Raw genomic sequence first — 107561 nt, 5'->3', positions numbered from 1 at the left:
AAGACGGACCAACTTTTTTGTTTTTTTTTTAATAAAAAAAATTATTTTTGCTCTTTTCTCTGTAAAAGTGCAACTCAATTAAAATAGAACCTGTTTTCAAGGCCTTATAATGTTGAAATAAAAATAGAATCTCCCAAGTTATCAAAATGGAGCTATGAGAATATTGCATCTCTAGAATACCCACTCGTTGAAGTTCCGGATTCCTGTTGAATCGTGTCTAATTAGTAATTGAGATGAGGACACATAGCATTGACACATGGTAAAAATGCAGGTCTGGACTCACTGTCGATATTCATTAACAGTGAGTAGACAACAGTTGATCTGTAACAGCCGTCGACAAATACAGAGGTCTTTATTTTCAGTTTGAAGCAGTTGGCATTCACTTAAAAACGGACAAGACAAAGAAAAGGGTCCACACACTCATCATCACGACAATGTACCATTAATGAATGTAGAATACGACAAAGAAGCGCCATATAGGTTTGCATTGGACAGGGACACACCTATTAACCTCACTCAACATTGTCAAACAAATGGTTCTCCATATTGCTTAGTAACACATAGAAATGAATTTAGAAATGAATGATTCAAAGATAGGTGCTATCTTTATCATGACACAGCTAAACTGCCAATCATGGTTATTTTTTTTCACTTTTTATTTCGATTTTCTTCAGTATAAGTACTATTTTTTTATTTATTTTTTTAAGAGTTAATAGTTCCTTCATAGGCATTTCGAGCTGACAAAGAGGTCCTAGAGTGGCTATCTGAGTTGGTACATGCATCGGTAACCAGGCTAAAGTCAAAAGTGTGAAAGGGGGTCGGGGTGAGGAGGGGCAGGAGGAGTGGGGCTGAGTGCACGGGCTCTAGTCGTCGTCCTCGTCCTCCTCGTCGCTGTCCTTCATGGAGATGCCCTGCATGCCTCCTTCCCTCACTGAAGCCGTGGCCTCCTCCAGCGTCAGCCTGTTGCGCACCGTGTCGTACATCTTGCTGTTCAGGGTGGAGTCGAGGACGCCCTGCAGGCGGAAGTCCCGGTACTTCTTCTGCATTGGGGAGTGGGGTAGATGAAGGGTATTAAAGAGTGAGGTCCGGGGGTGGGGGGTGGGGGGTGCTTTCTCCACCCCCACAGGCATTAGCCGCCTTACCTTGGTAATCCTGATGAGGATCTTTAGCTGGTAGACGTGCAGCTGCTGATCCATGCGTTCAGTCAGCCAGGTCCCCAACAGGTTCATGGTGGCAGTGTACCATTGCTGAAAGACAAACGCAACACTCTCCAGCAAAACACACACTCACACACGTACTCAAGACGGCGCGACGTCAAACTAAGCTTCGTGAGACACATAAAGAACTACAACTCAGTTGATACAGCAACTCATGAGCTTACATGGAAACACTAAATGTATTTAAAGGTCCCGTAAGTTACACTTCTGGTGGATCATTTAAATTGAAAGAAAATTGAGCACCTAAAAAAAAATATATATATATCTTCATACAATCCATAACTTCATAAACAACGGTTGTTTTTTTTATATTTTTATTTATGGTCAGGCTGTTTTTGTCTCTTTCAGCTGCATTTAGACTGTTTCTGTGATTGGCTGACAGTTTTCTGAGCCAACAGCAGGTCACCTTCGGTTTTAAAGCTCCGTAATCCTGCAGACACTTGTGTTTCTTCTTTGTACTGAGAGGAAAAACACACGGGGGAGTTTTTTTCTTTTTTTACCATCACGAAGATTTAGACACCTAAATTACTCTTTACAGTTTTTGTTTTCCCAGCGGTACCTTGACATCCTCTATAAACAAGACATCAACATACCAATTCTCTGTGGGACCTTTAAATATCACATAAAAAAAAAAAAAAAAAATCTATCCAGAAAAGCTGTTAGAAATGAATGTCTAGCCCACTTCACCAGACAGACACTCTTGCATTTCACACGTCAAAATTAGAAATCAAAGTTAACAGGCTGTCGTAACGTAGACACAAAGTCATGTTCAAGATAAAGAAATCTTATCTTCTCCAGAGGAATCGCAAGCTTGTTTTAACTGTTTCCCTCCATCATGGAAGTCACAGAAATAATCTGCTGCGGTCGGGTCTAACATTGCCTTCTGTAGTAATCCAGTGCTTTTAAACTGATGCCACTGAATCTGAACCACCACGAGACAAACAGAGTCACCGTTATGAAGTAATATTCATTATTGGTAGACTCCTCACCTCTGTGTGGACACACTGATGAAACATAATGAAGAAGCACATTTACCAATTAAACTTCATTTAATCCTTTGGAACACGTCTGTGTTAAAGGTATAATCCTCAGAGGCGGCGAGGAACAAACGTATTTGCACTTTGTTACTGGATTCGAGGGCCTCTTCAGGTATCTGCACTTTCCTTCCGTATAGTCGTTCTCTGATGATCGTTTACTTTATCTGTGGTTTGTGCTCCTCTGCTTCGCTCCTTGTTTAACATCAATGAGTCAGACAGAGCGAAAGGGAAAAAAAAGCTACGCACATTGACGGGGCAGAAGTTGGTGAACTTAAGAGTGAAGATGTCAAATCAATAATGGTTTAATTATCAAGACTTTGTTCCCAAAAATGAAAGTTCTGTTTGCTCTGTTCGTCGGTCTGTTCGTCGGCCCCGGTGCCCCGCGGGTCTGAACATGACGGAATTAGAAGATTCGATACTTCCAAATATAAACTCTTAAAAGGAGCTCAGAATACAAAGTCAAGCTATGTTAATACTTGCTTTTAATGGAGTTCCTGCCTGAAACTGATCATCCAGGTTGAATAATAGTCTGTGTCATTGCCAATAATTAGGCTGGTATGTCCACTCGGACAAACATAATGTTATAATAACAAGTACCGTGTGTGTGTGTGTGTGTGTGTGTGTGTGTGTGTGTGTGTGTGTGTGTGTGTGTGTGTGTGTGTGTGTGTGTGTGTGTGTGTGTGTGTGTGTGTAATCACCCCCCCCCTCTCCCACAACCAGAAATAGGTCAATAAAGTTGGAAATTCAGTTTTTCACTCAAGTAAACATGTTGAATTGTTACTTTCACTTTCCCAAAATAAAATGGTTCATCTCTGGTAATTCCACCTTTTGGTAAATCCACCTCTCCTATCCTGTCCTACAGAGCTTGATGAAGCTCTGGCGTCTTCAGTGAAGCAAAACAAACTGGCCATAGGAACATTCATACGTTTCCCTTCTGAATTTAGTAAAATGTGCATGAAATGAGCAATGAGACCTTTCCTCAAACAGGTTTTTGTTTTTTTTAAGTAACTCACATATATTATTTCTTTTTTGATCTTAAGAGAAAGTCCGGTCATTATTGCACACGTCACTACTACTTTACGAGAGCTTCATATGAAACGACTGTATTGTTCTTCACTTGGAGCTGTTTGAAATAAAGTCGATTTGATCACGATGACTGACGTAAATACAGTGTCGGAAAGATAAAATACAGGTTTATCTTCCACGAATTTAAAAAAAGGATAATTTTGGTCAGACAGTATATTCAAAGTAATGTTTCTGAAACACACACACACACACACACACACACACACACACACACGCACACACACTACATCACATGTTGTGACGGATGCCTAAGCTACATGAGGGAATGAGTAAAACAGTGAAGTCATAAAGCGCTGATAAGATTTTACCTGCTTTCTATTGCGGTAACATTTTGAGCTCCCAATAAATGTTGAGGTCAGTATTTTGTAAAAGCTGCACGGCCCATCAGTTACTGAAGGCAATTACTTAGGCTTTATTTATGATTTATTAATGTGGCGATGATGAGATGCATTTAAAGACCCTACACTGTAAGATGTAAAAATTACCATGGGGAATTTAAATTATAGTTCCGACAGGTTCATTAGCAAAAGAAAAATAGAATGAGAGTGAGTAAATGGTTTGCAGGCAGGGAGCAGCGGTGCTATTTTCTTGTATCTTTTCTCCGGTTTTGCATTGGGCCTCAGGTTTTTTTTTTTTTTCCCCCCACATTGCGTACGTTTGAAGTTACAAGAGAACAGCACGCCTACTAGAAACAGTCGTCACACCTCCAAGAAATAAGAAAAAAAAAAAGTCAACTTTAAACATGTGAGTAGGCAGGAATGCACGCTTCAGAACAAAGAAGAAAAGTTTACAAGGCCCGAATCAGAAGTGTGTAGGGGACGTGAATCAGCTCGGTTTGGTTGAGGTTTGGTTGAGATCAGGTTTTGGGTGAGTGGCTGAAAGGTTTGAGCCGGATATGCAGATGCCTGTCCACTTCACAGTCGAGTTGAGCGTGCAGTGCATGCAGATCTCGCAGGTGGGTGGGTGGCTGAAGTACGTGCTAAGGAAGACTGCTCTATGTGCAAATGAGGCAGAACTCTGAGGAGGAGGGTCATGCTAGAAGATGTACACAGGAAGATTATTTGACTTTAAAATCATGCCAACCAACATAATGTGATAAAACAACGCAATGCAACACTAGAGATAAGTGCCACTTTTGAAGAGAGGAGGCAGCAGGAATGGTGTTAATCAGAAAAAGAGGAGACTAAAAAGGATTGAAACAAACCTGTGAGAGAAAGAGAGATAAGGCAGAGCCAATGCGGCGCAGGGTAGCGAGTTTCACGCGCATGCAGATGGATGGATGGAAATGCGTTCAAATGAAAGAGAGAAACATTGACATCCTCGAGCTGACGTGTAGTTTCAACGGCTAAAACTGCAACATCCACAGCTTGATTTATCTTTCATTTAACACGACAGTGCTGAGTAGGATTTCTGTACATGAGGGGTACAACTCCAAAAAACACACAAAAAGGAGACGGGGGGGGGGGGGGGGGGGGGGGGGGGGGGGAGGAGGGGAGGGGGGAGGGAGGTGGGGTAGTCAGTGTGGACCTCAAAGACAAAAGCAGACCCTCTTCACGACAGTATCACTCCTCACACTCAAAAACAAACAAAATGATATTTATCCGTCACGAGACTCCCTCCTCTGCAGCCACACGCCAACGGAAAAAAAAAAAACAAGACTACCGAGAGTCTGTCAGACATAAAAAAAAAACTTCACACCATCGTCTCACAGACAGAACTGAGTCCAAGAACCACACAAAGCTGTCACACACCTGCGGAGACACAGGTCTGTACAAACAAGTTTCTGAATGACATGAAGCGCACACGTCACAGCGTTATGTGTCGTTCAAATCACACATGGAGGACACATTTAGGCCAATGTATCCCGTTAGGATTATGTTTGTTAAGACAGTGCTCTCTTCACCCTCAAACACACTGGTTCCCAACTCTTTTTGGTTCACGACTCGTCACAGTCATGCGTGATCATAATGCCCCTGATCACGCGTGGTTCAATCATAACCCATCTTGTCGAGTTTAAATTTGGAGCTGGAGAAGCTGTGAGGCGTCCTGCTGTTGCTCAGCTAAAAGTGTGGGAGTAGAAATGGACTGCGCCACACCAGAATACTATCAGATTGAGTCAGAACAGGAATATACACTTCATAGAAAAAAAAAAGTGTAAGTCGCTCCTCAACTGAGCCCACGGTGTCATGTTTAAAAAGACGGGAAAAATAGAACAATACAGAAGTCGGAGACCATATTTTAGAAAAGCACTTCAGGGCTTTATGTTTAACACAGAACTGCACTGTAAAAATACACTACAAAGCAACGAGCATATTTTTGCACTGACTTAGTATTGCACTACTAAATAGGACTTTCTTCTCTTTATATAAATATTTAACATCAGTTGATAGTTTTTACATATGCATTTTGTTACGTGTTCAGTGAGAACGTTTTTTTTTTTAATAACTTTTTTTTTTTTTAAAGGCGCTACTTTGATAATATTTACTCATATATATATATATATGATTCTCCCGACTTCTTTTCGATCATGTAAACAAAGATTAGCCTGTATCAAAAACAGATTATTTTATCTTTTCTACATGTATTTCATTTATTTAGACCTTTTATTTTATTTTGCATTGCCTTTGTTTTGTTTCTTCTTTTTAACATGTAAATAAATACAAATCACTCAATCAACATTGCACTGACAATAATTAATGTAAGATATTGGCCATTCCTTTCCAATTTATTAACACTATCTATGACAATGTTTATTATAAAAGCAGGTATAAATTCTCAATTCTTGTGTTTATTTGTAAATGTTTAAAGGCCTTAAAGGGGACATATCATGCTAAATCCACTTTTTTAGCCCTTAAATGCATTTTGTTGTATATTTAGAGTGTTTAGAAGTACAGAAAAGTTCAAAGTAGTCTCTTCAGGTGCTCCGTTGATATCTTTATATTCTGTTTTGGTCATATTTTGCGATCGGTTTCGATTTTTCTATTCTCTATTACGTTTTTTGAACAATGACGTCACAGTATTCCCGGCGGAACTGCCAAATTAGGACATCGACATTTCGAGCAATCCGCCATTTTTGTTTCTCGCTGCGATTTTGTAGTCCAACCGAAGTTACGAGAGGATAAGTCGAAATGTTCGGTTGTTGGATGTAGTAACCCACAAGCTTCGTTACACCGTCTCCCAGCATCAGAACCTTTTCGAAGTGCCTGGTTGAGTTTTATTTTTCACAGAAATGTACCCACATCTGTGGGTAAGATCATTTTTGTGTGCGCGAATCACTTTAAGGACGACTGCTTCAGCAACCTCCGCCAGTATAAAGAAGGATTTGCCGAAAGACTTCGTCTGATTGAGCGGTCAGTTCCTTCTATCTATGGAGACGACGAACAGAGCACTTCGGTAAGCTGTATATAACGCTAAAAAGTGTGATGATAAGACGTCCCTGTCATTGTTTTGTTAGCATTAGCAGTTGCACCGTCTTCATATGTTAGCGCTGTGTGCTCGTTTTAGATTATAATGTAACTTCTGTGTTAAATAGTCGTTGTAATACAGGCAGTATTGTAGTAGTGGGCATGGATGGAGAAGTTAGTGTAAATATAGTAACACACCATTGCGTTACATCCATATGAAGACGTTGTTCTTCAGGTGCATCATCGTCATTTTCATCTCGCTCCGCCGGGTCTGACTCTGGCTCCAACATGTATGGCTGGATGGACAAATCTTCCGTTGTTGACATTTTGTAAATAATGTGTGAATATAAAGTTTCTGCGCCGCTAGATAATTGTATCTGTTCTATCAAACTACAAAGATGGCCGAACAGGGTGACGTTGAACCGAGTGTCACCTCTGCAACCTGGAGAGGAGGAGGGGTATGAAGTCTCTCATTTGCATTTGAAGAGACCGCCCCAAAACGAGTTGCTCTCAGAAGCACATCAGAAAAGGGGTTGAAAAGGGGCCTGTGGAGCTCTAATAATGAGGAATTCAGACCCAAGCATTGCAGTTTCGCGTTGTATAGACCACAACTGTATGATTTATATGTAAAAAGGAAGGATTTAAAAGCATGATATGTCTCCTTTAAGTAGGCGATCGCATAGGCTGCCTCTGATGTAACAAACACACACTCGGGCACGCACGCGTGCACCAATCAGTTGAATCACTTTCATGACTGCTCACGTGCGTCTCTGGCCCCTCGGGCCAGTTTTGAACCATATGTTGGGAACCACTGTTCTAACAGATGAAGGGTATTTGACATGTCAGCATCTGAGTTTGACATCATTTGGTGACTCAGGCCTATCCATCAGTGAGTCTTTCACGTAATATTTTCACTCCACATGGAGAGCCTGCTGGAGGGCTTCACTGTGGACTGAGGCCAGGAGAACTGAGTGTCATTCATTCAGCGGGCTGACATGCTTTATGTGGAAAGTGTCTGAAGCCACAGTACAGAGGTGATCTAAAAAAGCCCTGGTACATGATCACTATGGATTGTTCTGTCCTTTCCACAGAGAGCACTGCTTCCGATAATCCTTTTTTGAGGATGCTTTTATGGACTCTTTGTAAAGAAAAGTTTCCTTTTTTTGATACACAAAGGCCCAAAAGCACTGTGGCAATGCACACCAGAATGCAGAGGGCAGCAACGATTCAGAGAGAGGAGAGACAGAAAGAAACAGAACAAGTCGAGAGAGGTAGAGGACCAGCAAAAGCCTCTTCTGCCAGGCTGAAATACATTTCCTGGTCTCAAAATGGGACTTATCCCCCTCTGCCCTGTTGTTTTGCCACATTTTGGAAGGCCCCTCCCTTCTTGTGAGGAGGAGACGGCATCTTACTTACATCAAATAACCTTTCTATATACACCTCCTCATTGACCTTATCACGGAGCATATCCTGAGAGTGGCGCACAAAGGTCACATAGCCATCGGCTACGTCCATTCCAGGTTTCTATGAAAACAGAAACAGAGCAGGGTCACGCATCAGGGAACGTTAATTGTGTAATTACTGGTGGAAAGAGCTCACAACCAAACATGATCAAACTTACAGGTACATCCACATATTTTGAGGCAGCTTTCACCTGAAATCAAAACAAAACTGTCAGACCAAAGGTGAAGGGATAAAAGACTGGCCATCAGTTTAAAAAAAAACTGCCCTGAGTAGTAATTAAATTATTATCAAATAAGATATAAAACTTGAACTCAAGTACCAACAGTGGAGACAAACACTTACTTTGAATATTGCTTACACAAACCCTTATGTTGACTGTAATTATTATAATACGGAAGACTTCTTACATGTTGTGTGTTCAAAGATATTTAAAGGTAACATTTCTTTCATTGTTTGTGCAGAAAATAATCTGATATCTCAAGGGAACAAAGCAATGACTCGTGCAAACATACTGAGCTTAAAATATATATACATTTTAACTCTCAATGACAAAAAACTATTTTTTTCTTGGACCAAATCCAGAGAAACTCATCAAATCAAATCACCAACTTTGGCATTTAGCCATTTTTCAATACATTGTCTGTGAGTTGGCCTAAACCAAACAATCGATTCATGAATAAAGAAACTTCAGCTCACCGTGAATGAAAGAAATGAGGAGAAGAGAGTGCCTTCATCGTATCTGGAAATCTTTGCCAACACTCCCTCCAGGATTGCAACGAACTGGAAAAAAAAAAAAAAAGAAAGAAAGAGAAGAAGCAGAATCATTTCCAAGCTATTGACCATCCACTCAATAAAGGTCACAATGTGGTTTATTCTCACATCATTTAAAAAAGCCTCACCTTTGCAACCAGGAGCTGGATCATGTCCTTCACGCTCTCCTCGATCAGCTCGTCTATCTGAGTGTGGAACTGTTTCTGCAAAGGAAGAGCAGGATCGCTCATGATCTATTTCATCAGACTCACAATAATCCTGTTCCTGATGGTAAAAGTACTTATATTCTTTATTCATGCTGAGGCATGGATGTAAAGAGGGATTTCAATTCAATGTCTTTACTTGCTTTAAGATGCGTGTTATAGTATTTTATGAGTGGGATGAAAAGCTTGTCCAGCATGGAGTCTTTAACTCAGATGATTTTATTGTTTTTTTTTTACCTCTTGGCCCATCTCCATAGCACACAGTTTAGCTGACTGGTCCTTGGCATCCACCATCACATTGAACATGGTGCATAATGTTGGAGAAATGCGGAAATCTGTGGACTTGCTGCTCTTTGTCAGCTTGGATTCAAACGCCATCCTGGTGCTGGGAGCCGGGAGAAACGACACACGTGTGAAAAATGCAGTCAGTTGGCTGGTTGTTTCCCGGAGCGTTTGCTCTTCTGTGGCAGAAAACACACCGCTTGACGCAGTTCTCGATCATGTTGCTCGACATGAGCTGGATGCGACTTTCCAGGTGTTTGGCGAACTCTTCCTCGGGCCAGTGCAGGTCCCTGATGAAAGTCTGCAGGGCATCCAGCTTCCAGAAGAGGTCCTCTGACGTACCGGAGCCGTTACTGCCATTGATCCAAACACACGCGCGCACGCACGCACACACAAACACAGGTCAGAAGACTGTGGTCAAACCACTGCAGAGGTCGGGGGTCTCGGGGAGGGGTGGGGGGGTGTGGGGGCGGCAGGTGCAGAGGAGGATGCTGTTCCTCTACACCCAAACACAGTCAGATTTTCCTCTCACCATACACTGACTGGCGTGCGTCTCATTTCCCGTTTGCTCAGGGGTTTGTGGACAGTCAGTGTATGGCTGAAAGAGAGCGGGCAGGGTTTACTGTAAGGGAATCAATAACCATGCCGTAGAGCATGATTATTGATTGGTATGTGAAGTGGCCACATGCAGGTAAAGTCACTGCAGATACAGCAGCTGATCACACTGTCAAGACAAAGGGGGGAGGGGGATGGAGGAGTGAGGGAGGGCATGTAAAACACACACACACAAAAAAAAAAGGCTTTCATGGTTTTCAAAAACACATTAAAAAAAAATAAAAATTCTCCAAACTGACTTCAGTCATGACATGCCCTCTCTCAACATCCATGTTCCCAGGCTGGTGGAGCTCCTGGAAGAACTACCAAACAAACCATGCGGACCTTTGTGGCCTTCCTGAGCAGAGCTGATTGAGGAAAGTGCTACGATAAGCATGCGGGAAGGAAGTGTGATGAGACCGAGAGGGAGACGTTTAATAATTTGCTTCAAAGCCTCTCAGCATTATCATCTCCGAGCCACGCTGCCGGCTCTCCCAATCAGACTGCTAGCAGGCGGTCAAGGTCAGAGATGAACCTATGGGCATGTACAATCTACAAAATGCTAAGCATCACTAAAGCAAATGTCTGTGGACAACAACTCTGGGGAGATGCATATGTTGTGCAATGGAGATCTGGACTAGGAAATGTTTTCAAAATGGGCTGCAAGGCATACTAGCCATTTGTTCTTGTGCAGAAAATCCCCAATAGCCTTGAAGCTTTTGATATATTTAAAAAAAAAAAAATTTTTTTTTTTAGCCTGTATCTCCACACCTCAGCTCAACAGCATGCATGTTGAGACAAATGAGAGTGTTTCAGCCTCTCATTTCAGACAGCAGAACCCCCATCTACGCTAACACCTCTCAGAGTGACCTTGGCATGAACATGAACAGCGTCACAGAGTTCTCACACCAGAGAAAACATAACTGAACCAACCGAGGAGCCTTTCAGAAATCGTTGACTTTCATTCCAAATGACCGTCATTCATACAAATGAGGTTCTATTTTTGTAAAATGGCTCCGTTGTTTAATCTGAAGGCATCTTCATACCAAGTTCTCTGCTTGCTCAGGAAATCTAAAGCAAACTAATTGAATACACACTCAGAGTCATATATAGCAGCCATCCATGACGGGGTAGAAAAGCTAGGCATTTGTGGAAGGTTAACTGATAGTCCTGCTACTGGCACTGGCAGATTTGGTACTTTGGGAATTTGGAGGTTCACATTTGGTAGATTCACATTGGGCAGATTACTTGTTAAACTCCTGCAGAAAAGACAGACAAAAAGAAAAAAAGAATCCATAACAGTGGTGTGGGAGCTGCAGAAAGCCATGTAACACTCATCAGAAAAAGAAATCTTAATCAAAGAGGTGGAGACAGGAAACGTACAGCAGCACATGTAAACATGACAGCAATAGTCAAAGACGCACATTGTACAGAGATACCTGAAGAGTTAAAAGAGCTGGACTCAGGATGCACACATACGGTGTTTTAAATGCAGCGAGTGGGTGAAGCAAAGTAACACTGGAAACAATGATCACACATAAAGACCATAAAAAACAACACACTTTTACCTCATCAAATCTTATATATATTCTTGGCAGTAAAAAAAAAAAAAATAATAATAATGCAAAAGCAAACGTGTTAAAACCACGACAAACAAATTATAACGGCAACATAATAAACCGGAGGCCTTCTGTTTCTAACATGTCAAAGCACACATGATGAAGGTTAGTTCACAAACAAAGCAACGGAAATATTATGTGTTGCCCTGACCCCAATGTGTCGCAGAGAAATTGGTAAGACACACACATTAATCAAAGACTATTTTCAGAATAAATAACCCATTTCTTTCACTGAGAAAATAGGTTATTCAGCCCACTCTTGGCTCATTCTTTAAGCGTGAACCCACAGGAAGCTCGGGTGAACGTTCTAGGTTTCTCTCTTAGACGTCAGCCTCCACACAGTCGGTCTGTCAAAGGAACATAAAAGCCTTGCATCTCCAGCCATCCTCCAACCTAGCTATGAAGTCTGAGGTTCCTTACTTTACAGGCTCCCAGGACTCTCTGTCAAAGCCCTTGTGAATTGACTGTGCGATGGAGGACTCCATCAGATCCACATATCTAACCACCAGAGGAGCATACAGATCCTGAAGGTGTTTGTGGAACTTTCCATTGCACAGATGATCTACAGGAAATAAAAACAAAAAAAAAACACCAGTGACAGGAATATATGAGTATCTTGGAGAGGGAAAATACCCACAGGTGTCGGCATGAATACGTGCCAGTGAGCTTACAGTCTGCCCGGAGGAAGTCGTTGAGCAACTGGAAAAGAGGGAAACTATCCCAGCTCTCAGGGGACTGGATCTCCAGAGCGGCGTCCATGTCAATGGCGTAGAGGGCCAGGAAGTTTTCTGCGTGCTCCACCATGAGGTCTGTCCACCATGCGAATGCCTACAGACACAGCGGGGGAAACAGCCACAGGTGAGCGCAACGCAACAGACGAGAGGATGAAAGAAATAGAAGACAAGAACAAAGTCTTGAGTTCTATATACTATATACTATATAGTATAACTGATTGATTAATACCTTATAACTGTTTGTAAAGGGAATAGTTTGGGTTTTTTTATTTTTCAAAATGCACTTTGACTTGCTTGCAGGAACATTTGTGCAACGTTCATATCTGTGCTTTAAATATAGAACTGAGGCAACTTTTTTGCTTTGGTGAGCATGATGACTTGAAACTGAAGGAAACAGCAAGTTTGAGTATTTTCTAAGAGGTAGTACTAACAGCACTATAAACACTTGAATAATCATATTATAAAGCTATGAATATACATATTAAAAATAAGTCTCAGGCTTCTGAAGTTTAGAGCTGCTTTATAACAGGGTCCTAAAACCTAAAATCCTCGAGACAACAAACCAAGATTATAGTGCTTTTGGGCTCCTTCCTTCCGAAGTAAAAAAAAACCTGATCATGTCATCCACATGTTTGATTTGACAAACATTCCGAGACTCAACTGGAGTCGTTGGGGATTATGGACCTCACTCAGGGACTCACAGTGGTGACCCTGTCATCAGTGAGATTCAAAACAGAAGACGTCCTCACTATTCTAACAACTCCAGAAAGATAAAAGTTTACATTTCTGCACACGTTTGCTTGCTTCAAAAGCACAAACCATCTTACAGAGGTTGTTTCTTTCATTAATTTTTGTTTGCACGAGGACACAAAAGCATTGAACTCAGGATGACAGTGGAGTGTGAAATGGTTGGCCCCTGCATCTTACGCTCTTACAGCGGAACTCCTTAACCCAGAAAAGAGCTTCAGGAATGTTGGGCAGAGTCAAACAAGCTGTTGCTTTCAGTTTCTGGTCTTTGCTCCAGATGAATGTTTAATGAGCAACCAATGTTCCCGTCTAATTAACAGCAACACAGCAATTGGGTGGATATCCTAAAATATCAAACCATCCTTTTCAATTTCCACCAGTTGATCTCTTTTAGTTTGAAGATTAATTCCATCAGCTATGTGAAAACTGATCGACTTTAACACTTTTCATCAGGAAATTATGGATGTATGGTTTTCAAATAGAAACACACGAATGCTTATCACACCAGTGTGTGTGTATGTGTGTGTGTGTGTGTGTGCGTGCGTGGGTGCGTGTGTGTGTGTGTGTGTGTGTGTGTCTTCCATCACATCAAATCCCCAGCTCTAGTTAATGAGGACTTAAAGGTGGGATTAATTGTAAATCCAGAATATATTTAGAGGAAGATTTGCTCAGTGCGGTTGCATGTTAGTGCCTCATTATTTCCACAACAGTATCCGTCTGTCTTAGGACCAAGGTGCTTCTCTCATGCAAACGTGGATCGCCCTGCATGCTTTTATACCAAACTGCCGTAACCATTCACATCGCCAACAGACCCATTGCCCACCAGATGTGAATGTGACTCATGCACATCTTTGACTAGGCACACCAAAGACTGCAGCACGAAGCATCCCTCGTGTTGAATCACGCCGGTTCCAATTAGTTAAGTAAGTGTCTGACATTCAGCTGACAGTTTTCCAGCACAGTCAGGACTTCCAGTCGACTTCCTCTTTGACAGCACTAGTAAAGTAGTTGCTTTGCTGGCAGTCTTGGCCTGGCTTATATGCTTATCATTCAGACTGACATGTTGCCAAGTTCAATAAACAAAGCTTAATCTGCCCAAATTATGCTGCATGCTTTTTTTTTTTTAATCACCTTCTTTTTTTTTCTGAGTTTTTCTCTAATGTGATTAACCACAACAGTGGCAGCAGAAACCTTACTTACCTGGCTACTTACCTGCCCACTCCCAAAATATAGAAAGTATAATAGCTCTAACGTTAGAAACAGGCAGCACACAAGGCTTTTTCTCCATCACATTCAAGGAGAGACAGTCTCAAAATGGTTAAAAGGGAGGACGGGAAAAGTTTCCAGGGAGGTTGGGGGAAGGGGAAACACTCAAAGGTCACCAGGCAGAGTTTCCTCCAACCTTTGATCATGATTTTGGGACACAAACAGGACCCTGAGAGGTCTGTGGCAGACGCAGTGTTCAGCCACACAGACTCTAGTGCTTTATCATTGCAACTGTGTCAAAGGGACCCGTCCCGGAGGAGCGGTGTGTACTGATGCTGGGGAGGGAGGAGACGTGGCATCATTTACTGGACATGCACAGAGCTTTAGGAGCGTTTTTCATTCCACTCGACTACATACCTCTTTTCCCTGTTTGGACAGTCACCAATCATATGACAGTGAGAACACAGGAAGATGTACAGAACAATAATGTATTTTTGAGGCATTTCTTTGATAAGGTTGGTTGAACTAAGAGTAGACAGCATAGAGGGATGGAAGAGGAGAAGCTGGAGAAGTAATGCTTGAACAAGTGCGGACTGTGAAATAAATCGCTGGATGAAGGGGGGAACGGGGGGGGGGGGGGGGTACAAATGTTCATGGTGGATCAAACTCCAAAAGGTTCACATGAAGCATACTTTGGGGAATTTATTGGTTTAGCATGCTTGGAGAGAAAGGAAACCTCTTTATGGCCCGATGAACATGCTTTATGGTCACAGGTATGTTGTGCAAGCTAAAGTCCTTTCTCTTGATTTTTAAATTGGCTTTCATATATATGTGCACAAGCCCACCCACTGCTACTGTACCTATAGGTTCACACTCTGCCTAGAAACGTGCCTGTTGCCATAGTGGCGCACATGCCATACAGGAGGGTTCGTGATGGGGACTGAGGAGGAAAATGAAATAAAAATACTGTACCGATTGATCTCCAGAACTTGTGACTGCCGCCTGTCAAGCATATTCAGAGAGATACAATAAATCTGCTTTATCTGCATGATCTAAGATCACACTGGATCACCTTTAAATCCACACAACTGCACATCTTCATCATGCTTTCTCTCAGCTTGATGATTAGGGCAGAAAAGAGGAAAACTTTCAGAGATTTAAATCATGAATATTTCCTTCTATTTTTGTTATATCTTTACATGTGATGCTTCTGTGTTACATTTACAAAGCAAATACTGTTAGTGGTCATCTGTTGTTAATTCTCAGAAGAAAACTATATAATGAGTGTTGCGCATAAGTGCTTAAGGATTTTGAACAGTTCTGGTTTATAAACTCACAACAAGCTTTTTTTTTTAGATTCTTTCTAGATTAGCCTAGAGGCTGTCATGAAAACCTCCTAAACCTATTTGAGAGTTTACAGAGGTTAGATTTAAAAAGATTTTCGTGTTTGTTTATTTTTTGGGAAATCAACATAATCAATACATTTCTAATTCAGAATATTTGTTGTATTATATTTCTGCATTGCTAAGGGAAATCACTAAAAATGAAGCATCTGAGGCTTGATGTTAGTAAATCTATTACCTCTTTGAGTTCTACAGGTAAGTTGATTGAAGCAAAGAACAGCTTTAGTCATAAATAATTCATAAGCAGTACATAAATACTACCTATACTGGCTAGAAAGACTGCCCCAGCTCATCAGAATCATTATAAAAACCAAAACAATGACCACATCTTTTAGTTTTCACGAAGAAAACACACATTTAACTATTTGTGTAATAACTGGTTTCATAGTTAGAAAAAAAAAAACCAATTATCTTACAATACCTCAATTTACTAAATGATTCTCAAAGAGTCATTTATTTTTATTCCATTTTGGTAATGAAATCAATGAATAACACTGCTTTTTGCACATAAGCAGGATCTCATTATGCAGGACTGTTTCATCTTTCTGAATTGCTTCTTTTACTAAAAATGAAAAAGGTCTGAATATTTCTTAGACAGCTGATTATTTTTTGTGGCCAAACAAAAACAATTTACCGGTCTTAAACCTGATTTATTTGCTTTCTTGACAAATGTTTATCCTGCACCACATTTAAGCTGTTCTTATCACTTTATCAGCACTGTCGGCAGTAGCACTGTGATCAGAGGCAGGAGACGCACACGCCGTATCATTGTCTGTCTAATTTACCAGCTAAACTCGAACACGGCGCTCTGATTCCATGTAGCCACGGACTGTCGAACACCAATTAGAGCTCAGCTTTCCTAAATTAAATTCTTCTCTAAAAAGGGTTTGTTTTGTTACCCATAGATGAAAGCAGTTATATTTATCTCAGACTGATAATAAGACTAACTCCCTGCTGTGGGGCGAGTGAGATAAGAGTGAGAGCATAGAGGGAAAGTGCTTTGAGGAGGAGAGGAGGAGAGGGTTCTCACTCACCTCCGCATGGTGTTCCTGGTTCTGCTGGAGGACCTCTATGACTAACTCCGCCAGGCGAATTGTTTCCTCCAGCTTTTTGGCAGGCGTGACTAAGCGGCCTACGTTCTCTGAGACAAAAGGATGAGGGTGAGGGATGAGTGGTTAGTCAAGCACAGAGAAGGATCCCGAGGGGGGGGGGGGGGGGGGGGGGGGGGGGGGGTTGATGACTATTCAGAAGATTTAATTTTCTCTGTCTGTATTTTTGACTGCTTAATAAAAGTATAAACACAGCAGCTACACTGTGATGTCCACCTACAACGCCCCCCCCATAATAAGTAAAGCGTTATCACTTGCTGTATTTTGCATTTTGGGCTGCATGACATAGAGCAACAGAGCTGATGTGTTTGTAGGGTAGTCAGACTCAGTGGCGTTGAAATGGAGGTGCAATGTGGCATCAGAAACATGCAGATTGTGGAGCGGTACTGCGTAAGCCATCTGAATAAGGAGCTGTCTCAGGGTATGGTTAAAGCCAATCCAAGAACGCACACTGTAAAAATATGTCAATCGACTTGAAATTCATATGCAATAACACATCGGATTGCATGACTCGTTTTTTCACAAACAATATTGCAAGGTTGTTGACTTTTGGCTAAATACAAACAAATGCGTTTAGTAGGAACATTCTAGAGATAATTTTATGTGATCGCTTCAGCAAGTGAATTTCTATGATGGTCAGGAAGGACCGTTTTAATGTCACCTTGCATAAAAAACACAAAACAAACAGATGCGATTGTTTTAATAGTAACAAGTCAACAGATAATATTCGGAAGAATACTTTTACAGTGTGCTATACTTAGATTTGATTTTGTGCTCTGAAGCCATTTTAGCCTTCTTTTACTTTTCTTGTGCTGAATTTTGTCCTATAATTTTGCAAAGGCTCCAAATCATGTGCTGGTACCTTCGCTGAAAGAATGATCTGATAAAACAGACACATGTCATGAAATGGGAGCTTCAAAACAGTATGACTATGCATTTTAACTGGACCATGGAACCGAATGGCTACACACATCTGAAATTAAAAGCACATAAATACGCAACTCTACATGAAACAGTAGCCGTTTTAAGGAAAAACATTTATTTATTTATTATCTTCTTGGGTAGTGTTACTAATCTATTTTGGGAACTTTGTGGAAACCGATGTGAAAAAACCCTGACTTGAACTTTAGGTTTGCGCTTTCATTTCTCATGAAGTCTCATCAGTAGGAGAAATCTGAGATATCTAAACAGCCGTGTAATACTTAACCATTGTCTTTAGGGACATATAATCGATGCTAATGGATGAATCGCATGAATTTGTAATATAGTAACTATATATTGCGTGGTTATAGTCTTACATGAACAAGAGCACTTGGGAGGAAATCTGAACATGGTTTGGTTCTTTGTTTGGTCTAGAAAAGCAACAAATTTAGTCTGATAAGCACCATTAAAGCTTTTTAAAAACAATTTATTATATTACAGACTATTGTCCAACACTAATTGGCCAATTCATCATAATTATGACACATTATGACAATTATGAAAAAGTTTTTTAATTATCATGTTTTGTGCTTTGGAAGCTCTGAGAAAAACTCATCATAGCATGAAAACGGATACACATAATTAGTCTGATGGTGCATTCTTCTTCACCTACTTTATATTTCATCTATTTTATGTTTAAATGTCTAATTTTCTCAACTGGTCCAAAGTATTTAAGTAATGACGCAATACAAATGAAACGATCTGCTTTATCAGGCACCTCAAAAGTAGGGCATAAGTTGTTTGCGGTTTAGATAAATGTGACTAGTCTGAATGTTTAAGCCGCTAAAGTGACAGGGGGACAGATTTACATGTATGACCATACATGTATTGAAAACACACATATTTGTGTACAATTACATTATCAGATATGACCTTGAGTTGAAATGTATGCTAATTTGTGTTGCAACTGATGATGGGGGTTACATTAAAATGTTGCTTATGTCAAGTATATATCTTATTCTTTCTGTGGGAGATTGTAATACTCTAAGAGTTTGATGGATTTGGAGTTTCCACCACCTTAAAAGATTTACTGATTACATGTGTTAGACAGTTACGGGAGTCGACAAAAGTGCCAAAAACCTCCGTGAATGCAGATCTGAAGTATGCCTGTATCAGTATAGAGTAGTACAATCTCCCAATATTAACTTTATAAAAAATAGATGTTTGTTTAAAACATGCCAAGACATTTGAGAATTATAATGTGTATATTAAAAGTGTGTAAAATATGTTGAATGGAATATATTTACTATATGTAACAATGTGTGAGGTATGGCCTGTGTGTGTGTGTGTGTGTGTGTGTGTGTGTGTGTGTGTGTGTGTGTGTGTGTGTGTGTGTGTGTGTGTGTGTGTGTGTGTGTGTGTGTGTGTGTGTGTGTGTGTGTGTGTGTGTGTGTGTGTGTGTGTGTGTGTGTTGTAGCTAGGCCACAAGCTAAACATGAGTTCACCTGGATCCTTCTGATCCTTTTGACCCTTCTCAACTTCAGCGAGAAAAAGGGAGAGAAAAGATAAAGAGGAGATGTTTAGAATTAGCACGGCTCTAAGGTCATTGTCATAATACAGGGGGGTGATAAAGCTCAGAGTTATTGTTCACCGCCATGTGACTCTTTCAAAGAATCTGCTGGGACAGTTTCAGCTCCAGGGACGGAGGTGTCTAAGCAACAGACAAACGTCACGGACACACAGTAAAAACAGAAACACTGAAACGTCAGCCTGTGGAAAACTGAAAATTAAAAAAGGGGATGTTTGTTAACAAACAGACAACGCTTAGACTCTCGTAAAACAGGTAGGACACACAAACAGCTACTAAGATCATAGACAGGACACACTGAGTGACTGGAGTTGATTGGAGTCAAGCTGTTGAATCCACACACCCTATCCTGTGTTCCCCATTCGATAGCATGTGAACAGACGCTCCTTCACTATCTCTGCTGGCACGGTTAAAAAAAAAAAAAGCCTACCTGTTCGGCACAACACACCACTGACACATGATCAGACCAAATGACTGGAGGAGATACCAATGTAAGCAATATAAAAATGCATTCAAGTCAAAGGGATGAGCATCCAACCAAAAGAAAGAAGCTTACAGACCAGACTGCTCATTCATGTCCATCACAAACAGATGGTGCTAAAAAAAGGACCCCGGCTGATTCAGCATGGTGTACTGCTCAGATCCCTCAACTGGTGCGCTCCCCACTCACTCTCACAGACAAAGGCACAGATAAAAACAAGCATGTCAGGAGCAAGATCTCTGAAGAGAGGAGCGAGAGAGGAAAGGCAGAGGGGTGATGAAGTGAAAGAGCGCTCAAAGAGGAGGGGGGGGGGGGGGGTGATGCAGGTACTCACGGATGGTTAAATCCATCACTTGAGACGCCAAGCAGAAGACAGGGTGCTCAAACATTTCCCTCTTTTTCCCTATAAAAGAAGGATTGTTGCATGCAAGAGGCTGGGGTCAGAAGTGGGAGGGCTGGAGGTCAGAAGCTGATGGGACAAGGGGCTGTCCAGGTGAAAACGACATTCTGTCGGGCAGGAAGCCCCATACTAAAGTCAAATGTTTGGTTTATTTTGAACCAGGCGCCTCACAAGGACAGGGGGATGTCAATTCACACAGCAATGGAAAGATAGTAAGGTTTGATACCTTAGTATCTTTAGCACCCTGGGGGATTTCTTTCAAGGCATAAACAACATCTGGGTTTTCTATGTCAATGTTCAAAGGGCATGCCAATGCATTTCATGGGAATACTGGAAGAAAAGAGGCAGCAGAAGAGAATAAGACATTATACAATGTCTTTAAGTCATTGACGTTGTTTGTTTTTTGGTATGTAATCATGCCAATAAAGAAAGGTCATGTTGTTATGTGTCAAAGCACATGCATGTTGCTGATGCTGGTTTGTGTGTGTTCAATCCCAGCATTCCTTTGGTTAGAAGACACATAATCACATAATAAAAAAAGTCAAACAAAGATATCTGTGGCAAAGCCAACAACCGTGAGATAGGAGGAAAAAGCAGAGCAGACAGGGAAGGAAAGGACACGGAGTGGAAAGATAGCGGTCTTCAGCAAAAGCAAAAGACAAAGGAGATAGGAGAGCCGCTGGTATTTCAAGGCATGGGTAGGGGTGTAAAGACGGGTGGGTTGACTCAGCTGGAGGAATCAGAGAGGTAAGAGCTATGGTGGGACAGCGGGAGTGTACGTCGACTGGGAGCTGGGAGTCAGAGAGGAGGTTGAGTTAAGCTGAACTCACAGACCAGCCGTCAGAATATCAGAGGCCGGAATACACTACACAGCTTGAATAGTCAAGGCACAATGAGAGATCAGCACATCAACAGATTTCAGGGCTTTGGATTTGAATGCATTTTTACTCACACACCTCTACACAAAAGCCAACTTGACCTACAGAACAGCACAGAGCTAAAGCAGGCCTGAAACAAAGGAGAGAGTTATTGGACTGAGAGACAGAGAGTGACTGACAAGCTGTCACAGAAAATCTGGGATGCCACAAATCATTTGGAATATGGACACAGATATACCATATACCAAGTGAAATTACCTCCATGTGTAATAAATAGTTAACAGTGACAAATACAAAAGCTCATTTCCAAGTTAGAAAAAGTCACACGTGAGTAAAGGTCAGTCATTTTTTCCACTTTCACTCCACACAACTACAGACTGTTTCAATCCAAAAATGTATAAAAGCAAGTTGTTTTTCTTCATTATACTCTGTTATTAACACATTAACACCAAGCAACACTCATAGTGTGACGCTGCATTGTGTTGTTCTGGTTACCTTCAATTTTAGCATATTCTTTAATCCGCTCGTAGTTGAGTTGTGCAGCCTGCTCCAGACATTTGCGGATAACTCCTTTAACTTCTTCTGGAGGAACTGGAGTCACGATGTCCTTCATCAGGACCTGCAGGCCACGTCGAAGAGCAAGTAATTATGTACGCTCAAAGTTTTCATCGTGGCACAGTTGTTAAAAATGTTTCTGTCTTAAAAAAGTTGATACAAACCCTCTCCAACAAAGATAAAGTGGCCTTCAGTGCACCTTCTGGACGACCGAAAGGGAAACAGTATCTACATGGGAAGACACAATCAAAAGTGTCAAATCAGTAACAGTAATATGACAGTTTTGTCAGTTATGGGTATTGTTGCTGTTGCAGAGCCGGCAATCACCTGAAATTTACAATCTGGTTTTCCAACAACACACGCAACCGCTCCTTGATGTCCTCGAAGCGCTCCTTCTCGTCCACTTTCACTGTGCTCAGTCCGTCTGGCCTGTAGGGATCACACCCACCAGCTTTAACCCGGGCGAGCAAACCCTGCAGACGTTCAACTTATGCAACCTCCCACCACAGCCCAGCAAGAACAAAAATGAAAAAACACTGGCTGACAGCTTTCAGTTCCTGAGAAACCGAGTGCAAATTGTGTATGATGTTGGCTTTATGATGTGTCCTTTAATGCTACACATAGAAATAACTTATAATGGCTCACCTTTTTCGACCTCGAATGAGTGGTATTTTGGATTCCTTTGTCTTTCTAAACGTGAATATGCGTGCTCGTTTAGAGGCAGTGCGAGGTTCTGGGCTTTGGGAGCTCTTTGGGGATATTAGGACCTCATAGCCCAGCGGCCCCCAGTAATTGTTGCCCTCTCTGACTTTAATGGACGCATGGGAGGATGAATAATATGGACAGTAAGAGACTATGGCAACAAAGGACAGACAGGAAAGAAAAACAAAAGAAAAATGGTAGAAAACAAGGAAATATGCAACCGATTTAACAACATGGCATACAAAAAAAACTCATAATAAACAACAGAAAAATATAAACGTGTCAAAAATGAACAACATAAACATGACAGAAATTAAGCAGACAAAACAACAAAAAGTCTCCAGACTGCTTCCAGTGAACTAAACCCTTCAGTGACGCTTCCACCTACTCTGTATAGACTGATATCACGTTGTCTAATAGGACATGCTACATAAACATGTAACTTATCTGGCTGAATGTCAGTTACACAACACAGACATGTTAAAAGAAGGGATTAGGCCACACCTGTTCCCATGGACATGGGAGGCACAGAAAGCGAAGCTGTAGTGAAGAAGTGTGGGGTCAATAATAGCCCCGCTTTCGCCCCTTTCCAGGAGGTCACGCAGGTAACAAAGGTGTCTGTGACACCCTCGAACTCCGTTCCTCGCACAGTACTCATCCAAGACAAACACCTGGCCCGGGCTGAACCATCCCTGCACAACACAAACACACGGCGGCTGCTGCTTCACTGTGACGGCTAACAATATGTCCACTGCACTGTGAAGAATGTGAACCGTTAAGCAGAACGCAATGATGTGCAGAGCATTCAAAGAATATTTTTGAAGTGGCGAAGCAACATATGAAATGTTGAAGGTGAATACAAAATATTTTGGGTGAGCGCCACCAGAGAAAAAGTTCAGCCCTCCAACTATGAGCGATAAAAAAGGGAGACAGACTTACTGCAAATATGATGACATGGTTAGTTAGCGATACAATTTGCCAGACACAGTCACACTGTACCAAGTAATATCTTTATAACAGACATCCTGACAGCACAGCTTTATCTCTCACATTGGCACGCTGTAATTGCATGAACCTACAACAATATGGGGACAAAAATAGGAAATTTCCTCAACATGCAAATCAGAAATGACACGGAAAAGTTTCTTATCAATCTGATAGCCCCAAAGATAAAATAACCGCATTGCTCAACGGTAAATATTACCTGTTCTCAGCCTAGAATTCTTACCCACTGACAACATGAGGCACAATATGAAGAAAAACAGCAAAGCAGATGTGGAACTCAGTTTGAATTGAAACATTCACTTTTTCAAGCAACGAAGATTTGGCTTTTTTTTTTTTTTTGCATACAGTTCCAACATGTCACTACAAACTGGTCTCAACTTGTGCTATATCCTTAAAATGTAATTCAGTTTTATACTTTCAACTTTTGATATAGCAGCACATCGATGCTGAATCAAGAAGGTTTGGGTTTGGTTCCAGGTTTGTTTCATGTGGAGTGTACATGTTCTCCCTGTGTCCCTGTGAGTCCTGTGACTGTAAATTACATCTGGGTTTGTCAATCTATGTGTGGGTGGTATATTTTCATCCGGTATCAACTGGAATGGGCTCCAGCTGGTATGAATGACGTCGACGTGAATCGAGGTAACATTTGAAGTTTTTATACAGATCTGTTTGGATTGTCTAATCACTGCGTTCTCTTTGTAATTGACATTTTACACAAAAAGCAACATCTCTCTGCTTGTTGAGTCCGACGTGCCTGTCCTGAAATACTCACCAGGCAGCAGAAGGTGTCATTGAGCCTGTGGTCCAACGTGAGCCGCTGCACCATCTCAAAAAGCGAGGCGTGGTCAAAGCTACAGGGGTTAGCGGAGATAAACTCATCCATGCCATGTTTCTGAGCTCTGTCAGCATCTATCCAGCCAACGGCATAGGGAAAAGCACACGGTTCAGAGGAGAGGACATCAGTGAGGCACGGGCAGTCAGCAAATCTTCAATACAACACAAGAGACAATGGGGATTTTTTGGGGGGGCTTTTTTTGGGCTACGTCTAAGGGCAAATTATAAACACTTACAGCTTACATTGTCAACTTGCATTGAGTCGGACAGCGTAAAGAGCTTCTTTCTTTTTGCATTAGTAGATGAGATTCTATTAATCTGTAGCTAAGCTCAGAGGGACGGGTGCTTCAACTGTATGTGCATGCATGCATCGCTGTATGTCACATTCCCTCGTGTTTTACTGGGGACGCAAAGCTTTGAAGACTCCAAAAGGTTCTGTTAGAGAAGAAGTGCTGTTAGATGGAACTAAACGCATTCTTCTTTATGTAGTCAATAGATTCTGCCATTCGCGACTGTTGTCACTCAGGTCCTGACGTGTGCTAGTAAAAAAGACACAAACGTGGCAAAGAGTAATTTGAAAATCTTGTATAAATAGCTACTTAGAAGCAAAAAACAAAATTATAAAAAATAACACTTCAGTATTTGCATAAATCTCCTCAAAGATGGATCCTGAAACTGTTAATGTTTGCCTTGCTTTATAAATTTTGCCAATGACGCTTTCTTTGTTGAAATAATCTTTGAGCTTTTAATTATATGATGTGGAAAAAAAATATTATTGATGTTTAAGAGTATGGGACAAATGAAATGAACCACTCTCTGAACCATCGAGGAAGTCCACAACATATGAAAGCACTGCTGCTCTGTAATTAATGCGATAGCTTTCAAACAGAAAATGACAAAACGATGGGGACAAAGGTGATGAAAAGTAGATAAGAGGCGCAGTCGTGTCCTCCGTGTGAGTGACGGGTGTCATGTCCAGGAGACATTGACGTGAGTGAAGATGATTCGGGGGGTGGGTGTGGGAAGTGGAGGCCTGATCTTGGTAGGGCAGGACTGAGATATTGAATAGAGCACAACTGACATCTGTCAACCTCCAGGTTAGTGAGAGTAAAAAAAAGGGCAGGGGTGTGATGTGGGAGCAAAACATAAACTAAATCTGTTAACAAAGGGAACCTACAGAGAGTTACACTTATCTATGAGTTGTTGTGTTGTTGTTTTTTTTTTATTTGCTTCAATCTGAGAAGGAAACCTGTGAGACAACAATTAAACTGTGAACACCGAATGTGAGAGACGTCAAGGGACGAAACAGATATAGTAGGTCATAGTGTTAAAAAAAAAAAAAAAAAAAGGACACATGTTGACATATGAGGTCTAAGAAAACACAGAGAGGATTGTAAATGACATTAGAGAGAAGACCGGAGCTGGATTTGAAAGACGGTGACAGATGGAAGTGGATTTGGTTTGGAAGACAAACTCTCTGTGGGACAAAGTACAAAAGTTGTGAGACACGTGTTTGTAGAAAACTGATGACAACAAAAACAAGATTCACTCTGGGGCACGTTACAAAGAAGGTCTTGTTGCTGAGGAGACCTAAAATAGTGAGTAAAAACATCCAAAGAGTGAACAGAGGGTGCCTGGGGTTGGACTATGAGACACAGTGAGTTGGCTAGATTTCCTTCGGTCACAGCAAATGAGGAAATGCAGTTTAAGTCCAGAATACATTAAATGCTGCAGGAACATTGTCACAACTTACAATATGTTGTTTATAAAGACTTCAACCAGAAATAACATCACCAATGTGAATATGCAAGGTTTTTTGGGTTTGTTTTTTTTTTGCATACATTTAGAAATGATCACATGCTGGAGAACAGTGTGACTTCTCATTAAGCTTTTAAATGTCATGCACATCTGCAGACCCATTTTCAAATTTGCATTTTGTCTTTTATAGGCATTCCCTCTTTTTTTTTGTCTCTTCTCTACGCATTTGCAAGTTGACAATACTTGAATGTGTTGCAGTGTATTCATGATCTCTACAGAGCACACTAACAGGCATACCACTACCGGAGAACTCTAATAGGGTAGCAATACAATTTGGTGCAAGTACATGGGTAAATAGCATGAAGCCGACAGAGGCAGAACTGTATCATTCTCTGGGAGATGGGGGAAATGAATGAAAACTCCTGTATTTGTACAAAAGTATGGACACATGACACAGGTGTTCTCCTATTCAGGCAAACAAGGGCAGTCAAAAGAAATCAAAATGAGGTCTCTCCTTATCTGGAGGTGTGGTACTACTAGTCTAGCCTCTATCTACAGGCCCATCTACTGGAGGAGGAAGGGGAGAGGGGGGGTCCGGAGTATTTTATCGTAAGAAGGGGCGGCATTAGCTACTCCTTGTCTTTGGCATTCAGAATACTCCGCATACATATTTGCCAACTCTCGTCAAGAAAGAATTAAGGAAAAAGGATTAAAAACAATTGAGCCCTCTGAAGTAAAGCATAGTCGACATACACACTGACTGTATTCAGACAACTAACTGTGACACATACTGCCGTCATAACTAATGATTCATAAATGATCCCTTATTTAAATACATGTATGGATATCATTTTCCAGGAATGATCTTACTGCTGCAAAATAATCAGTTTTCAGCTCTTGGGAGTCGCATTATTAGTAATAGCAATTAGCAATTATCTTAAATCTTTCACATAGGGTAGGAATATTTAATATTTTCTATTAGAATGTCAAATTTGAGCATCATATTGCTTTACTCTGAGGCGTCCAGATACCAATAGGAATAAAAGAGAGAAGGCAATTATGCAGAAACAGCTATAATATAATCTTTAACCATTACGGAGCCAAATAATAAGTTCTTAGAATAAAATTCATGCATCCTATACTGGCACGGATGGATGCGTATAGTTTGATCCTCAAGTTGAGGTAATTAAAAACAAAACAAAAAAGTATCAACTAATATCTAAGACATGAAGCGAGACGTGAAAAAAGGAGAAGAAGGAAAGAAGAGAGAAAGAACGTTGCATTTGTCAGATAATCAGCGGGGATTATCTGAGCTGTGCCGGCTACAGGGAAGCACTTACCCTTGAGTCCAGCTAGAAGACAGCAGGGTAAGAAGGGACAAACCAGAATAACATAAAGACTAGCAACAAGGCTGGAGGAGAGCAATCACGAGAGACCCTGACCTAGCAGCTGCATTACTCAAGAAGGGTCCAGGCAAAGCATGAAGAAGAAAACACAACTCAAAAACAACAACCTATACCAACATGATAGTTTGTGAGCGGTGGTGTGTGAGTACATGTGAGGATATGTGAACAACAGATGTTGAGCCATATTAGAGAGAGAGAGAGAGAGAGAGAGAGAGAGAGAGAGAGAGAGAGAGAGAGAGAGAGAGAGCGAGAGAGAGAGAGAGAGCGAGCAGGGAGAGACAGACTTTATGATCCTCATCACTCCACTGCAGTTTAACTTTTTATTCTGTCAATGACGAGTACTTAAGGAGTTGAGAGCTACACGTTAAGTACTGTCACTCTGTCTAACTGCAGATCAAACGCAGGACTTACTTTGGAAAAAAGGGGACATGGCTAAAGACAAATAACAACGTTAAAGCCCTAACTGGTATGTTTAAGCGTAAATATAAGTTTATTTTGAAAAGAGACTATGAAGGTCCTGGGAATAGAGATAATGTTGAGTAGATGTAATGTTGGAGAAATTATGGGTGTATTTTCCATATCATTATAAATAGTTTTAGTAATGGATTCAAGTATGCCTTCAAGGTGCACTCCAGTGATTTTACTGGAAATGACTCACACGTTGTATAATGTATTAGACTTTTATTGTTTTTGTTATGTCTTAGATTTATTTTTTATCTCCCTGAAAAAAGTAACATAGCAACCTAGTCAAAGTGATGTCGGGATGTCCAACTGGTGTCTTCTCAGGCAAAACATTACATCTCTTCGATCTATTTGGCCACAATGCAGCTAATTTAAAACCACAATGAATTTTTTTATACATGCGCAATAGCTGCAAAACAATCTGCTGGAGCCGCCCTCATCTCACATAGGTTAAACAACAAAGTAGAGCCTCTGATCCTGGTGACGACTGATTCTCAATGTGGGATTTTAACCTCACGAAATTCTGAAAAAATAAAAATAAATCTCTGCAAACTTAATCAAATAGACAATCTGAAAAAGTTAATAAAATAACTGGAGTACTCCTTTAGGCCATTCATCATCCTCATACGATATATTATACATATACAGTGTATAAGTTCTATGATCTGATTTCTTTAGTGCCAAACAAATGACTCCATTCCCATTTATTCTGACATTTACGGTGTGTGATGAGCACCATAAGAGACAACTTGTTCAGAACCTTCATGGGACTCTTTGTTTACGGTGTGTCCACTGCAGCAGAGTCAGGAGGGCTGTGTATGTTATGGTCCCGGTGCCATTCAAGACCACCAGGGGGTGAAACATGTACGCGTGGTGTGCCACAATGTTTCAGGGAGGGGGAGGAGGTCTGTGCCACTGTGAGGAGGCTTTGAATGGCAACAGCTGGCATCAGAGGAGTCAACTAACCACAAGAACGATCACATACTGGACAAAGAAACCAATGGAGAAACAACATAGAATTTTATGTGATAGGAATCTGAGTAACAGACCCTATTCATGTCTTCTGATATGTTCAACAAAGAGTGGAATAGAAACTGGGATTTTTAACAGGTAATTTTGCTGATATTTTCCAACCCTGGCTGTCGGTTTTTTTGGAGTATTTAGATTTAAACACTGACAACCGACTTCTCTGTTTCTAAGAAAAAAAGGAAAAAATCTTGTGAATTACAGCTGAAAAATAAAGATTTCTTAGCCTTTGCAGACAAAAGATGCACACAAAAAAATAATGTTTTGTTCTGAATAGCAGGATCTATTATTGTGAGTTGTCAAGCCGTATGCAACATTTCAGTAAGTAGGAGGGGGTCTATGTTATCACTGTCAAGTGTAATGGCACAATATTTTAAAGTTCTGGGCTAGTTTTCATCAAAAAGACAATTAGATTGGGTTCAAATCATCTCAATATCTATATCTCTATATATTCTTCTCTTCATAAATGAGGGGGACACAAGAGACAGTTACAACAGAAGTTGGTACAGATGCCACACTACTGTAGACAGTCTTACCTTCACTTTGCTACCTGACCTGTGGACTGCTTAGAGGTGCAAGTACAATGACAGATTGGTTAAAACTTTAGACACATCTGTCGTGGCGGTCATCCAGTGACAAGAGAACCATCTGAGAAACTATCTCAGAACTACAGCTGCCTTTACAGCTGCACTCGAGAGCTACAATTGGATTAAAGCAGGACAAAAGCAGCACACCCTGGCACTGTCAGTCTGAATTCAACCCCAACAGGCTTGAATGTTTGAATCTTATGTGTGGTGACCTATTTCATTTTTATCCAAACTTTGCACACCATATTCTGCCTCTGCGTGATAGGGGCTTTTTTTGTTTAATGGTTGATTGTTCCTTGTGAACAGACTGATGGAATAGCATGGAATTGCACCTTTAAACACTGTGGGAGTGGTGACAATGAGTGGAAGTCCATCAGATGCTGGAGGGATCTGTGAGAGATCGATGCATGTGTGTGCGTGCTTGTGTGTTAGTTCTACCAGCACATTTTGTGACTGCAGTGTGGAGCGCATGGCGTGACACATTTATGGGTTAGAGCTTTCACTGGTTTGTGAATGGAAAATTGCTTTTTTTGCTTAAGTGACCATGTTATGTTTCGGGTTACTTACAGAACTGAGAAATAGGAGCATCCATTTGGGCTGAGGCACCCCCTTTGGAGTTTAGTTTCTGGACCTGAGTGGGTGGAACAGGCTTGTGGGATTGGCCGGTGGCGCGATACATGGCCTGGACCCACAGGATGCGGTCCTGCTCATCATCGCTGGCAAAGATCACAGTGTCGCCTTCCTTCACTGCGTTGAAGAACGCCCTGCCACCATCCAAGCCTGAGAGCATGAAACATTAAAGATCGAGTTGCCAGACTTGTAAATTGTGTTCGCAAATGAATCTGCAGTTTTCATCAAGTGCCAGGTTGAAATAAACCCTTGCCAGGTCAAAGTAGCTTACATTTCTTTTATTATATTTCTTAAACAAGATTTGAAAAGACATTGTATACATTTAAGTTGTAGATTGCATTTGTGCAGCAACATTTCATTACAATAACACAATCAAGGTGGAATAAACTGTTGACAGCCCAAGCTGATAAGTTCAGGTCCTGAGATACACTTCTGACTGCAAACAATAAAAATGGGAAAAGCTACATGATGCAGAAAACCTACATTATCAGTTTGATATTCCAACTCAGGATTTTTGTCAACCACATGTTATTTTTGTGCAGAGAATAAACTCTTATAAGGATATTCACTGCTTTTGGCATTTGACAAAGCACGAGTAGTAGTTTAATAAAGCAGCAGAAGTGATGACAGCGTCGCTGCTTTAGCTGAGGTGTTCACAGAGCGCGGTATGGAAATTGCTCAGAGTCCAGTTCAATAAGATTATAACTTCAGAGCACAGCAATGTCCAAATCATTCAGAAGAACAAGACTCTCTATAAGATGTTTTATATACTGCTTTCTTTAACAGTTGAATTTTCATTCCCCCTTGACTGGCCCTTGACTGGAGTTGCTTTTTAAAAACAAAATAGTCTTAAAACAAAAGCATCAGCAAAGTGGAGTTCATCATTGATGGACTTTATCGGGTTGGGCAATGGTGGCCGAGACGTTAGAGAAGTGAGCCTGTGTTTGGAGCTTCACATTCTCGAATCCTAAGCTGCCGATGCTGCTGTGGCTCAATGATCAAGGCCCTTGACCTCAAACTGCTCCCCAGGCGCTGCACAGTAGCTGCCCACTGCTCCTCAGGAATAGGTTAAATGCAGAGGACATTTGCTGTACATTTTGCTGTATGTGTGACAGATAAAGCAATCACATTATTCTTCTAAATCAGTCCCACGTATTCGCGTGTACAATTATTCATACATTAGCACACCAAAGGTGATAGCTGCCAAGAAAGGTGTTTGCACATCACTGGGAACAATTTGAGGTTTCGTGGCTTGCTCAACAACACCTCAAAGTCAATAATTACTGTTTTTCTCACCATGCAACATAGGGGCCACCACTCATGGTTAATTCCACCGAGTTCATTTCAACTGCAATTTTAATTGTAGTACTTATGGAATTCCTTTTTAAAGTCAACATTTTTTCAGATTCTGATTTTTTTTTTATTTGTGGATAATGCTAGAAACGGAATTCCTCAATGAATAAAGTATGTATCTAAACTAATCCACAAATCGTTGATACATGGTCAGGAGGACATAGGGGATTGAACCAGCAACCTCTCGGAAAATGACCCGTTTTACTAACTGAGCCACAATTGCCTAACATTGCTGATCCGAAAAACTTTTCCGGGGCAAACATGGGTGTGGGTGTGTTATCTCACCTGGCTGAGGATCACTGTAGTCCACAGTATACCCGTCCAGCTGGAGAAGTTCTTGCGGTTCTGACTTTTTCTCTCTGTAGCTGCACATTGCAAACGTATACTGACTCACCTACCAAAGAAAAGAACAACAGTCTCAAAGGGGAGCAACGCGATACGTTATCTAATTTTCTACAGTCTTTGAGAATGAAATTAAACAGTAACAGTCAACACATTTAATAAAATGGTCTCGTTCTGTGCATTTGGCCGTGAATATTGCCACCACTGCACAGAGTTTAAGAGATGTGCTTCAGACTGTGACTCAATGTGGTCCGATAATCCTTAGAGCAAGCAAATGTACTGAAAACATTACCGAGTTCAACAAAGAGGGCAATGCTGCTTAGATGTGTGCTTGAATAATATCCCACCTGCACAAGGACAAAAAAACGCTTCTTCCAGCGCTTCCAAACATTCTTCCCAAAAGCCCACAGATACCTGTTAAAACAAGACACAACACAAAACACAAAGACAAAAGGCAGTGCATATGTCATAACTGGCACTGACCGGTGAATGTGCGTGGCTTAAAGCACAATGATATTATTTTTATTTAGATAATGCAGCTTGCAAAGGAAACATGAAAAACTGCTCAATTGTTTTTTAAAGTTACATAAAGTACATCTAATTAAAGCTGCCTCTCGCACGTTGGCACCTTGAATAAGAACTAAACTACAGACTGGCGTCCACCAGGGGGAGTTGTGCACTTCACAGTATTTTTCCATGGTAAGTGAATAAAAATGAGGCCAAGGAGTTGAGAGGGTTGGAAGTCTATAGGAAAGACATAAAAAATGAAAAGCACATAAGAACATCCTTGTGCATCTCAGATGTGAGTGGATCTCTTACCCGCAGTGTTTCATGTTCTGTGGTTTGTCCATACGTATGGCCAGTTTGATCCTCAGATCTTGATCGGGGCAAGCCTTGGTCACGGTCATCTTATGGAGCTCTGACTGTTTGGGGCTGTTAGGAGTCGGGTGGAGAACGACCTGCACTCATAGGACGAATAAACAAATGCATATCAGGAGTTATTAGCGTTGGTATGGAGGTGGCAAATCTTTCGATCTAATCTTGCGGCACCAGTCAATGCAAGAACTCGCGATGATGTGTGAAATAATAAAGTTAGTCACGGTGGAGAATCAGAACAGCGCTTTGCTCTGCCTCCCCAAAGAGGAGGCCTAATCTCTCTTTGCTCAGTTAAAGAGCTTTGAGGAAGCCTGCTTTCCTGCCAAGTCTGCTGCAGTGGGAGATGAAAGAAGCCTCGTTGCAAGCAAGGTCACTGCCACTACAGGGACGTGTGAAATGCTGCTGCTGGAACGTAAAGCCAGAAACACCACCTTCCTTACCCACCCATCACATTTTTACATCACAGAAGAACACAAGGTAAAGGTCTGATTACTGTTCCTGCTCAGTCAGTGGCACTAGAGATTGAAATAGTGTTCAAAGACTCGAGATACGTTGTCAGGAAAGTGGAAGGATTTCTTTTTTTATCGAGCTCCTTCTGCATCATGCTCAGATAATTCAAGTGTGCTGGTCAAACACAAGCACAATGTGAAAGTACTGAAATGAGAATAATTTGCAGAAAGCTCACACGCTTGCAAAAACGTGTCGCTAACTCCCCCACCAGAAGTGAAAGTGCTCCAAAAAAAACACAACAGCAAAAAAATAAAACAGTGAGAATAGAGTTGAGTTTATGTGCGTGCCACCGATTTTCTCATTTTACAAGCATGATTAACTTGCTAAAACAGAATTAAATGTGAAAATTATACATCCTTCCTCTTCCTCCTTTTTTTCCCACCGAGATCAGATTTTTGAGTTCATGGTATCAACATGGAGAGCAAAAAATCCCAGACCTCCCAGTCTTCCCTCAGGTCTGAGCCACAATCAGACCAACCAGGAGATAGAGCCATTCCAGTGGGTCTGACGTTGACCTCTGGCTCTCCTTCCAGTCTGCCGTGTCCAGTACAGCTCTACTGGGACGTTACTCAATATCAGCAGACTCCCAATGCAGGGGAGTCTCTTCTGGGTGTTGAAACACCTCATGCTATCAGGCATTTCTTCAATTTAAACCATCAAGCCATGATATAGGTATGGTTAGTGTGTCATCTCGTTGTAATGGCGTAAAAAATAATAAAGCATGGCGGTTATGTGATATTTAAACCCTCAGAGTATTCGCATAGCTGTCAGAATGTGTGTGTGTTGGTAATAATTCAAATAAAATTCACCCTGCCCAGTTCTTTGTCCTCCAGCGCCAGCACGCCTGTGCTCTCTGTAAACAGTTTCACCTTGACAGCAGGAAGAGGGTGTGTGGTGGTGAAGTCCCCTTGGGTCCCCCAGCTGAAAGACACAACAAAACACACTCCGGAGGTTTGCTTCGATGACGATGAGGCACAGTCCGACTGCCATGACTTCATTTACAGGACTAACTACGTTCAGTCTGAGGAAAAGCTCTTCTGGGAAAAGTGACTTCACTTTCCTCTCAACATTTAACACAGAAAATCACCCAAAATTATTAAATGAATAAAGAGTTTTCAAAAAGAGAAAGTTATGCATCAATCAAAGTAATATTGTTTGTTTTGTTTTGTGTTTACTTTGGGGAAGCCTTGAAGCTGTGGTATTTGGGATTGAAATATAGAGAGGACAGGACTCAGTGCATCATCTATGGGCAAATACACAGACATATAAATCTGTTCATCAAAGATGAACGATGACGAAGAAGTGACTGGGAGTCATTTCAGAAGCAGAAATACTGCAGAGTCACGCAGAGTCACTTCGTCAAAGTCAGGATAAAACCACTAAAGATAACACATAAGCACTTTATTCCTCTGTGTTGCTGTCACTTGGTAATTTGTATCCTTGCTATTTATACACTAGACATCTTTAAAGCCGCACAAAGCAAGAGCTTTATATAACCAAACAGCCCTCTTGTCAGCCAAAAACTATTTTGTGAGAGGGCAGTAGTTGAATGCCAATAACTGCCGAAAGACAACTTCAGTTTAATAAAATATATAAAATGAGAGGAGTGCATGAAAAATACATTAAAAGAAAATGAGATAAATCTATTATTAAGACAACACAAATGAAGTGAAATGTAGAGTTTAGTTCCTTGTGCACCAAACCATGGAATGGATTCAAAATGACTTTCACACGGTGAGATAGATAAGAGCCTCTCTAATCCAGCAGGCCTGCATGTACTTATACTCAAAAAGCGAAAGTGAAGCGCCTGCAGGAAGCCAATATAAACATGTTGAGAGCCGGAGCACAAAGAGAAAGGACCAGAATCGAAGAAAGCCTTTAGTTGGAGGTTGAATCTCAAAAGAAAGACACATTTTTCAATCATCACCAAGTACCTAACCCTGATTGTGGAGACACTGTCTCTTCCAATCAGGTGTGTTGAAGACGGGAGAGAGCTAAAACATGCAGGACAAGGGCTCTCCAGGAAAAAGACTGGGCACCCCTGACTTACATGATCTTAGATTAACTTTATCTTAACTTTATCTTAATTTTGTCTCTTATATCCAGAGAATGAAATAGTTTTAGAAGGGACACTCTAGTCCAGTTCGGTCAAAGCAGTTGCTTCCTGTAGAGTAAATGCCAACTGAGACTGAATAGCTTAAAATTAAAAAAGAAATTTGAAAATGTGATATTAAAAAAAAAAAAAAAAAGAGAGAGAGATCTTTAGACCAAACTTAGTATGTAGGTATGTAATAAGCAATATGCCACTGAAAATACAGTATCTCTATTTCCTGAATCTACTTTGTATTTGTCTTTCAGCAGAGCGGTTTTATGTTACTGGAGGAGTCATTTACAACAAGCTTTAGAAAATGTGAGCCTATCTTTCCTCAGCAAATCAGCATTGAAGACTGGATTTTTTTCACTAGGCAGCCCTATTGCAAGCCAAATGTTCACAAAAAACAAACAAAAAAAGGAAAAACAAACACAAGGAGAACGCAGTTTACTGTAATCATGTTACACAACCTATATGAGCCGTTACCTCTCACTGCCATCTGTGCCTGCCAACATTTAAGGTTCCTTTATGAAGCCTGAGCAACATGATATAGGTGCCTAGATTCTCACTCTGCACCAAGCGGTGGCGCACATAGTGTCGATTCCAGGCTTGGAAAGCATTTTTTCTTGTAAGCATTTCGAACATTCATAATTAATTGCTGCTTAATGTACTCAGAGACGTTGCAGCTCCAGCATGAACAGAAGCTGTTGACGGACAGTGAGGAGTCAGCGGAGAGCTGTGTTGATTTCAAATGGGACCATTGTGCTGGCATGAAGGTGACCTTGTGCCTCAATCTAAGGTCTATTATTGGACGTGACAGTGCTGCGCTACTCCTGCAGCACTTTCTGCAAAACGCATAAAAGCCTGCGTGCACACAAGTGAGTCAAACAAAACAATAAACAGTCGAATTACAGGAAAATAATGTGGACTATGTCAACCTCCTAATCAGTTCATCAAAGTTAAATGTAAAATCCCAATTGTGGGCTGAATGTCAGTCTGGGCACACAGCTGCTGAACACGTCCAATTACTGTATGCAAATGACACGCAGCAGTCAGTACGTTAATACGTTTATCGTCCTTGCTTTGCTTGTGTGTGTGTGTGTGTGTGTGTGTGTGTGTGTGTGTGTGTGTGTGTGTGTGTGTGTGTGTGTGTGTGTGTGTGTGTGTGTGTGTGTGTGTGTGTGTGTGTGTGTGTGTGTGTGTGTGTGTGTGTGTGTGTGTGTGTGTGTGTGAGTGAGTATACTGTACATGACCATGCACGCACAGGCAGTCATGTTTCCTTCCCTTCAGAGGACATTAGAGTAATTTCCCACAGACTTAACTTAATCCTGGCCATAACCTAAACCTGTCCCTTAAACCACATCTTTGCCATAACATTTATTGATTTTTGTTTACCCGTCCCCACAGTGAGACTGCACGACAAGATGAATGTCCCTACAGCAAACACGCACACGCTCACCAACACGAATGCACGCACACACACTACCCTCGCCTTGTTCTCCTCTAATCCTCTCGCTCATTCATGTCCTTCCATCTCTCTCATACTCTCTTCATAAAATGGCATTTGAATTAAGGAGATCAGAGGAGGACATTTGGACCTTAAAATAGCTAAAATTTGCATGAATGTTTCATGGTCATTTCTCTTGTATTTCATCCTGTGTAATAGTTTTAATTAAATGAAAAAGGGTTTGGTATATTTAGCAGATGGTACATTTGTCTTCACAGAGAGACGGTCTTTGTCATGAACAGGCTCCGGTGTAACAAGCGACGTATTTCAGTAATTTAGGATAAATACAAACCATTAAGACTTTTGAAGGGAAAAAAATAAATCTACAAACTATCTTGTGTGATTATAGAAAAAAGTACAAATGTTTTGATGATGCAGCAATTAAATCATCAATGACTCAAGCAAGATAAAAACAAGAGTGATATTTTTGTTGGAGCTTTATAAAGATGAGTATATTTTTGGAAAGTCAATAAGACCAAATTGGATTCTGCTGCTTTGGGCCAAATAATAGACTTAATACAAGTTTAGCTCAACTTAGCTCTTTTAAATGCAGTCGTTCGGATACAAAGTGCCTCAACAGGGAATGAGGAATCAGAGAAAGCAAACAGGAGGACTGGAAAAGCTCCACGCAACTGAGATCCGAGTTCAAGCGCTAACAGGACGTTCAAAATGTAGTTTCTACGCTAATGATTTTTCCAGTTTTAAAGCGAATGAGTGTTACTCTAAATTTGATCTTACTCTTGCATGAACCTAATTATACAACGACGAACCTAAATGAAGCAGCTATTCTTTTGTTCTGGTTGTCACCACCAACTGTTAAGGTTTATCTTCCTTGAAACGATTTGTTTTCAAGCTCTCACAAACTCCGTGGCTTTTGCTTTCTGAAAAGGGTTCCACTGCTGACATTGTGATTCGAGCACACAGAAATGAGCAGGAGACAACTGCATGAGCACGCATGTGCGCACATGCATGCCGAGACTCTTACGTTGGCTTGGATGCCTCCGCTTGGTCAGTCTGGAGCTTCTCGCCTCCCTCCACCTCCATGGTGCAGTAAACAATCCTGTTTGGAGCCAGGGATTTCAGCCCCTGCACTTCCATGATCACCACCTGGGAAGCACAGACACCTCAGTCAAGAGTGGAGGAGATAAGTGAGTCACCGCCGCAAAGAGGTTAGAGCGCAACAAAGGTCAACGACAGAAAAGCAGGCAGAAAATCTGCCCAGTGGAAGCTATTTTGGACATTCTACAATCAGTAAGTCCACTGTACTAAAATATAGACTTCAGTTGAATTTCTAGAAAACATTAGCTATTACACTTGTATTGTACGATTTTCCATCACTGAAACGTTTCAACCGCATCAAATTTTCACCCAAAACACTCCCACATTGTGGATTCATGGTAGCGCAAACAAAGAAAGGAATGTATGCTGACAAAATGAAACTATATGAGTAATTGGTGTTTATGTTGCTTCAAACTTCATGTAGAGGGAAAAAAAACCTTCTAAAAGGAAATATTTGGTTTGCATCCTAACAGTTTTTTTCTTTTCTTTTTTTTATACTGGGGTCAGTGTCTGTTGCTGTGTGAGCATCGTCTTCTTTCCCTCATCACCAATCACCGCAAAGCACAGCTGACAGCTACTCAGGGATACCAATGGTTGGGGGAGGGCAGATTGATCAACATGTTCAACATCCCAATGGTTTCGTTATCACATTGCTTATCTCCACCAACTAACAGCAGCATAATTGCCTACATACAGAATGGCAGTGGTTATTAAGTGAGCGAAACATTATATTTCAATAGAAGGATTTATCATGGAATTTCCAACCAAAGAGTAAAAAATTTGGGGGTCATTAGAATTGGCCTTCATCTAATTACCATTACATTCAATTCTAAAAATGTTGTTTTAGATAAATTAATAACAGTTTAAGCTCTCACTAAATCCTTCGTAACTGTGATATTTCTTCTTTTTTTTTTGCCCCAAATCAACATTTCTGAGGAAGAATGCTTGTGGCCTGTGATGCTATTTGTTTGTTGCTGATGAAGCTGCTTCACTACCCCAAACCTTAGAAATCTCACTAAAAATAAAACAATACTTAAAACAATTGTCACCTAAATATGTACCCTTTTTTTTGTCATTGCGAGAATAAAATCAGCTTTCAGCCTTTGTATTGGTATGCCCACTTCTGTGTGAACAAACAAGGAAAAAACAGGGTCATCGTCTTTGCACATTATGTGCTTTCTGTATCAGAAATAGCACCACATCATGAGCAGAGAGGTGCGATTGCTCCCAGTTCTCTGGTGATAGCTCATCTCAGACAAGCTGATAACAAGATGACTCACATTTCCCGTTAAGGAGCAGGTAAAAGGTTTTTGTGCGTGCGTGCGTGCGTGTGCGTGTGCGTGTGTGTGTGTGTGTGTGTGTGTGTGTGTGTGTGTGTGTGTGTGTGTGTGAGCGCGTGTAGATGCATGCGTGTGTCAGTCTCTTCTTCACATGGCGTCTGTTCAACCCCCCGAACGGGTCTGCTGTCTGCTTCTATACTTAGTCTTGGAGCAGACAAGATGTCAACAACAAATCGGATTTAGAAGTTATGCTTCATACAGGTTTACTTGCAGACATTGGAAAAAAAGATGTTGGAATCACAGTTAAAGATGAAAAAGATACAGTGGCGTGCAACAGTTTTAGTCTGTTCGGATGTTGACGTTTGTATCAGCTTTCATCTCACATTCTCATCCGAGCGGTGGTTACTGGCTTCATTCTGCACCGTGACAATCATCCCCAACGCACAATCAAAGCCGTTTTACCTCCAGAGTGAAAGACAGGACCACGTCGGACTTGGACAGCGTGTTCTCGTCCTCCTGCCCCATGTCGATGATGGAGGTGTTGTGTCCCCGTTTCAGCTTCTGGAGTTTGAACTCCCCACCCTTGGACACGGGCATGCTCTCCAGATTGGCCATCAGCTGATTTACTGAAGACTTCAGTTCCTCGATGTACATGGCCTCCATCTCTTTAGACACAAATTTGGGGAACTTACCACCCTGGTGAAAAAAAAAAAAAAAAAGAAACACAGAAAAGACTCAGCAAACAACCACACTCAGAACATGATTTTTTTTTTTTTTTTTTTTTTTTTTTTTAATTAAGTTTGTAAAAAAACCAAAACAAACCCCACCTTTTTTCCCCCCATCATTTTCTTTAACACTGTGGTGTTTATACAAGTTGCACCATATTCGTGACATATTAACCGAACTCCCCCCACAGAGTCTGACTCACCCGGGCAATCTGGTCTGCCATCTGAAGACGTCCGTCCAGCTCTCGTCTGATCTGTGCAGCTTGCTCGTCCAGGTTGTCCAGCTATTGATAAGAAAGAGGAGAGAGGGTCATGTATATCAAATTCTTTACTATTGTTAATAATACAAAGGTCAGTATTTTCATACAGCATCCTTTGATGCATCTTGAGGTTGTACAAAGACAGTGTCACAGCCCCGGTGTTTTGTTTAGTATTTTGCCTCATTATGTGTCTTCACGATGAAAGTGTTTCCAAAAATGTCTGATTCCCTCATGGTCTGTTGTGTTCTGTTGTTTTATGTAGTCTAATGTCATTTTTACCCCGTTCTTCTTATGCTTCATGATTTTGGTCCTCAATCACGTTTAAATATTTCCAGTACTTCATTTTAAGTTGTGTCATGTTTCATGTCTGTGCACTGTTATCTAAACACACACACACACACACACACACACACACACACACACACACACACACACACACACACACACACACACACACACACACACACACACACACACACACACACACACAGTAGTGTTTTTAGGATGAGGTCCCATATTGGCCTGATTCACACATGAGCACTTCCATCGAGCGTGCCCGTGCACACACAGGCGATACACAAGGGCGGGACACACCCTGGCATCACTTTGATGAAATCCAGCCAATTCACTGTTGGTGGAAGTGGCACACAAAGATACACAGCTATACACCTGTGATGACACAAAGGACTACAAGCAAGTAAATGTGGACTCTCATGTGTTAGTATGTTATATGCGGAGATCACATGATAATCACATTAAGGTTGACCGAGTGGCCTGTCTGTGTCCTAATCACTCCCTCTCTCAAACACACATGCATGATACACATACTTTTCCTCTCATTTTTACAGACTTCATATCTAGAGTTCATGTCACAACAGTAGTTGACTGATTTTCTGAGGTTTCTATGGGATTTACTGCCATAGGTCATTAAATGCTTTGAAGTTGTGTTTCCCCCGGGCCTCAGTGTACAGTCAGTGGAGTCTCCTTTTTCATGGCAATCGTGACGCCACACTGTAGATTTGAGACTTGGATTAAAGTCAAACTAGAATCACATAAATGAAAACTTGCAACCTGACAACTCTTAAAGGCGAAAAGCTGCAAGGATGTGACTTTGTGACCCTCATAATATTGCACAGAAAATTGCCATGCAGACTGTAGTTTTGTGTTTTGGAGCTCTGTCAACTGTCATGAATAAATAACAGCATAACGGCGATGAGGGCAGCGTCTCCGTTATCTCATTCACAGTTTCAGCTGCAGCTGCTGGCCCGAGAACAAGATGAAGAAAAGTCTAAATTTAGATGGGAGAAATTAGCCTTTCATCACAAAAGTAATTAGTCCACACATGAGTAACTCAATAGTTTCCTGTCTTCATATTCAGTGTATCGCCTCCTTTCCTCCCTGCAGCCGCGCAAAAGATTCAAGAGCATAAATCACTTATTTATGTGCTTGTTAATTATTGAAAGAGCTCAGTTTCTCTTGGTAAATGACCTATAATATTATCAAGATATTTGTATTTGTATTTTTTTTCTTATTGTCATCCCGTGTGAAAAGTTGATAACAGAAAAATAATCAAAAGCTTGATAACCTCTTAACAAGACAAAAAGGCTAATTTAAACATAATGAAACCTTCCATGACAAACAGTTTGCGTTTGTGGTGAACACAGGCAGGACACTGTGTTTGATGTTGACAGCTAAATACAGCACAACATGTTTATGTGCACTGGTCTAATTACAGTTTGCCTTTCAGGGCTTTGAATTAAAGGTTTTTTTTTTAGTCAGCCGGGTGGTGTAACCCTTGGTCAGTCAAGTTGTTGTAATGTGAATGACCAAAGTCAGGCTGCACTTTAACTTTTTATCCTTCACTCACCCTTCTGAAATTCAGAGTTAAAAACATGTCTCAGAGAGCTTTTGGAACCATTGGTATAGACGGAGCAAAAAAAATATGACTGCTCATGGGCTTATAATTTCACATTCATATACTGAATGATCTGCAAAATTTGATGATTGAATTCAATTAAGCCAAATTATTAAACGCCCCACTGAAACAATACATTTTGTGTCCAGAGCAATATCTGTTTCATGTGCAGATGTGGTGACGGAAAACCTGAAGCAGGAATGTACATGAACAAACAACCTTTCTCAAACAGATGCTTTTATCCAGGCTTCAAACTAGGAGAGTCACAAATAGGCAGAAATGATTATTGGACAGATTGACATTATTTTTCATTAGTGTGTATGCGGTTCTTTTTATCAACCAAGTGTATGAAATTTTAAATCTGACTATTTCACCACGATTACAACTTAGTTTTGCATCTATCTTTTTACATGTGTAACATTTTACCGTATGAAGTGGTTAGTGCTCTCGCCTCACAGCAAGAAGGTCTTGGCTTCAAATACAGCCCAGGATCTTACTGTGGGGAGTTTGCATGTTCTCCACGTGTGTGCTTGGGTTTCCTCCAGGTTTCCCCCTCAGATCAAAAACATGCACTGGAGGTCCCTGAGCAAGACCCTCAGCCCCCACCTGCTTCCCTCGAGCGCTGCGCTGTCTGGCTGCCTACCGATGGGTCAATTCGGTGAAGAAACTTCCCCAAGGTTATCAATAAAGTACGATTCTTCTTTAAGTAATTTAAATGAATCAGGAATATCCTTTTCATTAAAATGATGGGAATTTAGTGTGACTTTTATATATCAACATTTGTGTAGAACTGAAACATTTTGGGGCTTGCAAGTGACATTTCAAAGACTTCTGTTCCTGTCTATTGGCAGCCAAACGTTGAGTAACAGACATCTGAGTTCGACCAAATTGACAATCAGTGGCTCCAGCTTGAATGAAATTCAACCGTGCAGTCCAAAAGGTGCTCATACAGACCAGAAATTATGACAAATGGTATAGCAGCACATAAAAGAGGCAATTAGGGCTCCAGTTTGTTCTTACCCGCTGCAATCAGAGAAGCACAGAGTGGGATCACATATGAATAGAAGAAAATCAAACGGAAATTCATCAGTCCCTCACCGGAACCATTTGAAATCCCTGCAGAGACCATGAATGGACCACAGGCCAGCGTCAACTGTTTTCAATTTTTCTTTTTCTTGATTATTTCAATCAGCAGAGTTCGCATTCATATATCTCAGTAGGGGCCAACGTGAAGGGACAATAAAAGAAAGCTCTTGTGAATTGAATCGACTGTGCCATTCATAATAGGTCTTAGCACATGGAAGCAACCAGTCATGTAATTCCTGTCAAATATTTGAAAACTAAATGTATTGGACAAGGTTAGCTTCAGGCATTTAAAAAAAAAAAAATGAATTATCTGACATGCGAGCCTAAATTTTGCCCTGGAGTCATGAAAAGCGGAGACATCCATGGCTCTTCTACATCAATAATGAATGAGAGTTTTATATTAGCTGACACAAGGAAATTGTGGAGGTGGCTGATGTCTATTTCTTGCTCTCTGTATGCTTCATTTCTTCAGCCAAAACGTCTCATTCTTGTCAAATGTGATGTTGTGACTCACCGGTCAGCACCATTTCCTCTATTTGGCTCTGTAGAATAATTGAGACGTAGCTGCAGCACAGTTGCACCTGGGGAGTCACAAACCTTTCCACGCAGCGGTGCAGTACCAGTCCATAGTGGAAAGTGAAAGCGAACTCGTCACAGTCAGATGTTTTGTTGTAAAAACCTTGAGTTTTACACTTTTTAAAACAGGTAGGAGGAATATGACGGTGCCTGCATTTGAGTGTTTCCTGTTTTGTACAGGAAGCGATAAAAAAAAAATTAAAAGTCAGATGTACAAATAAGTACCTTTTAAAGTTTGTGTTTAAAGGCATTTTTTTTTCCCTAGAAGAAATGTTGCTCTTATTGTTGATTACAGTATGCTTTGGAGTCACATGATGACTATAGAAAAGGGGTGAAGACATTTAGATGAATAGCTCAGAACGTGCCTTTCTGAGGGCCAAAATTAAACAATTTTCTATTTCAATGTACAGATAATTTGCATTACCTTTGTGTAAATTTTTTAATTCCATTTCCTTATGAGTGCAAACTGAAAAAAGCAGGAATTTAAATGCTTAACCAAAAAGCTGCAGCAAATGTTGGAGGGTAATTAGAAAAGAAACGATTACTGCCTTAATGGTGAACTGCCGGCAAATTTCCATAGCCATTCTTCAAGTTTCACATATCACAATGAAGCCCCATTTTATTTTTAGTCTTTGACAAAAAGCTAAGTATTGAGGTTTCTTCGTGTTTCATTCAAATTGAAGGCTATTAGCTTGAATTGAAAGGTCACAAGCATTTCACACACTGTTCAGCCAGGTAATAGCTCTTCTCCTGGTGTCATTATTAAGGTGCAGTTTTATTGCAAATCCATCTGCACCATGTGTATTAAGTGATGTGTATTTTGATCCAATATTCATTTATGTATTTTGTGGATGGATGGATGGATGGATAAATGTATGGCTGGATGGGTGGATGTTAGGAGAGATTTTCAGTATAAATATTAATGAAATGTAAAGATCTGGCATATAATACTTGCTAAGCAATAAAAGCTAAATTATTATTATTTTGGTTGATTCAGACTTTTACCAAACACACACTTGATGGAAATGAGTGTTGAATGACATGCCCAGCAGGAGTATTCTATGGGACTATTAAATTATACCACTTCCTTAATCAATATTCATGTGAAACATAAAGAATTTGTTTTTTTAAAAAGCACACAAGAGTTGGTTGGGTGACTGAGTGCTTTGATCATTACAGTCACATATTTCAGGTATATTGCTCATAACCTTGGTCCCAATAGGTACTGTATATCAGTTTATATTGCTATTATTTCTATGGCTGTAGGTGTTATCCGTTGATTCATATTTTCTTTCTCCACAATAACAAAAGAGTTTGCAAACTATCTTAAAACTTGGTAGAGTTGCTTTGCGCATTCAGTATCAGTGATAATGATCTGGATGAGTTTGTCCAAATGACGGTATGCGAGGAGCCTGAGAAACTGCTTCGATGGAGGAATGATATCAGAAATATCTGGTGACCAAATGAGAAGGGCACTGCAGCATATCTAAATTTTGATTTTATCACTGTGTAGAAAAATATTAACCACACAGCAGCAGGTTTTCTCCAAATCCAGCACCTGATTTGTGATCCAGTGCTTAAAACTCATCCAGTCTCCTGCTGATGGGACACGTGCTACAGCTGACCTCTCTCTGCCTCATGGTATTTCACCCACTCCTATTACATTAACAGCCCTTGTCTTTCAAGCATCACTATATTGATTCTCTGCCCCTTCCAGCAATCCTTTTTAAGAGAGAATGAGCTAAAGCCACAGTGCAGCTGCCATTAGCAGGAGGGGAGGGCTGTAGTAAGTAACATACAAAGGAAAAGAAAAAGAAAAACACAGGAACAGGCTGCACGACTGCAGGAACAATGGACAACCGAGTTGTGTAATCAATAGTAAAGCTTTGTCTTTTGTTTAAATAACAGAGAAACCTATCTGTAATTAATTCAATTCCCTGACTTGTGCATTATGAATTGATGTCAGTCAGAGTGAACCATAAACCAACGTTGGCCACTGAACAGCCACCCTTCTACATAACCTAGAGTTCCTGTTTAGTAGAGCACATAATCAGACTCCGCCACCAGCAGCAGCAGAATGTCTGCATTGGAAACACAGTGGCACTCAGTACGGATGTGCCGTTCGGTGACTCCTATGCGAGGAAATATCATAAGCCTGTATTTTTCTTTTTTTTCACATTTATGTCCACTAGCAAAAAGCGGAATTATCCACCGCCATAACTGTGACTGATACTGATTGCTTTCTTGCCTGAGCTGTGCTTGAACAGCTTCTCTTCTCCTCCTGCCGGCAGTCCCACACTGCCTGTCAAAACACTCAAGAGCTCTGGGCACGATTGGACTGCGGTGCAAGCGACATCTGACTCGTGCAATCCCAAAAGAATGCCCTGCCTGAAAAATCAGCAGCATTGGCTGGTCATTGTCTGACGCTGCATTTTCACCGGCTCATCTGTGCACCTCCTCCTTCTCACAAACCCCCGAAATGCAGCAGACGTCGAGGAACATTCTCAGCAAAACGTTTCATTGCTGAAATCAAATAAGACAGCAGCAGATAAAATTGGTCATTGTCGGTATATTCATATTGTAGCTCATCTGCAAAATGGCTAACGAGTGGAGAAACCGTTAGGGGATGGGATGGTGTGGGGGATGGGACTGGTTTCTTTCTATACTCCCATCTCGGCCTTGACAGGAGTGAAAAGCAGGTCCCGGCTGTGAAAAAGGGCCAGAGAGCTTAGGGCACTATCTACGTGAACTACCAGTACTGACATCACCTAGTGCGCGCCACAGTAGCCCAATCTCATTCAGCCTGCAACTGCTGAAAGGTCACTGCTGTCAGTGGCCAGCAGGCATTACAGAGGTGGACAGGCAATCTCATATAAAGTAAGAATAGCTAAAAGGTAAGTTTCTCCTTACGATGATGAAGCCAACAGCAGCATGGGATCTGAACAAAGGTGACGCCACCTGCTGTTAGTGTTAGCCAGACCGACTGCAGGTTAAAGGACAGAGCAGGAGCAGGTGGGTAGTTAGCAGCCCAGCTGATGAAGGATTCCCGGGTGGATGTTGGGACATTAGCAGCAGGCACCGAGAATGGCTGGGGGCAGATTTTTGTTAAAAACAAAGATTGTGTGGACAGGGCTCCATCAGAGCTGGTTGAGACCTGGAGGAGTCACAGAAGCTGGTTTATAATTAAACTTGCGTGTGTCCAAACAGCCAACAGAAGGTTTCTTTCATGTGAGTGTATTATGTCAGCTATTATAATTGGATGAAGTTAATTAAATGGTAGACCATAAAACAAAACTCTTGGTTTATTTTGTCTTTCAATATTATTGAATATTTCTTTAATTGATTTTTGTTTTTTATATTTGCATTTGTTATTAACTATGTTGTCATTTCAATCTTTCTGGTCATTGTTTTATTTTATTTTTTTATAAAAAAAATTTACCTTTTGCATACTGAATTCTTGCTGTTTCATGCAAGTGGAAAAATGGCTTGATAAACTTTGTTCGTCATTTGGTATAAAATAAGACAGTTTGTATTCAATGGGTTATCTGAAATGCAACCCCTTGTTTCTGCGTGCATCTCACAAAAGTCAGTAGGCAACATTTGACAAACAATTTAAATTCAATCCTTTAAAAGAGTGAAGGGAGCCGTGAGCCAGGTTTTAGCATGGTTTATGAGTAGTTAAAAACTTTAGTTTGAAACTTAAAACCTCTACTTGTTTTTTTTTTGTTTGTTTTTTTTTCTTCCACACAATAAACATTGTCCAGATTCAAAAATTGTGCCGACACGGCCATGCTTCACCCGGAGTTTCAGCACCAGTGCTTTTGCGGCTTAGCGGTGGCTCGGCAGGCGCAGGAAAATGCTTCGGTCCACTCCTCATCCTGTGTGCAGCGAAGAGTCTCCATTACGCAATTATATCAGCTACAGGCTAAACCAGGGAAAGCTCAGGCTTCATTTCCCAACTAACAGTTGCTGACAAGACAAATTGAAGAGGAAGAGGAGGGGCCACCTTCAAAGCCCCGTCAAAGGCAAAGCTGATTTGAGTATGGTCTGTCAGCCCGTGGAGCCCACAGGCCATGATTTACTGTATGTCTCTGTGGGGGGAAAAGTCTCATTCTGACTTGCTTGTGCTTTTCGATGACTGCCAGCCTGCGGTAATTTAATCAGCCGCTTGAGATCAGGGAATAATTTTAGTTAGTGAGAGTCCACTGATGTGAATAAATATCAGTGATTAAAATACCTCAGACTCTGTCAGCAGTGGGGACAATGTTGGGGATGAAACAATCAGTCAGTTCATTTATGAGTCAATAAAAAGAAAAAAAACAACAACTAAACAGTTATGATAATCAATTGCAAGGAGAGAGACTAAAGATGCTGATGTTGTTAATTGCCAGCTAGATATTGAAATAGAAGAAACTAATAGATGTTGGCCTTGATCTGCTTCCTAATGGTTCACCGTTTATTAATACATCATCAAGGCCGTGGTAGATATTTATACCAGTATCGTGATTACAATGTGATGGATTGTAGTCGGGCTGTTATAAGTAAAATTATAATTAACAATTGAAACTTAATATGTCTACTGAAGCACAAACTCACAATGAACCAACCCGATTAGAAACACTGCAGTCACTGTTTGAAATTTTAGTTTTTGCACAAAGAAAAAAAAAAAAACACAGCTAGCAAATGAATGTGATAATAAGGCCGAGGATTATCTTGAAAGGGATTCTGTTAAATGTCATGCAGTGTTCAAAGTGTGCCGTGCTGTTTTTTTTAACTTAAAAGAATGCAACAAGGCAGAATTGGTCTGTCTTTACTCTCAAAGCAGTATGCACTTCATATGATGGATTTCTGCCTCCAATTTCTTACTGAAACAGAAACAAACTCTGTTAAAATATTTATTTTAGGCAACGTCACCACTGCCCATAATGCAAGTGGTCACGAAGCTTTGTAAACAGGGTTAAACCAATTATGGTTTTGTGGCGTAGACACCAAACACATTTTCTTACAGTTATTTGGCCATGCTTGGTGTCACTGCAGCTAAATAACTGCGCAGCCATTAGGGAATTGAGCATGCTCAGAGTGTGGCTGTTGCAGCAGCTGGCCGCACCAGTCTAATCAGTCTGTTAGTCATTTCCAGGGGCTGCTCACACTTCAGTATGCGACGGGAATAAACCAGTGCTTCCTTCAGATGTAACTGTAAAAAAAAAAAAAAAGTAAATCCCCAGCCATAGCAGCTAAAAAATGATGGCCTCTGAAACCCGGCCAATCCATGAAAACCTTTCATCGGATCCCAGCAGCCCTGAGCCATGCTGACTGGATTGCTGCATCTCCTTTTTAGTGCGGGTTTTATCATTTCGCAGAGAGCAGTATAACCACGGTTGCTGGTTTCTTACTGAGAGATGCTCAAAGTCATCATTAGGACAGTCTGATATTCTCATTACAAGAGCAGACTAAACAAGAATGGATGCCAAGAACAGCTGGAAGGTAGTTTGAAAAAATTGTTTTTTGAAATTGATTCATGTGCAAGTAAATGAATGATCATTTTAAAACAAATACATATTTTTTTTTTACAGCTATAAACCTAAAGCAATGTGCAATTTCCACCTTCCTGTAATTGCCATAACCCACATTATGAAGCTGTACAAATACATTGCTGCAGTATACATTATGCATTCCCGGTGAAGTATTGTTCAGTGTTTATCAGGAGCGCTGCATTGTGCAGCGTAAGATCTGTTCAGGGAAATGGCATTATGTTCTGCATGCAGATTTCTGACCCTAAACTCACAGCTCTGCTGCCAGCATATAAAAAACTAGGTTAAGCATCTTCAAAGGCTTGAGAGGAATAATACACAGTGGGTATGAGGGCTATGGCGATGTGCAGCACCTCAGCATTGGAAGGAACTAACTAATGAGCACTCATGCAGAACAGAGCCTATATTGATCTTTTGCAGCTGAGACATTTGAACAATCCTGAAACACCTAATTTGTTCAACAGCAACACACGCCATCTGCTCGGATTTATATTTTTGCCGCTCTTGACATCAAAATCAATCATGATAGAAATTCAGGATTTGAAAATAAATCCATCTGATATGCCCGGATGCTACCAAGACGGGGTAGGTATGTTCTGTATACATTTAATGATAAGCTGATGTAAAAGTGTCACAGGCCCCTTCCAAATCCTGCCATGGGAAGACTTTTAATCAAGATCCAGGAGAAAGACTACATTAGTGCTGCTTTCAGCAGTCCCACAGAGGGCTGTAAAGACAGCAAGAGAAGGAGAGTTATGTCTGATACAAGCACCCCAGTGTCAACTATTATCCAGCAGCAATCTCAGCATATATCAACTGCAATGAAGTGTTGCTGGCTCGGTATCAAGGGGTGTAGCTCCACAAAACATACCTGACGTTAAATTGCTGGTATGTCTATTTAACACCAGTGGTAACTTTTAAATGTTGGACAAATATTCATACAATCTGATGCATCTTGTTTATTTTATTAATGATTCATTTACTCATGAGCCATCACTTCCCAACCTGCAATGGGGGACCTGTAGCCTGTTGTAACTGAAGGAAAAATGTGTCTTGTGTTGTTATGTTCAAACCTTGAAGGCCACAGAAGGGTCTGTTGTGACATGTTGCTTCGACAGACCTTTGTGGTCTCCCAGGTTTTCAAAGTGTAGGCAGATTTTTCTGTTCCTGCACCTCCCTGTAGTTCTGAGGGTGCACGGAACACACTTTGAAAACCACTAGTTTAAAACAAATCACAACAAAAACGTATGTACGTGTTGCAAGGCTAAGAATCTGAAACTTAAATACTTAATAAGGCACGTAGGGGGGGGGGGGGGGGGGGGGGGGGTTATGAGTGATGCCTTAACAAATCTAAATCATTAAGAAACTGAATTATTGTTTTTTGGGTTTTTTTAAATAAATACATAATAATAAATTCCAAGTGTGCTGAGAAAAAAAAAACATCCATCCCACTCCAATATGGCAACTTGTAGGTGCAGTATGATAAGGTACCTGACAGGCCTGGTAAAGCAGCTGGTGCTCAAACTTTTTGATGCCGAGGATGTTCTGGAACATCTCGTAGAGCTGGTCTTTGCTGAGGATCAACTCAGACGCAGCGCTGGCGGTCATGCGCTGCTGCGCCTTGCGCGGGTCTTCATCACCACGGTAGATGGTGTCAAACTTGGCCATCCAGGAGCTCAGCACCGTCTCCTTGCTCAGGCCGTCGATCTCCGGGAGGCTCCGCACGCGCTTCTCGATGTGCCTCTTGAACACTTCTCTGAAATCGCTGGCTGAGAAACCGCCACTCTGGACCATCTTAGCCACGCGGTCGCTCTTCAGGAACACCTACATTGTGAGAGACCAGTGTTACTCGCTGTAACCATGTAAAACATTGTACTGAAATACATGGCAGAGACGTGAAAAGCTTTGCTGTCACACATTCAATATCTGCCCCCATTCGATGTTAAATGAATTGAAAATGAACAGACACGTATGTGTTGCTGTGACTCAATACAAGCATTCTGCCTCCTGCTGATGACAGACTATCAAGAAGAGAGGCACACAAGACTATCCTGTCACAGTATCGAGTGATGTAACCATCAGAGCGGATTACTTTGTCACTTTGACAGTCACATTTTGTTTTTCGCGTCCATGATGGCTAAAAAGCCAGAAAATACTGTCCTACTTGAAAACTTGCTCAAGAGTTTTTTTTCTCTATGATGAAAAGCTTTGAATTTGTTTTGTACTTTGCCCTGATAAGATGTGTTTTGGCTTGGTACAACACAATAAAGGGCCCAGATTATCATGTGTATTTTTCATTGGATTATAAAGGTTTTCCGGTTTCAGTACAAGGTTACCAGGACCTCAAAATCTGTCTGCTGACACTAATACCGAGGAAGGGTTTAACCAAATCGAGTAACCACTTATGATCATGAATATGAAAAATGCTTAGGATCAACCATCAGAGACAGAGTATTTATTTAATGTACTCTACTACAAGTAAAAGTCATGTTTTTGAAAAATATTGATAAAGTACACAAAATACTCTCAAAGACTAGTCAAAGCATTTGTTACTTTTGGGCCACATATTATGGCATCAGCAATAGCATATATGTGAGTCAATTCGTCTGTATAAAATATCTTTGTACAGAGTTCATTCCTCATTATTTCTATGTGCAGAAACTCTTTTTTGGTTTGTCTGTTTGTTAGTTGTTTTTTCTTTTTAATCAGATCAATTTGAACATTACCTGAAATTGCCGGGGTCCTCGGCTACAATACACGATTTTAAAGCATGGAAACAACTGACATGATGTAACCTGTACTTGAACATAACTGATGAAGAGCAAAGACCCCGAACGACAATCTAATTACAGCAGTGTGGCCATTTGTTCCATCTGTGATGAAGGGGGATCCACGAAACACAACCCTCCGAGTGAAATAGTTCAAACATGTTTTAGAAATGTTAGTATTCAGGTTTTATACAGAGCATATCTGATTTTCAGGAATATCATTTAATATCAATGGTACAAATAAGCTGTCCATGTCGATCTGATCCATATAAAGCAGTACTGTCTATGCATAAAATGCATGTCTGATTGTATTTTAGTCCTGACATTTGTTTTTGGTAGACGCGACACGAGCTCGATGAGGACTGTAAGTCAAACGTCCCCAGCAGTAATCACATGTCATGCTCCTCACTTTGCGAAAAATGTGTTTGCCTAAAAGTTTGTTATGACACTGATGATCGCTGGCTGGGGCAGCCAGGCAGTGCAGTGCATGATTGAGCAGACTCCCATTCGTTCATTTTGAAAGCACATTCTTTGCAGTGTGATTATTATCTCCGCCACCAGCCACATTTTCAATTGTACAGAGTTTGACATCGACATTAAAAAAAAAAAAAAAAAACACAAATAAGTTGGAATTATTTTTTTTTTCACGCTCATGTGTTCACGTAGAGCAGAGGTCGCCCTGTAATTAACTTCCACAAACAGAAAGTCATTATGCATGTGTGTCCATACGGTTGCAATTTCAATCTTCTGTTTGTCATAATAGTTTGTTTTCTTGTCATGAATTTTTGCCTTCAGCATATCCCACGATGCAGTGCGTTATCCGTTTTGTACCGTATGCCTGCTAATAATGACTTTTTCATCTGCAGTTTGAATAGTGTGGTTGGAAAAGATGGCTGTGTCAACCACATGCTCTGACTCATAATCTGTGCAGTGAAAAGCCTCAGCCACCATTTTACCACTCAGCCTTCTGAATTCAGGCATTTTGACATGGAATAGCAAGAGAGGACTGGGTAGTGCATTTTGAACTTTCAGAGTAAAAACTGATTGTAAATTCACGCAGAATCGAAAGGATGTTGTTTCTATCCCACCGCGACAATTATGCACATTTTGCAGTGAGGCTCTCGAATATTTTGCAGCATTTTCAAAGTAAATCAGACATAAGTGCCCATAGCATCTCACAATATCATATCCTTGTGGTTGGAGAAAAAGTGGTTGTGACTATGATTGTGCAGCTATGATTACAGCGTGTGAGTACCTCATAGTAACTCTGCACGGCATTGATGAATGCCTCATCAGCCACAATTTGTGTGTCTCCATTGAGGAAAGCCTGGAAGCGATCCTTGGTCTGCTGAAGCTGCTGCTTGGTTATCTGTGGACAAAAAAAAAAAAAGACAGAGGACATCTGAGCAAAGGAACAGAATGGCAACATTTTACAACATGCACAAAATAGTTTTACATGATAATCATTGCGTCATTTTAAATGGTTTACCCAGGTCAGACACCACATAATCCACAGGGATTTGCCCTAACATCCTATTCGCCTGAAATTTTTTCAAGCTCCCCCGAGGGAAACACTAAGCTCTTCCCGGCCAGCTGGGAAGCACAATGTCTCCCCGAGGTTTACCTTTGCATCCCAATTTAGACAATCATCATCCAACGGCTCAATAATAGCCCTCCATAATCCTCGAGCTGCTCAAGATTTCAGATAGAGTAATTTCCGGAGCCTCATTTTGCCCAATTGTATCCACAAACTCGTTCTTTCCATCACTGCCCAGAGATTGCGACTGGAAGTGGGAGTGGGAATTAAAACAGTTAAACTGAGAGCTTTGCTTTACAGCTGAGCGCCGTCTTCATGCCTGCATTCAAACACTACAATACTGCAGCTGTTGTGTCGAAACTGCGGACAATCAGACGACACATTTTTCCCATCACTCATGAATAAAATCAAAACCTGCATGAAATAACACCCCCACCTCTCCCAGCCCTGAACTTAGAAATCTCGAAAACTCAAAACACATCACACTCGGCTGAAGCAGACATTGTAAACCACGGTCCAGTGAAGCCAAAAGGACAACATCATCAGCAAACAGAGGAGATGTCACTAACATCACTCAACTGGACACTGTCCAGGCCTGGCTGCGTTTTAAGATCCAGACTGAATATTGTCGACAGGTGAGGTCAAGACACATAAAGCCACGGTAAAACACAAGAAAATGAAGAAACGCAATATCACCTTCATCAATGCCAGCAGCTGCTTGCTGGTCTGATTGTTTTCTCCTGCAGCTATGTCTATCGAGAATCTGATGATCTTCTGAATATCTTTCTTGTATCAGGCCACTTTTTGTACTTGTTGAATAACGTCTGTATTTTTCTGGTGGATGTCACGTAGATAGATGCCAAAGCTTGCTTCAAAGTTGAACTAGTGGTGTGTCAAAAAATTTTCAAACCTGCTAAATATCAGAATGTTGGTGTGTTTTGAAGTCGTATCTCAGACATGTGGTGGTAGAATCTTTCATAATTTTGTCATCAGTAACACAGACATTAAAGTTTTGGATAATCTGAGAAAAATAAAAAAAAATTGGGGGTGAGGGGTTGAAATAATGTACTATTTTTAGTAATGTCCTATGTCTGAGCCAGGTGTGTCATGCATTTCAACAGATTTCATAATGAGCCCTGTGACCTGTTTCCAGCCAACATGGATATGAACAAATAAAGAAAACATTGAATTCCTCACAGTAGTACTAAACATTTTTTGGGGGGGGAAATAGCAGAAGATAAATCAATACAAGACCCCATGGTGGTGTTGTGGTTCACACTCTTCTCTCATATTGGGAATATCTGCAGTTTAAGTCTGGGATTGATGACCTTTCAGTGGTTAGTGTGCATGCTCTCCCTGCTCAAGCATTTTCTTTTTCCAGGTACTGTGGTATCCTCCCACAGTTTGAAAACATGTATTTGAGGATTATTGGTGACTCAAAATTTCCCCTAAGCATAAATATAAATGCATGTTTTGGCCCATTTTTCTGTCTTGTCTTGTCAATGACCCTTAGTTGTATTAAGTGGTACAGACGGAGGATGAATGGATAAATGTGAAAAGGTGGATAAATGTGAATGTGAAGTTGTGTCATCACTAAAATGTATTAACAACATATTATTTGTATTGCAAGCTTCATGGAAAGTAAAAAAAAAAAAAAAACATGTGCGCTTTGTGTAACTCAGTCATACTGTTGAAGTTTAATGGTTTCAAATATTGTGATTTGATGAAAAACAGTTAAAAAAGAGGAAAATTGTATATTATTATACTCCTCATCCCTCCACAGTTCTCCAGTAAAATCACTTGCTATTCTGGTTTACCGTTTCCACACGTGTGGTGTTTTCCCCAAAACCTCCCTTGACTAACACAGCATTACTGAATCAGTGACCTGGCAGTCAATAGACTGACAATATCCCTCTGACAACTGGCTTCAATCTAAGAGTTCAAGCTGTTGTATATCTCAAACAAGCACTGGACCTGCAGGCAATGTGTGTGCGTCTGCATGTTTTCAGCAGCACATTGCAAGTGACAGACTCTGGTGTGGGAGTGAGATGGAAAAGTAGCACGTATCATGTGCCTGTGAGGCAATCTCAACACCATCTGTGTGTTCATCGTACTACCCCGATATGCCCCCCCACCCCCCATTATTTTTAGAAAGTGAGGGTCAAGGGACATAATATTTCAAAATGTTGCAGTGGGGAAAGACTTCAGGTATAAACAGATATAAAATTAGACTCAAGGTATGACAAATCATTCCACCCTCACATCAGTCCTCTTTTTGCCTTGCAGTGGAGTGAAACCTATATAGTTGTATGAGAACACAAAGCAGTACACCAACAACATCAGAGATCAATAACGTATCTTGCTTCAAGGTTTCAGGCTTATTTGTGTTTGGACCAATTAACTTAAAAGAAAAGGTTTTCATAGATTGTGAAGTTTAATGAAATGGTAATATTAACACTACCGTGTACTTGAGACCAGTCTATAGAGACACAAGGAAGCTGAAGTTGACATGAGTGCCCATGCAGCTTTCACTTTGTATGGCCTGTGCTTAGAATGTACATTGTCAAGCAGTGAAGGACATATAAAGGTTAGACTATGTTTGAAACATATGAGAATCTCACTCTCATGAGACCAGATTTCTAGATAATACATATGAAAGAAGTGTTGAGCTACATTTCCAAAGCGGGGGAAAAACTACAACATAAGAAGACGGTATGAATAATGTGTAATATGTTGAGGAAAATGCAGTCTGAGATGGTGCTTTTTGGCTGCTGGGCTTTTGAAAAGAAGCGTGAAAACTTATTTGAACCGAGCTGACTGAGAAATTTCAGGGCAAAGTGAGCAGTTGCACCACCAGACCCGAAGTCATCCATATTCAACCCAGCCCCAACACCGACTCTGCTACACAGCCTTAACACACTTTGAAAAGCCTTACAGTGAACACAAACAGCAAAGCAAAGGGGTGTGGCGTAAATCGGATTTTAAACCATTCTGATCATACATTAATGAGCAGCTGTGATTAGAGCTGAAACTATTAGTCAAGCAATCCACCAACAGAAAACTAATCAAGCAGCTATTCCTATAATTGATTAATTGTTCTGTTAATTTTTCAAGATGCAAGATCTTTTCAAGCCTCAGTATTGTGAGGATTGTGTTATTTTCTTTGTCCTTAATAAAGTCAAATTAAATATACTGAGCTTAAGTTGATATTCTTCACTCGCTTTTAACACTAGATTAAAATACCAAGTTTTTATTGCCAAATTAATTCAAAATCAAGAGGGGCCTCAATAAACTTCACATGTTACCGCTGTACATTTACATACAATAGTCTAAGAGCCACTAAGACACGGGGGGGGGGGGGGGGGGTATTTTGGTGGAGACGCTGGCAGAACACATTTGTGTTTCACCTGAAATTTTTCACAATGAAAGGTCAAAGCTAATAATACCTTGGCTTGTGCTGACAGTTTCTCTTGCCTGATCTGACTTTTTGTGACAACACAGCGAGCTGCTAACTGCATGTGTGCGTGAGTTGTTGGCTCGCCGACACTGCAGCACGCAGCAGTAAAGCAGGTGAGTTGTGCCCACTCCTTCACCAAAGCACACTTCAAATACATCAAGTATTTATGATGCCCAGCGTTCATGCTGTTTTACTTCTCTGCTGATTGGAGAATCGTGCTGATTATCGGACCAAGTTGATGGATGAGAGAAAATGCCTCCATTTTCATCAGTAGGCCAGACTCCCAAGACTTACTTTCCTGCTTTACTCACATCGATTCTCTCTCTGTGGCTCTTATCAAGATTGCAGTATTACGCAGTGATTCATTTGCTTGCAATGAAGCAGCGACATTCATCACTTTTCAAAATATCAATGAATAGGACATGCACATATACACTAACTTCATTATGGTTTAAACAGACTGCGGATTCGATTTTTTGGGGATAAATTGAGTAGCTGAAAAAGTACTTGAGTCTGAATAAAAAGTTCAGAGTTGAAAGAAAAAAAGTGTAAAATGTGTCCCTATTTTAAGGTCTTTGAACTGAGAGATAGAATTTGTAAATTTCTATTTAAAATGTATCAGAAGCCTGACAGTTTCAACAGAAGATTTTTTTTCGAAAAATGTGAGTCTTGTCTCCTAAAGCCCATTGAGCCTTTAACAAAGGTTCATGCTATTAAAGCCCTTCAGGCAGATATGTGGTAAAATCTTCCCTTCCTTTAGTGATTCTTCAGTGAACTGAAAATGGATTTTTAGTCTATTCTGATGTCAATGTATGTTTCCACGTTTTCCCAATTTTCAAACAGCAGACAGAGGCGTAGAAATGAAATCATTATTTCCATCAGATCATCAATTATTAAGTAGTACAGTTAGATATGACATAACAGAGAATACTGAATATCTTTAGACAAATTAAAAACAATGTTAACTTAATGTTTTACATTACGGATTTCCTCCAAATGTGGCAAACCTTTACCAAACAGATGAAGAGTGAATGTGTTATTATGTTATGGATTGGTCAAATCTTATTAAACTAAAATTATAATTAAATTGAATTAAAAGGTTATTGTTAAATAAAAGTCTGATTGTAGTTTCCTACAAAATAAAGTAAATATCAATTGGCTGTAAATAATTTCAAATTTTTTTATGAGATGAAGACAAAACACTATAAATGACCATAAATATTGTTGTGCTTGTTTGACCTTACAACACAGTGAATACCATACACTCTAAATAATAATGGTCAGACTCTGCAATTTAAAAAAAAAAAGATTATGTGAAAACAGTGTTGAAAATCAGATAGCAGACTCATCGTATCTGGTCGAAGTTTTGAATGAGCATGACATCAACTTGTGAGCTATATCTTGCAGTGCTGTGATGATTGGAGTAATTGTCTAATTGAATACAGTGTACTGTGTACTGTAGCTGGTGTAGTTCCGGGCAATAAGGCTTTGGCTGTGCTGACTCACATTTGGGCTTCCTTCACTGAGTTATAAAACACTGAAGGATGGTTAAATTGGGCAGTTTTCCAAAATGAAATGGCTGCAAAATAAATGGAAAGTCATCTGTGGCAAGCAGAAGTTAATTTAATGGTAATTGATTTTGTCAACTCATTCAAAAATCTTAAGATAAGCATATGCTGGTAAGGCATTCAAAATATAAATACTTGGACTTGTATCTGCTGAGGGCACACACAAGTTTATGTTTTGCATCTAAACTTCATTAAGACTAATGAAAAGCTAGAAAAAGATACACACTAAACGTTATTAAGCATTGTGACCATGCTCAGAACAAATCAGCTTTAACTCTTCTGTTGTTTTTTTCAGGAAACGTGATATCAGTGGATCGACTCACCAGACAAACACACATTTCATTCATGTTGCAGATGACACCACCAGCCCACATCTGAGTAAACAGCAAACAAAGTGAGGGCACAAGCACTGCCTGACAGCTGCACAAAATCAACCAGCATCAGGCCTCATCAAACACCAAACACCAGCGTTTGACTATGGTCACAAAACTACAATTATACAAGACAGATGTACAAAGCCATTATCCTCAACCAGACATGCTCACATAGATTTGTTCTGAAGTCACACACACACACACGCGCGCAGCATTGTGTGAGCAAATACCACTCCTCTGGGTTAGTAAACAGCCAGGTGTATACTCTGCAGACAAGAGCCTGACACACAGCAAACAGGAATGAAAAAGGGAGCTCCGGCTCTGTGTAACCAGCCTTCACACTGTTGTCATATTCGGGCGCGGTGGCGTGGCACTGCTGATATATACAGGGAGAACACTGTGTTCACAACCAGCCAATCCCCTTCTTGTAACAGTCATTCATTATTACACCACCAACTGACTGGCATCAGCCGTAAAGCTCTGCTGGTTCCTCAGTATGTTCATCCAGTTAGTGAGTGCAGAATAATCCCTTAAGAACACAAAATGGTATGAACATATGAACATCCATTGAACGGGGAAAGAAAAATAATCCACTGAACTGTTTCCCAGAAATGCAGGCCAAATTCATGTAGAGCAAACTATTGCATTTCAGACTTGATACGTATAAAGTAGGGATTTTGAAGTAGAAGTATACTTGGCCAGCTTGTAACAAAAGCCATTTGAGGACTTATATTATAATGTAATTATCTTTACACAGGGCGGTGTAACACCATGTTTTATAGTTTCCAAACGCACTGCATTTACAGTATCAGGGGAACTTTTTTTTTTCTTTACTGTGAGATTAAACCTGCTATGACAGTAATAATATTCAGGCTGAAAGGAGTTTTTTGTTCAATATCACCGTGTGATTTTGACAAGACATTCTACAAATGTGTGACATGACAATCTTGTCTGTCCGTGATTACGCGCTCGAACTGCAGAAGTCTTGGTGACCTCCCTAATGGTTTTTGTTGGAGTGAACGCTCTGTTTTTCTGCTTTCAGCAAAAGCGTTTTGAAATTTTTCGATATCATAATGAACAGTAGTTCTGGTTAAGAGGAGGATGTGTGCTAAATACACATACTGTCAGGAGCATTACATTACAACATTACTTGACAATCACATCAAGTGGCAATCAACTCACATCTTTCCATCCACCGCATGCAGTGAAACTGCACTCTCTACTTTTTCACCCCAGCAGAGCTGGGTGTGGCAAAATAACATCCAGGCTGCTTTCTGCTATAAAACCTTTCACAGTTCATGATGAAAATCACTTCCTCCAGGGTCACAGACTCTAAACGCTAATAAGCACTAACTGCATCACTGACAGCACCACTTCATGATGGAGAGCAAACAAAGTTGATGGTGGGTCCGTATCTCCCAGTATCTCACTGGTGCATTACTCTCATCAAGAGTCTCAAACATAAATCCTTCGCTACCACCCGCCCATCACAAATCACTTACTGTCCTTCTCTGTTCTCTCTCTCTCTCATATTTCAGATTACTCCCATTTGATGTTTGCAATGTGTTTATGCACCTATAGGAAACCGTTGATACGTTGAAAAAAGATCACACCGATTGCATCAGAATAAAAATGTGATGAACTCTATTGTAACTCTAAAAAACACAGGAGGGAAAGCTGTAATAAGGATATTTCACAGGGATCTTTTGGAGGATTATTAATAGAAGAGTCAAGAGATCCGCCTCCGTTCAACGGTCAGTGACTGTGAGGTGGGAGTGGCACACAACGGAGTATTTGGACTTCATTTCTGTAGTGACCTTGAGTAGCGTTGGCTGAGGCTCATCGCTTTCTTTAACCTCTATGGACGATGAGGTAAACTGAAAGGCTCAAGACAGCCGATAATAACAGTTACCAATACAGCTGCAGACGTTTGGATAAAAGCCATCCATTTCCTATTCATCCATCCTCATCTATACTGCTTTATCCTGTGATAGACAGTGAGGCCGCCGGAGCCAAGCTCAGCTAACTATGACACAGGGCAGGACACACCCTGGACAGGTTGCAGGTCCATCGGAGAACAAACACAGAGACAAACAACCACACCCACTCACATCAACACCTCTGGGCTATTTAGGGTCACCAATTAACCTAAGGAAACCTAAACACACATGAGGAGAACATGCAAACTCCACGCAGAAAGGTCTTTGAACCCATAACCTTCTTGCAGCGAGGCGAGAGCGTGAACCACCGCTCCACCATGCTGCCCTCTTGTTTCCAGTACCATTTCAGTAACAAAAGGAATTATTTATATATATATATATATATATATATGCAGTCCCTCCTGGTTATAAGCTTGTTAATGTAGGTAATAAATTCAGGGTAAAAATTGTGATATAAGTTTAATCTGTCATTGCTAATGACTAAGTTGGTGTGTTTATGTTCACAAACGTGGCACCATGATAACAATAGTTAGTGTGTCCGTATGTGTGTATGTGCATATGACCACCATCAAGAAAGAGTCATGTTAGCTTCAAAAAAGGCACTGCTTATCAATAAAGTTAAAAAAAATGTTTTACTTTTGTACTTCAATGCATTCTACAACATGTACTTTAAAACTTTTAACCCGGTAACTAAGTAATCCTATCTAAGTAAAGAATAACAGTACTATTGGCAGCTCAGCTGTGAGGGTAAGATACTCCCCAGCTAAAGAAATATGCACATTTTATAATTTTCTACAAGTGCCGTGGGAACATGTTAACAAATGGTTTGTATTTAAATGAGGTTATCGGGTTTGTTCTTCTCCACGAGTGCATGCTCGGTAATGTTCCCTCTGTCATCAGTGTTAGTGATGAATGATCCTGATTAAAATGCAGTTCCTCCGAAGCAGACTGAGAGCAGACTGGGATTTGATGAGTATCAGATGGGGAGAGGTGTAGTGAACATGACACGCCCAAAGAGGATTCAGAGCAACTGTCCACCTGACTTATAGCCTCATGCCAACTCCAGGCTGGTATTTGTGTGCTTTATGCCTCAGTGAGAGTCATCAGAAAACAGGAAAGAGGTTCAACATACAACTGTAGTAATGGTCGGGCTTTAGCTCCTTGGTCTTTAATGTGAAAAATCAGTGCTGCGTTCTCTCTCAGTCTCTCTGCTGTTTGTGGTTACCCACTCATACCTGAGTAATTTTCCCTTTGAAGCGATATTTCACAGGGTTCAAGGCAACAGTGCTCATTTGCACAAACACATTCTCACGTCCTAAATGACCACCAACAGCCAAGAAGCTTTCATTTCACTTAGAGGCCTCAGCAAAATATGATAAACACACATCATCAAAAGACTCACAGAGGTTTTTCTTGTGTGTAATTGTAACTTTCGGAACTTATAATTACGACTCAGAATCTCATAATTATGAGAAAAATTATGTTGTAATTATGTGAAAAACTCACAATCACAGTCTAGAAGGAAAGTGTGTGATCAGTGTGACAGTTCAAAGTGTGCGACCCGGCTTCTGTTCAACTATTGGATTTCACACAGAAGTATTGATGTGACTGTGGGAAGTTCATGTCATTATCAAAATGTCTACCCTGCATAAACATTTTTGCCAGCTGTTATTCAAGCATGCTGCAGTTGTTCAAGCAGTCTCACAATCTCAGAGCCTCCTGAATATTTCAGAGTTTGGCATACATTATGGATGCATAATATATGCTTCAATTGTTGCAGAATTCATGTCAACAATGGACAGAAAATAAATCTGCACCCTGGCTGTTCACAACACAAATCCAAAGGAGCAGTTCACATTTAAAGGTGACATTTTAATGAATTTGCTGATTAATCTATTAGAAAATCAACTTGGGACTACTTTAATGTGTTTTCAAAGCAAAATGCTTAAAAAAAAGACTTGGGTGATTAGAAAAAATAATAATCAATGCATCTATTGTATTAATTTATCAAGCTTTGTCAAGGCTTCACCTCCAGTGCTTTAGCAGTTCACTCATAGGATTGTGTATATTTGAGTCTAGGTTGGGTTTGGAGGGCTTTTGTGTGTGGAGTTTGCATCTTCTGTGCGTGCATAGATTTGAGTAGCTCAGTTTCCTCCACGCAGTCTGAAAACATGCATTTGAGGCTACCTGGAGACTTGGCTGTACGTGTGAATGTGAATGTGTGTGACTGCCTGTGGGGTTTTGGTCCCCGTGATGAACTGGTGATCTGTGCTGGTGTACTCTGCCTTTCCCCACAGTCAGATGGGATCAGCTCAAGCAGCTTATCACCCTTGGTAGAATAAAGCGGCGCAATAGATAGCCAGAAGGATGGAAATTGAGGAGAAATTATGACAATAATTACAACATAAACAATAGCAGTGATGTTGATTTGTTATATGTATGTGGTATTTTTTTTTTAAAGGCTAGTGTCCTATTGTCCAGTTTCATCAAACCAAGTCTTCATTTCGCTCTTCATACTTCAAATGTGTAGAATTGTGAGTATGGATTTTATCCTATGTAGCAGCAAAACAAAATAAATCCTGCCCACACTGCAGATTAATCTTCCTCAATCCTCGAATGCAGAGCGCAACACAGCTACACAAATCTAGTACATGTCCGGATTGTGTGTCCTTCAGATAACAGCAATATATCTCTGATGTACCAGAAGGATTAAGGTTTAAATGTGGGATAGTTTATAATTGTCGACATGCGTTAGTAACAATATTTTGGATGAAAGACGATATTAAGACAATAAACACTTCAAATTATAAATACAGAGAGTGAAGAGGTCAAATCTGTAGCCCACCAGTGTGAAATATCCCTCCACCCAATAAATGCTTTACAATCACGATCGGGCATTTGCAATTCTGTTGCTAATTCTGTTGTTCTGTGAGTATCAGCCACGACGATTGGATTATTATCTGAAAGACAAGTCAATTCTATCTGGTCTGCAGGTGCCGACTTCAAAGCAGTCAGTCCTTCAGGAAAAGACGTTGTTAATATTCTGATGACTTTAGAAGACCTTCAGTTTCCCTCCTGACAGAGGAGATGTTTAATTTGCGGAGCTGCGATACGTTACACGTGGCTGCACAGACCATGGATGAGGGGGTAGTTCGCCTGCTGTTCTTCAGCTGTCGCCCCTTCTGAATCCACTTTTAGTATGCGTGCCATCAATGAACAGTTTCAATCTCAACACTTGTGTTGCTTGAATGTGAGGGGGAAAAAAATCTTTTCCTTCTTAAATGATGAAAATAATTTTTTATTTTTTTTCCCTCTACATTAGCCTTCATACTCTGATCGTGTTTTGTTGCTAAAGCTTTGACACTGACTGTGGTGCGTCTTTCTTTCTTGAACGATGTCTTTTTTTCCGGCAGAACACCATTTAGAGATCTTACGTAATGATGCAAATGACTTCAGTGTCACACTTGAGCTTTCCATTTACTGTCGCTGTCTTTTGCCCACATGACTGTGTGGTTCATGAACATAATGAGCCTCAACAGTTCACCTTGATTTATCGCAAGCTACGTGTTCGCCATTCAAATAGCTCATCTCATCTCATCTTTAAGAAAGACTTTTAGATTCTTTTTCAGAGAAATAGGAAAAATAGGAATAATACACACTCTCGAAAGAAAAAAATAAATAGGAGGTCCACAATATGAGTAATGGTAGAGCCACATTAATTAAAATGTGTTCTGCAGAAACAGTACATTTTCCAAATGCTTTTTTTACATTTCTAGTGATCTATGTGTCACTTGTGTTATCTGTCCTCAATCACTTGAATCACAAACTGCTATTAGGTACATCCTCTGAACACCTGTATTAAATCATCAGCAAAGAATAAAAGTCTGATCTTTACTGTGTCACAATAATTACTATCCAAATATACCGCTGATCTCTACAAAGGGGTCCTTTTTTTCACATTTTGTCTAACATAATGCACCAGCTGTCCACATTTAAATTCATCCATGAGCGACATTTTTTCCACCAATGTTTTTTTTTTTTTTTTTTCATTTTATCTTCAAGCAGCTGATTAGAGGTGACAGAAAACCGACACCGCCATCATCAAATAAAACTGAGCATAAGGACAGCTCTCATCCAGATACAGTAAACTGTCAAGAACATGATTTCAAATCTATGATGTAGTTCAAGATTTAAAAAAAAAAAAAAAGGCTAAAGAAACAAAGCTTCAAGAAAAGAAAATAATTCACAATGAGACACCCTAAATCCTTTGCCAGCAGCACTAAATGCCAAAGTAGCAAACTTCTTCCAAGTATCACCAATTTGCATTTTAGACTGTTTCAAATTCCCATCACAAACCCTGCTGCACTATTCACAGCCTCTCTCCCTCAAACCATCCACAGCATAGAGTGTAGTAAAATGCTGAGCCAAGAAGAACTCCATAAAGTAAACCTGCTGGCAGATGAGCTAATTGAATCAGATCATCCTTAGGGATCACACTTTTTGGATTGTTTTGTTTTTTTTAAAGTGCTTTTTCTCAGGTTTGAAAAGACCGGTCGTTGTGTACAAAAGGCATGTACAGAAACACTGTGTTTTGTTGTCTTTGATTCTTTTTTATATCAGATTGGCATTTACATTAGCAAACAAGAGAGAGTCATCCACATACATGATGGTGACTTTGTGGGGCAGCGCTGAAGCAAAGTGCTGCTTTGATCTGCAAACAAGTTGACACGCTCTTAATGACAACGTGCCAATGTTTGACAAGCATTCCAAGTCGAACATATTTGCATATTTCATACTGTTTGCTCTATTCTTGTGCTTTGACAGATTTCAATGACAATTAAATATTGGGGGCGGCATGGCTCGGTTAGTAGAGCGGTCGCGTCTCCCAATCGGGAGTTTGAATCCCATCACCACCTGCCCGCATGCCGAAGTGCCCTTGGGCAAGACACTGAACCCCAAACCGCTCCCTTTGGAGTGACAGCGCCTTGTATGGCCGCAGTCATGAATGCTCACGCAGCTGTTAGGTACTATATAAGTGAAATCCATTTACCAAATATTTGACGTGATTTGTGGGCCAAAGTGTCCGACAAGCAAAGCTTGTAACAGAGCGACCAGCCAAGTCAAGACAATAAACAAAAATATGAGAATGACGACTAAAATACATTTTTCTTGAGAAAACACACAGGGACAACCAAAAAACACTTTCCATCATCGTTTTACTATCTCTCGCTATTTCTCCGTCAAAGTACTTCCTGTTATATATGTCAAATATCGAGGTGCATCAGAATAACTGCCGTCTTTCAATGTGCTTAATAGATTACTTGCTTTATGTTCTCAATTGGAGGAGAATCAGTGTCAGTGTCTCCCATGATGATTCGCCGAGCTTACAAACAAGTGTGTCACCAGCCAGTCCTGTGCATTCACTGGAGGAGCTGTTGACTAGCAGCAGCCTTCATCCAGCTGCTGCTGAAGACATCTTTTAGACTGAACAAAAAGTTGTTTCCTCCACTCCTCAAAGGGGAGCGGCTGTCTGTTACCGCCCTGCTGGTTTATCCTTTCACAAGGTTGTAACAAAGCATTTGAAGCAGCAGCAGCAGCAGAGCTCACATAGACTGCAGCCTGGTCTGTTTCTGTGTGATAGCCCATCACTGCTGTTTGTGTGCCAGAGCTTCTAATAACGGATTATCGTGGAGCTGTTCCACATGTTTTGCTGAGGCCTTTAAGTCTTTTCATCACAAAAATTGCTTCATCATATTTCTGTGACTATAGCCTATAATATCCAAAACTATAATAGGCTACATTAGATTGGACATTCAGTACTGCTGAATAATTCATTATTTATGGACATTTGAGGAGCCCACATTGTTGTCGGGTTTTGGTATAAGAGGAATTGACCTTATGAGACTACATTTGTGTAGTTAGTTTATCATCTTCACTTGAGTAAATGAATGACTCTTCATAACCACATGGGACAGAAAAAGACCTCAATAACGTTGAAATGGTGACCAGTGTACAATGCAATGACATTACAATGTTAAAGGACTCCAAAATTTCATCAGTATGATTTTAGGGCTACATGTAGTACAATGATTGTGTATCATAAAAAAGTTGAATTCAGTTAATGTAATTTACTGTGTTTAAAAAAAAACAACAACAACAACAAAAATGGTACATATCATTTAAGATTAAGCCATTGGTTGTAGGATTAGAAACAAATCTGGCTGTTGGAATGCAGGCAAACTTTGGTTTCTTGGTTAAGCAGAATTGTTAGTCCAGAGGTTTCACTCACCCACAGCTAATTGTGGCATGAGTTCTGAAAGTGCATTACTAAGCAGACATTAAACTATCAGTAACCCACACTCGACAGGACTACAAACAAACAAATTGATGGAAACACTGTGGTTTGTGCCTCCCACATGCATTTGTGCATGAGTCAGCAGAAAATTCAGACCATATGGCCTAAACCGTGTCCAAAGGAAGACAGGTCGGCCGCATGCTAAAATAGCTATACAAATGGGATTTCCATGGTATTGTTTACATGCACTTCAAATGGGTGAGTGACATGTGATTAGCCTGTAATTAACTGTGCTGAATGATTCTTCATTAAGTCCACTGAGCACACCAAACACAACTTAGGCCCTGTTAGGGAAAGTATGATTACCTGCTGTAAAACGAAATCATCCATGTTCTTTTCTGGCTTTGTGTGTATAAAAATAGCCCAATATGTAACATGCTGGACATTAAGGTCAGATTTTAACTTGGACAATAAACAGTCAGTGGCCTACTTCTGGTGTGACAATAAGAAACACAGAACAAGGACACAAAGCCAGCTAATAATCTGTGAAAACAATCAATTGTTCCTGTAGTAAAGTAGGGCCCGAGCATGGTGACTTTGACACTAAGGACGCCATGACCCAAAACTGGCTTTACCATCAAGGGAGCAACATAGCAGCAGTGTAACAAGGGGATGTGAGCCTTTTCTTTTCCAGTAACTCTCATAAAGCTCTGACTCTTAACCTTGTGTATAATACTGGATAAATGCATTAATTGTGTGGATGTAGGAAATTGTTTTCTGATCCAATTAATTTACTTCAGCCCATGGAGGAAAGCCAAGCTCATCTGCAGAGGAGAGAGGCTATTAACCCACCCTCCTCAAGTGGCTTGTGCCTAAAAGTCACCTTGGGAGGCCAAATTGACGGGATAAATGATGACGCAAACGGCTTGATATTCAGGATATGCTGAAAAGGCAGGATGCAAAGCTGCAGAGAGCAAACATTTAGGCCAGCGACGACATGGACACCCGTCCTGTTGTAAATCGCCATCCACTACCTCCTGAATGCCCTTTCAATTGATGTGTTTGCTGGGCTGTAGGGCTGCTCTCACTCATGAGCTTGTGTATTGGAGCAGCATGGACTGCACTCAGTCTGCAGCTCTGCAGCACTGTGAGAGCTCATACTATCCGGAGCTGTGCTCCTGTCATGCTCCGAGGATTTCTACATTTTGCGTCAAATAACAAACCGTGGCGTGCACTATTGAGTCTGATAGGCCCAGTGGCCAAAACCCCTCTCCGTGCTCGAGCTTATGTAGGTCATCAATGACAACATCTGCGATGTGATAGCAGGCATTTCGTCATCATGTGGTTATTAATTATGCCTTTGCACCGAGGGGCCCTTACCTTCTGCTGTCGCCTTGCCATGTCCGTGGGCTGCTTTGCGTTGAACGGGTAAGCGACGCATCGCATCACAAACACATAGAGCTGCAGCTTCTTCTTGCGGTCCTCCTCCTCCCGGTGCAGCTTCTCCAGGTCCTCCTTCTCCTCGCTGGCGGCGGACGGGCTCGGGCTGGTCGGACGGGCGCTGCTGCGGCTGCTGCTGCTGGGAGCGAGTCCGCCTGAGCTCTCGCTGGTCCTGCTGGGAGAGATGCGGGATCCGGCCTGGGGTGCCATCGCCTCTTTGCTCTCCTCCTCCACTATCCCATCAGATTCCTCCTCGCTGGACGACGGATCCAACATCTTCTCCTGGAAGCGACGCGCCCCTGCAGATGCACTGACCTTTTTGGCGTCTTTCTTTTTTTTTTCTTTCTTTCTTTCTTTCTTTTTTTTTTTTTTTAAGTCTGCAGATGATAAATTGTGCAACAGTGGATATCTAGTAGAATATGCCCGAAGTCGAAACAGGGATGGGCCCTGGTTGCACTCGCTTGCTGAGGGATGTCAGCAGTATGAGTGGTGCTGGAAAAGGTTCAGTCTGCTTCACACGGAGCATCTCTCCGCCTGCGCCGAGCGCTCGTCGCTGCTTACGTATTTTCTCTCTTTTATTGGCCAGTCACCGCTGCGGATGTGAGAGGGGGGAGGTGAGAATGGAGCGGAGGGGAGGGGCAGGGCAGGCGAGTGTAGTGTACAGATGAGGGGGACCAGAGCGGGTCCTCTTCTATTTTTTTTTATCTATTTTTTTTTATTTTTTTGGTGAACGCGGGAGATGGCCTCTCCCTTCCTGCCAGGCGGAGGCTGAGGCGACGGGAGCTGTCCGTGGTCCTGAACGCACCACAGGCGCAGAGAGTGACGGGATGCGCGGCTTCTCTCCTTTCTTTCTTATTGTAGCTCCTCATAACGTCCTGCAGTGCTGGTACACCTAAGATGGCTGCCACAGGGTTTCTCTGAGACTGTCACTGACTGAAATGGGGAGCATTATTCGGCTTTGTGGGGCTGCACAACAGTAGGTGTCAGATTTTCAGAATGGCTGCGAGTGCCATGTGCAGCGGGCTGAAGGGTGAAGTGACCTTAGTGACTGGACTGCGTTCTCTTTCCCTCTCACCCGATTCCTGAGCAAAAATATAATTATTTCTGCACGCGTGGAAATTGTTTTATCATTAAAAAAAAAATGGCACCATGTCTTTGCATCTTCTGAACTGCAACCTAGATGTATTTTGAAGCTGCACATAATGCTACGATATCCATCTCAAACCTAAATGTACAAAGTGATGTGCAGATCATTATCTGAGAAGCTTTTTTAAGATAAAAACTGCCGATTGATTGAGATACAGCAAAATATAATGTTTTATCCTGTGCATCAGCAGGCAGTGTTTTGCTGTACTACTAAGTCATAAAATAACCACGTGACCATGCAGCCCATTCAAGATGGTACCTTACAATAAATCACACTCAATGTTACAAGCACAAGCAGACCACTTTCACATCACAGCATTTTAACATACAAATTCTGGGTGGAGGAAAACCGTTTCTCACATCTCCATTATAATTGTTCGTTTTACCACGAAGATGCACCGAGATGAAGATCCTTTTGCAACCTGTCAAAAGTAGCCAGTGCAGTATAATTACAAGACAAAGTGTAATCCAACAAAACATGGAAACAAGTAGCATAAGCCAGTGGATTTTTGACAATCCGTTTCATTTTGCTTGTGTCACCCTCTATCTGTACTTGGGTCTGTATCCCTCCTCACAATTGACAATCTGTGTGTCTGTGTGTTGCTTGCTGCTCTCCGTCTCTGTCCTATCCTTTTCTCTCTATCCCCTAACCCCAACCAGATCAGCAGAAAGTCACCACCTCTGAGCATGGTTCTGCACTGGTTTCTTCCTCTTACGAAAGAGCTTTTCCTTTTCATCATCGTCGATGGCTGCTTATGTGGAATTGTTGAGTTTTCCTCTGTGAAAGTGCTTTGAGATGGGTTGTAGTTGATGAAAAAAAATGAACTGAAGTAACACAATGAACTGAAACACAGTATATGGATGGCCCCGGTCTCCATTTTAGACGTCTCCCTGCTTCATCACTGAGCCAAATGTTTATGTCATCACAAGAAAGGAGCCTTCCATTGCAAATAGATGTGTTACAGCAAGAAGAAACCTAAAATATGCTGGACATATGCTCTCCAGCATAATGAATAGATAAACATTTCAAACCTCAGCAGATTACTGATGATAACTTTGAATGTATTGACAGATGTGTTTTCAGGGTGTAGTCTCCTTGCAAATGATTTCTGGAGTAGGAAATGGCACATTTTCCCTTAAATCTGTCCACATTTGAAAGGACATTGAGAAACACACAATTGGTAGAAGGAAGTTGATAGTTTACAGATTTGAAATAGATAAAAACAACATTACTTGAAAGTGTATCTTATAATCAACCGCAATATTAAAATGGACATTTTAAATTAGATGATTCTATTATCAGCACAAGCTTCTTTCATGTTGCAAAGTCACTGAAATAAAGCAATATGTCTAAAACTGTTGTTTTGAGAGCTGTGGAACTGTGGAAGCTCGAGGCGCATGTGGACATACAGTATTAGATTGATCCTCCCAGGAATAGTGAATAGTATTACCATTGAATAGAGAATGAAAAAGCAAATCACAAAATAAACCCTTTGTATCAAATCAAATGCATTCAGAAGAATAATAACTAAAGATAACCAAAGATTGCATACAAACAGAGCCATCCTATATAAAATCCCACACATCCATCACTAATGCCAGATTAATAATTTCGCTGAGATTTTGTATTTCAGAGGTTCTGGTGAATATAGCTGAGGGTTCAGCATAAACACTGAAAACCTCAAGCCAAAATGAATATTTTATAGAAAAGGTATGATAATGTATTGTCAGTTAGTCAAAGTAATTAAAAGCTATATTGTCTATAACTTATATGCAATTCTGATTTGTTTTTCCTTTGTACTGCACTGTCATCTTATTTTTTGGTTACTCTCTCCTTATTGTATATGAACCTTTTCAGAAATTTGAATTACACCAATATTTATACATTTCTCACTCTATGAAAACTCTATTTTTACAAAACCACAGCAACACATGATGTTGTTAAGTCATCTGACAGCACCAACACTCCCAGTTTCAATCTGGCTGAGGGATGTTCTGTGTGCAGTTTGCATATTCTGCTTATGTGTGAGTTTTCTTCCATTTTTCTCTCACAGTTAAAACATTTATTTGTGGCTAAATTGCCTGCAGGTGTGAATGTGAGTGCATCTGGTTGTCTTTCACTCTGTGTACACTCTGTGATGCACTGGTGACCTGTCCATGGTGCATCCGGCCTTCGCCCATTGCCAGCTGGGATCAGCTCCGGTCCTCAGTGACACGGAATTAAATAAAGCTGTAGAGAAAATAAATGAATGGATATTTGTTACAGCAGATCAGGCCCACAACTGTACTAAATCTATGACCTTGTTTTGTTGCCTACCAAACATGCATATACAATCTAAATCACAAACTATTTTCTTAAGTTTTCCTATGTGACAAGTCAGATCATTTGAGTAGCATTTTGAAAGTACATTTACCCTCTTGAATTGCTTGCTATTCCCTGCTTGAGTTAATTCAGTTTTATTTATATAGCACCACATACAACATAGTGATCAATCTCAAGACACCTTGACAGATAAAAAATATATTTGACAGTGGAAAGGGACAAACTCCCTTTAAACAGGAAAAAACCTGCAGAACCAGGCTCAGTGGTGTTGTTCCAGTTGTGGATTAAAAGAGAGAAAAGGATAGGACACAAACAAAAAGCAACAAGCAACAAAGAGATTGTCATAACAAAGTTGGTTCTGGGTTGTGAGGAGGGATTCAAACTCGGTGATGGTTGGAGGTAACAGGTAAAAAGCAACAAAATGCAGTTATAGATGCGGTCAGCAAACCCTACGAGGGTTCCGCTGCTCTCGGCTGTGGAGCAGTGTGTGGCTCTCCACCCTCTCTGTAGGGGCTTCACTTTGACAAAACTACATTTCATTGTTCTCTTGTTAGTTTTGTGAATTGCCCTGTTTTTATGCCTTGTATTCCCTCATGTTCCTGCCTTTGTTCAGGGTCTGTTAGTTTGCTTCTCCTCTGTGTGTGCATGTGTGCGTGTGTGCGTATGTGCGCGCGTGTGTGTGTGTGTGTGTGTCCAGTTTGATCTGGATTTGGTTATGAACTTTGCTTTTCTTCCCTGATGTAAAGAAGCTCTATTTTGGGGGGGGGGGGGGGGGGGGGGGGGGGGATTCTCTCTTTAATTAAAGATCTCTTGTTTTGAACTTTGAATCTGCTCATCCAATCACACACCAACAACAATACAGTCCTATCAGCTGTGTTTTTCTATATAATTCAATTGCTTATTTTATAATATTTCTATGTTCTTTTAATTTTATAGTTGTACTTATTCCAGTTACCTTTATATTTAAACAAGGTCTGATTTCATTTTCGCTTGATTGAAAATAGTTTTAAAAACACAGTAATGTCCGTCGTCAGGGAGAGGAAAAGTGCTCACAGTTTCCCTGAAAGACGTTCCCAATGTCCATACTGTATAAGCCATAATTCAAAAAGTACTGGCTCACATGTTAGTCTGTGTTCTTCGCTGAAAAGCCAGAATCCTGATGAGTCAGGACTGCCAGATCTTGTCTTTTCCTTCTAATTCACATGTGATTTAAAGCGTGGTGAAGAGATGTCTTCGTTTAGTCCAGCTTTGAAAAGTAACAGTAACAAACCCATCAAACTGTCACTATCTCACCATGTGAGCCCTGGAAACTGCTACTCACTATTGGTAAATCCACTGATGTAGAGCAGTCAAAGAAATGGACACATTGTAGATAATCCTTGCCCCAATCCTGCACTGACTGCATTACACTTAAAACGACGAGGCGCTGTGAATACCTACGCTGCAGGAGATGATTTGTTGCTAATTATACAGTAACTCCCCACTGATGAGACTGTTTCTGGGCTGTGGGCTTGATGTGCTTATCTTACCTGCTGATCCCTCCTTCTAGGAGCACTTCCCATAGCTTCAAACTTGGTAATACTACTTATCTGCAAAGACTTCTGATCTTTTTTCAGTTTTGACTTTTATTTTTTTAAATGAAATGTCTTTATGGCACAGAGTTTCAGAGTCTCTTAAATCTCTTTCAGAAACCCTTTGTATTTTTAAAGGAACATGTTTTTCACACTATACCGTGACCACAGGATCACTACACCAGGATTATTAAATTCTTGATTTTCCAGAGCCAATATTACCACTTGCTGTTTATTACCATGTTGAGAGTACTGTGTTTGGATTGGAGTAGATGCTGCTCCAAAACCTCAACGTAGTTGTTAGTATGTACGGTACCTCTACACATGTAAGACGTACAAACGCCTCAGGCACTAATGCTATCAGAAATGGTGGCATTTGAACTGTGAGCTGAAAACAAGTGATGACATATGAATCTAAATGAAAATGTTGAGTTCTCTCAATTGATGACTTTAAAGACCAGGAATGTCTCATCATCCACACCGTCGGTTTATGATGTTGACCAACTTTCTCTCAAGAAATGTATAGAATGTAATGTTAGCAACACTCTAAAGATCTCAGTGATTACGAAAACGTGTTGGTTTGGGTAAAATCTTATATTTCCCAACCAAAAAACTTTACCATTTGTCCCCCTTGGTTTGTGTTCGCTGTCCCCCACCTACTCTCACGAATACTTGACCCTCCCCGGCAGCATTGATACAGTGAGTTCAGCATGCAGAGAGGACGAGCACTTCACCTCTGAGATTAAATTGAATCTGACAGCTAGACTGACGAGATGCTTCCCCAGATGTTTTAATATGCATCTGACCGGGCGACTCCCTGCAAGTAACCATGCTTTCAAGGACTCCTCATCATAAACGTTACTCCACCGCGGTCTCACTTGGCCTTTAACCGCCCTGTCCTCTGCAGGTTTGTCTCACTCAAGCTGCCCCAATCTAGGATTTGTGTTGTTACCCTGCATCATCATGCCTTTCATTTCCTAAAGAAGTCACTTTTGTTTTTTGTTTTCTCAGGTTTCATTGTTGACCAACACGGTGCATTTACTTTTCTTTTTTTTTGTTACAACACAGATCCTTCAGAAAGATTGAGGACTAACCACGGCAACATAAATCTCCGAACCTTTCTAAACATTAATAATTGACTGAAGTTCTTTGCCCTGCTCCTCCACTTCAACCAGAGTCTGTACACATTAAATGTTGATGGTGTTCAGGGTACTAACAACACAACAGCCGGTGTGCGGGAAAATTGTCCGGTAGAAATATATTCTGAAAAAAACAAAAATTGGGCTGAGAATTTCAGTCTCAAAACAATGTCAATAAATTTTAGACTTTAGATATTAGAACTCTCCCTGCAGTTCAGTCAACAGCTGTCACACAGAGGTTATTATCAAGAATTCAAGGATTATAATCAAGTTTTGGTCAGACAGACTAAAAAACACCAACAAAACAGCTAACAAAAGCCTGTCTGACTTATATTTTAATGAAGAAAGCGACTTTTCACCTCTGAATAAACCAACACTGCTTCTGGCCGCTCGCTTGAATGGCTGAAGCTGCTGTTCTTCCTGACAGGAGTCCTTATTTAGCGCTTATTTGCTTTGAACAGCTGCTTCAGTTTATGAGTGGGGAAAACTTCATGAGCTGATAGGTAAGAACCACAAAGTCAGGCCATTACTTTGTGAATTAGTCACTTATAAGTAGCCCTTAATCCATTAATCTTTTGTACCACTTTATTCATTTAAATGTTGCAAAGGGCTGGAGCAGATCCCAGCTGACTGTGGGTGAAGGCAGGGGACACCCTGAGCAGATCATCAGTTCATCAACCTCGGGCTCGTGTGTTTGGACTGTCCGAGGAAACTGGAGTACCTGCAGAAAAAACTCGTACACACTACTCTATAAGTAGCCCTGTAATCCATCATGAAATAATACAATTGTTAAAAATATCGAACACCCTACATTTTGTGCATTCAGAAGTATAACAAACTCTACAAAAACATAGCTGTACACACGGACACATATCCATGAAAAAGACTCACTGTAATATTACAATTTAATTATATGAGTAGGAAAAAAAAACAATCACTGCCACTACTTTCCAAAAGACTTAAAATACCTTCTGATTTACATACAACTCACTGCATCAGTATCTATATGTCGAATTCTATTCTAACCTCGCAGAGTTACATTGAGTCAACTCAGCTACCAGGGTCATGAACTGTGAACCTCAGATGACACATGCCATGACTACTTAGCAGTGGTGTATTGACTTTTCAATGTACTTTAATGAATATTGATGCATGTATTTAAAAGAGTACATAAAAAATTGAGTCTTGAAAAAATGAACTGACTGGTAAAAGAAATTTTTTCTTAAACCAACCGTAACTGGAAGGCTATACGATCAGCGGAGAAAAGATAAATCCTTTCAACTTCCCATGACCCCACTCTTGAAATTCATTATTAATCACAGACTCTATAGGGACCCGCTTGAGTTTATTGTCACTTCTGGCGACCGTCTGGATGTCATTTTACCAGCCTGTCAATTTAATAGCAAATTAACGCACACATCAGAAATGCATTAAAAACAACAAAGAATACGAGGTTAAAGCCAAAGGGCAAGGAAACTGAAATCACAAGCAGTAGGAGAACTGATAAAAGCACAGTAGAGCTGTTTGATGTCTCATCATGTGTGCATTTCTGAGACTTTTGTGCACTGTCAAGTGGATGTCTTTAGAGAGTTGTCACAGGGAGCATGTGTAAAGCACGCAAAGACGAATCAGACAGTCCTGCAGCTGAAACATCACAGACTCACTGTGTGATGATATATTCATGGACTCCTTGCCTCCCTCCTCTATGTGTGCACTGAAGATGTTTATTTTATTTAACTTCATATTCTCAAATAACTGCAAAGTCTGGGTGAGAGAAAGAGAAAGGGAAGGTGATTATTTTTGCAACAGCAGATTTATCGCGTGAACTTGAGTTTATGTCACTCACACCTATGTCTCCTTTTATAGACATCAGCCTGATGTTTAGTCACCAGCAATAAGCTTGCACGCACGCACGCACGCACGCACGCACACAAAGAGAGGCTCAGGGCTTCGCTGGAGTTAGCTGAGGCGCTCTTTGAAATATTTAAATGCTGGGAGCGTTTTTAATGCGAGATTGATGGAATAGGGTCAGCGTTCACTGCGCAGTTAGTATAGCCATCTTAGAAAGACTTTACACCCTGCAAATGATGACACTAAACATTCTCATGTGGAATGTGTTAACATCCAAACATACTGGCGTTTCAGAATATTTGGTAGGGAGAGAGGTGTGAAATCGGATGTATTGATTACAGAGACGTAAAAAAAAAAAAAATCTAAACTATTTAAAGTGGAAATGGGTTGCACATGCTTTTTAAGGTGAGGAATAAAATGTTTTTTTTTTTTTCTTCGAATCCTTTTACATAACACTTCCCACCCCCAACTCCAACCTTACATGGTCATAATGAAAAAAGTGATTTTAATAATTTCATGCTCTCTTCTTGGAATTACGCTTGCAGTGAATTTGCGATGGCATCCTGCAGGTGAAGAATGTGCTGGTTTAAAGTTTACCAGAGAAGTACTGCACCTACTGACAAAATGGGAAACAAAATGCAGTCATGTCAATACTGTAAATACTGTATGTGACACATGGAAGGTTGAATCTATACAAAGGTTCAATTGGAATGCTTAGAGGGAGAGAGAGAGAGAGAGTGAGAGAGAGAGAGAGAGAGAGAGAGAGAGAGAGAGAGAGAGTATTGTACATGTGTATTGTACTGGCTGTGTTTTTTGTTCGATGATAGGTGAAGGCCTGAAGACAATCTTCAGATTCATGCTCGGTTCCTTCTTCCTCTAGAGTAGAGAGGGGAGATGATGCCAGAAAAAGATTCATTAATAATGCAGTGAGAGGCTGGAGCCTCACCACTTTAACGTGACTGGAGAAAGAAAGAAAAAAAAAAAAAAAAAAAAAGCTCCAGCTGTTAGCTCAGACCAATTTTCTTATCAGCTGGAGAATAATTTTCATTCAGCCGGGACACACAGCAGTAGATGATCAGCAGCATATTGAGATGTTTTCGTGCATGCAGCGGACATATCTGTGGAATGAATTAAAGAGTGAGAAGACCGAATGCAGAGTGGGAAAGTGGGAAGAAAGAGGACGTCACTGCAGTTTGAGAGATTTATTTTATCAAATAACGTGGCTAAGTATTGCCCCCTAGTGGCTAAATGCTCCAAGCAATCTGGTTTTATTTGACTGCAAACAATATTTGACGACATCGGTAATTGAATTTGTGAAAGGAAAGACACCTTAAAACTTAGTTCTCTTGTTTCTTTTTCCTCTACGAAGTAAGAATATTCATATTGCTACCCATTTCTTTTTGTTTTCACATATACATGTTATAGATGACCTTCACATCACGCACATATGGTCTGATGCAGTTATACAGATACATTTCATTCAAGCTCGGGTTGTGAGGGTCTGGATCTCTTCTGGTGCTGGCTGCAGACAGGGTACTCTTGGACTGGTTGACAGTCCATCACAGGGCCAGACACTCATGAGAGACAGACAACCGCATACACATTCACACTTAGTGGCAATTGAAAGTCACTAATTAACCTCAACTGCATGTTTTTGAACTGTGGAAGGAAACCAGAGTGCCCAAAGGAAACTCATGCAATCTTAATGAATCTGCGCTGGACACAGCTGCTGAGTGGAGCCACGTACTTCATAGATCGCAGATCTTTAGCTCTTCGTCCTCTAGAGAAAGGCTGAGTTACAGTACCTTTCTGAAAATTATACATACTGACTTGTTGTTTTTTTTTGTTTTTTTTTTTAATAGTCATTCATGTAATTTTGTCGTGCAGGACATAAAATCTTTTCAAATGACATGTGAGTGGGGAGAAATGAATATTATGTTGTCATACAAAACATTTTCTCACCATAACCACATAATGTACAGGATTTCTGTGATAATTTGAGGCAAATGTACATATAAAGCCTGAATAATACTTGCTTTCTAATTTTCAATGAAAGAAAATGTAGTCCACAAGAGAAAGAAGAGGGTATATTTATTCCTGTCTCTGACTAAACTGGAGAGAGATTTAGATGTCTCATCTCATCAAGATCTATCTATCAAATTCTATTTTTACTTGCATTTAATGCTCCTGTCAGCCTGCTTCTTCAACAAAAAAGGGGTTGTAAAAGACTCTCATGATGTCCATGTTTATCTTACGGCAGCGGGTATTTCTGAGCTGTTTTTGGGGAGATTTCTGAACACAGTGATTATCTATTTTCTGTTCTCATGAAAAGTTGCAAAAAGCCCTATGACATAAAATGCATCACAGTGAGGCCTTGTGGCAATGTCGCAAACACATTTTGTTCAACAGGAAGTATGCAATCAAACAAAAAAAGCAGTTGCAAGGACATGATCAATCCACCACATGATATTTGCCATATTTAGGCTGAATCAGCTATTAAACCTAAGGATTCAGATATTGATTCATTAGAAGTAGATTGGAGGGAGTTTTGTTATCATTCACTCCAGGAAAGTAGGAATAGCAAAAAGTTTCACACGGTTTTCTTGCCACTGGATACCAAAGCTCTGGGTTCGAGTGGGTGTGAGTGCGTTTGCTCCCTACTCTGGATGGATGGAAGGTATGAGCAACGACATATTTTAATGTCAAGTTTCTATCAGCACAATACAACTGCATGCACAAACAATGATCAGATGTATTTCAACAAAATCGGACACATTTGAAAATAAATATATATCTGAAATAAATAAAATGCAACGATTAGATAATTTCTTAAAGAAGTTGTTCTTTAAGCAGAATTAATTCAAAAATCCACTTACATCATGGTTAGTTTCTCCTTTAATTTATCTATTTTGATTTTATGGTTTTTCTTGTTCAACAATTGCTTTTATCCTGTCTTACAACTTAATTTCTATATTTACATGGTAGTGTCTGGCTCTGAATTTTCTCTTATAAATACTTGATCATTGAATGATTTACTACTTTAAGATGAAATTAAACGACAAAGCAAGCAAATGAGACCGGGAATTGGCTTATTTATCAGATAAAGCCATTGCCATGTTCTCATTTTGTTACCTCTCCTCTGCTACTCACGGATATGAATATGTACAGCTCCGAATGTGCATCATGCTGCTATAATATAAGAAATCTCTCTGTTGCCTTTTAGTAAACATTCAAGTACTCCATACGAGAATGACTCTGAATTGCTTGAAGCAGTTTAGAAAATGGTCAAGATGGTTTGGCAGAAGTTTTAATCAGAAATGTGCACAACCTGAATTTCGTCCCTGCCTAAAAATAAATCTGCAATGCAGATTTTTCACCAAAAGAGGTCAGCAACAGTCTTTTTATAACTGAGCAAGTGGCCCAAATGTCAGTGGCTCATGAGACAACAAAATGTAATCAAAGTATCTGTCAAAGAACACGATCCACGGTCACAGACGATTTTTAATCCTGTGTTCTTCTCCAGCACAGTGAACTGCAAAGTGTTTTCTGAAATTAAATGAGGTCAATCAAATGTGGAAGCTCATCGAGTTGTGCTGGTTTGTGTCTGTTCAGACTCCCTCAGAATTACTTGAATGACAAAATAGATGACATTTTAAGGATCAAAATACACTGAAGGTGCTGTGGGGTTTGCTTTACCGAAGGAGAAAGTCATGCTTTATTCATGCTGTATATTTTGGGTAATTTCTTCTTACCACGGCAACGTGTGCTTTGATAAAGGACTGGCTCGCGGCGATGCATAGATGGATTCAGAGGGAAAGAACTAATTACAAACATGATCTATTCGGGTTTTATTTTTGGCAGCTACAGCTTATAGTAAACTCAATCAAAGGGCATACAAGCATATTCTGTTTAACTTACATCACAGCTACAATGAAAGGCAGCCCTGTGTGAAATAACTCTGAATATGATCCGATTGAAGAAATCCAATATGACACCCTGCTATAAAGTTCTGAGGAGTCTTTTAACACATCAACTCTCTGCTGCTACCAAATATAGTTCAGAGTAATAATTAATACGAAGGAAATGCTGCCCCATATATTTGCATTTGTTTGTAGTTTCTAATAAGATATTTTGAGAGCAATGTTCTCATGGAGTACACACGGTCAAAACACATACAAACACAAAGAAAATGTAACTATTAGTCTCTGTTGCACAAAGCTGCATCATATATTTCTATATGCGTTCTGTACATTCTGAAAGTAACAGCTTGTGAATAATTGTCAAGTTCGAGGAAATCTCTGACTCCTCCTTGGGGAAGCCACCTCCTCGCAGCCCTCCCCTCTACTGGAGGAGTCGCTCTGCTTCTCCTGGAGACATCGGTGACATTTCAACCTGGTGACTAAAGCTGTCTGCAACTGAGAGGAGTTGGGCTCTGACTTTTAAATGTGTATGGTTATATTTGCTCCGGTAAGTTTGATTCCTCTTGTGCTTTCAATACTGCCTTTATCTTATCAGCCGAGTAGGACTAAATTCAGTTTTTTCCTCACTTTGACTTCAATGTGTTTTCTGTTCATGTTATGGTTTGCTGAGTGATCAAATGTTTGTTGTTTCTCTATTGGCTCTTACTGGAGTCTGTTGACATTCAAAAGTCTGGAATAAAGATCTTTTTAAAGTGACTGAGGGAATATGTTATGAACACATTGCATGTGAGGAGATTATGAAGACAAAGTGAGTGTGAGTCTAGAGTTGTGTATTACATCCACAAATTAAATCTCTCTGTACTGCTGTGGCCTCCCTCCAGCGCACAGTAAGCAGCTCCGTCAGTTGTCTTCCAACCTTTAAATTATTAACGTTTTGTTTTCAACTAATTATAAATCTTAATAATCACTCCTGTAATTGATACGTGTATACATTATGCATTTGGTTGCACCCTGACCTCGATTTGAGTTTCCTACTTTAAGAAATTTAAGCTATTGATGTATTAATTGATGGTGACTCTATTTGTGACTTTTTCTTTTTCTTTTTCTTTTTTCCTCTCGGTAGATTTTTGCCATCTGTGCTTTTGCAACATGTGGAGGATACTATGGTCATCTCCAGGTTAAAGTGGACTGTGCAGACAGGAGGCAGAGCAACCTCAGCATCAACATTGATTTTGGCTATCCTTTCAGGTGAAGCTGCCAAAGACTAATTTTAAAACAGCCTAACATCTGACATGGAAGTTTAACTGAAAAATGTTCAGTGTATGTTTTTTTTTTTGTTTGGTGTTTGTGCGTTGTAATGATCAACGTCAATATTTTGTTTATTGTAATTGTAAAAAAAATATGCAATGACATTTAGATGCACGATTTCACACTGCTCTCAGGTATGACAAAATGCATGATAAATATCAATAATAGATCCACTCATTCAACCTTTATACTCATTTATCTAACTTAGTGTGGCAAGTTGCTGGAACTGATCCCAGTTGGCTGTGGGTGAATACTGAGTTCATCTTAAACAGGTTGCGAGTGCGTCACATGACAAATGATGCATAATAATACATTTACTGCATCTGTGACATTTTACGGTATTTCCATGGTATTTTTCAAATATGTAATGTTTATACACTTCCTAACCTTGCGTGTCCATTGTTTGATTTCCGAGGTAAAGACAGAAAAGCCCTTCGACTCGTGTGTTGTCAGGCGCCACAACAAAGGAGCCGCTCTATCCTCAGGCTTGCTCAATTTAAAATCAAGAAGCTGAACAGCTGAGCAGGGAGCCAACACTATTTAAGCTCCCAAAGTCTTTTATGGTTCACTGCATCATTAGAGGCAACTGCACCTAAACTCGTAACAGCACAGACTTTAGCCCTTCACACTCATGTTATAGTGCAATGTCCTTTTATCACTACATTTTAAACTGTGCAGCATGTGGCTGCAACCTGATCTCAGTCAGATCCACAGATGAGAGGATGAGCAAAGAAAGTGGTATTTCTGTGAGATTTTGAGGATGACATAAAAGGACATTGTTGTTGTTGGTTTTTTTTGCAAAAACCATTAGGTTTCAGGATACATAAGGGGAAATTAAAAAAAAAAAAAAACAACAACACATGCATGGATAAATTAAAAGAGGCTGACATGGATACAAAATTTCAAGTGGAAGCTTCAAGCTTTTCCTTCAATCTGTATAGCTATAGGCTCTTCTGAAATATTGCAGCGCGAGATATCACAGTTGGCATTTCATTTGAGTGAGGATGTTGGTGCCTGTGGGTTTGATGTGGTTATGATCTCTTGTTTTTGTGGTGCGGCAGTGCGATCGACCTCCTCCTCTCTGCATGACTCTGAGCCATCGTCAGAAGTGGACAAGTGTCTAATTACCAGTTTTGTTTGTGTATTTGTGAATAAATTGTATAGCGATTCAAACTTCTCAGCAAACGACTTCTTAAGAGAGCTGGGTAGCAGATACAGAAAAAGGCAGCACGATCATCTTCATATTTTAATTCGGCAGGTTCAGCTTTGTGTTTTAATGCAATGAGCACTATGAGAAGGTAGTGGAAGTTGAAAACAAAAAAAGATAGAATAGAATAGAATAGAATAGAATAGAATAGAATAGAATAGAATAGAATAGAATAGAATAGAATAGAATAGAATAGAATAGAATTAATTAATCCCAGTGAGTGAACGTCCCACTGGAAGTGATCAATAGATACCGAACATTCTCAGACACATCCCACAGGCCGTACAGATAATAGTAACTATGCAAACTGAAGCAATGTAAGGGATAAAAATGGGTATCAACCCTCTTGTACTGTCTTTATCTGTGTGCAGCAAATATTCCTGTGTATCTCACAAGACAGAGAGCTCAGGCTATTTCAAGGCTTCAACCTCTCATTACATAGTGACAAATGAGTTAATCAAAGTGCTGCTGAAATGAACAAAGGATGGTTCCAGTGACATGATTCCTACAGAGGGCCTCACTTCACATGTCAGCTTTACACAAACCTGTTTTTATCCTTTCATTGTGTGCCTCGCAGATTACAGCAAGTGCATTTCAAGGCTCCCTTGTGTGAGGGGAAGAGGGGAGAGGTTCTCTTCCTAGATGGAGACTATTCCTCAGCCGCACAGTTTTTTGTGACAGTGGGTGTTTTCGCTTTCTTGTACTCACTGCTGGCGACCGTTGTCTATGTCTTCTACCAAAACAAGTACCTGAAGAACAACAGAGGCCCGCTTGTGGTCAGTGTGCTTTTAACATGGACATTCTGTTCAACTCAATATTTGTCTGCACTGCATTTCATTTCACTGCATTACTTTTCATTCAACACAACCAAACTATTTCCCAGCCCATTTTCAGTCTATTCTGTTTAATTCCAGTCAATTTGATTATATTCTAGCATATTTGACTATATTCCATTCCATTGCATTGTATTATATATTATAGTATATACAGTTTTCAAATACATTCGGTTCCTTTCTGTTCAACTGGATTCTTCTCCACCGCATTCCTTTTCATTCTACCCAATACCATCATTACATTCCACTTAATTGTTTTCCATTCTATTCCAGTCAGTTCAATTTAATTTGCATGGTTCCAAGTGTGACTGTTGTTATTATGGATTGTGACTCTCTGGTTTGAGTTCTCTTTGTGTCCTGTTTCAGGATTTTGTCGTGACAGTCATCTTCTCGCTCATGTGGCTGGTCAGCAGTTGTTTTTGGGCCAAAACTCTTTCTGACATCAAGACCGCCACAAACCCTACGCAGATGCTTCTTCTCATCTCTGCCTGTAGAGCTCCGGAAAACAAATGTGCAGCCACACAGGGGCCTTTCTGGTCACGTCTCAATACATCTGTGGTAGATAATCCGGTCAAAAGAATGGAACTTGCATTCTATCTGAACACTGAATAAAACATCCCATTTACTCGTTCCTCTGTTTCCACTTTTCAGGTTTTTGGGTTCGTGAATCTTGTCCTTTGGGTTGGGAATATTTGGTTCGTCTTCAAAGAGACGGGATGGTACAAGACTGGTCAGAGATACCCGACCAGGAGCGCTTCTGGGAAACGATCGAGTGAAATGCGACAACGACTCTACAGTGAGAGTAGTTTTGACCAGCCAGATGAGAGTTTTGGTCCAACCAGACAAAACAGTTTCAATCAGTCACAGAGGGATCATCGTCCACAGGTTCAGAGACAAGCTAGCGTCAACCAGCCGCAAGTAACCTTCAGTTTACCTCAGACATATCTGGGTAAACCGGTCGATTACAGTAGTGAGAAAAAAGCAGCTTCTCAAGGGCCAATGATATTTGTGAATAAAATGTGACTTGGAGTTTATTATAATAAACATGTGGAGGTTGAACTAAGTGAAAAGATCATGCTAATGTTAAAAGTAAGTGAGTAGAATGTGTGTGTGTGTATGTGTGTTTTTTTTTATTATTATATTTTATCTGTAATTGTTTTAGTCAATGAGACGGTAACATGCTGTAGTGGGATTTTTGCTTTGGCCAGTGTTCACTTGATGTCAAGCTATGACAATCTAGTTAAAACTGTACAAAGCAAAATAGGAAGTTTATCATTCAGCTTTTGAAATGTTTAGAACCAGGCCATTTTCTTTTCATGTTGCAAACTCCCAAGCATGCAGCTACAACAGATAACACTTTACACTCATTTCGTTCCCTTTTTATTATGACTCATAATTCTATATGCCGGATTATTCTGAAACTGTTAAGTTCACAAATGTATAATTGTGATGTTCAATATTGACATACTTATACGCATCTTGAAGCAACCAGAAACAACAGCAACACTGTAGTTACATCACACAGTCCAGTTACTACATCAAGTGAAATAATCCATGTAATTACATTAAAAAGGACCGTATTAAGTATTTTATTTTGTTATCTTTAACTTTGTAAGCCTATTGCGATATACTGACAAGGATGGTCAGGTACAATGTAATATTTATATATCATCCCAGAGAAAACCCACACACATGCACACAGACTATGTATTACACGTGTCAAATGAAATATGGATCAGCATTATGTCAAGGACTGTGCTAGTACTTAGTATGTGGATTGTAGAAATTGACTCTACGTGCGTTACCTATTTGGAAAGTGTTGAGAGTATTCGAAAGTGTCAGCATCACTGTTTCTGAGATGCTATCAGATCAATCTTATATCTAATTTGCAACCCTTTGTAGTTAAACATTGTGTGCCAATCTGCATTCTTATTTTACTCTCTACTAATGCATTAAAGAAATTAACACACACAATTGTAGTTCCTGTCAAACACTTTCCTAATCTATTGCTGTTGATACTGAACTAATTTCATTGTGGCATTGTACACACTTTTGTTTACCTGTAGAAGAGTAAAACACAGTGCATTAAAACACCAAATGCATTCTGTAATCTACTATATGACATATATCTGTGTGACCAGCTTAAATGTGTGCATTATTCTATTAGTGCAGAAATAAATATAATTATTGAGATAGAGCTTTTCCAATAAATATGTCATGAGTAGTTATATAATTTACTGCCTTTGTCATTATTGATGATTCCCCTAATATGATTATTAATGGAGTTTCATTATTAGCACATTTTACATGAATGTTTTTGCAGAGTTTTATCAAGAAAGAAAATAATCTTTAAATTGTACAGAGGAATAAGTTGAGGAGCAGGTTTTGTACATATCTATCTAAGTCTTGACAGTAACTTCAGTATGTTGTCAACTGTTATCTGCTGGGAAAGATGCTGCCATCATAGTTATGCAAAATTGGTTATTTCACTCTCAGTTGGTTGCTGTGTATTTCTTCAGCTAGAGAGTAATATCAAAGTGAAAGACTGTGGTTTTAAGTGACTGATATCAAAGGTAGTGGATCCACTGTGTAACCTTTGTTACTGTGGTGTATTCGCGGTGCTGAAGGATATCAGCCTCCTCATTTCCACAGAAAAAGCAAAAAAGGACAAGAAACTTGAAGTGATGAGGAACTGACAAAGACATGTGGGGAATCTGCAGAAGGGATGGTAATGACTTCAGAGCCTCATGGAAACAGCAGCATATACAGTATTGAAGCATCCCTCACACTGTGTATCAGGATTGTCTAAACTGCAAAGGCGATGGGGAGAATCCCAAAGGGCATCTGTTTCATCTTGTTTAAAACTGTTAAAATGATACTAATTTGTAAAACCACATAGTGTCCTGTCCGGCACTCAATCTGTTTGAATATAAGCAGTCCTCAGATTTTAGTGCATTTACTGTCGTAAAATGTCATATACATCGATATTACTGTACAGTTCTGGTTGTTCAAATGAATCATGGATGTTATGATTATAACTTCAACTTTGTATAAAACAAGGGTATTATTTTATTGACTCAATTTCGTCTTCTTACGCAGGCTAATTAAATATTTGTCAATTGATTAAATTTTTTTCTGTATTACCCTTAATTGATATGAACAATATTTGAGAACTGATTTATTTAAAGGGGACATTTTACTCAATGAATGCTACCAATCAAAATTAGTTGGAGCAAAGGTTGAAACAGACAATACCCTTGTTGATGGCATAATGTCATGTAACACTTACAGTCACCACACCAATCCAACCAGCTTGTGAAACCAAATGAACCTGACCAGCACTTTACATCAGATGCAGAAGTAAATGTTTTTGACATTTGAAGACCTCCCCAGACCCAACGGACCCCAGGCAAGTAGAAGCAACCAATTAACTGTCAAGGATCGTGGTTGACCCAAAAGCAGACTGAAAACAGGATTGACATTTAAAGACTTTATTGACCAAATTGGAAAGCATCAAGATGACAAACAATAAGCAGGTCAAACATGACGAAATGTTTAAAACACAACAATTAAAAAAGGAAAAAAAAACACTTGGGATCACACGAGGAAGTTGTGTGACGTCTCAACACAAGGGAACAAAGACAATCTGGCAACGGACACATGAGTGAAAGGGATTTAAATTCACCAGGAAGGGGAAGACGAAGACACAGGTGAGATGAATTAAACACAATCAGATGCACAGATGGAGGGAAGACTGAAAAGACAAATGCGCAGAGATAGAGGGGATACGGGTGGGTATCAAAATAAAACAGGAAAAAAAACAAACCAGGTAAATCACAGACTTTACACAGACAAAAAAGGATCCCTGACATCAACCCAATAGGCTTTAGAGCTGAAAAGCCTTTCCACAAATTTTGAAACCGGATAGGGAAAAAAACCTCAATTGTATTATGAGTTAGTAAATACCAATCAATGTCAGTAATGTGGGCTTTCATGAATTATTATGGCCTCCTGTTTCTAGAAATGGGAGAATACTGCACTGCAGGCTGTAGCCCACACAGTTGTTATGTTCCTAAAGCTTTCCCTGCAGCACACATTAGCCTGAAAGTCAGTCGAATCCTCAAGTTTATTATTAAGACCTCTCCATGCAGCCCCTCCTATCTGATCCAAGCAATTAGAACAAAAGGAGGCGACGACCATCTCTGTGGCCCCCTGACAGAGAAACTAAGCACATGCAGGTGTCCAGACCAGGCTCTTTCAGGCAAATTACACAGCATGTGCCCCCTGCCTGACAATTAGGGTCAGGTTCTCAGCAGGAAATAAAGGGCTTCATCATGAGAGAGATGGCCCATTCAGTGTGGGAAAGGGATATATTTAAATGTAATTAATTCCATGTGAGCTGTAACATGTTATAGACTGGTGTGTAACGTTTTGTGTTGGTTACATCTATTTTTCCAGCAGGGCATTAACCAGCTGTGACTCTCGTATAATAAAAAAATATTTTAACAAAATCATTTATGTAATATATGTCGCTGCAACTGAGACATTGTCACTTATTGTGTATTCCTGCAGAGGGCGTCAGTCACCAGTTTAACCAACCGAAGGCTCTACAGAAGAGGGTCCTCCTGATATTAAACTCCCAACTTAAAGTTTAGTCAAGATTTGTTTTCTCTTAATAAATCCATTTCTGTGTAACTTCAATCACTTCAAAATGTGTTCGATGTTTGAATGATACAGTTTGATAAGCTGTTACAGCAGACACACTGCGACAATTTGACCACTAGGGGGAGCAAAGCATCACACAACCTCAACTGGCAAAGCTCAGTAAGAGTGACTATGAGGTCTTCCCCCCCCCCCCCCCCCCCCCCCCCCCCCCCCCCGTGAATGACGTGGCGCTGACATGGAGTTCACAAAAAGACGCTTTTTTAAACAATTCTGAAATAATATGAGAAACTGTCACATTGTCAGCTTCTCATATTACTCTTTCAGACTCATGTCTTTCCACCTAAGCGAAGCTGGCCCCCCACCAGTGTTGCCACAGTTATTTTGAAAATATAATCCGACTACTGATTACTAGTTACTCCTAACTTAGTTACTTTACTGCTCACTTGTATTTAAAAGTAACTAAGTTAGATTACAAGTAACCTTTTAGTTACTTTCAGCAGCTGCCGACACCCTCCACCCTCTCAAAATAATGACAACCGGTTTTGTCAAAAACTCTGCTGATCCTTCGTTCTTTGTTGTATTTATATCTAACTCACGGTTTTATTATCTGATTTTCACTATAAAAAAAAAGTCACCACCTGGATTTAACTAAACAAATAGGTACATGCCAGATAATTAATGCATGGGCGATTATCTTTCAGCTGGCAATAAGTTATTAAACCCGAGCTGATGCAATGAGTAACTTCAGGTTCAGCAACATAATGAGATCAGCCGACTACCTGAATATACTGAATGACCAGGTAATTCCATCAATAGATTCTTTTTCTTCCCTAAGGACATGGCCATATTCCAAGACAACAATGCCAGGATTCATCGGGCTCAAATTGTGAAAGAGTATTTCAGGGAGCATGAGACATCTTTTTCACACATGGATTGGCCACCACAGAGTCCAGACCTTAACCCCATTGAGAATCTTTGGGATGTGCTGGAGAAGGCTTTGCGCAGTGGTCAGGCTCGTCAATCATCAATACAAGATCTTGGTGAAAAAATCATGCAACACGAGATAGAAATAAATCTTGTGACATTGCACAAGCTTATTCTGGAGTCAACGTAAGCTGAGTGTTTTGAAACAGGCTTGTGCACAATAATAACCAGGCCTGATTGAGGGAGACTTTCAACCATGATGCAGTTACTCTCAAATAATTCCCTGGATTAAAGTAAACTAAAACTGCAGATTCAACTTCTTTAGCTCAACAAAAGTTAAAAAGCAGATGATCTGGGAAGTGCTTGACTTTTAAGGCACCTTTAACCCTTTTCCGGTGTCGTGAGGGAGTTACATGCACACAGATGTATCCACATGCACACGCCATTGCTACAATACACTATCTTAATCTTTATTACTCCCTTGGTCCATTCTGTATAACTTTGAATCATTCTTTGTGAGTTTAAAAGAAGAAACAAGCCAGTTTTGGGAGTGTTCCGATATTTGTGCTAAAATGTAAAGAGTCGTCAGAAAAAACAATCACTTAAAACACAGAAATGCCTGAAAGTCAGTTGAACACTATAAAAACGGCAGTGGCGGCCTAGAGGTTAGAGAATTGGACGCAGTGGAATCATTTCCACAAGGGGATTAATAAAGTATGTTTTCTCTCTTTTTTTCAAAGTATCAGTACTTTATTATTTGGCACTTCAGATTTTGCTGTTGTTGTACAGCCGACATTTGAGAAGTGCTGGCATTTCTAAAATTTTGATTAAAAAAGGTTCGATTGTCCGCAGTCCACACTAAAGTTATTTAGATGACGGGTATAATCGTTTAATGTCTAATTGGAAAAACTCTTACAATATTCATTATCTTTTTTTTTAATTAGTTTGGTGTTTTCATTAGTTTCTTGCTGATTCAAATCCAGAGATCAATGAACCAACACAGTATTATGTTATTTGAGTTTGTCAAATTGTTGTTGTTGGAGGGTATGTAAGTAAAAACTCAAAGAATTGCTCTTCATTCTAAGGTAAGAAGGCAAAATTCTACTCAGGTTTCAAACAAGCCAGGAAGTCCAGTGCAGAAAGAAAGGGAAGACAACAGAACGTTTCTTTTCATGCATGCATTTATTATCTAATCCATCCTATTTGTTTTTTTGTTTTTTTTTCATTTTCATAGTATACATAAAAATAGTGTCACTGGTCACCCAGCAAAACATATGCTCCAAATAATTACATGAAAATGCCCCACATGTGTTTTTGCATTCACCAGTCAAAATGTTGTCACATTTCAGCAGGTTTGTCTTGAGGGTAGAGGTGGAGTCACACTCGCTCAGTCACTCATTCACTCATATTAGCTCACAGACACGCACTCACGCACAAATGCTGTACAAGATCACCTCCACAGCAAATGCATTTTTTTTTTTTTTTTTTTTACATTTGTTAATTTACACATATCTGCAGATGAAAAAGAATTCCTCAGTGTGTTTGGTCCAGAGTCCGCTCGTTGAATCCATAATTCCATTTGGCAAAAGTTGAAGACTTTCTTTTTCATGGGATCTCCTATAATCTGGAAGCAATCAGGAAGGAAAACGTCCATAGATTTGAAGATGTCATCAGAATTAAGACACCGAGGACACCTCTGTCTTGCTTGTAGAGACTGAGGTCTCATCCTCCACCATGCCTCCCATTCCAATAGCGCTCAGCATGCAATTACGGAACTGGAAGGAAGAATAAAAAAGACCAATGAGTACATAGATCCACTTTAGAACAAGAAGAATAAAAGCTTATATAAAATAGCATATGTATCCAACCTGCTTGTTCATCAGCACATAGATGACAGGGTTGTACAAGGCAGAGCTCTTTGCAAAGAAAGCAGGGATGGCAGCTGTCAGGGCGGAGAAGGCAGCTCCCTTGTTCAGGAAGATCCAGCCAGCAAAGCTGGCATAGGGTGTCCAAGCTACCAGGAAGCCAAAGACCATCAAGATGCACATGCGTGTCACTTCCTTCTCAGCTTTCTGGGTGGAGGCAGAGTCTTGCTGCTGGGCTGCAGCCTGCAGGTAACACACATGTGTTTGTTTTTTTGAGTTAGTATTGCCAGTTAGTTTTCAGTTTAGTTACACAGCATGAGTGAATGTGATGAACACAAATGTACTTACGGCTTTGACTGTCAGCACAAGGCTTCCATAAGTGAAGAAAATGACAAAGACTGGAAGGAAGAAGTGGACAACAAACATGTAGATGACATATGACTCGTTGTTGAAGCCTGGAGCCAGAGTGTAGTAGTCAGGTCCACATGAGCACTGCATGCCCTCAGGAATGTACCTGTTAAGGGTTGAAGAGAAGAAAATGAGCATCCGTTCAACTGAAGCAGCCTTTTTGCCATCTGCAGTCATTTAAGATGCTGTAATGTAAAACACTGTCACCTTGTTGAGGTGTTTGAATGGTTTTAAAATGAGTAGGTTCCCATGATATGTTTGTGCTCATTACCTGGACCAGCCAAACAGAGGGGGTGCTGCACAAGCCATAGCCATGGTCCAGGTTAAAAGGACTCCAGCTCCAGCATGAGTTCCAGTGAATTTGAAGCTTCCCATGGGTTTGCAGACAACAATGTATCTCTCAACAGCCAGAACGACAAGAGACCAGAGAGCAACTTCACCTGCAGGGAGATAAGGAATAAGACCATTCAGACTCTACTCCTGAGGTTAAAAGAGGTCGCATAAGTTCTGCCACTACAGAGAATTTTCGTGTTACTTCTTTCTTACCTCCAAGTGTGGCCATGAATCCCTCAATAGCACAGAAGGTTGGTCCAAGAACGAAGTAGCCATTGAAGGCTGATGTTATGGTGATAGTGAAGCCAAACGCGCACATAATAAGTCCAGCCACAGCCAAGTTGACCAGGATGTAGTTGAGAGGTTGACGAAGCTTCTTGTTCTGAGCAGTTACGAAGAGGGTCAGGGTATTGATAGGTGTCCCGGTGCAGATCAGGAAGAACATGTAGAATGCTAGAAGCTTGAAGACTATTGGGTCTACCATATAATACTGTGGATACTCAAAAGGACTCCTAACAATCCCAGTCCTGTTGGACATAGGGATGTAGAAGTTCTTGCCTTCTGTGCCATTGGGCTCAATTCCTCCATCCCACACCATCTTTGCTGGTCAGTTGTTCCGTTGAGCTTCTTCCTGCAAAGACTCGGATGAGAGCTGGTGCACACAAGCCTCAGAGTGGCGATGGGTGGTTTTTATACCTGTTCACTGATGCTTTCGTCAAATTGCCAAAGTGGGATTACAGGATTGTCAGGTTGTGGAAGGTCACTAATTGAATTTAACACCGGATAGAGAGGATGGTGTCAAAAGTCATTTGCTGCACTTCCAAATCTGCAGAAATCATTGTAATCCTGACTCATCAATGGAGATCAGCCAGATTTTTCTGCTTTAGCAGTCATCATTTGTCAATAAAAATGTCATCAAGCAATAATGAATACGTTGAGAATAATATACTTCAAGCACATAGGACAGATTAGACTGCATGTTCTCATGTCACATAATGCTACAAGACTATACAAGGAGGCGAGTCTTCCTTTATCATAACACTGGTTTAGATTTCCTTAGAATCTGTGGTGGAATTTGGTTGCTTTAAACAAAATAAGTTCAAAATGTGCCTGTGCTTGTGTATTGAGGTCAGTCCTTAGCATCAATCTCCACACGGAGATACTGTAGGTGTCTTAATCCTGATTAGATTAATCTCAGTGTCTCTTCAGTAGCAGCCTGGCTGTGATATGGCAAAAGATTACTCCCAAAGATCAGACTCAAAATGTTCACAAACACTTATCTAATTTGTTGTCTTTATTAGGTCACGGTAGCACTATCAGCGGCCAACAAGGTCGAGAAACAAACACAAATCTCTGTGTGAATCCTATTTCTTTAATTGAAAGAAAGATTTTGAAGACAGAAGATTGACGACAAATTGTCGCTCTATTGTTCACTTTGACAAATTCACATAAACATATCTATTCAAGTTCTATTGTTTGAAATCAATCATGCCTTTTGGCTTTTATTTTAGTTTTGTGCTTGTCTAATGTTGTTTCTTGTTTGTTTGACACATGTTGAGCACTTTAGTAAAACCAATCATTTTAGCTTGTATGTGTATGTGACATTTCTATGAGTGAGAATCAAACACAGTAGTTGAGACTGCTGTAAATGTTTGTATGTAAACGTATTCTAGTAACCCACAATATTTAAACGGCCGATAACGGAATACCTGCCAATCACAGAATAATTTTAGTAATTCTAAATGTAATAATGCAAATAATGTCAGAGTTTGCCAGCAAATCAACAAAGTGGTTAAAACACATTCACAACCTTCATTTTGAAAGCTACATATTATGTATCCTTAATGAGTGAATATGATGACTATGCCATCCACTATATCTATCCTCAATGGCAAAACAGCAAACAAATAGTGTTGGCTGCAGTTATTACATTGCCAAGGGGTTATTTAAGGTATGTCAGAGATGTAACCGCAAAATAAAAAAGTAATATTGTCTCAAACATTTTATTTTACTATCGGCGATGTATTGTTTTATCGGGTTTATTACATTTAAAATGGCCAAAATTATTTTGTAATTGGCCATTATTACATTATTGGTTGCGGTATGTAATAATTTTAAGATGTCAATTGTGCTTGCTCCTGCGTACCTGGATTTGATAGTGGGGCCTGAATAAATGGCAATGGTTCCCTGGCAATGGCTAGGTAAACCTGTTCCAAATACTGGGAAAAAGAACCTTAGCTCCTAACACACTTAAGGCGTCACATGTGACGACCCTGCTTAACCTGAATAAAAGCTTTTAAGTATATTAACAATTTTCTCTTCACCTCAACCAACCTGCAATCCAATTCCACTATCTTAATGTTTTTAGCAAAATGTTAAGAGACTGTAATTGACTTAAGCGCAGTGTAATTCTCCAAGACCTCTGTGGTGTTGAAACAGCACTTTGAGATCTTGCGACGCAAACACACTGGGAGTGAAGTCATTTGAACAGCCACGGTTTATTTGATCTTTGTAGATCTTTTTATTTTCCAGGTTTGTTCCTCCATGACAGATTGTTGAATTTCTTTTCCACAACGAGGTCGGAGCATTCTCTCAACTCTAAACTGCTCAACGAAGGTGTGGGACTGATGACAGATTAACCATTGCACCAGTTAAGCCTGTGCTTTCAAAGGATTCATGACGAGACTTGAAGGTAAAGTGCTTGAAGACGTGAGAAATATACCATTCTTACTTAAAGCTCTGTTTACTGCCTTGAAATTACATTTGTGTGACATACTAAGGGCAAATAATATCTTAGACTAATGTGTAATTAATGTAATTTTAACACTGATGTAATACTGAACTTCTTTCAGTGTCGGGTGGCTACTATCTATGTTTTGCCAGTTTAGAGTTTAGAAGCCGCTCAAATGATGAAGCCCTGCTCGACTGAGCATGTGCAGATATGCTGAGGTTACGATTGCCAGCGTGTTTCACATAGTAACAGGCTGCACTTAAAAAAACAAAAAGCAAAATTTACCAAATTCCCGGGCATACATTCTATTCAAACAATAAGTATTGAATCACATGAAACTAAATTAGCTCTAAAAAGGGACAAAATGGCTTTATGTCTCAGTTTTGACTTTGTTTTTTGTGGTCTAGGAGAATGAGAAAACTTTAGTGAGTTTAAATGATTTTCTGTAATCCAGAAAATTGACAGAAACATTTTTAGATATTTATAGTTATACATCTTTGCCTTACATGATGGAGATCAGTGCTGTGGTAAGAGTTATGGGAATAAATGTTGTATTTCAGTGCATGCTTGTGTTAGATTCTTAGTCCTGTTGTAATATGCTTTGTACGGACTTTATGTCTGAACTTCAGGATCTCTTATTACGTTTACCTATAATAAAGAAAAATATGCGTCTTGAAGCAATTGTGTGAGAAAACAATGAGATCAATGTGTAAAAGAACTGAATTAGTGTTGTAAGTTATGGATTTTCTATGATAATGGTGGTAATAATAATGAGGTCAGGGATGCTAACTGAGAAAAAAGGAAGTTCACTCCACTGGTCAAAGAGTTGCTGTCATGCAGTTCCAGTGAATAAAATGTAAAAAAAAAAAGAGATGCACAGTTTCAAAGCTACATGTCTATATCAATTATTAAATTATTCAGTGCAGAATAATATAAACAAATATCCGAATATAATTCAGGGATTAAATATTCACAGGTGGTGAAGTGACTGAATTCATGTGTGTTTTAACTGGTTAGGTCCTGCTTGTTAACTCAAACAATCCTATTATCTTCCCCGGCGGTCCGAACAAAGCCACTTTAGCTGCGGTGTTTCATATCCCCTCGGGTTCATCCATGGCACCGCTACTAAGCAACAGGTCCGGTCATCATTGTAAATGTGAATGGCTTGTTTTTGTCACACCCTACATGCCGCTACAGCAGCTCCAAGCCTTTAACTCGGCACTGTAAAGAACAACAAATCTACATCTAAGAGGAACATCCATGTCTCCAAAAACATCAATGTGTGTCAACTCTGCAGTTATTCCTTCAAACATAAAATAAAACACACAATGTAAGTACTATTAACTCAACTTGTTGCTTTTATACATCTTTACAGTGAACTCAAAAGTATAAAGTTTTTTATTAGATCACAAAAAAAGCCAACCATTGATGAATGTGTGTTTGTGTCATATGACTTCATATCCAGCCATCTGTCTGACCCACTTTGTCGCAAACAGTCTTGTATCTTTGCTGACCTCTCTTCCATCATGCCACGCTTTGACTTATATGCTCTTTTTTATATCTCTGCACATCAGCATTGATCCCACAAATAACTTTTCTTCCTGAAGAAGGTGAATTTACAGTAAAGTACAACAAACCTTATAAATTATACATATATGATGGCCTACATATATTGTAGATGCATTACTGTAAGATTTCCCATCACATATATCAGCTGTTTTCGACATGGTGCTAAAAACAAAAACATATTGATAACGGTTGTTCATTTCTTTCAAATGTAAAACATGTAACGGCGACATAAGAAATGCGCTCAAGTTTCACGAGCTTTATTCCCTGAGTCAAAGCTGTAAGACGAGGTGAAGAGGATTAAATTAAAACAACACCTTCAAGAAGAGTTACTTTACAGCTGCTGTTCATTCAACGGAATGTGATGTGAATGCTGATTATATTTTCTGGTCTCCAAATCTTAGGCTGCAGCCCAGTCTTGGGCTCCACCTCAAAGGCTGAGAGGAAAATGCACTTGGGTGATGAAGGACTTCCCGACAGATGGGACACCATATGCAACTTTCACTGGTGTGATCCTCCTGAAGCAAGGTAGCAGTCCGCTCTGCAATGACTGCAGCCAGCGCGACTTTGCTGTTGTGTGCCAACGAACAACAAACAAACAGATCTGCTCTTCTCAGCAAGTTACTGCACACTGACCACGATTAGAATGGATGTAACAGTGGCCTTCCTGCTTCAACAATCATCTTAGAAGTGGACTCTTTCTACTCAATGTGGAGATATTTCATATTTCTGGACAATGGCTTCCCTTCCATCTTCATGTGGAATAATCTGTAGTGTGGACTGAGCAGGGCAGTGACATCCGAGGATGCCCAAACTCAATGCATGCTGTAATCATCCGAAGAACTGAAACATCTCAAGAAGTCATCAAATTAATCACAATCAGCGCATTTGGATACTTAATTTGACTTTCCCTCCTTCCAAGGCATCAATTTAACTGTGACTGTGAGCTGTTTACAAAGCAGCATAAATTAACAGATGATTGAAATTCACTGTCAACGGGAACATCTTTCATACGTTACTTAAAAAACTTTGCTTATAATTACTGACAGATGAAGATAAAGGATCAAATAAAAACAGATTTTTTGGGGAGTTTGTTTTGCTATGATGATAACCATAGCTCCATCCATCCATCCATCCATCCATCCATCCATCCATCCATCCATCCATCCATCCATCCATCCATCCATCCATCCATCCATCCATCCATCTATCCATCCATCCATCCAATCCCAGTTGGCTAAATTCAGGGTGTACCCTGAACCAGTTACATCTCTACTGAGAATGTCTTCAGAATATCAGCAATGCTTTTATTTAAAAAATAATAATAATAATTGTAAATCTCTGGGGAAAGTATGACATGAGTTTGTTTACAGTTTGTCTACAGTAGCACACAATGGAGTTTCTTACAGACTGCTGCTTTAGTGGAAGGGATGAGCATATCAAGAGAACATTGAAATCGGAGGATTACTGTGGCGAGATGACGTTTTAGGCCGGTCTGTACAAGTCATGGCTGACGCCCAGCAGTAAAAACTGATCCAACCTGAATCCAACTCAAAACGTTTGCAGGGGACTGAAATCTACCACTTCAACTGGAACTCCTGTAAACTTTATAGAGTTTGAACACATCTCAAGAACGTCAGACACATTTTTTTGCAACCAACCAGTAGAGCAACCTGATCATAACAGTGAGTTACACTTCATTTCATCAAAACAAGATTAACGGCAACTTTGACATTTTATGAGATAAACTAATCATGCAAAACTTCAAGTGGTTTTAACACATCAGTGCCTTTATCAGTGTATAGTTATATTTTCTACCCATCATTGTCATTTTGAATTGAACATGTTTTATATATGACACTAAATAAACAAAATGATGCATTGAAACTTCTTGTCTGAAACATTTCTTCCAAATTTGAAGCAGTTGTTCTGAACTATGTTTATTCAGGAACGTGGGAATTGGTATTTTTGTCACGACGTAGATGTGTTTAAGGAAACCCACAGGGTTATTCAGGTCTACACTGGCAGGTCACGTGCTTTTTATTTGCACTTCAGGTGGCTTACCGCCTGTAGGGGGCATCGTGACCCACAACAGGACCTCAGTAGTGTCGCGTGCTACAAGGCTTGGACAGTGACAAGGAGAGCATGCAGTCGGGCAATCTACTTAACAGAGAAGGACGCAGGGAATCGAACCCCACAGCTATCACATTTAATGAACGAAGACAGACAATCGCTCATTAAAAAAATGTTATGAGCTTTTATCAATGATATTCTAAATTATACTTATTTTATTTTCAGGAGAGGGGTTTCATTTCAATAGTTTCTACCATGACCAAAATTTCTGAGCACTACAAAGTAAATCTACTATATAAGCGAAACAATTGTGTACTTTATTTCTTCTGAAGTTCTTAATGTGCAAGATATAAAAAAAACAACAACAACAAACAAACACAAAAACACAGATGAAATCGGTTAGTTTAGATAACTTTTACTATACAGATAAAAAAATATATATACATATCAAAGAAAATGCTTGTGTTTTCAACTGAGATGCAGTACGGCAGAAGATCTACTGTGAATAGCGCTGCGATGCAGGAGTCAAGCTCAGAGCTCCATCATCTCAAAGCTTAAGTCTAGACCCGGTAATTAGAAAGGTGTTGATCCAATGATCTGTCAAGGTAAGAACGGATATAAGTTGTGGAATCATTCAGATAGGTGAAGTGTTGCGCGACCATTCAGGAGTTGTAGGCAGTTTAGTTCTATTCTCTTAAAACCAGGTCGACTTTTGCATAAGATAAAGATAATATAAGATAAAATAAGTTGACTCAAGTCTATTGAACTGTAAAATCTTACTATACATAATTAAATATATAACGATAGCTGTATGAACATCTAAATGATGACATTATTGAACACGCACGCACTTTATGAAATCATCCTGAACAGGATTGTAGTGACGAGATCAAAAACACGAATGTCAAGGTCAGCGATTATTTAAGGATGTGATGGCCCAAGGATAATAAAAAATTCTAATTTGTAATTATCCATTTCTTCGTTCCTGGTCAGCAAAACACAAAAATATTCTTCTTGCATCATTAAGATTGGAAAGTTCAAGCCTCGCTGCTCACTTTTACCTTAAAAAAAAAAAAAGCACACACACATTTCAAAGTCAAACCTAAGAAGAGATAGAAAAGTTACAGCTTGTCTCTTTAATTTCACTGTTCTCCTTCTTTCGCTCAGTTTAGCTCAGAAGGACAAATCATAAGTCAAAGTTTATACACATTGTTATGCCTATTCATGTCTTTTAACATAAGAGGTGAAATCATCTCAGGCAGTGGTAGCGGCAGAATGATGATGGATTGCTCAGATAAGTAGAGTAGTAGAGTTTTCACGGAGAGGATTCACCTTCGAATAAGAATTAATATTGCATTGACAGCATTGTGCAAATACACAGTTTTGTTAGGAAAAAAGCGAGTTATTGTTACTGTCTTTGTTGAGTCTTTGTTGAGTCTTTTGCTGTACCTCTGAGTGGTTACACAGCCTCTGTGAACCACTGAAAGGACGCTAGAATGTAATGTAATGTATTTGCTTTTTGTTTGATCAGTTATCAGTCAGGCCGCACCAGTTTGACTCATAATCAAGATGTTAAAACACTGTCCAAACATACAGGGAAGTAATTGTACGTTCTACTTATTGGTAAAATGAGCAACAATCCTTATCCATCTCTTGGTTATGCTGCTACAGACAAAGGCTGCACGAATATATTAATATCAGTAAGGTTAATTGAACACTTCCATTCAACATCAGGGCAACCATTGGGGGGAAACAATGTTCTGCACCTGATGGTCCATGTGCCCACATCACTGAGTCTTTAATTTAAAACCACAGGATCAGTCTGAGTTTAGAAATAGAAGCATAAGACTAATCATGGTGTAGCTTTCACAGTCGCAAACCTGCTGACCACAGTAAAGTGAAAATCCCCAAGGAAGAAAACTGACACATAAAACAACAAAAAATGCACTATTCGACACTGGTCTACCTATATTTATCTATTTATCTTTTATCTTTTGTGTGCCTACATTTTCTTTATTATTATCAATATTGTCATATGGTGTGCTATTTCTTTTATTATTGCGTGTTCAGAATAATTTTTTTTGTATTCATCTATCCGATAAAAACTCTTGTTTCAGTGTGGAACATGTACTTAAAGCATTTCACCGGACATTATACTATGTCTAATTTTTGTGTGTGATGAATAAAGGACTTGATTTGACTTGAAATAGAATTGAATATTCCTCAACAGATTATAACAACTAAAAACATGACATTTCCCTTAATTGGATGGCCTATATCTAATATACTCGAAGCCAACAATAACACTAATATTGCCAATATTGGCATAAATGAAAAGAGTCGGCCAAGTTATTCAAATACAAAATAAATAAATAGATAAATATAGTACAATGAAATATCCATCCAGATCTTGACAACCAACAATACAAGATTTATCTTAATTGGATGGCCTGATTCTCAAATATACTGCAAAATAAAATAAGAATGAAATACAATGTCTCAATATTGCCAATATTCAGAAAACTAAAAGGGGCTGGCATTGTAATTTAAAAAAAAACAACTGTTGACCATATCTTTCCCTATATTTCTCAAAATGATTTGTTGCAGAACACAACAGATTCAGAACAGAACACTTTACTTTGTCTTGCTTTAAGCTTGTTTGTTTTGCAAGCAAGTGAATTCTTTTTTTTGCAACTGAACAGGCCCACTTTCCTTTCTCCTTAATCCACTCTGCAACAGTTGTTGCCTGTTTCCCTTTGCAACAACTCTCACAAATTCATCCATATCCAAGTTATTTGTTATGGATTTCTCATGGGCCAAGGTTATCAAATTCCTACAGTGTGACGATAGGGTGTTAGGACCCGTGGCAAAATGGAGAAGGAATTCTCACGCAATGCGGAAGACACACCAATTACCAGAACGGTTACATACAATTTATGCAACTCAGGAAAGGCTTACACACAGTGGACGGGTCTGTTTCCTTTAATGCTGCTTATTTTTTGAACAGTATCTGTTTTACCACAAGTACTTCAGACTGGCATTATCTGCCACAGTGCCAGTCAGCACAGCCGGTGCAAGAACATATATCGCTCTTATCAGGTCAATAATCTTGTGTGAAATTGTATTTTCCTGTTCTGAAATGGCTCCTTCGAGGATGTTGAGCAGGGATCTTTTCAATGAGGGATAAAGGGAAATGGTAGGTATCACCAGAGTCTGTATGGCCCAAAGTTGAGAGCACAACACTCTGACCCAGATCAGGAGTCCAGTGCTGCACTAACAACCTCAAGAAGCACTGCACAGATCAAATGACTGAGATTGAATAGCATTTGCTGGTTTCAAGACCCCAAGCACCCGCAACAGGAACTTTCCAATCACTCAGAAGTGATGCCTCCTAATTTGACTTAGCAGGCCTGATGCCTCGGTGCACAGGTCAACTGCAGAATTATTATCCTCTGTCATCTCAGATATAATACGAAGGATTTGTTCGCAATTGGGCCCGCAATTGTCGGCAGCGGTACAGGAAAGGCAGTGCATGTACCTGCAGCAGCACCATTGCTACTGCTATTGGTACCAGCAGGAACTTCACTACACTTTTAAGAAGCTTAAATAGAAGGATAAAGCGAGCAGCATTACGTTCTCCTTTGTGAGCTGCTTGGAAAGCTGGGATGGAAAGTGTGGAGTGAAAAGTGAATTAAGTTTTACTGAAATCGCTGCGATTCCATCGGTATGTGAGACAAGAAAACTGTGGGGGCTTTGTGGTCTGACAGTCGGTTCTGTGCAGCAGACAGGCTCACAGTCTGGAACTGTGAGCAGAGCAATGGACTACTCCCTAGCTGACTGTACAAATACATATGGGTGCATTTTTAGTTGCTATTAATTATCCCATGTTTTGCTATGATTTTGACGAGAGAGACACGTTGCTTCTTCCAAGTCTCCTGCGCTTGTGCAGCTCAGTTTGCTCTTTTTGCTGACACCAACAGTGACTGTATGTTTAGCTGAGGTGAGGCTCAGTAGGTGAGCCCGCACACACGGCACACTCATGGAAAAGAGCAAAGACGAGACTAAATCTATCATCTCATTGGCGCATTTTTCAGCGACTGTAGTAACTTTAGCCTCTGTTCAAGCCCGATATGTAACAACGCCCCAAAACGTAACAAAGACCCGAAATGTTATAAAATATGATGTAATATAACTCAAATTGTAATAACTGGTTGATAATGTAACAAAAGTGCTGAGCCTGAAATGTTGGTTTTTTTTTAAGTAATAAAACCCAAAATGTAACAACTGGTCAATAATGTAACTGAGCCCAAAACTTAATCACTTTTAATATTACATTATGGAGTAGGCAAAAATATGTTTCCCCTAATATTGTAATAGTTACATCATAAAGTGAGTCAATAATTCATGGTTTGGACTTGAACTACTTCAATTTGATTGACACTGAAATAATGAGTTCTAAATGTTTGGACTATTTGTTCATACGTATATCGATATACAGTCTATAGGATTTATGTATGATTGCTGTTGCCCAAGTAATTTATACTTTTCTGTTTCTATAATCTGTAATGTATTTCTCCAATCAGTACAATATAATGTATGATCATTAAACATATTAAGATCACACTTAAATTCTTGTTAAATCTTTTTACGCTATTGACCAGTTATTACATTTTGGGTTTCACAATTTTGATTTATTTTTTTATTACATTTAAGGCTCAGCACTTTTGTTACATTATCGACCAGTTACATTTTTGGTTTTATTGCATTATTTTTGAGAACAATTTGGGTCCTTGTTACATTTTGGGTTGTTGTTAGATATCAGGCTCTAACGAGTCTCTATTAAGTTTGTGGGTAATCTATCATTATCTTTCTCAACTTCTGAAAGTTTGATTCCAGGCGGCAGGGTGTTTGTCTAAGGGGGCGTTGCCCCGTCTTGTCTCTTGCCTCTTGCCCCAGCATAAAGCCGCCCCGAGAATGACCACATAAAATTCAGAGGGAAAGAATGCTTTACTGCAAAATCGGACTTTAGTTCTTTTTTTTCCAGTTATCTTATGCATCAAGGATATTTTATTTTCCCCCATTGATTATTTATTCATCAATAATTCAATGTCCTTATTGTCATCATAATTTTAGAAGATCCTGTTTTTGTTGTTGTGTTTATTTGTTGTTGGTATTCTTCCACTGAAGACATTTTCCAGACTTACTGTATATTTAGCAATGATTCTGCTGAACACACATCAGTTTGCAGAAGTTCCAGTTGAAGAGTGTTACTATGCTCTTTTGTTGTCTTTTCTATTTTAGCTCATAAAAAGCCTCATAGATTCCCACAGCTGCATTTACAATCCTCAGATGTTTTCAGTCACATTTGAAGCGTTTGTAAGTAGTAAAAAAACAAAACAAAACAAGAGTCAGCAAATCTTTTCATGCATGCATTTAATATATTTTCCTAATTTTTCTTTTGTTTACAAAATATTTACAGAAGGACATAGGCTAACACATTTGCAAACCTTTCCATGTCACAAAGCACCCGCTCATCATCCAAACGTACGACCAGTGATTGCTCCAGAAAGAAACACATCAGGCTGTGTTTCACTTTGCAGTCCAGTTTTCATCTCAAAAATATGCAAAAAATAAAACGTGGACAGGAATATGTCGCCTGAATGTTGCTATATGTATATAAATGTCCATTTTCAAGATTGCATCCTTTTGGGTATTTCCAGGTGAGGACAGTGATTCAGAATCAGAAAGACATCCGGAAGGAGGATATGTAGAGATCCTTAAGAGACAGAAGACACTTCTGTCTTGCTGGTAGATACTGAGGTCTCATCATCAACCATTCCGCCCATTCCAACTGTGGCAAGCATGCAGTTACGGAACTGAAATGAAGAAAAATAAAGATCAGCATTTGTCTGCAATCATAACTTCATGATGAATGACATATGCGTTCACCATTTTTTATTTTATTGACAGGTTGGCGCTGACAAGAGGAGTTATAGTAAACGTTTGTCCAAATGGTTTAACTAAATTGATGTTCATGCTCCTTTTAAAAACCTTTTCCATATTTGAAAATGGTCGCCTGGTAAAGAAATAAATAAAGTCAAATTGGAGTGTCTGTCAAGTGATCGCTCGACTACTCATTCGGATGAGTGTCTCTTTAGTTTTTATTCATTCTCTTTGTTTCTCTTGTTTGTTTGTTTTCAATTTTTTGCACATGTTCAGAAATAAAAAAAACACAAATATAAATACAAAAGTGAGTGTTCCTCCAGTGTAAGAATGAACTGACCTGTTTGTTCATCAAAATGTAGATGACAGGGTTGAATATTGCAGAGCTCTTTGAGAAGAAGGCAGGGACAGCCATGGATGTGGCTGAGAAAGCGGCTCCCTTGTTAAAAAAGATCCAGGCAGCAAAGGAAGCATACGGGGTCCAGGCAAAGAGGAAGCCCAACACCATCAGGAAGCACATACGTGTGACTTCCTTCTCAGCCTTCTGGGTGGATGCAGAGTCCTGCTGCTGGGCTGCGGCCTGGAAGTAAAATCATCATCAGTCATCATCTGTGTTGGGCTCAAATAAGGGGGTTCTTATTCCTGGTATTATTGGATCAAGAAAACAGTTGGGTGGGGGACTACAAGCAAGATGAACATTTCAGTTGGTGGGACCAACATTACAAAGCTGAGCTAAACATGGATGATAATCACATTCAACTGAAATAACTGTGAACTTTTACAAAAGAAAAACAATGACAAGAAGCTTCACTTACAGCTTTGACTGTCAGCACAAGGCTTCCGTATGTGAAGAAGATGAGGAAGACAGGAACACAGAAGTGGCAGCTGAACATGTACATGACATATGATTCGTTGTTGAAGCCTGGGGCCAAAGTGTAGTAGTCGGGTCCGCATGAAACCTGGATACCTTCGGGAATGTATCTGAGAAAACAATGCATCAGGTATAGGTGAATGTCATGTGTAAACTTGACTGTGAGGTTGTTGGAATACAGTTTTTACTTTAATAAGTTTAAATGTGACAGGTGAGTCTTTTTGCAACTTCACCCTTCTTCTACTGAAGGTACCCAAACCAAAGTTAAACTATGAATACATTGTTCTAGTCGTTTCAATTTGCAGGCATAGACATTGTCTCTTTACCTTGACCAGCCACCAAGAGGAGGAGCAGCACAGGACAAAGCCATGAGCCAGGTGAATGCACAGCCAGCTCCAGCATGGGTGGCTGTAAATTTGAAACTGCCCATGGGTTTACAGACCACAATGTATCTCTCAACAGCCAGAACAACAAGAGACCAGAGAGCAACTTGACCTGCAGGAGAAACAACAGGAGAGCAGAAGCTGCGATGAAGGCGTTCAAATCTGTCCATTTCACACGCATATCCAGCAGTTTCAATCATACGACTTGCAATTGTAATAACATTAAGCTTTTCCTAATGTTTACCTCCAAGTGTAGCCATGAATCCCTCAATTGTGCAGCTCATGCGGCCCAAGGCAAAGTAGCCATTGAGAGCAGAGTAAATGGTGACAGTGAATCCAAAGCAGACCATGACGAGTCCAGCCACAGCCAAGTTAACAAGGATGAAGTTAAGAGGTTGCCGGAGCTTCTTGTTCTGAGCTGTGACCAGCAGTGTCAGAGCATTGATGGGAAAGCCAGTGCAGATGAGAAAAAACATGTAGAGGGCCAGTAACTTGAATTGCCATGGATCCGCCAAATAGTACTGTGGATATTCGAATGGGCTCCTCACAAGCCCCGTCCTGTTGCTCATGGGGATGTAGAAGTTCTTGCCCTCTGTGCCATTGCTCTCACTTCCTCCTTCCCAGGCCATTTTTCCCTGTTGAGTCGCTTGCTTGGCAGAGTGGAAAAACCCTGGAGCACAGTCAATGCAGCAGAATCTGCTCCCTAACGTCTTAAAGTGACTCAGCAGGCATGGTTATATAGCCCCCAGGGGCATCAGGTGAAAATGAGATTAGAGGATCTTCTTTGTATTCAGCCCATAATCTCTGAGTATAATCACTTGTTCCGCTGTCATTTCTTTTTTTTCCTTTTTTCTTTTTTCTTTTTTCGGGTGGGGTCGGAGCAGGAGGGCAGGGGATTGGAGGGAGCTCATGTCTGGTATGAATTGACCTAATATTACAGAGAGAGTTTTCAGTATGTATCTTTTTGGCTCTTGTTTGTTTTTGATTTACTGTTCAATTTAAACACTACATACAAAAGATTCAAAATGCATGAATACATTTTTGCTCACTTTAATATGACACATTCTGAATGTAAACTGACTAGTCGCAATATAACATGTAATAGTAAAAAACAGGGTCATTTTGCTTTTATTTTTGGTATTTAGGAAAGTGTATTGAGTGAATTGACCACACTGTATTTTATTTGGATATGAAGCTTCTTTTCTATTTCATCTTCTTTTTCTATTTATTCAATGCAGAGATTTTGATGCTCACCTACAAGTCACTGCAAGAGACGTCCATGTTAGGGTGTCACAACTTAATCATCCCGCCTGCTGAGTGGAGGTCATGCTTATATAGAGTATATTGTTTAAGATGTAGAATTTTGGGAGATTATTCACCAACTTTATTGAATACGTTATAAGCTGTAGCTTTGAAAGTTTCATCATCGGATTTATTGTGTTCTTTTTGCCCATTAATGCATCTGGTGAATTTTGGCGATTCCAAACGTTGTTGTCCATCCACATTACCTCATGAACTTCTGGAAAACTTGACAATGCACGTGAAGTTGCTTCAAAACCAGAGTTCATCCAATGAGATGATGTATGGCAGCACCACTGTCATGGACTGCAAACGCCTGCAGAGAGGGGTGAAGACCGCTGCAAAGATGACCAGGACTCCACTGCCCTCTCTGCAGAGCATCTACAAGCGCAGAGTCCACAGGAGAGCTGCCGCCATCATCAAGGACCCCACTCACCCCCAACACGGACTGTACGGAGGTACAGAAGTGTGAAATGCACCAGACTCATGAACTCTTTATTTCCCTCTGCTATCAGACTCCTTAACAGCTGAGAGGAGCCCAGTGGACTATTCATGCCCCCCCCCCCCCCCCATACCTCTCATTTACACTGAATTTGCACAAC

General features: G+C 40.1%; 4 protein-coding genes across 8 annotated transcripts; 1 reads left to right on the top strand and 3 right to left on the bottom strand.

Moving 5' to 3' along the window:
- Positions 1–336: 336 nt before the first annotated feature.
- Positions 337–69141, bottom strand: cadpsb (Ca2+-dependent activator protein for secretion b). 5 transcript variants are annotated; one of them, XM_080462099.1, is made up of 29 exons: positions 68541–69141; positions 53245–53358; positions 50713–51045; positions 40057–40137; positions 39591–39824; positions 37775–37896; positions 34000–34111; positions 32624–32763; positions 32152–32218; positions 31748–31856; positions 30047–30259; positions 24179–24315; positions 22906–23093; positions 22027–22128; positions 21864–21927; positions 21640–21763; positions 20201–20269; positions 19303–19335; positions 16802–16908; positions 12349–12505; positions 12098–12239; positions 9662–9817; positions 9420–9567; positions 9108–9182; positions 8905–8988; positions 8366–8398; positions 8161–8268; positions 1143–1247; positions 337–1040 (listed from the first exon to the last, which is right to left on the bottom strand). In XM_080462099.1, exons 1-29 carry the CDS (start codon positions 68874–68876, stop codon positions 864–866), a joined length of 3870 nt encoding a protein of 1289 aa, XP_080318225.1. In that variant the 5' UTR covers positions 68877–69141; the 3' UTR covers positions 337–863. The 5 variants fall into 5 exon arrangements, with proteins under 5 accessions (XP_080318225.1, XP_080318221.1, XP_080318222.1 ...); XM_080462095.1 differs by lacking the exons at positions 19303–19335; positions 20201–20269 and adding an exon at positions 11156–11317 and having other exon boundaries at positions 21604–21763; XM_080462096.1 differs by lacking the exon at positions 19303–19335.
- An 11858-nt stretch (positions 69142–80999) lies between these two features.
- On the top strand, positions 81000–86126 carry synprb (synaptoporin b). The gene is made up of 5 exons (XM_080461444.1): positions 81000–81097; positions 81674–81798; positions 83643–83841; positions 84265–84456; positions 84550–86126. Exons 1-5 carry the CDS (start codon positions 81074–81076, stop codon positions 84919–84921), a joined length of 912 nt encoding a protein of 303 aa, XP_080317570.1. The 5' UTR covers positions 81000–81073; the 3' UTR covers positions 84922–86126.
- Positions 86127–90646: 4520 nt separating this feature from the next.
- LOC308108722 (green-sensitive opsin-like) lies at positions 90647–92761 on the bottom strand. Its single transcript, XM_080461896.1, has 5 exons — positions 92307–92761; positions 92032–92200; positions 91701–91866; positions 91356–91595; positions 90647–91262 (listed from the first exon to the last, which is right to left on the bottom strand). The coding sequence occupies exons 1-5, from the start codon at positions 92689–92691 to the stop codon at positions 91164–91166; spliced, it is 1059 nt and encodes a 352-aa protein (XP_080318022.1). The 5' UTR covers positions 92692–92761; the 3' UTR covers positions 90647–91163.
- Positions 92762–103885: 11124 nt separating this feature from the next.
- LOC308108723 (green-sensitive opsin) lies at positions 103886–106366 on the bottom strand. Its single transcript, XM_080461897.1, has 5 exons — positions 105905–106366; positions 105604–105772; positions 105222–105387; positions 104747–104986; positions 103886–104339 (listed from the first exon to the last, which is right to left on the bottom strand). The coding sequence occupies exons 1-5, from the start codon at positions 106287–106289 to the stop codon at positions 104241–104243; spliced, it is 1059 nt and encodes a 352-aa protein (XP_080318023.1). The 5' UTR covers positions 106290–106366; the 3' UTR covers positions 103886–104240.
- Positions 106367–107561: the final 1195 nt, after the last annotated feature.

This window comes from Lipophrys pholis (assembly GCF_963383615.2).
Source record: "Lipophrys pholis genome assembly, chromosome: 4".
In the NCBI taxonomy this organism is placed as follows: Eukaryota; Metazoa; Chordata; class Actinopteri; order Blenniiformes; family Blenniidae; genus Lipophrys; species Lipophrys pholis.
The sequence above is the reverse complement of the archived record's forward strand: the minus strand, read 5'-3'. Positions and strand labels throughout refer to the sequence as shown.

Bases quoted from the DNA above. Each gene is read 5' to 3' on its own strand.
- synprb (XM_080461444.1), top strand. From the start codon at position 81,074: ATGTGTATGGTTATATTTGCTCCG. The intron at 81,799-83,642 runs GTGAAGCTGCCA...TGTGCCTCGCAG, and splicing joins GATTTTGGCTATCCTTTCAG to ATTACAGCAAGTGCATTTCA. The intron at 84,457-84,549 runs GTAGATAATCCG...TCCACTTTTCAG, and splicing joins CACGTCTCAATACATCTGTG to GTTTTTGGGTTCGTGAATCT.
- LOC308108723 (XM_080461897.1), bottom strand. From the start codon at position 106,289: ATGGCCTGGGAAGGAGGAAGTGAGAGCAATGGCACAGAGGGCAAGAAC. The intron at 105,388-105,603 runs GTAAAGAGACAA...TTGTTTTCTCAG, and splicing joins CCTCTTGGTGGCTGGTCAAG to ATACATTCCCGAAGGTATCC. The intron at 104,987-105,221 runs GTAAGTGAAGCT...TTTTACTTCCAG, and splicing joins TTGTGCTGACAGTCAAAGCT to GCCGCAGCCCAGCAGCAGGA.
- cadpsb (XM_080462095.1), bottom strand. From the start codon at position 68,876: ATGTTGGATCCGTCGTCCAGCGAGGAGGAATCTGATGGGATAGTGGAG. The intron at 51,046-53,244 runs GTACTCACACGC...CTCACAATGTAG, and splicing joins CCGTGCAGAGTTACTATGAG to GTGTTCCTGAAGAGCGACCG. The intron at 37,897-39,590 runs GTAAAACGGCTT...TGTGCTTCCCAG, and splicing joins TCCTGTCTTTCACTCTGGAG to GTGGTGATCATGGAAGTGCA.
- LOC308108722 (XM_080461896.1), bottom strand. From the start codon at position 92,691: ATGGTGTGGGATGGAGGAATTGAGCCCAATGGCACAGAAGGCAAGAAC. The intron at 91,596-91,700 runs GTAAGTACATTT...TGTTACCTGCAG, and splicing joins TTGTGCTGACAGTCAAAGCC to GCTGCAGCCCAGCAGCAAGA. The intron at 91,263-91,355 runs GTTGGATACATA...TCTTCCTTCCAG, and splicing joins ATGTGCTGATGAACAAGCAG to TTCCGTAATTGCATGCTGAG.